Source organism: Mesocricetus auratus, unplaced genomic scaffold (genome assembly GCF_017639785.1).
Source record: "Mesocricetus auratus isolate SY011 unplaced genomic scaffold, BCM_Maur_2.0 Super-Scaffold_100011, whole genome shotgun sequence".
Classification (NCBI taxonomy): Eukaryota; Metazoa; Chordata; class Mammalia; order Rodentia; family Cricetidae; genus Mesocricetus; species Mesocricetus auratus.
In genome coordinates, this window is record NW_024429195.1 from 74,458,799 (window position 1) to 74,602,977 (window position 144,179).

Below are 144,179 nucleotides of genomic sequence, written 5' to 3' on the forward strand. Positions count from 1 at the left end.
TGGGTACTAGGACTGAAACTCTCAGAAGCAATTCAATTGAGCAGATCATTGTAGAGTTCCTGTACCTAAGAGATTTGCTTAAACAGCTTCCAGGATGTACTCAAGACATATTGCCTGAAGGAAAAAAAATCACATCTACTAAAGAAGTATTTGATGGAATGCCTACAATGGACCTAAGGAAATGAGGTTTGGCTGTAAATCTAGCTATGGCCTGGTAGAAGAATTTCTTGGAGGTGGAACCCCCATTCCAGTTCAGGAGACTAATAGAATCAAAAACCTGCAATCAGCCTTAACAATAGGACCCTGGTGTTCAGTTCTAAGACTGTATTTGTGCCATACGGCTAACCAGAAAGAACTCCTGAGATGGAGGATGGCTCAATGGACAGGCTTGGTCACTGGGCTTGTGTGAAGAGCTAGGAGGACACGCTGGAAGGTATGAATACACCAGACTGAAACGTAGGAGACCTGAGTTCCCACTCTGGATGTGGCGTGGAGCCTTTATGAGCTTGACAAAGGCACTTAGCCTATGTAGGTCTTAGATTGCGTGAACCTTACGTGACAAAGGCACTTAGCCTATGTATGTCTTAGATTGTGTGAGCCTTAAGGTCTCTGCAGTAGATTGTTTGCAAATTTGTTGCCACAGTTTCTCCCATCGCTTCTTATTTGTCCATGTTTGTTACACAATTTTGCTCTTATCCCATCAAGAGGTGGACTATCCCAAGAAAAGGGATTTCCTTTAAATCAGGGCTAGCCCCATGGCAAGATGTGATGTAAAGAATGTAGTACGAGCGGCACTATGCTTGCATCTATGCAGTGGTTCTCAGTCTGTGGGTTGTGCCCCCTTTGAGATCAAATGACCCATTCACAGGGGTCACCTAAGACCATCTCAACCTGTGGATCGCTCCCCCCTTGGGGTTGAATGACCCTTTCACAGGGGTCACCTAAGACCATCTCAACCTGTGGATCGTTCCCCCCTTGGGGTTGAATGACCCTTTCACAGGGGTCACCTAAGACCATCAGAAAACATGGGTATCAACCTTACAGTTTATAACAGTAGCAAAATCACAGTTATGAGGTAGCAATGACAATACTGTTATGGTTGGGGGTTACCACAACATGAGGAACTGTATGAAAGGGCTGCAGCACTAGGAAGGTTGGGAACCACTGCACTAAGCCATCAGAGGTCCTGTCTACATCTATTTATTTGTGGAATGAGGCTGTGGCCATGCGATCAAGCCCGAACTAGTCTCCTTGAGATTGGAAGATTGCATGAAAAGGTTTGGACAATAGCCAGTACCAACCTCTGGATATGGGAGAGACCACCTTGGATTATTCAACTCCAGCTAACTCACCAGATGAACACTGTTAAATAACCAGCCCCACACGTGATCAGCAGAACAGCCACTCAACTGAGCCCAACCAACATTTCCAACCCAGAGAGTTGTGGGCAAATAAAATTGTCGATGCTTTAACCTACAGATTGTAGGCCTGTTGTAGCTGACACTATGAAACCAATTTATTGCTCTAAAAGGAACTGGGACAAATAATGTTTAAGTCATATCTTAGGCTTTGTTGTAGAGAGTTGAAACAAACCCTTGACCTTGAATGCATTTCCTTTTAACACTATTGTGTTGACCCACTAGAGCAGTGGTTCTCAGTCTGTGAGTCACGACCCTTCAGAGTCAAATAACCCTTTCATAGGGCTTGCCTAAGACAATCAGAAAACATTTATGTTATGATTCATGACAATAACAAAATTACAGTTATATAATAGCAATGAAAATAATTTTATGTTTGGAGGGTCGCTACCACATGAGGGATTGTATTAAGGGATTGCAGCATTAGGAAGGTTGAGAACCACCGCTCTAAAGAAACATTTAAATGAGAAGAACACTTCACTGACAGGCAGATTCCCAGGGTGGTGAACGAGGCGGAAAGGCAGGAGGAGGAAGGAGACCCAAACGCTAGGGTTTATGCTCATAAGCCTGCCATTGCTTCTTCAATGAGACAAAACTGGTTGCTTAGCCACATGGGACCATAACTGCATGGGCTTAAACCTCTGTCATTTCCCACTATAAGGAAATCCAAACTTTCCCTCCAAAGGACTCAAAACTATAGTCAGTGAAATAAAAATTACAGCAGATTAACAGGAAAAAGTCCACAACATGTTTATTAATGTGTGCATGCACAAAGCTATATAGAATCTAAAAACTCAGGTTCAATTACAGAGCATAAGCTAAGCATGTGTAAGACCTCGAGTTTGATCCCAATCACCGAAAAGGAAGAGCCAAAAACAAATAATACCCAAAAGTGACGTCAAACAGTGGGAACTCAAATGCCATTCCGCATAGGACAAGGGGAGATGGGGGAGCGGTAGACACTTCAGAGGGGGAGGTAAAGACTATTTAGAGAAAACTGAGAAGCCTGGAGAGCAGACAGGATCCCAGTGGAGAGGTCCTCAGGTCTGGGTGCACTGCTTGCTTAGTTCCTTTAATGGTGTAAGTTTAGTCTCCCTTGATGAGAGAAGTGGCACTGAGCAGACCACAGGTAGCTGTTTTTCTTTGGCAGGTCTGGTCCTTTGCAAATGACAAGAGGATCAAGGGAAAGGAAGTGTCAGGGTAAGCCTAGTAAACATTAAGGCTGTTTCTGTCAAGTTGCATGTTGAAGCGTACAGTGTCACCTGTCTCTCCTCCTCTCAACTGCAAGGGTTGCAGGTTGTGAGTCTAAGGCATTGGGATCCTTGACTTGTGCATGCCGATGCCAAACAGTACACATTAACTCATATTTTTACTCACTCCCTGCAATTTCCTGTCCCCAGATCCCTAACAGTGACTTATGAAGTCAGTTAATGTAAGGTAGTCCAACAGCACGGCATCAGCCAGGATCCTTACCTGTAAACCCCAGTCAGGCAACCTGCAAGATGACCTTTCTCGTTGTTTTTACCTTGGGATGGATATGTAGCTTCAACTGTGTCCCAGGTTCATAGGAGGCCTTGAGACGCCATTCTGACATCGCTTAGCCTACTTACCCTCCTGTGGGAACTCAATAGCTGCCTCTCCCTAATAGTCTTCAGAGGCTTTTCTTTGTGTGTGTGTGTGTGTGTGTGTGTGTGTGTGTGTGTGTGTGCACATGCCCACACACCTGTCATGTCTTGCAGGTGCATTTGTGTGTGAATATTATGAATATGTACAGGCCCAAACTAACACCAAATATTTCCTCTGCTTCTTCCCACCTTATATATTAAGGTGAGGTCCCTCGTTGAACAGGGAGCTTGCCTTTCATCTAGTCTTGCTAGCCAGCTAGCTGCAGGGATTCTATTTCTACCCCCTGCTGGTTGAGAGAGCTGCCATGCCTGCCCAGCTTTTACATCGGTTTCGGGGACCCAAACTCTCGGCCTCATTTTGAGCCTTCTCCACGCCGCTTCTCTAGTTATTCCCAAGTTACAGGTTCTATGTTGTCGATGTAAAGACAATGCTCTCTCTTCATCTCTGTGCTGGCTCTCCCTACCCAGTGTCTCTGCTAACAGCTTCCTTCCTTGCAGTTTCTCTCTTGGCTCCATAGATAACTGAACCAGTCCAAGCAGGCTGTTGAGGACCAGGGATTCCATCACTGTGCTGGTGTCATGGAGTTTCTCTGTGTTCAGAAGACCCTCATCTGCGGTTCCCCCTGCCAGTCTGGCGGGCCTGAGACCCTCCTGCATCATTTTAAATAATGACTGTCATTGGAGTACCAGGGCTCTTTCAAATGGCACCCAACACGAAACATCTAACCCCTTAGCCTTCTCCATCATTAACGTGTTGGTCTTGAAACTTCAAACCATAACTGTCCCCCATCTTTGCCTTGAACCCACAGCATGGCATCTTCTTGCTTTCTGTGGTGTTTCCTGAGCTGCTGGTAGTTGGAGAGAGAGGGAGGAAAAGTGATAGACAGACAGAGAGTCAGAGACAGAGGGTCGGGGGGGGGGGAAGACTGCAGTTTCCAGTAAAGCCTGGTCCAACACCTTCTAGGATCAAAACAAGAGAGAAAACCCTCCATTTCCTTGACGTACACATCTAAAATCCAAACCGGCTGTTAGCACAGGTATTCAAGGCATGGCTGTGTGCTGAGCCCTTTGTCCTCTCTTGGGATTACCGCACTCATGTCATGTAGGAGGTGATTTTGACTAGTCTGGGCAGGTCCTCTATTGTATTGTTCTGGAAATGACGGCAGTGACTCACAATTCGGGGAGTTGTGATACTCTGTCACAACTTGCTTCTTCTTCCTTCTTTCTAATGGTACAAATGCGGATTTGGGGGAGGGTCTGAGACTACAGAGTCCTAGTCAATTTTAATCCACTTCAAAATTAAACGTTTGAAATTAGTTTTAATTCCCCCATCAGCTGTTCCCCTCTGATGACTGTTCTCATCTGTACCACACCATTGTAAAACTTCTGCACCATTCCTAGTCTTATGGATTACAAGTTCATTTAACAACCAAATTAGCATGGCCAGGGAGATGGCTCGGGGAGTAAAATGTGAGGTTGCTCAGCGGGTAAAAGTGTTTGCTATGTAAGTCCAATGATCTGAGTTCATGGACCTCATGTAAAAAGCTGAATATCATGGCACACTCACCTGTAATCCAGACATTCCTACGGTAAGATTGAAGGCAGAGACAAGGGAATCAGCCGGCAGTATCTCATGGGCTCTCAAGCCTAGAGTACACAGAGCAGTGGCAGAAACAAGAGAGACCTTGACTCAAAATGAGGTAGAAACAGAGAACTGACTCTTAAAATGTTGTTGTCTGAACTACTCACATGCACGCATGTGCACAAACACACAGCAAATAAATAAAAACTTAAATTGTCACTTTTGAGTAGGTGTTAAGGTTATAGATAGAGGATTCATAAGAGAGTGATTCATACAATCATCTCAAAGCCATAACGGATTAAGTGAACAATTTATCTCTCAGATGCACTCAACTGAAGGGTTTATCCTTGGGTATTTGTGTTGAAATGTACTGAAACCGGAAGCCAAACCATCATATTAGCTAACAAGAAACTGTTCTGGTCCACGCAGAAAGATGTCGTTGAAACGTTATTCCCACGCTGATCATGCCACATGATTGCAGGCAATCATGGGTCTTATAGTCTTGTGTTAGCTATACTCCTGCTTAGTCTGTTTTTCATTGATTTATTTATTGAAACACGATCTAGCTCTATAGCCAAGGCTGACCTGAAACTCACGATCCACCTGCCCTGGCATCCTGGGTCCTGGCATTACAGGTGCATGCCACCACTTCAGACTCCTTTGTGTTTGTATTAATGGGCGTGCACAGTAGGGGAGACATTACAGGCAATCTGAGTGTGAAAGGCCAAGGATGGCTGCACATATCCCATGAATCAGAGTAGATGGTAGAACCCAGCTGCATCACACAGTATGACAGATAGCAGAGTGTGAACAGAAGCCTTTCTAGCAGTTTCCCAGATGTGATGGGTAGTATAGTATCTACAAGAGTACAAAGGTCACATTTCCCTCTCCAAGAATCTGATGGCGCACAGGGCAGAGACAAATCATTCAGTTAAAGAATTTGACTCGCAGGAACAAATTGTTTCAATTGGTTCTTGCCAAGCTCAAGTACAGTAGTGTATATGGGTAAGGAGAGATGGTCTAGGTGGTTTATCTGGTTGATCTTGGAAGGCTGCTTGGAGGAGGCCAGATGTGAAGTGAGAAAGAGATGGACAAGACATTTACATGTGCTTTTCAAGGACAAAGGGGGTCTGGGTGGAGCTGTGGAGAAATGCAGATTCCTGGGTCTGACATCAGCCTCCCAGGGGGGAGGCCCCGTGCAAGCAGCCATGATGTGAAACCAACCGTCAGGAGTGAGGCTGGGGTCTACTCAGAGACTATGAATGAGTCTTGAAAGGGCCCCCTCAGGGCTGTGACTGGGATAGTCAGAAGTTGCTCACCTCTTCAGAACGCCAAATAAGAAGAACTAAATGAGGCACAGTTTACTCTGAAGATGAAATTCTTGGATGTGAAGGTTGTCAAGGATGCTGAGATTTTCTTCTGACACGACAAATAAAGGCCTTCTTCAGAACAAGGAAGAAAGTGGTTTAAACATCAAGCCGTTGTCAGCATGGGGTATATGCCGGAGGACCAGAAATCTGAGGTAAGCCTGAGGACCAGAAATCTGAGGTAAGCCTGGACAATGTAACCAGACCCTGTCACAAAATTCAAAAGGCAAGCCTAAAGCAAAACAAAACGAAGCAGAAAGCACTTATTCTTTAATTGAACAATCAAAAAAGACACATAATTTCGTTGGCTAAGCCAGTGGTAGACAAGTGTAAAGAACCAAAAGGGAAATGTTTTCAGTTGTACAGACCATATGGTCTCTGTCACTCCTTTTAATCCATTCCATTGTAGAACAAACACAATGTTAGACAGTATATAAGCAAATAGCATATCTACGTCCCAATAAAACTTTATGGATGCTGAAATTGAATTTTATGTAATGTGCACATGTTACAAAATGTTACCCTTTAAAATTTTTGTTTTTAATCATTTTAAAATGTAAGTTCTTGGGCTTAAGTTATAGCAGATTATCTAATATGTACAAGGCCTTGGACTTGACCCCCAGCATCACAAAAATAATAAGAGTAAAGAAATATTTCCAGTAGCCAAGAAATAGAAACAACCCAAATGCCCATAAATTGTGTCTACATATACTGGGAAAGTATTCAGTTTTAGTCTTAAGGACATTATACTAAATAAAATAAGCCAGTTGGGGGGGGGGAGGGAAATATTCTATGATTCCACTTACACGAAGTATCTTACATGAAGAATTCATGGGAGCAAGGAGTAGAACGAGTCTTTCCAAATACTTGGGCAGGGTAAGGATGGGGAGGAGGTTGTTCTTAATGGTTATAGCTTTTCAGTTTTACAAGATGAATGTGTTCTGGGGGCTCAGTTTCTTAACAAAGCAAACACACTTAGCATGACTGAACTAGACATTTAAAACAGGTACATTTTATTGCTTTATTTTCAAAGCTACAATTAAAAAGAAAAAGAAGTAAATTCTTCCACTTAAGCCTAGCAGATGCTGCTATTTTTTTTCCAAACTATAATTACAAAGGAAAAGGAGAGTTGTCTTCTCTGTAGGAACAGGCAGGGGACTCCTGAGACAATCCAAATCCAGGCTTGTCAGCGTCCCAGCAAATCCTCTAACCACAAGCAGAGGAAAGGCCAGCTCTCACAAGGCCACCCACAAGTCTATGAAACTTCTTAAAAGTGCCTTTAAATGAAATTCACAAACGTTTTAAAACCCTACTCCATAATGCATGTTGTTTTAATGTAAATTTGGCTTTCACTGTTAAAAAAGAAAACAGTGGAAATGGTTGCTTGTTTGGGCTCAGTGAGGCTGGAGAGTTCAGTCAAAGACTCCTAGTTCAGAAGGGCAGCCTCAGACTGGGTCCTCCAGTGAACACCTTCCGGGAGTGGGTGGTCCTCCCATTGTCCCATTTGCCTCTCCATCCCCAAGCACTAAGCTCTGGTGTGCCCTCAAATACTGAAGCCTCTCCAAAGCAATGATGGCCCCTGCTTTGTGGATTCTCCCCAGAGCCACCAATCCCCAAGGGTCTACTATTAATATTACTCACTCTGTTTGTTCTAGAATAGCTTGATTTGATTTCTTATCCCCCTCCAGTTATGTTTTCTTTTTTATCTACCTGTAATTCTTTCCCTATTAATTCATTCATTCATTCATTCATTCAGTGCTGAGGGTTGAACTCATGGGTTTGTACATCATAGGAAAGTACTTTACCTCCAAGCGAAATCTCTGTCAAGACTTGTACACATTTCTAGAGCTTTCTTTCAGAGCTGCTGTATAAGTATTGTGTCCCTAACCCTGCCATATTCCCCCAAGACAGTGGTATGTCACTCACAAATGCCCTCTTTATGGCATGCATACATCCTCTCCCGAGGCCCATGTCTCTTGACGGCTCTGAAGATAACCTGTGGGCTGTGAGGAATGTGAGATTACACACACCCACCCACCCAACTGTGGCATCGCACGGAGCAGTTTGTGGCTGGCCCTAAAAGTCTTGCTCTGCCTATTCGTTCCCTCCTTGTCCCCAACCCCTGGTAACCACAACTTTCTCCCTGCTGCCCACAATCCCACCTTTTCTAGAAAGAGTTGGAATCATACAACACTTAGCCATTTGAGACTGGCTTCTCCCCGACACATGCTTTCTAACATAACAAGCAGCATGTGTTCCTGTGCTTCTGAGCTGGACGGTACGCTTACATTCTGCATTCAGTTATACACACAGACAGCTGGATCATACAGGGACACACACAGTCTGAGTTCTGCTGAGTGACAGGAGAAGCCAGCTAGGGATTTTAAATGATAATCTCAAGTGGAAAATTAGCTGTGGAAAGCAGGGTTTGATAAACAACCCCCTTTCCCATACTCCCTCCTTCTGTTTCTCTTCTTACCTCCTAGAGCACTGGGGAGCCTGGTCCCAACCAACAGGTTATACACATCAGTTACTAAGCAAAAACATTGGCCCTGTTTAACAGGGTGTTTAGGATAGACCCTAGCAGATGGGGGAGGTGGTATTTACTTCCATAAATCTAATCCCTGGACCTTTAATAGTAAGGAGATACTTGTAAACTAATATTTCAGAGAGATCACAAACACTAGAGAAAAATAAAAGCGAGGAAATGTCAGAATGGGTCCTCCTGACCTGAAAACTGGTTTTCAAAGCGACTCCCACTGGAACGTGATTCCCCATCTGACAATCACACCAAACAAAACGAGGGTGGGGGGGAGGGGGCAGGAGGCTAGTGGGCTAAGGCCGGTCAATTAGGGTTTTAACAAGTCACTGTGTGCCCACACACACACACACAAATGCTGAACGTTCAGATTTGAAACCCACTGATCTGAAGCCCTAAAGAGCTGGGGCATGAAGCTGGAAGATTCTGGAAGGCTGTGAATTTGAAGCAGAATGCTGAGGTTGGGAAATTGTGTAAAGGGTTTGTTAGTAAGAGACCCATTTCCTCCCCTGCAGAGCGGTGTCCCACTCTCCAATCAGATCCTGTCCAGGGCCAGAGAGTCCAGGCTTGAGACCACAGGGTTCCCCTTCCGGAGTCTGGAGCCACCTGGAGCTCCTAAGGTGGTGTCTGTTGAGCCACTTTTCCGCCTCTCTCTTCTATTTCTGGTTGTGAGCCCAGCCTTTAAGGGTTTGAGCCATCTCTCCAGCCCTACCCGTTTCTTTCTTAAGAAACCTGGCTTCTAGTTTGTGGCTCTTAAAAAGTTTTTCCCAAAGAGGACCCTAATTCTAACGCTTTAAAATTTATTATCATTATTAATTATATTGTTGCTGCTAAATAAGTTAATATAAGATAACGTTATCTGACCGCATCTCTAGGAAGCGTCCATCTCCTTTTGTGTGCACCGTACATCTTTTCACCCTAATCCGCCTGGTTTGCAATAAAAGCAGCCCAGTGCCCAGAGCATCCAAGACCTGAACCCCATTCTCGATCCCTCCTATCCCCAACTCTTCCATGCCTACTCATAGAGAACAGACTGCCCAGCTCCCTGGCAGGCCAACGCTGCAGGGCACGACCCCAGGGTGATGCCTAGCTCAGGGACTCCTGTGCACTGGAGTGGACGCAGCCCGTTGTGTGGAGGGGCGGCGGCCTCGCCGGCGGGTCCCCAGGCTCCTCCCCTGGGGCTGCCGAGCAGGAAGCGGGGCGGGCGCGGCGGGGGCGCGGCGCGGGGGCGCGCGGGACTTGCGGGCGGGCGCAGGGTCCGGCGCCGGGGGGATGCGCGGGTCTGGGCGGGCAGCCCCGGCGCACAGCCGCGGCCCGGGCGCGCGGCGCGGGGCGGAAAAGCCTGTTTACACAGACTGCACACCGCCTGGGGAATAATGCAGTAAAGGAAGTGAGCAGGCTCGGCCTGACTGCTCCAACTTCCTGCTCTCACACACAGCAGAGGAAAAAAAAAAAAAAAAAAAAGAGGAGCGAGAGAAAGAAAAAAAAAGGGGGAAAAATCAGGATCTCATTACAAGAGCAACAGACCGTCTGCAGACGCCTGTCAGCATGGAAAGTCGGGGGCTTTCGCCCGGGTCCTCCTAGAAATCTTCCCAAGAAGACTCCCAAACGCTCCCCCACATCTGGGTAGGTTGCAGAACTGTGTTTGCCTGTTGCTCCAGCACTTGCAAAGTTTTCTTCGGGGTAGTCTCTCTCTCTCTCTCTCTCTCTCTCTCTCTCTCTCTCTCTCTCTCTCTCTCTCTCTCTCTCTCTCTCTCTCTCTCTCCCTTCCTTCTTTCTTTTCTTTGGCTGGTGGGGGTGGGGCGGTGGGCTCTGTGGGGTGGGTTGTGGACTGGTGGGGGAGGATAGGGGTGCGTCCCCGAGGGGGAGGATGCTGCGCGCCGTCACCGCCATCGCCACCGCCGCCACCGCGGGAGCTCTTGCGCTGGCCTGGGGGCTGCGCTGCGAAGCCAGGGGAAGGGGGCACCGGGCGTGCAAGCTCACGCACCCCTGCAGGCTGTCGAGCGAGGCTCCGGGGCCCTGGGACCGAGGATGGTGGCCGGAGCGGGCTGCGTGGCTGGAGGCTGGATCGCCGCTGACCTCAAGCTGGGGCTGTGATCGGGATCCCTTCAGGATGGGCACCAAGGCGCGGGTGCTCAAATCCAGAGAGGGCACAAGGATGGAGAGGAGGTGGAGGACGTGGGCAGTGGAGATGTGGGGCCCTGGGCTGCGTGTCCACTCACTCTGGGCAGGTGACCCCCGCCCAGGTCATCGCCCCAGGCGCACGCTCAGTCAAATGGACATTTAAAAGCCGACCGAGTCTGCTGGTCTGGATTCGGGATTGGGAGATGGGCCAGGCCAGGGATGCTCTTGAAGTTATCAGTTCTTTAGCTGCCTGCTGGCCTGTACTGTTACTGGAACTTTTTTATTTTATTATTTTTTTTAGAAGGGGGGATTAAATTGGGGGCGAGAGCTAAAAAAATTTTAAAGGTCTCTGTTTTGTTACGTTTTCGGATCCGAATCTTTTCGAGGATAAGCTGCAGTTACGCGGCGGGTGGGGGGTGCAAGCAAGAAAGGCTATTTCAGAAACTGCAAAAGGGGCTTTTTAGAAGGAAAAAAAAAACGAGTGTCGGGAGAGTTTCTGGCTTGTCTGGAAACGGCAAGACTAATTGCCGTGCGCTTCCGCTTTGAAACTGGCTGCAGACAGCATCTTGAAAATGACTCACTGAGGAGCTCACAAAGAAACTGTGGTTTGCTGCTTCTCAGGTTTATGTATTTGTGCCTTTTACAGTTTCCTTTGTAGTGTTCGAGGGTCCCCCGCCCCTTCCCCGCCGGCCCCCTTGTTCCCTCCCTGCTTTGAAAGCCCCTTACTAGCCTTTAACTCCCTGCAGTCCTCTGCCCGAGGTGGAGGCAGTTGGGGATGGGGGGGCGAGTTGTTTTTGGAGTTGGCTGGGGAGAGGGTTAAAGGGATTCTGCTGCTGCAGGGGGAAAAATGTTCCTTGAATTTTCCACTGGCTGCTGCAGGAAGAGAGCCCCTTTAGTCATTGCTAAGTAATGTCTGCACACACACACACCGACTAATCTCATTGGGAGTTTCCGCTGCTCCGCACAGGAGGGGTTTTGTGCAAGCCACTGTCAGCCTGCGGAGCAGGCGCTGCCGAGCAAGGCCTTATTGACTTAGAGGTGCTTCCTCCACCCCGCCAGTCTTTCCAGGGCAGTCTCAAAAAACTTGGAAGGCTCTTTGGCCATTTTGGTTCTCAGGAGAACACGCTTTTCTTCTGTGCGTGCGTGTGCGTGTGGGCGCGTGTGACACACACACACACACAGAGAGAGAGAGAGAGAGAGAGAGAGAGAGAGAGAGAGAGAGAGAGAGAGAGAGAGAGAGAGAGAGAGAGAGGGAGGACTACTGCCGGTCCTCTCCCATCTGTGCCTTGGCTTTGTTGGGGGTTGGGGGCTTTGGGAAACCCAGGCATGTTCCGGGCATCTATTAATGAGCCTGAATCGATTTCTGAGCCTTATTGCCCAACACAGTATTCTCCGGTCTCACTCCTCTTCTCCTCTCTGTGGAACACATTTATTTGGAAAAGGTCAGTTATGGGTTTGAATTTATGAGGATTATAAAATTAGAGATTGTGTTAGGAGGGCATGCAGGTCAGACAGCTAAGGAGACTGTCCGACATGAGCTTCCAGTAATGACCCTGCTTGCAAAACCCCAGAGCATGAAAAGTGATGGCCTTATGATGCCAAATATAGCTCAGGCCTTCTGGCTTGCTTCTTTCTTTCTGTCTTCCTTCTTTCCTTTCTCCTTTCTTCTTTCTTTCTTGCCTTTAAATGTTGGTTAGAAATCTGTAGAGTTACTAAAAAGGACAAAGAATTTTAGAGAACCCCTTTGGAAGCACGGGGCCCTTTTCTTGACAAGGACATGCTGCCTCTCTGGACTTCTAAGGTATTGCCATGACTTCTCCAGTGGCAAATGTATCCTAAAAGCAACCCAGCCAGCCCACCCTATGTGAGTCAGTGGGCCTAGGATTTCCCTTATACCTTTCCTAGTGCTAAGTGGGCGGTCAGTAAACTGTTGGTGCTGAGTGACTTGCTGGGTTGGACAACAAAACTCTAGCTGATGGGGAAACCTTTCAAGCACTCATCCTACAGGAGAACCCCCTGAGGTCCAGGTTGTGAACACATTCCCTAATCATCCAGTGGGTTCCAGTGCTCCCCAACCTTCCTAATGCTGTGGTGACCCCAACTATGAAAAGATTTTCATTGCCGCTTCATAACTGTAATTTTGCTACTCTGATGAACCGTAATATAAGCATCTGATATGTGACCCCCAAGGGGTCTCAGTCCACAGGTGGAGAACCACAGAGCCACTGTTCTTATCAGAGGAAGGAAGGCATCGGAGCCCAAGTTGCTGAACATGCCTGAGATCTGTTTCTGTTGTTTCCAACCAGGAATGATTTTGCTCCCTGCAAGGAACACCTACAGGGTTGCAATTGGTGTCCACAGGCAGAAGCCAGGGGTGCCGTTATTCATTCAAAAATATCTAGGACACCTCCCCATAAATAATCTGCTAGCTCCAAGTGTTAGTGCTTACACCAAGCGTTCTCACTCACCTTAATGATGAAGATGATAAAAGCTCTCAAAGGCATTCACTCAACAAATGGACATCCAAAGTCTTCTGTTGTCCTTTTCGTTTTGGCAACATACTCCGTTTTATGTCCCTTTCTGTCTTTGTCTCTCTCTCTGTGTCTCCCAGCTCCTGTCTGTCTTTTTCTCTGTGCCACAGAATGACAGATACTGACATTGTGATGTAATGATTGTGTGTGTGTGTGTGTGTGTGTGTGTGTGTGTGTGCTGAATTTTTGAACCCCCCTCCCAAGCGGTGAGTCGCCACATAACCAGTGCCGAAGCCTTTTAAATAGGAAGGGCAGTATTTGGATGGGGGAGGGCAGGGCTTTTTGTTTTTTATTTAATCAACCCCACATGAATTTTGAAGTTACCTAAGCATTTATATAAAAACCTCCCTTTTTGTCTTCTGTAAGAAATCAATGAATTCAAAGCTGCTAATATACAGTAAATGCAACTCTGAGGTCATATATTAAAATTTATGTTTGTCATAACTTTTTGGAACTTAAATCTTTTCCTGAAATTGGGTTCAGAAGACTTCCAGGCAGTGTGTATAAATTAAAATATTCCTTCTCAGTGATCACACACTGGATTTTGTGTGTTCTGTGCCACCAAATTATACTTCTATAGATGATATTGTCAGATGTTACAAATGTTACTGACAAGCCCAAGGCACTTAATTAAAAAAATTACCCATGGGTATGACTTCCTGGAGTAAGGTGAGTTACTCCCTACTAGCCAGCAGTTTGGGTCCTTGACATGCCTGGGCAGTGACACAGTCCTCTTTCCTCGCTGGGCCTTAGGCTCCTCGTCAAGCATAAAAAGCAAAGAGCTCTCTGTCTGTTTTGACTCTACCCTGGCGACCCGTTCCTGAGCCTTCTTTTACTCTCTTGTGTTCATCATGAGTGGCATGAGGTCCCTCCTGTTCATCAAATAGCCTCTCATGCTCCACGCAGACGTTTCCTGAGTACTTGTCATCTTAGCTCCTCTTGGCCGATGCAGGGTGATTTAGAGTGGGCTGGAACCACAACAGTCAAAAGACATCTTCTAAAGGTTGCTTTTTCTGTTTTTCTTGGTTGTGAAAAACATCATAAATTACCCTAGGAAAACACAGAAAGCCACAACGGCAACAATAAACATCTCCAGAAAATCCTGCTGCTGACATTTCATTGTATATTTTTTGCAGTCTTTTCAAATGTGTGTGGTATATACAGACGCACAGGAACATGTATGTGCATAAGGTTTTATTTGGAATCATGTCATACTTTTAAAAATGGCTTATTTTCACATACCATCCCACATGTTCATTTTAGTAATGAGTACCCAGACTCGAGGTGCCAAGCCTTGAGCCTGTATTTATTGAGGATGGGTTGATACGATTTCTAAGGATCTGGTCTTGTGTTCTGTCTTCTGTAATGTCTTAAGAATGCTGCCCTCTTGAAAGCCTGGGTTCCTATGTGCTGTGAAATTTGGGATTTTGATGAGTGTCCCTATGATTTAAGTGTGAGTCATGACTTGCAGTAGAGTATGGAGCTGTAGTAACAGGAAGTGAGGGCCCCATAAACCAGAACAGAATGCTAAAATGAAGGAAGAGGAGGGAGGTTAAGCTCAAACATACACCTTGGGATGAACCAGCTGGAGGAAGGTCCACATAGACAACTCTTACTTATTGCTGTATCCACACTTCCCAAACCTTGGTGTTTTTATCGATTTTTTTTAAAAGCTCAATATTACTATTGCCCGTGGCCAGATTGAATTGAGGTCATTCAGCTTTTTGATTGAAACCATGGCAGTGACACCATGACGACTCTGTTTTTGCCACTTAGAGTGCAGGGCCAGCAAATTAAATTACTCCTGTGTTTGTATGTTTAGCTTTCTGTTAACAAATCCTCAAGGCCTCCAAAGGTGGTAGCTCATTCTCTCTTTTAGGTAACTGCTCTTCCAGTATTTAGCTCTCTCTGATTCCTTTCCACAATCAGAGTTAAGACAATCCTTGCACTCATTCCTGGAAATGCACACCGATGTCAGCAGTTTCCCAATAAACTTTGCAGTGGTCACTTCAGCTAAATGTGACTTGGGTTGAATTATCACTAGGAATAAACTATGGCAACTTTACTGCTATGGAGTAATTCACATTTCATGGGAAGAATACTAAACTGTTTTAAAAGTTAAATAGAGGGCTGGAGAGATGGCTCAGGGGTTAAGAACACTGAATGCTCTCCCTGAGGACCCGGGTTTGATTCCCAGCACCCACATGGCAGCTCACAACTGTCTGTAGTTTCAGTTCGTGGCAAAATACCAATGCACATAAAAAATACAAATATATTTAAAAAGAAAGTACTTGTTAAAGAAAAATTAAGTAGAATTCCTTTATAACTTAGCTGAGAACTTTACTTGCATATTTTCAAAGTAATCAAGGTGATTGGTTGTAATAACATTTGAATTTGATTAAACTAAAATGAGTTTACTCACACACTCAAAGGCTGCTCAAAGGCTTTTGGCATTTTTAAGTATTTCTAAAGCTACTGGAGCTAAGGTGCTCCCATAGCCACAAATCTGCTAGGAATCATGTGGTAGGTTAAAAATAAAAGAGCAACAACTATCTGGATGTATTTCTTTAGACTGGTTAGGTTAGGGCTCTCAGCAGAAGGAAAAACAAAAACAGAAGACCCTTGACATACTTTTCACTTTAATTAAAAGAGAATAGGTTTTTCTGGGCATGGTGATGTACACCTTTGACACCAGCATTTGGGCAGTCGAGACAGGCTGATTGCTAGTCTGAGGACTATAACATGAGACCCCGTCTCAAGCAAACAAACAAATGAAGGCTTTAGTTTAGACACATAGATTTCAAGTGTGGTTGCATAAACCCATGTATCTATCTTTCCTAAATGAAGGATATTTATATTTCCATCATGTCAACGTACTCCCTGAGTGTTTCTGTTTTATCTCAATTGGTATGCTTCATGATTCTACCAATTAGATTCTTAAACCTCAGAACCCCCTGATAAAATACTGCAGTCCTTTTGCTTGACTGCATGGCTAAACATGAATCAGTAGGATATGTGGATTTCCTCATCAACAGGAAAAGGAGGAATCTCTTTTGGTTTATTTGATGTGCAGAATATTTAACCAGTGCTATAGGAAAAATAAAAGTATTCCTTTAAAACCAACTAGGTTGAGGGGGTATTACTCAATCGTTCTATGCCTCAGTTTCCCTAGCTGAATAGTAATGGTGTTGAAATGGAGGGGCTTAAATGTCAAGACCCAATCATATAGTTTTTTGTTGTTGTTGTTTTGTTATTTATTTATATTTTTTGGAGAGCATACTTGACCTTATGATAGGAGTTTTTGCTGCTACCTTAGGACCAAGTGTAGCAGTTTAAACTTCCCTTTGACTTCACATGGCCCTTTATTGAATAAGGAGCACCCAAAGGACGGTGCCACCAGCCCGGCTCCCCTCCATTCTCTCCCCAAGTTTGGGGAGAAAACTGAGTGCCATGCTCATTTCTAAGGACCTTCTGCCCTCTGACTGACGTGGGCCGGGCTCCGAATCTGAGCTGTCCCAGGGAGGGTTGCCGCCTCCAAGCTGAGTTCTACCTCTTCCATGCAAGCATAATGGTACCCTCCATCACCTCCACTGTTCAAAAGGGCACCCATCTTCTTTACTCTGCCCTGTCCCCGGGCCCTGGCAGTATCAGGAGCTCAGCCCTTTACAAGCTCACAGCATCCTCTGTTACTTTGGCTCCCCTGCCCCAGCGGACCCTCCCGGCAGCCCAGGGTGAAGATGCAGCTCCCTAGCCACAGCTGCCCTCTGTGGATGTGGCCAGTCTCCTCCACACGTGGTCCTTTCTTCTGCCCTTACTGGTCCCTCTGCCACCTGCCTTTGTAAACGCACTCTCCCGGGAACCTACTCTTTAGAGGCGTGCAGTCAGCAGTCATCGTTTATGTATGTTTATTTTGTAAATGAACTTAATAGCGTTTCCTGGTTTGGGTACACAGAGCTGTAGAGATCGTCCTGTCATGGGCATGCTCAGGTGTCACTCACTCTCTATACCATAGTCACATCCCTTCTCTACCCGCCCTCCCTCCTCTTCCCCCATCAGCTGGCCCTCCTCTTAAACGCTTCCTCTACTGCCTTCCCATCTCCCTCTCAAGTCAAGCTTCTGCCTATGACAGAAACATGGTATTTCACCCTCTCTCCATTATCTCCCATACCTCCCCTTCTTTCCTTAGCTTCCTTCCAGTTCGCCTGTCACCTCCCTGCAGAAGGCTGTGGTTGGCCCTCAGCCCTTCCACTGGGACCCCAGCCCTTAATAGAGGCTTTCTTTCCAGGTTTCCTCATTACCCAAATTCTTGCTGTCTGGACCCAGGAGCTAGACAGTGTTAGGTGTGTATTTCTGGAGACTGGCTGCTATTCCTAATTACCTATTAATACCCCTTCCAAATTCCAAAACCAAGGAGGTGTGATAATATGTTGTCCAGACCCTTGAGCCAGGTAGCTTCAGAGAGTGAGGGCCACTTGCAAGTGTGTGTGACACGTTTTCCACATCTGTGGTGCCCATCCACCTGGGAACTCCCTTTGGGCCCACATCTGTTTTTCTCATCCTTGTGTTCACCCAGCACTGTATACAACACCTTGAACTTGGTGAATTAAAAACAAACCAAAGCGAAGAAGCCGTATTGTGCAGAAACCCAGTCCTTTTCTAGAAAGTGCCCTGCGGAGTTACTAAGAGGCAGATCTCCTGGCTAAACCATACAGCTAGGAAGAGTGCCTGTGTCATTCGCCATAGTTTTTATTTAAACTTCCAAGAAAGGTGTATGCTCAGAAGCTGGGTTAGTGTGTTAACTATTGAGACAAAAGACCAGTGTTAGACCGAGAAAGGTCAGCTGCACCTCGAAAGGCATTCATGGAAAGTGCTTTCTTTCCAGACTGCCACGTTTGGTTGAAAACCTTTCTTTACCTGGAACATGTGTAGTATTTGTAATAGAAGAGATGGGCTAAAGACCAGCTCATTTTTATTTTTGTTTTTTAATGGAGGAGTACTAGTTTCACCTTGGTTTTGCCAAGGTTCCCTTTGCTGGGGTCAAGTCTGGATTAACCAGAATGTATGGTCAAGCAGGTACCCTCTCCTCCAGTCCTTCCACCATGACCTTTGGAGAAAAGAGTGACCAAAACAAGTCTCAAGATTTATCCCAGGGCTAGCTGCCCAGTATGTCTGGGAATCAACTGGGAGACTGCACTGCCCACATCTATAGCTTGGCATCCTCAAAATGATGGCACCTACACTCACAGCACTCAGCCAAGGAATACTGTAAGCATGAAAAGGGGGTCTTGATGTTGGGTGACTAACACTGGAAGCTAAGAACGCCTTGCTGGAAGGCTTCACTGGACCTGGACTGGAGTGTCCCCACCTTGTCCCCTTATTGGGGTTTGTCAGATTTGCCTTTGGAGGTAAGCTCTACTCATTGGGATTTATAGGAAAGAGATTGGAGTGGAAGGGGGGCGTGTGTGTGTGTGTGTGTGTGTGTGTGTGTGTGTGTGTGTGTGTGTCTGCTTAGGGAGGCATGGCTGCCAGGGTTCAAGAGAACCTGGCAGGATGTGACCTCAGAAAAAGTGACCAAAACAGCTCCTCCTCCTTTGTAGGGAGCAAGCCTGGCTGGGTGGGATTTGAGCCCTGCTTCAGTACCTAGGGAGGTGCCTAAGGGAATGCTGTTTACTGTGCTTCTCCACCCGGAAGAATCATTGTTTCATTATAGGAAGCCAGGCAAGAGCCTGAATTTACTCTATAATTTCCAGGAAAGGAGAAAGTCTGGATTCCCAGTAATGTCAGCAAGTCCCATTCTGAACAAAGAAAGAAGGCAGCTGGCCTGATAATGCTGTCTGGAAGGTTAGGTGGAACATTTGCTTGTATGATCCTGGGCTTGAACTCTTGCAGCTTAGGACTCAGGAGCATAGATATGGAAGTGATTTCTGCCAGTGCCCATCTCTGTTTTCCAAGCTGTACCCTCAGAGGCCATTTAGACCAGAGAGCATTAGGTTCTCTGTCTCCGCCTGTCTCTCTTTCTCTCCCCCCACCTCTCCTCCTTCTTCCTCCTGTCTCTTAAAAAATGTGTTTTAGAACTATACCTCCAGGTGCCCCTAGGCAGAAGTGTGTGGTCGGTCACACCTGGACTGCACACCCAGTTCCTGTAGAGATGACCTTGGGCAGACTCACTTCACCTTTGATGGCTGAGACAAAAGCAGTGCTCAGCCAGCCACTTAGTTTTGGTAAATCCCTAGGTTTTGGTGAATCCACTCAATTCATGGACTTAGTATTCCCGACCCTGAATTTATGATATGTGGGTAAACAGGATAATGTACATAATATTGACATTGTCTCAAAGTGAGTCATTTTAATCACCAAGATGCTGGAATCAAATAGGATGATGCTGGTGTTCTGTGATTCTTTGAAGGCTGAAGGTTGGGTTGGCCTATGGCTCAGTCGGGAGAATGCCTAACTGGCACACATGACCCTGGGTCCATCCCTAGCACCATGTTAACTAGGTGTGGTAGCACAGCTAGGTAGTCTCAGTGCTCTAGAAATGAAGGCAGGAGGATCAGAAGTTCGAAGTCACACCTGGCTACATAGTTATTTCAAGGCCAGCCTGGGCTACATGAGACCCTGTCTCAAAAAGAGCAACATAACATGATGACAGCAGCAACAACAGTACTAGACCTAGAATTTTGTCCTTTAAAAAGCCACAACTGTCCTGGGGGAACAGCTTAAAATGCTTGCCTCTTGCAACCAAGAGGACCCGATTTGATCCCCAGGTCCCACTCAGAGAACCCTCGCTTGTAATCCCAGTGCAATCCCTGGGGCTCACTGGTCAGTCAGTCCTCATTCCAGAAGGTGAATGCTGTTCCTGAGAATGGTATCTGAGGTTACCCTCTGGACCCTGTATGCAAGTGCACTCCAACATGTAAGCATGAACACACACACACTTTAAGACCTCGATGTAGAGCCGGGCTGTGGTGGTGCACGCCTTTAATCCCAGCAGAGGCAGGTGGATCTCGGTGAGTTTGAGGCTGGGCTGGACCGACAGCCTCCAAAACAATACAGAGAAACCCTGTCTCGTAAAACAAAACAAAACAAAAAGACCTCGATGTAGAAGATTATAAATTCACTACTAGATTAGAATATTTTCTTTTCAAAAGGTCAATTTTCTTGACTAAGGGGAGGAAATATCATCTAAATCTGGCACTAGCTATTTCTATAGCTAATATATTCATGCTGAAAAAAGAACCAGCATCAAGTTGTATGTAGTATTTCCAAAAGGGTCAACTCCATGAATGGCAGGCTCCTGCACAGGAGTTCAAGGAGGTCAAAGTGCTTCGGGATGAGGGTCCGTGTTTGAGACTGGTGTCACCTTTTTCATGAGATGGTGCTGATGGCCTTTATGCAACGACATTCCTGAGGTGTAAGTGAGTGGTCCATCGGGAGCAGTGTGCAACACTGTTCACTTACTCAGTTTTGATGTTGAACTTTTGAAAGGCATTAGGTGTGAGACAAAGGAGAAGACTTCAATTCTGAAATCACACACTGTGCATTCTGCAACAATCCTCTTAGAAATAATGGCATCTACCAAGAATTCCACGGTATTTTAACCACATCCCACTTAACTGTCCTATCTCACTTACAGCCAGATTGTTTGTTCACGTGCAGGCGTGGCTTAAAATAGACATTGGTGAAGACTGGAGTGGCCTCTGGCATACTCGCTTACCTCAGTGCCACTGGGTTTTTACTGCATGTTAAAAAGAGCCTTATTAGACGTTATTTACAGTTGGAAGGCATTCTCTGCGTGTGACACAGTGGCCAGGTCACATCTGGCTAGACTTGATGTCCATGAAGGAAAATTCAAGGGAAATGCATGCACGTGGGCCAGTGAAGCTGTTGGAGCTAGTCGACACCTCCCTGACTTCAGATGCCACCAAACCTCCACACATGTCCGCCACATGAGCAGGCGGACACTGAGGACTCTAGCTTCGATTCCAAGTAGAATCTGAAGGCCAGACTGGGGTACAGGCATTAGTGTGTGGAATTTGCAGTTCCTGAACTATGAAAACCTTTGCTTTGCGAATGATACCAAACCTGAAGAGGCCACAGCCTCAGAGCCCAGGAGCACCCAGCTCCTAGCATGGGGGGCTCTGTGTTTCACAAAAACCAAACACGATGTCCCCAGCCACCTCTTGTTAAATATCGGTAGCACATGACCACTTTGTGCGAGAATGCTTTCTGTCTCTAGTAGCACCAGAGACTAGCTAATGTCAGCTCTGCCTGCTTTAGTCTCCACACTGGCAAGTGTTTTAAGCAAAAGCAACCGAATTAGAATACTGTCAGCCCCCTATAAAATATCAGCACTTCCAAGGTGCTATCTAGGAACATTTTAATCTTAACCATGTACTTCTAATCAAAGACAGCTGATTTCTTTTTCTTTATTTCTTTATCTGCAAATTATGAAGAGATTTAAAATGTTTCAGTGGAGTTAGTCCCAGGAGAGAGAAAGCCTAGAAGGGCTGAGGTCTGTCTGAGACAGGCTTCTTGTTATTTCATTGATGATGGTAGTGTGTGTGCGAGTGTGTGTGTGTGTGTGTGTGTATGTGATAAACAGAGGTAGAGAGACAGAGATAGATACTTGAGAAATTATGGTCTTAACTTTTGTGGAGAAGACAAGGAGATTCTAACTTCCGTGGTCGACACAGCGTTCCTCCTTTGCCAGGGCTTCTGTGGAGGAAGCTGGAAGGATGTGGCCAAAGATTCCTATTGCTCAATCCAGTTCCCTAGAAAACCGTAGTCTAATGCATCACGGATTTGGAAACAGATCTTGATGAAAAGCTGTGTTTTAGTGATGGCAGTTAATGCACTGGAGTTAAACCACCTGCCTGTTGTCTGTGGCACCCAAGGTGGCCTTGGAAGGACAGGGGCAGCCATGTTCTTATGGAGACAGGACCCAGGAGGGAGGAGGGCCTGTAACTGTCTCCACGAATCTCTAAATGTAATGTCAGGTGACCAGACCAGGTGCAGCTCGCCAGGAGAAGAGGAAGGTGCCCAGATGGCTGGGTACCGCTCTGGCAGGAAATGCCTGGCCGTCCCTGCATCACATCTAGGATGTCCAGCACAGCTGTGCAGACTTCCCATCCCCAGACTCCCTTGGGGTCCTTTAGGGAGGAAGGGACTGTGAGGCAGCTCACACCTAACCCCTTCCTAGGCTTGCACCACGCATCCTGGCCCCGATCAGCCTCCTGTGCACAGGAGCAAGAGAGAGCAGAGGAGCAGGGACAGGGCCCTTGTAAGCATGACCTATTTGCAGGGCGCCATCCGCAGCCAAGGAACAGCGCTGGGACTTTTAGCTGGAGGAACTGACCTGACTTTTCTCTTACTCAGAGTTTCAGCTTGCCCACCCCTGCCCCGCCCATGTTTCCACTGGGTGGTGCTACAGGAATTCCTACCTTTTGCCTCAGGAGTTTCCCCCTTCCCAGAAAGACGCCTCTGCAGCATAATAGGAGGAAGTCCTGATTTAGAAAGGTTTTACAGTTTCTACACAATGGGAGAGCTGGAAGATGTTCTGGCAGGAACAGGAAGCGCCTCGGCTTCTGCCTGTGGAAAACCCACCATCATTCTGTGGCGTGCCGAGGTGTTCTCGCTGCATGGGGCTTGTGTTTTTACCTCTACCAGCCCCCCCCATTAGCACGGTAGAGCTTTCAAATTTATCTGAAGGACTCCAGTTTTCTGTCGCCCGGAAGTGGCATGGAAGATTTGCCTGTGTTTTGATTTTTTTTTAAAGCCCTCTTCAGGTATCTAAGTGAATAGACTCTTCCTGATGATGGCAAAGCAAACTCAGATGTCGGAGCAACTCTTCCTTCCGGTGTCAGCTGAAGACTGGAGTGTCCTCTTGCTGGGAGAACCATGTGTTGCTACTTTGTTGTTCCTCTTTGTGGTGCTTGGGGGACTTACCTTACCGTCTCAAGTACGCTGGGTCCGCTCTAACGCTCTAACGCTCTAACGCTTAGCCATGTACCCGACCTAGATGATATACTTTTTGTTTGCAAAATACTTTCAGCCTTTAAATATAAGGTCTTTCACTTTGCCCACACTTGTGTGAGGAGTGGCCTTGCCTTATCTAGAGGGGACCCCGAAGGAGAGCCACCATTGTCCCGGTCTCGGATGATGTAGACCCAAAGGCTTGATATACACCAGGTCTCTAACACCCTGACTCCCAATATCCACCTCCCCGGCCCACATGCACAAGACTGAGTTTATTAACATTATAAGCTAGAAATTTGGGGAAAACAGTTGCCATTGCAGCCAAGGCCCCTCAAATACAAAGCTTAAGAGTTCTGGGGAGGCATTGACCCCTGCTTTACGTTGAAGCTCAAATTTAAGGAACATTGGCAAGGTTTTAGTAAGATGAATTGTCTGTCTCTGTGTGACAGGAAGTCACCCGGGGCTGCTCAGGGTGCCAGGCCCCTTCCAAGGGCTACCACACACAGGTTGGGGGCTCCCAGGCTGTCCCTCTCCACACAAGGAACAGCCCTCACGACTCATTTCCGAGGACCATAAAGTGTCCATGTTTAGGATTAGGTTTCCTCTCTCTCTCTTTCTATCTCAAGTTCCACAGTCCTGGTGTCCACGGGTCAAATAAAAGGACAAGTCACTCCACGTCTGAGGAGCAGTCGTGTGCTGCAGTTCACAGAGCCTCATGGCCTGATTTGTCAGCTTTGAGCTAGGCCTGGTAGCACAGTCCTGGAATCCCAGCTACTCAGGAAGCTGAGGCAGGGGGATTGCAATTTCAACCAAGGACATCTTAGGCTCCATAATGAATTCATTGTCAGTCATCATCTTACCTGGATTTTGACTTAAAATTTAAAAAAAAGTTAATGGAGATTTAGGCTCATGTTCAATGGTTCTTTGCCCAGTGTGACTCCTAGGTTCAATTTCCTGTTAAAAGAATCCCATTGGAGTCAGGCGGTGGTGGCACACGCCTTTAATCCCAGCACTTGGGAGGCAGAGGCTGCTGGATCTCTGTGAGTTTGAGACCAGCTTAGTCTACAAGAACTAGTTCCAGGACAGCCTCCAAAGCCACAGAGAAACCCTGTGGTCAGCAGTGGTGCACACCTTTAATCCCAGCACTCGGGAGGCAGAGACTGGTGGATTTCAGTGAGTTCCAGGCCAGCCTCGTCTACAGAGTGAGTTCCAAGACAGGTAGGGCTACACAGAGAAACCCTTTCTCAAAAAACAAATAGAAACAAACAAAATCCAATTGGAGGAACCTAGCATGTCCATCTGTCTTTATGTCTATTTTGGTCTCTTTGTCCTACCCCATCCCCATCCATCCATCCATCCATCCATCCATCCATCCATCCATCCATCCATCCATCCATCCGTCTATTTCTATTTCTGTTCATTGAGGAAATTGGCTAAAAGAAATAGTGGCAGAATAACTCAGATCCCTTTTAGTTTTTCATTTTTTTTTTTGAGACAGGGTCTCTCTATATAGCCTGGACTTTTGCACAATTTTCTCTGTAGAGCAGGCTGGCCTCAAACTCACAGAGATCCCTCTGTCTCTGCCTCTGTGGGCTACCATGCCCAGCTCGGATTCTTTATCAAACACCCAGTCAGAGTACCAGGAGTCGAGGAGTGGTGGGATGGAAATGAAGGACATCTCTACTCTGTACCCTGCTGAGAGTGTCACTTTGCCCTCTGACTACTCAGCAGCAGAGAGGTAGAGGACACACGTCTCTAGAGCAATGTTTCTCAACCTTCCTAATGCTGTACCCCTTAGCACAGTTAGTTCCTCATGTGCTGACTCCAAAACTAAAGTTATTTTTGTTGCTGCCTCCTAACTTTTGTTTGCTACTGTTATGGATTGTAAACATCTGTGCTCTCCCCATGGTCTTAGGTGACTCCAGTTAAAGGGTCATTTGACCCCCCAAAGGCGCTGTGGTCCACAGGTTGAGAGCCGCTCCTCTGGCGTAGCAATGTTTATTATTAGAGGTCTGGACTTGGGAGCAGATATTCTCGGGTTGGGGTCTGTCTGCTTCCTGCGGCCACCTGCATCTGTCTCCGTGTTTCTAAGTCATGGCTTCCTGGTGGGCGGTGCTGACCGGGAGTGTGAACTCGAGACATGTACTCAGTGCACTACACACAATGCTTGCTGCACAAACAACCATCAAAGGTTAGAAGTGAAGGAGAGGCTCCCCTAAGGGTGGAAGTCTGGGTCTGAGCCTTGTCCGTGAGAGTTCCTGGTTCTCAGCATTGGCAGTGGTGGAAAATGCAGCCAGTGTTTCCCCAGACCAGGGCTCCTGACTTGGAATGCATAGGTTCCTTCTAGATCCCTACAAGCCCTGCTGACATGCTGTGTCCAAACATGCACACGTGTCTATCTGTATGCGTAGATGTGTGTGTAGTATTTTCCCCCAAAGAGTTCTCAAAATGGCCCATGGGTCAAATACACAAGGTAGACCTTTGCTGTTTGTGATGATGCCCATGTCCACATCTATTTTAGGGGTGCGAGCGTATATTTTAGGTGGAGTATGTGAGAATGCTGCTGTGGAGCAGCTTTTGGCTGTATGAACAGTAATTTCATATGGTTCAGCCTAGTAGGTTGTGAAGCTGAGGAAACATAACTAGGAATAGCCTCATAATGGGTCTGCCTGTAGCGGGGTGTATATTTACAGCTTCCGCTCCTGTTTGGCACCAAAGCCTGGCAAGTTCAAATTCATCAGGCAGCTTGTAAATACATTTACCTAGAATGACTTCTGTTGTGTCTTGTGTTATGCAGTCATCTTGAATTTTCACCGGATACTCGATCGGATTCGTGGGATTAATTGCGTGGGAGAAGCCAAAAGTCCTACAGGAGACTTCTCAGCCGTGAGCACATGGGTGCTCAGTTTGGCTGTCGTGTGGAGGGTTAAAACAAAGCTGACACACAGACCGAATGAGACCAGAGCTGCAGTCACACACACACACACACACACACACACACACACACACACACACACACACACACACACACACAGTGGGCCAGTTGTGGGAGGCGGGGTTTCCTGTGGCCCATTTTCCAGCTTCCTGCCTGCAACCTGCACAAGAAGAGGAAGCCTGAGAGCCCTCCGATGGGGGCTGAGCCAGGAGTAAGACGCGTGCAAGGAGCCTGGACAATGAAAACAATCACCCAGAAAGTAAATGCTCAGGGTTTCATCCCAAAAGGGCTGGAAAGCAACAGCCCTTCTGTTGAGAGAAAAAACATGGTCCACATCCCCGGGGTAGAGGGTGGGGGTGGGGTGGATGTACCCACCGTGCAGGGACCCCTGTGTTTTACAGCCCTACTCGTCTTTCAAGACATGGTCTGCTTTGTTAGTCCCGTTGGCTATCTGGAAAGCACCCCCCCCCCAAGTGCTGTGGTTTCTGACTCTGTCTCCTGGACCTATTGGGAACAGAGGAGTGGACGTGGGCAGCCCGGTGTCTGCAGCCTCCCTTGTGAAATCTGGGTGACTTATTGGTTTCTTTCTTGGATCTAGCCACCCATAACATCGTGGTCTGTTGTCTTCAAATAAGAGAGTAAGTGGAGGTTTGTGTGTTGAAGAGACTTTGCATGTTCTGTGCACGTAGGGCTCGGATGATCAGACGACCCTGGGAAAGTGGATAATGCCATATTTATCCCAAGAGGGTGACTGATTAATGCCTGGGATCTTTAACTTTTATTATCATCAGTGAAGCCAAATACTTCAATCCCCCCCCCCAAAGAAATTGAGATAAGAAAATTGGGATCATTACACACCTGTTTAGTGGGTGCTGGGGATGCTAACGAAATACTGGTTAAAAATACTTAGCTCGTTTGTGGAAACCCTGCTTCTTATAAGGCAGATGTGACTGTATCACATAGACTTTGCTGCAGCCCAACAGCATGCGGGTATTACTCTGAGCTCCAGCGCTACCCCGGTTAGAATTGACTTGTGTCTTTGAGGTTCGTGGAAGGTGTGTGCTTCTGGGACATGAGATATTTATTTATCCTGTAAGTGGCCCACCTCTTCTCCAGGCCCAGAAAGAACAAATTGTACCTTGAGAAGCTTTGGGATGCTGCCATATCAGAGATCAAAGAGGCTCCATGTGGGGCGGTCTAGAGAGGTCTGAAAACCCATGGGACAAGATAGGGCTGGGTTGTGCCCTGCTGGGGCGGGGCAGGAAGAGGATGAATTTGCGGATGTTGGAGGAAGTAGAAGCCCGAAGACAGCATTCCAGTGGAGGCAATGTAGCCATCCATTTAGTATTCCAAAGAAAACACCCTTGTGTGTGAGCCTCTAGCCCTGTGTGTGAGCCCCCAGCCCTGTGTGTGAGCCCCAAGCCTTGTGTGTGAACCCCGAAAACACCCTTGTGTGTGAGCCTCCAGCCCTGTGTGCGAGCCCCAGTCCTGTGTGTGAGCCTCCAGCCTTCTGTGTGAGCCCCCAGCCTTGTGTTTGAGCCCCAAAAACACCCTTGTGTGTGAGCCTCCAGCCCTGTGTGTGAGCCCCCAGCCTTGTGTGTGAGCCTTCAGCCCTGTGTGTGAACCACCAGCCCTATGTGTGAGCATCCAGCCCTGTGTGTGAGCCCCAAAAACACCCTTGTGTGTGAGCCCCAGTCCTGTGTGTGAGCCTCCAGCCTTCTGTGTGAGCCCCCAGCCTTGTGTGTGAGCCCCAGCCCTGTGTGTGAGCCCCCAGCCTTGTGTGTGAGCCCCCAGCCCTGTGTGTGAGCCTCCAGCCCTGTGTGTGAGCCCCAGCCTTGTGTGTGAACCCCAAAAACACCCTTGTGTGTGAGCCTCCAGCCCTGTGTGTGAGCCTCCAGCCCTGTGTGTGAGCCCCCAGCCTTGTGTGTGAGCCTCCAGCCTTCTGTGTGAGCCCCCAGCCTTGTGTTTGAGCCCCGAAAACACCCTTGTATGTGAGCATCCAGCCCTGTGTGTGAGCCCCCAGCCTTGTGTGTGAGCTCCGAAAACACCCTTGTGTGTGAACCCCCAGCCTTGTGTGTGAGCCCCCAGCCCTGTGTGTGAGCATCCAGCCCTGTGTGTGAGCCCCCAGCCCTGTGTGTGAGCCCTCAACCCTATGTGTGAACCCCCAGCCCTGTGAGCCCCAAGAACACCCTTGTGTGTGAGCCCCCAGCCCTGTGTGTGAGCCCCAGCCTTGTGTGTAAGCCCCCAGCCTTGTGTGTGAGCCCCAGCCCTGTGTGTGAGCCCCAGCCCTGTGTGTGAGCCTCCAGCCTTGTGTGTAAGCCCCCAGCCTTGTGTGTGAGCCCCGAAAACACCCTTGTGTGTGAGCCTCCAGCCCTGTGTGTGAGCCTCCAGCTCTGTGTGTGAGCCTCTAGCCCTGTGTGTGAGCCCCGAAAACACCCTTGTGTGAGCCCCCAGCCCTGTGTGTGAACCCCCCAGTCCTGTGTGTGAGCCCCCAGTCCTGTGTGTGAGCCCCCAGCCCTGTGTGTGAGCCCCCAGCCAGCCAGTCGGGTCACTTCTGATTTACCCACAGATGACAGAGTTCCAGGAGAGTTGGGCAGTCTGTGTAGACAGTGAACTGCAATTCTGCTATGGCTGTCAGTGACTTCTGAAAATTCTCCCCTCAGATGATAGATCATTTTTTAAAACATGGCAAACTGTCCCATAGTTGAGAGGATAAGTTTCTAGGTTGAGCAATACTGACCTCTCTTTGCTGTTCTCTCATTCTTTTTAAGACATGAGCAACCTATAGCTTATTTACAGAACAAATGAGGACACAGACATTGGTTGTGCCATCGAAAGAGCTTTGGGGAACATGAACCCCTTGATTTTATACATTAGTTTTTCGTGTGTGATGGTCTGCAATAAGTAAAATGCTGCTTGAAAAAAGAAATTGTAATAATCTTAGGCTCATCTCAGAAAAAATACCTACCAGCTGTTCTCAGGCTGTGGGGTTGTGACCCTTTGGTGGGGTGGGGGAGTCAAACAACCCTCTCACAGGGGTTGCCTAAGACCATCAGAAAGCACAGATGTTTGCATTACAGTTCATAAGAGCAGTAAAATTACAGTTATGAAATCAATGAAATAACTGTAGGGTTGGAGTCCCCACAACATAACTGTATTCAAGGGTTGCAGCATTAGGAAGGCTGAGAACCACTCAGTAGACACAAAGACTTCAGAGTTTGTAGGCATCGAGTGTTAATGTACTTATCAAGTTACTCTGTCACACTCCAAAGTTACCTGTCCTGGGTCCCGGCAGACCCAGATGTTTTCCTGCTCCTTGACGTCAGTGTGTTCCTGGTTCCCGCCAATCCCCTTGGACAATGGTGATGCGACAACCCTGAGCCCTTTCCCCACTGGGCAAGGAAGTGCATCCAGGAGAAATGTCAGCGGTAGGCCGGGTTCTTTCTCTTTTCTGGATCCACACACATTTTAACAGAAAGGTGGCATCTCTCCCATGAGTCCTCCACACAGCTCCTGGTTCTGTATTTTCTTGGTTCGTTTCTTTAGTTACCAGTGTAAGCTTAAAGAAGTCAAAGGCAACAGGTATGGTGGTGCACACTTGGGAGGCAGAGGCAGGCAGGTCCTCTGTGAGTTCCAGGCCAGCCTAGTCTACATAGGGAGTTCCAGGACAGCCAGGGCTGCATGGTGAGACCCTGTCTCAGATCAAAGCAAAACAGGGTAAAAGGAAAGAAAGGAAATGAGTGTCCTTTTACCCTCCCAGCTGCCAGCTCTGCAACTGCAGAAGCAAAGCTGACATGATAAGAAAAGCATCAGGTGTCAGTCAAAGGAACAAGCAAAGGAGGCTTTGGATTTCTAAGAACGGCTGCCCGAAGCTCTGGCTTTGAGTGGAGTCTGAGGCCAATTCACAGGAGGACATCTGGCGCCACCTTGTGGCAGATAGGAGGTAGCGAGCCCTCCCTCCAACAAGCGGTCCTGAGCTTCTGAAGCTGAGGGAGCCAGGAGATGGGACCTCAGGATGTCTCCCAAGTAGGCAGTCTCCCTGTGGTGTGTGTGGCAAGACAGCAAGAGTGGTCAGTCTGTTCCATCTGCAGCATCTTGCATTGTGTGAATCTGGTCTAAGGTTTTTTCATGGGGATATTTTTATGTTGTTTGTTTTGGTTTGTTTTTTTTCAAGAGAGACAACTCGGGAGAATAAAAACCATTTTGTGTTTACATTAAAAAATAAACAAACAAAAACTGAGTGTTGGAAACACAGAGGCTGTGACTACTGAGTATACAAAAACATCATCTCCAACTCTTTCCTAACCGTGGTGACTTAGGGAACCCCCATAGGTCATGTCACCCCCAGAGACTAGTTTAGAGCCCCCTGCCCCCGACTCAGCACATCCCATCCACTTGACTCTCTGGCCTTCTCCAGGAACACACGATCCATGGGAGCAAAGTGTTCCCAGGGTCAGCATCAACAACAGGGCTTGCTCTCTGCTGAACTGCCCAACTTGGAGGTCTCAGGAGTTAGGTCTTATGCTAGTGGAAAAGGATTGGTGCTGTGTTACCTACAAGGATATCAAACGATAGACCTAACAGTGTGCATAGTTAAATTACAAGTCACCTTGTAAGCCAACACACACAGTGTGGCTGAGCGTTCTCTAGACTTCAGTGACTACATCGAGGCCAGTGCCTAATGACAAAGCCATGCAGTGTCTGAATGCTGTGACCTGAGAGTGGGCAGTGACCATCTGATGTCACAGCATCATTGCAAAGAGAAGTGACAGCAGCCAGTGTGTAAGTAGTGCTTCCTTTGCCCAGGTATAGTCTATTAGTAACATGGTAATACTTAACAGTAATCATCGTGCAAGGCAGGCGTTTTTACCCTTTGTCACCATCACCATTATAACCACCACCACCATCACCATTATAACCACCACCATCACCATTATAACCACCACCACCATCACCATTATAACCAGCATCACCATTATAACCACCACCATCACCATTATAACCACCATCACCATTATAACCACCACCATCACCATTATAACCACCACCATCACCATTATAACCATCATCACTATTATAACCACGACCATCACCATTATAACCACCATCACCATTATAACCAGCATCACCATTATAACCACCATCACCATTATAACCAGCATCACCATTATAACCACCATCACCATTATAACCAGCATCACCATTATAACCACCACCACCATCAGTCCCACTTTACCTGTGAGCATGAGATATACAGAAAGGTGAAGTGACATCCCCACAGGCAGGCAGGGCAGATGCTCTAGTTGAATGCCCCAGAATCTTGCCACCCCCGAGTAGCCTTCCCCGGGTGCACAAACACCCCGTCACTAGCCTCCTCGAGGTGTAGAAAGGAAGCCTGCTCAGTAAAGCCATGCTGAGTTTAGGTTCTGGAGAAGTCCCCTCTGGCCAGTGGGATTCAGATTTTATGGAAACGAACTTGTGGCTTTGTTTATTATAGAGAGCTGGCTGTAAAGTAGCTCTGTCATGGTACTCAGCTCTGTCCTACAATGCCTCATTGTTGCCTTCCACCCCCATTCTTGTCCCTATTTGCTATTTCGTCTCAGTATTCCTCCACTGTAAATGCCCCATTATTCAGATTTTGATGCCGTCAGAACATTTACCTAATTCCCATTGTTTCCATCTGGCAACCGTGATTTTATCCTTGTTTGAAGATGCTATTTTTAAACAAAGAAGTGTCTTCATCTTTATCATCTCAGCAGGACCTTCTCTGACGCCTGCACCCCTGCCCCGCTCTGCCTGCACATCCTGCTCCCCCATCCCCTTGTCCAGCTTTAGTGATTTTCTGTGGTCCCCGTCTTCCACCACACTGTGTGATTTAATTCATCGTGTGTCTTGTTGCTCACAGCCTGTCTCTTCCATAAGTCCTTTTGTTTACTGATGTGTTCCAAATAGCAAGACAGCATCTCAGCATGAGAGAGAGAGAGAGAGAGAGAGAGAGAGAGAGAGAGAGAGAGAGAGAGAGAGAGGAAAGGAAGGAAGCAAGCACCAGAGAATGTAAAGATGGTTTGGGTTAGGTGTAGTATATATACATCTTATTTAAAAGAACCTACGCTTACTGTAACTTTCAATTTATTTTGTTTTCCTTTTTTATTACAGTTGTTTCTTCTTGCTGCATGTGTGTGTGTGTGTGTACACATACACTAACTTGCGTGTCTGGGAACACATGTCACGGCATGCATATGGAGGTAGATGGCTTTTTGTTGGAGCTGGTTGTCTCCTTCCACTATGTGAACCTCAGGGATAGGAGTCAGGCTGCCAGGCTGCTGGGTAAAGCTCCTTTATCCACCAAGCTCTCTCACTGGCCCTGGCTTGTTTTGTTTTGGTAGGTGTGGCTAGGTTTCAGCAAACATCACCTGCCATGTGTGAAGCTAATTGTTAATTTGAAGAGGCTGGGAGAGAATTGGCTTTTTTTTTTTTTTTTTTTTTGCCTCTGAATTTCATATCATGCTTCAAGCACCACCCGTCCTGAGCCTTTTACAGCCTGCTTTGCTTTGCCTAGTAGTGAAGGATAGGTTGTCAACACTGCGGGTGCATCAGTCTGCTCCTGCCTCTTTAAAGGAGGATATTCAAATTTGATAAGCATTTTATTTTGTTATTTGAATCACTTAATTGGCATGGTAATTGTATGTATTTATGAGGTGTGATGTGGTGTTTTGATACTTGTGTACTGTGTGGTGATGAAATCAGCAACATTAGTACATTCACTACACCAAACATTTATCGTCCCTGTGCAGTGAGACTCCAATCCCATCTTCTCGCTACCTGGAAACATGCGGTCCATTACTGCTGGCTTAGCCACCCTGCTGTGCAGCAGGCCCAGGACTTACTCCTCCCATCTGTTGTGACTTAGTGTCCATTCTGACTGGCCTCTGGCCCTCTCTCCCCTCTGTTGTCCCCAGGCTCTGAGAACTATTCTTCTGCACTCCACTTCTTTGAGATGGGCTTCTTAAGACTGTACTTGGGTGAAGTGCATAGTGAGTAGCTTTCTGAACTTGGCTTACCCATCTAACATAATGCCCTCCAGGTCCATGATGAGGTTTTTATCATTTTAATAACTGAATAGCATTGTATGATGCATGTAACCTAACACATCTACCCATCTGTTGATTGACAAGATGGTTGATTCTGTGTCTTGATTATGGTGACTAAGGCTGCTATAAACACAGAAGTGCAGATGTCTCTTTAACATACTGATGGCATTTCATTTGAACACGTACCTCATAGTGGGACGGCTGGGCTGAGGATTTTAGACTCCTCCATGTGCTTTTTTCTTCTGTAGCCGTGCTAAAGTGTATAAGGATTGGCATTTCTGCACACCTCTCACCAGTACTGAACATGGAGATCTAACTGCTCCACCCCACCAAGAGCTAGCCTGGACATTCCAAAGCAAAAGGAGCCCTGGAGAGGGCTGGTGAGCCCAGTGGTTTCTGCACTAATTCTCTCTGGTCAGGGTCAGCTCTATGGACGTAGTAAAGACTATCTTGAGAAGGACGGGCCTTGCAGGCAGCAGGCTGGAGGTGCGCTCAGGGGAATATGGGAAGTCAGGGCAGCTTATCCTGTGAGAGCAGTGTGTCTCCTAAAGCCAAATGATGCTGTGTGCTAGTGAAGGGTGTGGAAGGCACTGATGGGCTGGTGGGGTGGTATAGCGGATGAGGTGCTTGCTGGCAAGCCTGGATACCTGAGTTCTATCCCTGAGAACCAACTGCACAGAGATTTCCTCTGACTTCCATCCATATGTTCTTATGCTGCAGTGTGCATACGCTCCTCCCTCACAGCAATTTTTCACAGGATGGCATTAAAATACCTGATTAAATTCCTTATATTCAAAACAAGGTCTGGGCCGGACAAGAGAAGCATTTTTTTTCCCCCGAGACAGGGTTTCTCTGTATTGTTATGGAGATTGTCCTGGAACTTGCTCTGTAGATCAGGCTGACCTCGAACTCACAGAGATCCACCTGCCTCTGCCTCCCGAGTGCTGGGATTAAAGGCATGAGCCACCATCGCCCAGCTAGGAGAAGCATTTTCTAATCAGCCAACAAACAAGCCGACATCAGCAACAAAGTGTGTTGGGTGTTCTCTTCAGTGTGCGGAAGCTCCAAGAGTGGTCTGTGTGTAAAGTAGTCATTACTAGAGGCTGGAAGGGTCAGGAGCTGGATAAAGGGAGGTTCGACAGTAGAAACCAATGCACATACCTGGAGGAGCAAGTTCTGGCAAGTTCTGTTCTAGGGACTTCATACTTTACAATAATCTATTGTTTATCTTAACAATGACCTAGGAGACTGAAGTCTGAGATTCCAAAAATAAAGAGGAAAGAATTCACTGTCTTGGTGCCTTTTGTGCATGCTGACATATCCCAAACCAATAAAAATCAAAGTGGGGGAGAAGAAAAAAAGAAACATTGAAAAGCCTAGACTACCCGGGAATGGATGCGAGAGCATTTGTCACATTTCTAGCATTTCTTTCAAGTGTTCTATTCATTGGAAGCTAGTACATCTGGGCAAGAAGCCAAATGAATGTCAGCTGATGACACATTGTAACTTAAAGCAGGCTTGGCTGCCAGAACATTGTATCAATGTAGTGTTGCAGAAACGATAGTCTCATGGATACGATGTATCCATATAATTGTTCGCCCCGCCGCAGCAAGGCTTTCTTTAATTCTTCCCTAGTAAAGTCCTACAGGAAGCTGAGTTACAGTACCCACAGTTCTTAGAGTGTACCCCCGGGTACATATGTCAGACTTTTTCTCTTCCTGGACATTCTAAAAGACAGGCGTTGTAGCTGGGGATGGGACGGCATGACCCATGGTTGTGTGTGAAAACAACAGCAAGTTACGAAATTTGACGTCATAATTAAAATCAAGAGGAGAAATGGAGTCAAAGAAACACAGCTTGTGCCCTTGAGGGGAGAGGTCAGGAGTAGTGTCCTCTGCTGGTGGCCAACCTGTGCCTTGGCTTGGCTTCCTGGTTCCAAGCAACACAGCTTGGTGGTAGGGGTTCAGAGCCAACTTGTGCCTCTGGGACACCCCCCACCCCCAGGATGACCTCTATAGTGGTGGGACTATGAGTTGGCTAAAAGAGAACTATATCTGACATTCACTGCTGAGTAATGCCTGGCTTCCAACACAAAATAGAACTAGGTGTGACTCAATCATCAAAACTGGGACTCCTAGTAGGGCAAGGCCATGGCTGGACTGAGCCCTGTGCTGGGTGGAGTGCTTTCCACACATGAAGCCTGAGCCCTTAGTCACCTCCAGGGAGCATGCTTGCTCACATGGCTCTGAGTGACTCTCCAGCTTTGCCCTGAGAGTTGCTGGGTGGCTCTGAGGTCCTTATCTCTTTTCTGCCCTTGCCTTCTGTGGGCCCATTTCCCCCATTTCAGGAATCTGGGAGTCCCAGCAGCTAGATGCCCCATCTCCGCTATCCACTCCCTGGTCTGTTCCCTTTCTGCCCCACTCCCATCTCTTTGAGCTCCAGAGGGCATCCTAGCGAAGGGAAGGACAAATATGTGTGATGTCGCAGCAGTCAACTCTTGCTGTAGTGGCTGCATGTAACAAACTGTCCCACGAATTCTCGGCTTGCTGGTGGCAGCATTTATTTTCCTGACGTGTCCATGCCAGCCTTTGAAAAGTTCAGGTCAACTCTGTATCTCATCACTGCAATGCAGTATTTCACTGACTAGGTAGAGACACAAGGCCAAGGCCAACTGTCGTGTAGATGCTGCCCATGTAGGGGCCCAGTGTAGAGCAGAGCTGCGTGGCCCCTTAAAGCAGCGAAGAAAGGGAATAAATTCTATCATATTCTTGGTGTCCAAATTCTGGCCAAACCTTTGGACAATAGCTAATTTAAATACGTTGGCAACTTTCAGTAGCCATGCCAAGGGCTCTGCTCGAAGGGGCAGAAAGAGTTGGCTGGTTTGGAGGTCCACACAGAGGGAGCTCTAGGGACCCAGGAAGCCACATAGGACCTCCAGGTTGTGCTGAGCCCCTCTTCCCAGTGCACAGGTTGGAGCTCACAGAGGGGATTCTAGGAAACACTCCCTTTCCCCAGGAGCCTGGTGAGACCGCGATCTAAAATACACAGGTGCCTCTGCTGTCTCCCTGCCTCTTGTGGAACAATGCTGGTTCCCAGCAGTTAAAGGTTTGGGGTTGCTGGGTAGGTTCCCACCTGGCCTGGGAGCCAGAGAGAAAACAGGCCTAGCTCTTCCCTTTCTGCAGAACTCCAAACTGGCTGGCATCTCTCTGCCTCTCCAGGAAGGTTCCTCTGAGTGGCCACTAAGTTTCAAAGATATTTAAAGACTCACTTCTAGAAGGTTTGGCTAGAGACACCAGAGAGTTTGCAATGTGTGTGGCTTACTCCAGCTCTCTAGGAGCTGGAGCCATAACGCTGCCCATCCTGCTAGGAGGCCCTGTGGAGCTCAGGAGTTACCGGTGTGGTTTGAAGTCAGAAGCAGTGGGGCCGACTCTCATAAACCAGTGACCACTGTGGTGAAGGCCGATCTCTTTAAGAATACCCCCTTTAAAGAGTTATAAATAAACACCCTGTGGGTGTTTGTAGCACATTCTTAGTCTGGATTTTCTTTAACATAGACACCCTCATGGCACCCAGAGAAACAATAGGATTCTTTCTTCTGGCTGAGCCTGTGAGAAGAAGCAGGAAGTGAATTCTTATAGGGGTGACTGAGGGGCTTTCATATGGCAAGGGGGCGGGGTGTGTGACTGCTGTTAGGATCCCAAAGCTGTTTCTTGTGGTGCTGCCATGGAACCCAGGGCCCCCAGCCGCGCTGGCCAAGTGTTCTCCCACTGAGCAATACTCCTGCCCTCTGGAACCTGCTGGAAAAGGCAGAAAGATGTCAGTCAGTTTGAAGGTCTGCCTGCAGGGAACCGATGGGCCTGCCTCTCTCTCTGGCTCCTTGGCCACCATGAAGCTGCTCTATGAAGAGCAATTGAGAAGTGGAGCCTTGAGACTCCCTGTAGAGAACTCCTCAAGGCTATTGTTCTGTCTTCCAGGCATCTTTCTCACTGTCCCTCACTCTATAACCCTGGGCTGTCACAAGGTCCCCAGTGTCTCCTTGCTGCCATATAGGGGGTTCCCTCATTCTGTCCGCTTGTCTCTGTGTCACAGCTTGGAATCTTTACTGAGCGTTCTCAGCTCAGCAGGAAACTCCCAGCTCCATCGGCCCGGATCAAAACACCCTTGGTGCTTCTCATGACAACTGACTCGTAGGAAAGCTTTCCCTAATTACATGGATGATGACAAAATAAATGGGTAGGGCTGGTGAGCTGGCTCAGTGGGTCTAAAAGTGCCTGCTGCCAAGCCTGACAACCCTGAGTTCAATTCCCAGGGCCGGGGGGAAGGAAAGAACAGATGCTGCAAGTTGTTCTCTGACCTCCACACACATGCCACGGTATGCAGGGGTGCACATGTGTCCCGTGCACACAGAGTAAATAAGTGTAATAAAACATGGGGATAACTTCTTATGGATATACTCAGTGGATCAAAATCCAGAACCTCCAATGATCCCACTTGAACTGTGTCGGGGTAGATGAGTTGGAGTTCACAAAGTCCCAGGAACTAGAGAACAGCTTCTAAGGAGGAATGAACGACGGTGTGGCGTTCGTGCTGCAGTCAAAGGCGAAGGGTGGCGTGTTTGTGGCATTCCCTCTCCTGATGGGACAAACACTTCCCACCGGTGTGCTTGAGACTTTGGGGCTGGAGCAGCTAGCTGCATGGTAGGCGCCTGGGGGAACTGATGTTCTCTTCTGTTGGCGATGTCTGATCCTTTAAATCCACCAGCATCTCCTGGGCATTTGCTCTATGTAAGCAATGCAAAGAGTGAGTCCCTTCCCCGCAATGCAAAGCTGGCTGTGTGGTGGGAAAGGACAGTTCAACCAAGGGATGCTATGCCTTCATTATCCCAGCCCCTGTGTAAACTCACTTAGCCCCAGCAGTGCCCATGTCCCATTTCAGCAAGAAACAGCTAGAGAATGGCCAAAACACAGCTGATGCGATGGGTGGGCAAAGGTACAGCTAAGGCAAGGAAGAGTTGAACGGGGACTTACCAGCACATAGTTCCGAGTGCAGGGCGACCTCTGCTGGTTTGTATATACCGGATGAATTCCAGGATCCCAGGGCACTGATGCCTGCTGGATGTTGTGTTTCTGCATCTAAGCTGCTTGCAAGAGTGCAAGCAGAAAGTCTGTGTGTGGTTAGGCAGTCCATTGGGATGGGGTGGAAAGTACTGTTACGCTCTATGGAGCAGAGCTATGAGTAGCCTCTGGCCTGCAGGCCCCGGCTCTGACCTGCCTGCCTCCCTCCCACCCCCCAGGTATGGAGAGTGCAATCACGCTGTGGCAGTTCCTTTTGCACTTGTTGCTGGACCAGAAACATGAGCACCTCATCTGCTGGACATCCAACGACGGCGAGTTCAAGCTCCTCAAAGCGGAAGAGGTGGCCAAGCTGTGGGGTCTCCGCAAAAACAAGACAAACATGAACTACGACAAGCTGAGCAGAGCCCTGAGATACTATTATGACAAGGTAAAGCAGCCTTCAGCTCCCTAGGGGATGGGGAAGGCGCGGGCACTCCTCTCCTACCTCGTTGATGAGGGCTGATGAGCGGGTACTGTCGATCAAATTAAAAAACAGAGGCAGTGGCTCAGGCAGCTCACTCAGTGAAGTGCTTGACCTGTAGGCACAAGATCTAAATTCGGTCTCTGGAACCCACAAAAAAAAAAAAAAAAAAGGCCCAGTGTGAAATATGCTATCCCAGAACCAGACAGGCGGAGACAGGAGAATCCCTGGGACTCACTAGCCATGCGGCCTTGCCTAATTGTCAATTTCAGGCCACTAACAGACCCTGTTTCAATAAAAGACTGATGTATGGACCTGAGGAATGATGGCCACATGTATACCCATGACCATGTATGTGCACAAACAACACACAGGAAACACGAGAAAATGGAGGTTTGTTTGCATCTTTAATTTTGAGCAAAACCACTGTGAGGATTTCCCCTCCTGGGGAAACTTTCAGGATGTTACTGGGGCTCAGATCTTGTCCCCGCCTTTTCGTGAGTAACTTGCTGAAGGAGGCTGGCAGCAGGGGTGAGGTGTCGGGTGGCTCTGGGGCTTTCCAGATGCTGCTCTGGGGACGGACTAAGAATTAGAGTCTGGAAAAATCTGTCTGTTCTTTCTGAATAGGGTGCAGTCAGAAGAACCTTTCCTCGGAAATGGGAGTTTGGGGTGCAGTATTTGACCCCTGTGTGCTAGGGGCTAGCCCTAGGTCCTTGTGCACACTAAGCAAGTGTTCTGTCACTGAGTTACTCTTCCAGCCCCGAACACATTATTACTGTTAAGGATCTGGCACCTCAGTGTCCCTGCTTATGAAACGGGCATCATAGCAGTTTCTGAATCAGGCTCTCTGTGAGGGGTCTCCGAGCCATTCGTGCTAAGTACGTATAGCTGTGCTTGGCATGTGACATTTGACTGGTTAGTAACTTCCCTAGCTAGAAGCAAAGCCAGTTTCATTTCTGTATTAAGAAGGTGAGAGATGGAGTGCTATAATTTGACGATAAACAATATTAATTTTATTTATATGGGTGTTTCATTTGCATGTATGTCTGTGCACTACATGTGCAGTACCCATGAAGGCCAGAAGAGGGCGTTGGGTCCCCTAAGACTGGAGTCACAGACAGTTGTGAGCTGCCAGGTGGGTGCTGGGAATTGAACAAGGGCCTCTGGAAGAGCAGCCAGTGCTCTTAACCATTGAGCTGTCTCCTCCAGCTCCTAGAGGGCTTTTTAAAGTGAATCACAGTTTGGTTGCCAAAGCCAGGACGATTGGTATGAGTTTAATTCATTTCTCACAAATCAGTTTGTGTGCTTGGTAGGGCAAAATTCCTTCTATTTAGGATAAACATATCAGGCACTTCTGTTTGAATCCATGCTCGCTGGCTATTTAGCTTCGTGGACACAAAGGCCTAATTCCTAGTAAACGGAGTCAGCTTTTGCTCTGGGCTCACTGTTCATATGAAAAGGTGAATTCAAAACCGATTTAAATATTAGTTCTTGATCTATATTTAGTACCTCTGTCTGCAAACCTCTTTGGAATTGAAGACAGAGGATTACACATTTCAGGAAGTGAAGACGTCATTAATTATAAAGAGCTCCTTTCTATGCTCCTAATTGCTTGTGATTATGTCATTGGGGAGCAAAGGTGCTTCCCATTAATGTGGCAATTAATTAATCTCGGCTTAATGTGGAGTCCTACGATGTAAAGGCACCTCTCAGCTAATTGCACTGTCTGGAAGCCAAGCAGATGGCTCTCCCTTTGCATGTTCCCCAGGTTACATGTTCTGTCGCGGGAATTGGGAGCCCCACAGGAAAACTGTCTGCCCTGCCTGCTGGCAGAGAGCCAGGAAGCTTGGCCTTTCCGTTGTTTTAAACCAAGGTGTCAAAGAAAAGAGGACTTGCCTCTGTGCCTGAGATTATTGTCACCTCTTCATGGCTTGGGCATTGCACCTGAGGGTATGTCCCATCAGCACGAAGGGGTCTGTGTCCCCGGCTGGGGACACAGGGACCTGTCCTGGCCTGGACACTTCCTATTGAATTAGATGACTTTAAAATGGATGACACTTCTTGAGACAGATCCTGCCTCAGCTCTCCTGTATGAAGTAGAACATGGGACCTTAGTTGGAAGACCTTGCTAGCCCATGCAGCCAGTGAGTGGCAGGGCCTGGGCCTGGCTGCTCTGTGCTGTTGTTTAAGACACAAACCTTGACTTCTACTTTGGAACCTCTGCGGTCAGGTAGGCTGCCCATATGCTATGGTAACCTCAGGAGTTTTTATTATCAGGAGTTTTAATACTGAAAAGTCCAAACAAATGTCCTGTATTAGCTTAAGCCCAAACTCTGGGGCCCAGGTGGTCACTGTGGCCAGGTTTCTGAGCATGTCCCCTTCCTCTCTTTTGGGGGCAGAGCACGGTCCAGTCATGTGATCTGGCTGCTTGCAGTAAGGCCAAAGCTTCTGCTGCATCTCCTGCCTCAGTGTGTTGTTCAGACCCGGCCACCAGACAGGCTTTCCCCACACGTGCCCTCTCACATTGCATATGTGTACAAACATGTTCCCAGGACGGCAACTCATCATCTGCAGCACTCCCGAGAGATGGCAGCTGCCTATTTTCTGTTGCTGTCACAGAATACATGATGCTGGGTAGTGTGTAAAGGAAGGCTTTGGGAGACTTGGGAGCACAGCAGTGACTCCGGTAAGGGTCCCCTGGGCTGTGACATAGCTGGAGGATGGAGTCATGGCAGGAGCATGAGGAAGAAGCAGACTGAGGTGGGGCCCTCTCTGTTATAACAACCCACCCCGGTAAGAGCCAACCCTGCAAGAACATCTCTCACACCCCCAGTGACGTGACACACAATTGCACGGCACAGCCCGCAACTCTTCAAGGTGAGCATCGTCCCACTGAGGACTTGGCTTCCAGCGTCCCAGCTCCAGGGACACGCTCCAGCCATGGCCACAGACCCTCAACAGAGTTCAAAAAGAAAGGGAGAGGAGGGGGTGGAAAGGAAGAGGAGGGGGCAGGACGCGGAGGGGAGGGCGGTGAAGGGGAAGGAAGGAGGTGAAAGGGGACAGGAAAGGAGGGGAGGAGGAACAAGAGAGAAAAGCAGGAAGAAGGAAACGGTCACTGTGCCACCAAGATCATTCATTTTGCGTTTTCTGAGCAACACTTCCAGTTTCGCCAGCAGTACTCTGATGGGCTGGGTCCGTTAAACTGGTTCAAATCTCTAATGTCTGACAGGGTTGGCCTGGCAGTCATGGCCGACATAAATGTCAGACCTCTTGTGGAAGGGCAGCTTGGATCAGGGTGTCTGTGGATGTGCTATGCCCTGCCCTGCTCTGTTTTTCAAGCATGGGGGAGTGATCCCAGACTCAGGCTGGTCCCCTCTGCTTCTTGGCGTCCTAATGACCGCCTCTTCCCCTTCCTCCTTCCTGTTTAGCCTATGAGTGACATAAATCTGTGGCCGTCTCTCTCAGCAGCCATGGCAAGTTTCTTTTTTTCTGTTGTCTTTTCTGGCCTTTCTCTGGGGGTGGCTGAAAATGTGCATCCTTTGCTTTGTCCTAATAGGGAAGTTTCTCTGCCAGCACAGACAAGCCTGTGAACAGCATTATTTTTATATGGTATATGCTGTAATTTTAGCTTGTCCCAGCATATTAAAAGTGGGCAGAGGAGAAATGTGGGAAAGTGTGTGAAGCTACACACAAGACAGTGAGAGAAAAATACTGCATGTGGTCATGACATCTGGCAGGGTGAAGGACTAAAATCAGTGTCCCTTCGAAACATGTGCCCTCCAGCCCACAGGTTGTAATAGAGGGGTGGATGTGGTTTTGGTTTATATGTCCGGGCTGGAGACCAGCTGGGGGAGGGGCAGTCCCTCTGGGCTTGCCTTAGCTCCTTCCTTATTAATCTATTTGTTTATGCATGAGTAGGTTTGTTTGTATTAGTTTTGTAGGAGCTAGAGGTCATTATCAGGGCTCCACTCGGATCACTCTCCATCTTATTTTTTGAGACACAGTCTCTCTGTGAGCCTCAGGGATCCTTCTGACTCGACCTCCCCAGCGTTGAGATTACAAATGCACACCAGAAGTCAGAACTGAGGTCCACTTCACTGACTGAGCCATTTCCCACAACATTCCCATACCCCATTTTTTTTCCTGTGGTCCTGAGGATGGAGCCCAGGGCCCTCACATGCTAGGCAAGTTCACTCTGCTTTTTAGTACAGAATGAGAATGACAGTATCTATTGGAGGGGCCAAGGCGGACAGGCTCAGTAACACCTGTACCCTCCCGACACAGTGCCCAGGACTTGATAGATACGATGAAGCTTCGGCCAGAGTAATAACATAGGTAATCATATTTTTCTACCACTCGTTTTAAAGTTTTGGGTGAATGCAGCGAAGGGAAGTGAAGCCCGCGGACCATCCTCTGGAACACGTGCGTGGAAATGGAGTGCTCTCTTCTAGGCAGTGTCAGGAGCCCTTAGCCCCCAGCTTTCATCACTGAGAGTGGCCAGCAACTGTGCCAGCTGCTTGTATCTGCATAGTTAGGCTGTTCGGAAAAGTCCCATTGTTTTAACGCCCTTCCTGCCCCTCCGAGTGAAAATCTGCACTCTTCCCCGTGCACTTAGCAGGAATGAACACCATCTCCGAGTGCCGTTAGTATCCGGGCTTTGGATTCAGGACCACGGAGGCTGGAAAGCCAGCTGTTCTCAGGTTCTCAAGTCCCTCAGCAATTTCTTTGAAAACGCCCCTCCCTCCCCTTGCATGGTTCAGCAGCCACGGGGCTGTGGACAGACACACAAATCATCCCTACCCTGGAAACTTGTGACAAGTGCTAGCATAGATGTGGTTCCAGGCCTTCCAGAAGAGGGACGTAAGGAGGTTGAGGATGGAGAGAAGGCTTGACCTTGGGCTCCTGGGCTGAACCTGAGTCTAGGGGGTGCCTGGCGGGGACGGGACACCAAGCAGGAAACAGCGTGTGGGAAGCAAAGCGTCAGTGTTTGCCCTTCCCGACTGCAGAGTACTTATTTAGGGAATGAGGCTGAGATGGGGCAGGGAGGGAGAGAAGCATTGGGCATCTCATGTTGCACTTGGTCCTTTCTGATGAGAGCCAGTGAAGGATGCAGAGCAAGGAAGCGCCAGCATTTGGGTGATTTGCATTTTAGAAATAAAAAAAAACCTGCAGCCGAGCGTTGGTGGTGCATGCCTTTGATCCCAGCACTCGGGAGGCAGAGGCAGGCGGATCTCTGTGAGTTTGAGGTCAGTCTGGTCTACAGATCGAGTTCCAGGACAGCTTCCAAAACAATACAGAGAAATCCTGTCTCAAAAAACCAAAAAAAAAAAAAAAAAAAAAAAAAAAGAAATAAAACCCCGCATCCCCTGCTGTGCTCCTTGGCATTGGTGGTTTTACACTCTGCTCTGATCTTTCTGGCCAGCTACTGGGAAGGCGTTTTCCACACTGGGTGAATTGGCCTTCTTATGACATCAGAACCAGGCCCTGCAGTGCCCTGCCCTCTCCAGCACAGCACACAGCGGCAGGGAAGGCAGGTGTCACACTGCTTGGCACTCCCATAGGTGCAGCTGCTCATGGGAGGCTGATGACATCTGCCTCAGTTGCTACAGTTGCCACTCGAGAAGACCAGGAAGCTGACTCAGTCCCTTATCCTTTCCCGTCCAACAGCCCTTTTGTCTCTGTTGTTGTTGGCAGAGAGCGTTCGTCCCAGGGGGAGCCTGGAAACGCTGCCAGTTCCCTTCTCATCCGCAGATGAAAACGGTGATAGGGTGAACAGTCCTCTGGTCTCCACGGCAACCTCCCAGCTGACCTGCACAGGGCACCTACTGATCGTCACCTAATTGGAAGGAAATTAGGGGGGAGCAGTCAGGGCAGAGCCACTGGCAACAAATCCCAGGAAGGCAAATGCATCACCTCCTCAGCCTAATTGGGTAATTCATTTTAAATGGGGTGTGCAATCACGATGAGAAAATGTTAGCGTTAATAACATATATCTGAAGTCATCTGTCTGTGCCGAAAAACCTGGCTCTGGTGGAATCCTTTAACACCCTAGTATAAAATCGGAGAAGGTAAAAGGATGTATTTGCACAGTGAAGACAGAGCAAGAGCCCAGCAAGTGTTCCTATCCTGGAACTTTCTAGAATGTTCTGCCCATGGTTGCGATCCTTTCTGCCTGGCCCCAGCCTGAATATCAAGAGCCTGAGTGCTTTGCTGGGTGTCTTTACCCCCTGGACCACGTCAGTTGCTCAGGTTGTGTGTAGGTGGGGGGAGCACAACAGATGGTACCTGGGCTTTTGTCCAGAGGCCAAGGGGGATAAACCAGGACTTCCCGGCGTGGATTTGGCCTTGGAAGCTGCCTGGAGACCTGTATGTAGATGCACTCCCTTTTGGAGGACTTCCAAGCTGGCTGCTTTGACCCTGGAGATGGCAGCCAGAATAAGAAGGCAGTCTGTGGGGGTGCAAGGGACTGGATGTCACGTGGTAAATTTGGGGGTGCTTTCTATCTCGCCCGTGCTTCCAAGCCGGTGTCCCTGTAGCACTCCACATTCCCCTAAATAGGGTGGTTGCTAAGAAACAGGATGAGGCAGTCTTGAGATCACAGCTAACATGTTGATGGGGTGGCTTCTGCGGGGTACTCAGCTGCCGAGGCCCTAGCCCACACCGAGTCCCCCTTGGCAGGCACCAGCGTTCCTGCTCTGGGCTCTGAGCTGCAGGAAAATTTAGGGACTGTGCAGACAAACTGACAAGAAACCCACTAACATTCACATCACACCTCCCACCAGCCACCAGCCACCAGCTGCTCCTCTGAGGGGCCTCTCCCCACGTCCCTCCCAGGCTCAGCTCCTACCACAGATGGCAATGCCAGGCGGGAAGCTCGTGTGCGTGGGCATGCTGTGCTAGGCTCTGTGCTAGGCATTGCACATTTGCTAACCATTGTCTGGGTTCCAAGGCACTCAGCCTTGTGGCCAGTGATGGATTCATTCTAGAGATGGAGATACTGAGTCTGGGGGCGGGTTGTGTAGCACACCCAAGATGAAACAGCTGCTCAGGGTCAAGCATTCAGCCTAGAAGTTTTCGCCTCAGGGCCGTAGTTGGAATAAGTGAAGTTGCAGACCACACAGGTGCAGATTGCTGGGGGCCCCAGCAGAAATGAAACCTTCCATCCTTTATGTGGCTGATGACTATCTCTGGGGCAGGCCAAGAGAAAGAGAGGTCCCAACACTGCCTGACCAAGTGGTCTTTGGAAAGATTGCCCTGAGCTGTGAGTGCTAAGTTTTGAGGTGCTCTAAGCTAACCCAGAATGGGAGGGGTTGGTTTGGAAGCCCCAGACAGTTCCCACTTCTAGAACGTGCTTCCTAAAGAAAGCCAGGTTGAGGGCTGGAGAGATGGCTCAGTGGCCAAGACCACTTGCTGCTCTTCCAGAGAACCCAGGGTTGGTTTCCAGCACCCAGAAGGGGGCTCACAACCATCTCTAAGTTCAGACCCAGGGGATCTGATGGCCTCGCCTGGTCTCTGTGGACACTAGGCACTCATGTGGTGCCCATGCATGCATGCATGCAGGCAAAAACACTCCTGCACATAAAATAAAAATAAGTACATCTTCCAAACAAAACAAGAAGTTAGCAAGCTGGACAGAACAGTGTACACCTTTACCCAGTGTACAGGGAGTAGAGGCAGAGTTTGAAGTCAGTCTACTGTACATAGTGGGTTCCAGGCCAGCCGAAGCTGCATAATGAGACCCTGGCTCAGAGCGAGGGGGCGGGGCGGGAGGAGCGAGGGGAGGGCAGGCAGGAAGCCAGGTTGGCTTTCCCCCTGTCTGCCTTCATACACCCTGGCCACCCAATGGCCCTGGGAACCCCCAAACTCTCTTTACCCTGTAGCCTCACTCCACTCGTTTTGAACCTTCCCACCTCTGAGCCTCAGAATTAGCCCCACCCACCTGGCCCGCCCACTTCGGGCCGCCTCTCCAGCTCGACTCTGAGCGTTCCTCAGCAGCCTGAGCTTGGCGGCTGTCTTCCTTGTCCCACGCTCTCCGCCCCCGGTCACTGCTTTCCTGGTCCCCCTGACTGTTTTTTTCTTACCATTGCCGTCGTCTCTAGTGTCTGCTGTGGTGGAGAAGTGTGAGTGGAGGGTGAGCAGCCCTCTGTAGCACAGGAGGAAATCTGTCAGCGTGAAATGTGGCATTTGGGAAGGATGGCAGAAACCACCGTGCCCTGTCTGCTGCGCCTCTAACAAATGAAGACCCTAAGCGGAAAGCACTTTTCTTCTTTATTTTTAAAACCCTTCTTTTGTCTGGTGCTTGTCTTAGTTAGCTTTCTGTTCCTGGGATAAAGCCCTATGACCAAAAGGAACTTGAGGAGGAAAGGGTTTATTCCTCCCAGGAAGGGGCGTCAAGGACAGGGACCTGAAGGCTGGAGCTGATGCACAGCCCATGAGGAGTAAAGGTTTATTCCTCCCAGGAAGGGGCCTCAGGACTGGGGCCTGGAGGCGGGAGCTGGTTCACAGCCCCTGGAGAATGCTGCTCACTGGTTTGCCTCCCGTGACCTGCTCAGTGTGCTGTTTTACCACTGATGACTACCTGCCCAATGCTGGCACTGCCCACAGCAGGCTGGGCTCTCCCCCGCCAATTATTCATCAGGAAAATGCCCCACAGACTTGTCTACAGGCGATCTGAGGCAGGTGTGTTCTCAGTTGAGGTTCCTTTTTCCAGATGACTCTAGCTTGTGTCAGACAGACAGAAAGCAAACCAGGGCAGGGCTAGAGGCTGAGGCGAAGGCTCTGTCTCCAGTACAGAGTGTCAAAAACCTGGGAAAGCCAGGGGAAGAGTGTACTTCCGTCCACCTGGGGCCCTAAGGTCCCCTTGCCAATGGTCACCATTAGAGTTATTCACTCAAAATGGAGAACCATTGTAGCCAATCCTCAACCCAGTCAGGGGAGGCTTATGCTGGCACAGCAAGCAGTCTTAGGGCTCAATTTATTGAGGACAAACACCCTTAGAGGGATGTTGAATGGAGCCGGGATGGAGTTAGGACTGAGCCTAGCAGGAGAGCAGGAAAGATGGCCTCAGCATCCAGCTCTAGTCTCCCAGAGACGTCCCACCAGACTAACAGGAAGAGGGCTCTTCCGGGGGCCACGGTGGCGCAGGCAGTGAGTCGCAGGAGCCTGCTCGACAGTAAGCTGCTGCATTTGGTGAGCTGATTCACACTACGGTGTACTAATGCCAGAAGAATAAAGAAATCTTAATCCAAACCACAAGGAAAATCTCGCAGCCGGGAGCCGGTGGAGCTGGCCAACTCTGAGCCAAAGTTAGGGTGTTTTATTCTTAGAAGTTTGTGATGGCGCGCATGCACTCCAAATGTCAAATCTAGACAAAGGGTGTCCCAGCTCTGCCTAGCCTGGTGCCTAGGCCAACATTCAGTGCGGAAGACGTATGCTGGGCCCTCGGCAGAGTCAGTGGCTCTGCTGGGCACAGGTCATTTAAGAAGCCCCCCCACCCCGAGGCTGTAGTAACAGATACCTCCAGACTTTAGCTCAAAGCAACAGAACTTTGTCGCCTCCCCCCCCCCACCCCAGGAATCCAGCTGTGCCCTTGGCCAGTTTCAGGGGAAACCTTCCCTCTTGAGTCCTGGTGGCTCCCAGCAGCCCTTGGTGCTCCATAGCTGTACCCTCCATTCTCTGCCTCTATTTTCACACGTGTGCACATCCATCCCTCCCTACCTCGTCTTATAGGACACTAGTTACTGCACTTCCTGCTTGCCCCGAGTCTCGGCACCCTTGGCCAACTTCATCAGCAGAGACCTTATTTCCAAATAAGGCCGCATTCTAAGGCTCTGAGTAGGCATGAGTTCTAGGGGGAATACCATTCTCCCACCACACTGTGGGGGTAGAGGAGCCTGCCTAGTTCCAAGTAACTCAGGTTGATGGGGTCAAGGAGCTTTTCTGGGGGCAAATGTGAGAGGACCTTGTCTAAAACAAATTTATTGCTGATCCTAACAAAGCTAACCTACTGCTTAGGGCCCTGGCAGTCTGCAGGCCCCAGGCTGAGGCGAGGCAGGGCCTGCCCGCACACAGAGCTCACGCTGATTCTGTTTCTCCGAGCCTGGCATTTCCAGAGGAAGGTGTCTCTTGGGTTTGTGGGCAGGCTTGCTAGTTAAGGACAGGGGACATGGAGCGCGGCTCCTGTAGGCATGGTGTTCTAACTTTGGAGAGGGGACACTTCAGGATGTGTCAGGAGAGTGAGTCAGCCTCCAAATGATGAACTTATGTGGGAAGCCAGTAACGTGGAGACACGCCACCCCTGCTGCTAGACTGTGAGAACTCTGAGCTAAGCTTCGGGTTCCTCATCTGTGAAATGGGCATTTGCTTATGAGAGACTCCTTCACAGGCCTTAGAGTGAGGTGCCAGCTAAGGAATTGTGATTGGCCCACAGCAGAATAACAGAATAGTGTGGTATAATGGCCCATGAACTGTATAGTGTGAGGTTTTCTTCATGGTGAATGTCAAATACGGCTGGGCATACCATAGACCTCCATGTCTTTCTTGTCTGAATCCAACTAAATAAAACACCATGTTTCCCCTGCTTGGTTGGGGTATATGAACTATATATAATCTGTCTGCTGGGCCATGTAACTCAGAACTGTGTGTAAAGCAAGTAGAATTTGCAGAGCCTTCTAGGAGGCTCATTTTGACCTGTCATCCAGGCTAAAGAGCAGGTAGCATTAATGGATTAATATTGGCTAAATGGGAGTGAAAAATAAGGATGGTAATGCTGAGCTGATGCCGATAAATGTTTTGGGCTTTTATTGGCTACAAGCTTTAGGCGGATGGGTCCGTCCTAGTCTACAGTTGAGGATGTCAGATCATGTGGCTGGAGTGAGGCTGGGTGGCATTTAAACTTAATCCAAGCAGTATAGCCTTGCAGTAGTATCAAGTAGATACTTATGGGAAAGGTCCTCCTACGTTATCCCCTTTCCCAGCTGTGCTCCCAGCACGAGGCTGAGAAAAGTCCCAGCTGGTATAGGAGGTTTCTGGACAACTTTCCCTCCCGTCTGTGTGAGCCGCTGACCTTTCTCAGGGCTGAGCATAGGGCAGGGACGCAGCAAGGTCAGAGGGCAAGAGGCTGCAATTCCAGAGAGCCCTCACAGGATGGCGTATTAAGGGAGCTGAGCCAGGAAGAGTGAAGAGAAACCCACTGAGAAAATGGGTTGGACAACAAGCCCGAACACATCAAAGTCTGACCCATTACTTTAGACCGAACTTGAGGAGCCAGACCTGTAAGGCACGTTCCACACATGCGTGGGGAACCTGCTGAGTCAACACGCTGGTGAAACAGAAGTTTATGAAGCTCTCAAAGGAGGTGTGGCGTTGTAGGGGTATGCATGTAGTGACAGTATCTATGTAGATTTTGGCTTTAAAATGCCATGGGGTGCTGGGCGTGGGTGCACACATCCAGCACTCTAGAGGCAGAGATACACTCTAGAGGCAGAAACAGGCTGATCTCTCTTGAGTTCCAGACCAGCCAGGGACACACAGTCAGACCCTGGGAATTGTGGAAGAGGGGGTGGGAAGGCTGTAAGAACCAGAAGCTGGGGGCTGGAGAGATGGCTCAGCGGTTAAGAACACTGACTGTTCTTCCAGAGGTCCTGAGTTCAATTCCTGGCAACCACATGGTGGTTCACAACCATTTTGAATGAGATCTGGTACTCTCTGCTGGCCTGCAGGCAGAAGCCTGTATACACAATAAATAAATAAAATATTTTTAAAAAAAGAACCAGAAGCTGGGAAAAATGCTGCAAAAGTGTCTTCTGGGAATGGTTGATGCATTCAACAATTCACTGCAGCTGACCTGCACAAGATTCAACCTGCCAACATTTCATCATGAAAGGGAAAAGGATCATGGGGCCCCTCCCCTCCCTGAGGCACTGTTGAGTTACCATTGGCTGGGGAAAAGGGAGCCGCTTTCTTCAGTACTGTAGCTGCTGATATGATGTCCATGCCCCAGTAACTAACGTCCCACTCACTGCTTATGCAGGCAACCGTATTAAACTCAGTAGACTCAGTAGATTGTGTGTGCATGCACACACACACACACACACACACACACAGAGGAGAAGGCGGGAGAAGATAGAGTAGTAGGGGAAGAGATGGGCTAACGTTCATCATATGTATGTATGAAACTGTCAAATAAAATATGTAATTATAAAACTGTGCGGCAAAGCACATATGTAGACTTATGTCTGTCTGTCTGTCTGTCTGTATGTATGGGATGTATGTATGAAGTTATCAGTGGCCTCTAGTTTCATGCAAGGGCCATTGCTCTCTACAGTCAAATTCCTGTACCACATGAATGCTTAGTGAGCTTCTCTGAATCTTGTCCTAATATAACTAGGAATATAAATTCCATCCCATAATTATCTGTGTATACATACATATATAGTAGATAGAATGTGTGTACATGCATATACATTTCAGTCATAAAAGTTTAGGAAACTCCTCACCTGTCCACTACACTCAGACATGATTTTGAGAATCTAGCAGACACAGAATGGAAATTTGAAAAGATGTGCCTGTGCCCAACATGTTTGCACACCTCTCCTTGTCAGTATTCAGCATGCTGACCATGTTCGTAACATTGACGGTGTGTTAGGACACAGAAGTGATATGGAGATGGTTTACAGCATATGGGAGGCTGTGCAAAGGCTGTCTGTGAATCCCATGTCACTTCATGGAAGGGTCTTGAGCAGCCTCAGGGTCCAGAGGTTAACCACCTCCCCTGCCCCCAGACTGTGAAGTATGAGGTGACAGGATTTGGGATTATTTACACAGCCCTGTCCTCTTCAAAGGCAGGGTTCATGCCCACAGTTATGGGCACACATGTTCTTGCAGGTGAGCCTCTGACCTGTCAGGGCTGCAGATGGTTCTGGGGAAATGGAGGTCAGTTTGTTGGTGAGGAAGTGAGCCGGGAGAGGTGTCTTTGCCTCGGCACCCTGTGACCTGTCAGACTGTCCACACTTCAGGTTCTCGCACCGTTGAAGTGACAGGGGTCATTTCCAAGCCCAACCTTCGTTTTCCGGGTATCACGGCTGTATGTTGGCTATGGGGGATGCTTGTTTCCCTTTCTCAGAAGTTGTCCTTGTCCTTGTCCTTGCTGCCTGGGGCTCACCAAAAAGGGCCCGGAGTTGGCCCTGGCTGTGGGTCACATTCCACATTCCACGGGGGATTATTCAGTGACTTGTTCTGCACATAGAAAGGAGGCAGATGTATGCAACTGTCTCTTTAAAAACCACAGAAAGTCTCTTGGCTCAGCTGGACATACATTAGCATTTGTTGGGCTGCCAGGCAACGGGGAGTAACAAATACTTGTGAGTCTGGTATTGAAGGGGTGGAAAGCAGACATCTTCAAAATGTCTTCATCACCTACCATAGCAAGAGCACTGCCCAATGCCGATCTGCTTTGGCTGATGTAAATCCCCTTCGTTTCTGGCCAAGCACTCAGGAGCCAGATTTTCCAACCATGAGTTTCTGATGGTGTGTTGTTTATAGTCCATGAACCTCAGTTTCCCCATCTGTCCTACGGGGTAATAATTGCACAGAAGCTTAATGGGTTAATAGCTTCGAGTTCTTTGATCAGTGAACCCTAGCTACTGTTGTTGCCCACATGGTGTTTTCCCAGCTGACTAGGTAAGAAATGTTCCTTCGGAACAGTAGCGAGGTCTGCAGATAGCCACAGTCCCTCTTATTCCTGAGATCTGCCCTAGCAGGAAATGGAAGAGCCGTTGCTTTAGCCACCCCCCAACCCCCCCACCCCCCAACCCCCCTCCACTGTTCTTCTCCTGCCCCAGCTGTGGATTTCCCCTGCCAGTTTCTGTCATGATGTTGAGCCCCTGACAAACCGGGAAGCGTCTCTCTGATGCTGGTACCCTGCCCTTCCTTCCCCGTCATCCTCGCCTTGCTCCGTTCTCAGCCTTCCCTGTGGCTGAGGAGCCTGACGGAATCCACCTTGCAGGCTGGTCTTTAAAGAGGCCGAGCCCGTCTTTGCTCTTAACGACAGTCAGACTTCTTCCTTGTGGCTTCGTATCCAATCCATCTACACAACACTGGTGAACTTTCTTCAGAGGCCCTTCTAATGTCCTGCTGTGGGGCTTCCAGACTGACACGGCCCCCCCTTGCCACTTTTTCTGCTTTGGGGTCTGTGTGTGTGTGTGTGTGTGTGTGTGTGTGTGTGTTCACACATGCCTGTGCAGAGTGCACTCAATTGTGTGTGTACATGAGGAGGTCAGAGGTTGGCTTCATATGCCTTCTTCAGTAGCTCTCCACCTAATTTTTTGAGACACTGTCTCTCTCAGAACCTGCAATTCATCCTTTTGGCTAGACTGGCTGGTCAGTGAGTCCCAGTGATTTTTCTGTCTCCGCCCCCTCCCCTCATGCTGCAGTCACAGGCACCTGGGTTTTTATGTGGGTGCTGGGGATCTGAACTCAGGTCTTCATGCTTGCACAGCAAGCCCTTTGCCCATTGAGGCATCTCCCCAACCACGCCCAACCCTTGTTTCCACTTTTTCTCCGCAGAGCAGGGTTTAGCAAATGAGACCATTACCACGGAGCAGCGGAGCATGCCCACTGTCTTCTAATGAACACACATAGTAGGTCCTTTGCATTCTTAGAAAACAGTTTTATTGAGACATAATCCCCAGGCTGGTCACCTGACTCATGAAAGCTGTTTGTAGCTCAGTGGCTGAGGCTTGTACTCAGAGCAGTCATTGCTGTGGCCAGTCCAAAGCTTGAAGAAACCATCCATGGCTTCCCTGACCTTCTCAGACCTGGGTAACCAAAATCTCCACTCTGATTGTATGGCTTCCCCCTTCTGTCTCTCTCTCTCCTCTCTCTCCTTTTCTTTTTTCTCCTTATGTTTGGTTTTTGAGACAGTTTCACCGTGCATCCCAGGCTAATCTCAACCTTCCCTTCTGCCTCAGGGTTACAGGTCTGTGCCACCATGCCAGCCTATGGTGGGTATTTTCCATCCCATACATTTCATATAATTGGACGATATGATGGGGAGTCTTTATAATCGCTTAGCATAAGGGCCTCTGTTCCTACTGTAGCATGTCTCGGCCCTCCCTGCTTTCTTGTGGCTGGGTAATACTCAATTCTAGGTCTGTATCATATGTTTGTCAGCTGGAAGGCATGTGAGCCAGGAGCTAGCAGCTGTCTGTCTGTGGCTGACTTTTAAACCTCAACTCATTTTTTGAGGAGAGACTTAAAACTTTTTAAAAATTAATGATTTCTTTTAAAAAGTTAGTTTGTGAGACTGGCCAGTTGAAGTAACAGTTTCTCTGCTCCTCCTGGGTGATTATTTAGACTCAATAAGTTCACTCAATTTAGATGAATATTCAAAGTGGTTGAGAAGAAAAATATAGTTTTCTCCCAAAGAGGAAGGAATTATGAGCTATAAATAAAATGAAATGTATTATATATAATATAAACAGCAGCAGTTTTAGCAGAGGAAGCTCCATGCTGCATACACCTTTGTGACAGGAATGGCTTGGGTCAGACAGGACTCCCCTGTTTAATCTTTCCCTGGTCTCTACCCAGGCCTGGTGCTGTTCTCAGTAGAGATGCCCCCCACCCCTACCCCAAGCAGCTGGTGGAAACTTTTTGTTTTCCCCATTGCTCTGAAGATTTGCCAGCCTGGGGTGTGGGAGCTAGGTCAGCTAGAGTCATGGGATTTGGGAAGGTGAATTGCAGGCCAGAGCCCCAGCATATCAGCCATGGGACTGTTCAGCTTCGACACCAACCTGACCTGTCCCTAGGCAAGGGCACATTTGTGTGCTGTGCTGGGTAAGGTCTCTCTCTGGGGTTCATGTGGTTGGGATTTCCTGCACAGGGACCTTGCATGCCTCCTGTAAAAAAAAACTGCCTCAGGGAATTTCTTGTTGAACATCTCAGTGACTGGAAAATGGGTCCTTCTTTCGAGTTGTTGAAGGAGTGGGAAAAAAATGAAAGAAGGTAGCAGGCAAAAAGCTAACATGCTCATACTTAGGATAAGCCATGACCACCCAAGGAGGGTCAGAACGCATGGAGACCTCTTGGCCGGGGTGTATTGTGCTTTCTTTCCCCTTGTGGGATGTGGAAAGGTTCTGGCGTTAGCGCCAGTGGATCTTGGCAGTCTGGGGCTGTGGCTCCTCCGCACTTGCTTGTCTTGGCAGGGGAAGGATGCTACCTTCTTTGTCCGTGAGGGCTGCTGTGGGATTTATACAGCTGATGGCTGGACTTGTGCCAAGCTCAATCAATAAAGTGCTTCTTCCTTATATGGTATATTTCACGAGGCTTAGGAGGAAGGGCTTCTAAGGAGACCTTCAGGGTCCTTTCCCCATAGAGTAGTGCTGGCTGTTTGAGCCAGAGGGAAGCCAATCTTTTTCTCCCTGGAGTACCTTAGGACTTAAGAGTCAACTACAAGGCAAGACCTACAGCAAGCGTTTGCTAGACAGACAAGGAACTGGGTAGGCTCTGCAGGACTGCTCTCCCGACCCCATTAGCCTTAAGACCTGCATAGCCTTCCATATAAAATCCACTTTGTCACGGGCTGAGAAAACTTTTCCCTTGACAGTGATTTTCATTTTTCATGTACATCCTCATCTTAGAGGAATGAAGCCTTAACTGGAGAGCCAGAAGTAGACACTAGCAACTAAGAATATGAAACGAATGCCATAAATATCCAAGCAGGCAATTTGTTTCCCTCCAGTGGCTTTCTTGCCAGAAATGGCTGCCTGACTGAAGAAAATGTTGTGTTGCCAGGAAGCGATAACGTACACCTCCCCAGCGCTTTGTAGCAGAGTATTTCCCGTTATTATTCCATTGCACTCTCTGAGCAACCAGAGGCAGCAGGTAAGACAGCACTGTCTTAGGGTTAAAGAAGTACTCCCTTGCTGTGTGAGTCACCACAATGCTGAAAGTGCGTTTCCTAATTCTTAGAACCTTTGGGTTTTTGCATGTGTATGTGGTGTGTGCAAGCGTGTCTGGGTATATGCGGTATGTGAGTACACACGCATACATGTGTGTATAGGCACCAAGTTGACACCAGATGTCTCCCTTGGTTATTCTCTACTTACTGAGGTAGGAACTCTTGCTGAATGTGGAGCTCATGGATTAGGCTCATCTAACTCGTCCGCTTGCGCTAGAGATCCCCTGTATCCCAAATGCTGGCCGCCACACCCGACCAGCTTTTATGTGGGTGCCAACGATCTGAAATCCAGTCCCCATGAAGTTTACTCACTGAGCCACCTCCCCAGCTCTGTTTCCTGACAGTGAAACAAGAACAAGAAAACCTGCTTGTAGGATTACCGTGCAAGTTCTGGGAGCTAAGGTATGAGTCATCTCAGCTACACAATACGTGCTAACTCAGTGGTAGCTTCTGCTATTCCAAAACTATCACAACTAATACAGACGAGGAGGTTGCCAAAGACTGGAGAGCACAGCAGAACCAGAGTGCAATCGGGAGCCTCCGGTCTCTGACATCATTGCTCTAGCCACCCCGTGGACACAGGGACACTCACTCTGTCACTTCTGCTGCCAACGTCTCACCATTCCAGCGCGCCCTCCTTCCGCGTCTCTGGCTCACCCATTTTAAACGTCTGCTTTTGTATTCGCAGAACATCATCAAGAAAGTGATTGGGCAGAAGTTTGTGTACAAGTTCGTCTCTTTCCCGGATATCCTAAAAATGGATCCTCACGCTGTGGAGATCAGTCGGGAGAGCCTCCTGCTGCAGGACAGCGACTGTAAGGTGTCCCCGGAAGGCCGAGAGGTCCACAAGCACGGCTTGTCTGCCCTCAAAAGCGCCAGCCGCAACGAATACATCCACTCGGGCCTGTACTCCTCCTTCACCGTCAACTCCCTGCAGAGCCCTCCTGAGGCCTTCAAGGCCATCAAGACCGAGAAGCTGGAGGAGCCCTGTGACGACAGCCCCCCTGTGGAAGAAGTCAGGACTGTGATCAGGTTTGTGACCAATAAAACCGACAAGCACATCACCAGGCCTGTGGTGTCCCTGCCTTCCACATCCGAGGCGGCGGCAGCCTCTGCTTTCCTGGCCTCATCTGTCTCAGCCAAGATCTCCTCTTTAATGTTGCCAAATGCTGCTGCCAGCGTTTCGTCGGCATCACCCTCCTCATCTCGGTCCCCATCCCTGTCCCCCAACTCTCCCCTCCCTTCCGAACACAGAAGCCTCTTCCTCGAGGCAGCCTGCCATGACTCGGATTCTCTGGAACCCTTAAATCTGTCATCGGGCTCCAAATCCAAGTCTCCGTCTCTTCCCCCAAAAGGCAAAAAACCCAAAGGCTTGGAAATTTCTGCACCTCAACTGTTGCTCTCCGGCAGCGACATCGGCTCCATCGCCCTCAACAGCCCAGCCCTCCCCTCAGGATCCCTCACTCCAGCCTTCTTCACCGCACAGGTAAACACTGTCCCCGTGGTCCCATGGGAAAGCCAGAAGAGTCACCCCATCCACCTCAAGAGTTACCCCCTAGCCAGTGTCTCAAAGTCACTGTGTATACTGAGAGGTACACACAAGGAAAGGTTTGGTATCCTGGCAACAGAGGGACATTTGCTCTCTGTGACCCAGAGTAACCCTCAGAGGATCATGCACACAGCCTATGAGGGCGGGCAGATCTTGGGGACATTTGCACTTTGGGGGTTTTTAGACCGTAGGAAGTTTTTATGACATAATTTTCTGGAGGCACTTAGTGGTGTCTGGTTCAGCTGCAGGACAGACAGAAGAAGTGATTGCAGACCAGAAGAGATGCGTGTTAGTGGCAGAGGTTAGAAACTTAGGCTTAGATTCTGCATCTGTCCCCCCACTGAGGTGTGGCACAGTGAGCAGCATCTCTGTGTGATGCCGTATAGTGATAGCACATTGGGATGGTGGCCATGCTCCCCTACCTAGCCAGCTCCAACTAACTGGCAGGCATTGTCATCCTGAAGCTTCGTGGCTCCGTGTTCTCACATGCTGTAGAGGGCCAGAATTCTGGGCTTTGCCTCTGTCCTCGTCACGGCTGTCTTTGTTGGCCCCAACAGTAGACACCAAATTCTTTGCATGTGCCAGACACCCGCCACACGCCACACAGCTTGCCACCCATGACGTAGCAGCCCCCTGGTGTGACTACTGTTGTCTTTGCAGCCGCCTGGCTGAGGTGACTGGGGTACAGAGGTGAAGTATCTTGACCCAATTCCATAGCTAAAAGTAACAGGCAAGGCTTTGAGCCTGTTTTGTCTGCCTCCAGCATCCACTGTGAAGCTAAGCACTCTGCCACCCCACAGGGGGGAACCAGCTGTTTTACCCTGATAGCAGCCCATGGTTTCTGCAGACCAGCTGCCAGCAACTCTTCCCTACTTTGCTTTGCAAGGCTTCCCAGGGGTGACATGACAGCTTACTCTTGTGAAGTGGCAGTAATAGCACTCATTACTGAGGACAGGCCCAGGACTCTGTGATAGGTTGGAAGGTGCAAATGCATTCCAAAATTAGCATTCCCCAACAAAGCCAGGCTGCCTGGCAACAGGCAAGAAGCGGCTCGGGCCAGTAATGCATCAGAGCCACCAGGTGGGCAGTCTGGCTTTAGTGCTCCTGACTGTACACTTGAGAGTGGTCTAGCGCCAGGCCAAGTCACCTCCAGCTGTGCCTGTGTTCTCCGTGAACCTCTGTCACCTACTCTGAGCTGAGTAGCCCTGGCTATCTCAGGGAAAATTGCCCAGGCTTCTACTGTGGCTTTGGCCCGAGCTACTGGGAACTTAGTGGGGTGGACCTCTCAGAGGGGCCGAGTGGGGCAGGGCAGGTGAGGGGTAGAGGGGCCCTGACGGAGATAGGGACCCTAACACGTGGACAAAGCATTAATCCCAGGAGACAGAAGCTCTCCTCTAGAGCCTGGAGAGAATGCTTAGGGAAGCCAGGCTCTGTGGCAGAGGCCTGTGTGTCTCAGCCATCTTCGAGTCAAGTTGAGAGAACTCCAAGTTCATTGAGTGAGGACCAGGAGAGTAAGGAATGGGCCCAGGCTTCCTGGGAGAGTCAGAATGAGAGTTTGGAAGGAGGCTGCTTGGGGACATTCCTTTATGTTCCTGGAGTATGGGCTCTGCTCCTCGTGCGGCTGTGGGCAGGCAACAGAGAGGGAGAGAAGGGCAGCGATACACTAAAACTCCGTCATACCTGCCTTCCATCAGCCGTTGGTGGCTTATCTGGGACCAGACAAGCCACTCAGGTTTATCCTGCCAGGCCTTAGGTCCTTCAGGACAGGCTACACTTGAGGTCAGCTAAGATTTAGATCTGTAGAGAAGATTCCTCCAACAGTTTGCTCCAGAAGCTCTCCGACCCCTCCTGGGCTCTCCCACCCCTCCTTGGCTCTCCCTCTTGGGGGTGGGGTTCAGAAGCAGAATGGATAGATGCCCTGCTGAACCCTTCACGAGGGAGGGCTCACTCCCGGGCTCATGGGCTGGCTCCCTTGCCCACCTTAGCACTTCCCTCGGCTATGGCAGCATTCCTTTCTCCTGCAGGGTGCTTTGTGAAGTGGGACCCGGCTGGCACACAGCATTTGGTCACCTGTGAGAACACCCTCTAAACTTCTGCCCTGAGCGAGGAAGTCTGTGCTCTGCTAACCCAGCCCCTAAAAGTGCGGAGCCTTGACACACGTGTCACATGATCACTGTCCTTTTCCGTGCACCTCGTAAGGTCCAAGTTCAGATTTGAACTCTTCATCTCCAACTGGATGTGAAGAAAAGAAAGCCAGCAGGATTCTGCCACTCCCTTAGGGCCAGAGCCACCTCATGGCAGGGACACTTGTGATGCCTTTAGCAACAGGAATTATAAAGAGCCGGGGGACATCACTCTTGCTATAAATTTATAATAAACAAGTTACCAACACAGTTAAGACCATCTCCAACAAGGGACTGCAAGGAACTGAAAAACTCGAGCAAAAGTCAGACAGGTTCAGAGAAACGGGGGCCTCAGAGCTCAGCCCCAGAGGTCCTGTCTGAATGTTGCCAAAAAGCAGGGCTGCGTGCTGTCACTGTTGGCACAAGCTCCCAAATGGAAGGCAGAGCGGAGGAGCTGGGGTGTGAAGGCTCCCTGGCCTCTGGCCAGGCACCTTGGCAGTGCGGAAGGCGCCAGCTGGAGCTTCTGACTCTGTCCTTTGCACCTTGCTTTCATCTGTCTCCCTTCCCGCCATTTTCCATTTGTGTCCCATTGCCCCTGTCCACCACCACCCCACCCCTGCCCCCAGGGGCACCACCACCCCACTCCCTGCCCCCAGGGGAAGCCACTTCAGACCCCAAGGCTGATGCTTTGGGTTTCCCACTTTTGCCAAGACTTGTGTTCATATCACCTGTACTGTGCAAGATGATGAAATCAGATCCGTTTAGCGCGGGCAGGCGCTCTCTGTCAGAGTCTGAGTTTGCAGGCCTCAGGGTGTTTGCTCAGCAGCTGCCCTGATTAGTGCTGACTGAGGGGGAGACAGCCTGCTAGGTTGGAAATGCTAAAGTCTACTTCCTTTATTATGGGGTGGTGAGACAGTTTTGATCCGGAGTCAGAAACAGGGAGTCTGGGGCAACCGGAATGCAGGCATCCAGTCCGCCAGCCCACTTCTGGGGTGGTTCCATCTTCCTGTCTTTTCTAACGTTAGCTTTAGAAGAAAAACAGGTTTTTTTTCCTCTCTCTTCCCTCAAGGGTTGTTCGACTTCCTTCTTATTCTGTTAACACTGCCCCAGCCAAGCCTCCAGCTTTGTTCACAATGGCCTTCCCTACAGGCAGAGAACTTCCTTGTGGGAGGTCTTTGCAGTAGAAGCTGCGGAGGTTCTTGGCTCCCTGCCTGTGCCCTGGGTTCCCTGGGTCCCCTTGATGCTCCTCTCCCCTCCTGTTGGTCCCTCTTGCCTCTTTATCTCACCTCAGGCTCCATCACTGCCTTCCATGGGATGTGTGAGATTCTCCTTATCCCCTTCCTTCAGATCGGAACTGCAGTAACTCTTATGGGATTCTGGTCCTCTTTTAAAGTCTTTAAGACTATGTTTTTATTGAATTCAGACAATTCTGTGGCTTTCCAGCGACTGGCACTTCAGGGAATATATATATATATGTATATATATATATATATATACATATATATATATGTGTGTGTGTGTGTATGTGTATATATATTACACCTTATTTATTCACACACATATATACTAACTTTACTACATGTGTGACGATGGGACATATGTGTCATGGAGCACAGGTTGAGGTCAGAAGACAACTTGTAGGAGTTGGTTCTTTCCTTCCAATACATGAGACCCCCCAGACTGAACTTTGGCTTGGTGCAAATGCTTTTACCACTGACCCAACTTTTCTAAAATAATGTTTAACTGGGGTGCCATTATAATAGAGTCTGTTTGCCTCTTATGTCACTTTTAAGGTGCATGTGTTAGTTTTTTTTCCTAAAGTCTGGTTGATTTCCTAGTGTCTCAAGCACCGCTCTAGACATCAGCAAACACTTGCCACTGAGAAGACCCTGCACATTCTCTTCTATCTGTCGTGTAGAGAATGCCTCCCCTTTGTGATGAGTTCTCTCAGAGCTAGTCACTGAAAAACACCCAGGCACCTTCTTGCTGCCCATGGCTAGTAGACAGACACAGTTCTAGTTCTCATGAGCTTATAGGTGCTGCTCACAAAGGAAAGAATTTGGGCCAATATATAATTTAGGGTCACGAAACCTGCCTCAGAAGTTCAGACATGATTTGATAGGGCATTAACAGATTCAAGAGGCATAAGCCAAGTGGAACACAAATTCCTTATTAGAGTTAACAAGTAACCACTGAACATTAATTTTGCAAGACATAAAAAGGACACAAGAAGTGACCAGTTTTACAGTCTCAGGACCTAGCAATGATGAAGCACGTGCACACACACACACACACACACACATACACCCACGCACACACGCACACGCACACACAAGACAGTTATGTCCAGCAGAGGAGACCTGAAGAGCACAAGCAGCAAGAACATTTGGCTCAGTTCCCTAACGGTGAAGGGGCACCACCCCTGTGTAAGCTGCTAAGGTTAGAGTTAGGAATACAAGGCTGGGTGGAATGGTCCCTGAGAGCTAGGAGGCGTCACCAAGGGAATGTTTAGGGAGAAGGGATTAATTTTCCCAGAGGAGTGAAAGAACATTGAGAGTTGCTATGGGGAGGGGGGTGTCACACTTGGGTCAGGCATTAAGGAAGCAGCAGGAATCTTTCCAGGAGCACTATGGGCTGAGAAGAGCATGGCATAAGGATGTAGAAGAGCTCTGGGTATTAGAGGAAGAGCTGGAGAGTATCACTGGTTGAGTGACATTCTGGTTGGGTTTTGAATGCAGCCCAGATGAAGTGAAGAGATAGAAAGTGAGTTCCAGGAAGGCACTATTTGTGCCCTGGTGACTGGATGCTGAGCGGTGGGCAGGGCCATGTGTGCAGAAATCATGTCTTGGGTTTTCCTTGCTTCTGCAAATTCTTTCAGCCACGGTTGGTGTATATATCGATACCCAACTGATGGTACTGCCTGCAGAAACTGAAGCCTTAAGAAGCAGTGGATATGAAAGATGAGTTCAGCTTTGAACATGTGGGTCATTCCAGGCGGAGAAGCTAAATGAAATAAGAGGGCACGACTACTCCTAAAATATGGAGACGACTTTATTGTAGATACAAGGGAGAAAGCAGGCAGAGGGAAGAATCCAGGCTGGTCGTGGTTGGCAGACTCAACCAACCGTGAGAGGAGATGGGGAGGGAGAGCAAGAGAGGAGCTGCCTACTAAGAGAGGTGGCGTGGGCCAAGAGACCAGCATAGCCAAAATGGCTGAGTTGTATAGAGGTCAGGCCGGGGGAAGCAAAGCCCAGCCTGTGGGAGGGGGAGGGTTAGGGTGAGGAGGGGGCGGGGTGAGAAGTGCTGGGAGGAGCCCGGATACTGAGTGAGACTTGTCCTGGGTTCAGACAGGAGAGCACAGAGCTGAAAGGTTCTGGAGCTCATCAAGCACTTGGGAGCTGCGCACTCAGGACAACAGTGGACAATGTCTCCAAAGGCTATGGGGACAAACCCCATTCACTTAAGTGGGGGCCAGGGGCAAGAAGGTGGCACTTTAGATGGGCAAAGGGAGATGGGTAGAAAAGGCTGAAGGACGAGATGCAGGGACCAGGACACACAGGTGCAACACATCTGGATGAGACCAGCTTCTATTGCTAAAGGTCACGTGTGTAAGGTGGGGGGGGGCGTGGTGTTAAGTGGAGTTGAATGGGGAGGAAGAGAAAGGAGGTCCTTGTGGGAAACCCCTCTTCCTTGTAAACGACTGTCCATTGACCTTGGGTGTCTGTCCCTTGGACCAGGGACTCCTTCCAGGTGGAGGGGAAGAAAGCAGCATGGGTTGTGTTTTAGCTCTCCTCTCCCCAAGCCCCAGTCTCTTCGGGCAGGCACTCTTTCCTCCAGGGCAGGCAGTGGAGGCTCCGCATTGTCCTGAGGTAACCCAGGCAAGACTGTTTCGGAAGTTCCCCTTCCAAGTTCCCAAGCAGCTCTTCTTTTAAGGCCACAGGATCTCCAGAGAGAACAGCAATCGGAGGGGGAGTGAATGAAGTCATTTCACAGTGTTGATTTGCATAAATTATAGAAGACATTTCAGATGTATTACCATGAGGAACAGAAGGCCACTGCATTCTAAGTACATCCTGTATTACTTGGAAACAAATGTGCAAACACCTCAAATCCAGAAGGAATGTGAACTGTCAACCATGGAAACAGAAGTCCTCTATTTTACATTATTGTACAGAGGAATGAGCATGTGGCCTTGGGTAGCAAAAAGGTAGCTGTCCCGTATGGTTTAGAAGACTATGTAGACTTGGAGAAGTCTTCACTGAGGGTAAACCAGAAGGCCCTGACACTGGTTATTAAATGTTAATGTGACACACTAGCTCGAACCTGGCTCTGGGGTATCATGTAAATATTAGCTCTCAGGTCACCTGAGTCTGTGGACTGGAGCCCAACATACCTGCAGAGCTGGTTTCACAGGACTGTTCAGTACCCAGCTGAGAATTTCTCCCATGAATAGATAAAGTCCATCCAGTGAGTGTGTCAGATACATTTTGTATTTATTACTGATTCACTAGTTCACAAAGATATTAAGACTTACCATGACTTGAGTCTCTTAGTCTTGACATTTCTGTTGGACACACACACACACACACACACACACACACACACACACACACACACACACACACACACGGAGTTTCAGATGGATTAGATTATCTTCCCAGCAACCCTGCAATAATAGCATGCGTTTTCATTCTTCCCATTGAATACATTAAGATCGAGGCCCAGAGAAGCTAGGTTGCTTGTCTCGGGTTGTCTAACTAGTGAGTAGAGGCTCTGATACGGGAACCCTGGCAGAGCTCATTAATTTTTAACCGTGAGGCCAGCTGGCCTAGCATGCTTGTGAAACTGCCTGGACTAGAAACAAATGGAGCACTGACTCAAAACACGTATTTATCCTAGTAACCTCGTAGGCCATTCGGTATGTAGAAGGAAATGCCATGGAGCCAAAGACTCAAATAACTTGGTTTCAATTTGTTTACCTTTCAGCACTTCAGCTGGAAGACCACTGGATGTTTGTCTCTCTCCCGCTGAACAGAGCAAACCTTTCAATTTAGGTTTAAGCTCAAATGCTCTTGATAATTATTGAAGCTGCTGAGGCCAGTTCTAGGAAAAAATAACACGGCCGCGTCCAGCATGATGCAATCTGAAATGCTGGCGCCTCTGCTGTATTCTTACACAAAGAGTCTTATTGAGGGGCTCCTTCTGGTCACCAGAGGTGCAGACACCCTGAGTCAGGGAGCTTGCCTCTCTGAGAAGAAAAGCTGTGCAGATTTACTGGCCTGGGCGGGTTGTTTCTCCTGCCCTTTAGCTGGCTTGTGGGCCAGGACTCCTGCCGAGTGTGGGTAAGCAAATGCCAGTCCTGTCACTTCTAAGAAATGCTAAGCTCTGGCTCTCCAACCCTACTTTCCACCGCCAGGGCAATGAATTCTTCCCAGCCCCACATCCAGGGGGAAGTCTTTAAAATCAGCTCAGGGTTCTGAAGTTGCTGCTGCAGACCCATGCTAATTGAATGTCAATTATCAAAGGGCTGTTGATAGCAGGCAGTGAAGCCCAAGGAGACTTTGATGAACATGTGTGTGCCCATGTAAGCAATAGGTGTCCACTGTGACCAAATAGTTTGATAAGAAAGGAAGCCCCTCCCCAGGATGCTGCTATCTATGTCTGTACACTTCGTGGTTTACTGGGAGCGGGGGGGGGCTGAAGCTGCTGCAAACCTGCCTTTTCCACCAGGATGTTTAGGCAAGATGACTTGCCTACGACCTGTGGATAAAATTAGTACTAAGAAAATGAAAACTGCATAGCCATGCAGACGGAACGTAAGTTATCCAGTTTCCTGGAGAAGGCAAGATTTGGTTCACTGTTCATGGCTAGTGCATCTAACGCCATGGCTGGCGTTAGGTGAAGCCCCCATCAAGACCTGCCTGTTGCCTTGTCTTCTAGACACCAAATGGACTGCTGCTGACCCCGAGTCCGCTGCTCTCCAGCATACATTTCTGGAGCAGCCTTAGTCCTGTTGCTCCCCTGAGTCCTGCAAGGCTGCAAGGGCCAAACACACTTTTCCAGGTAAGTGTTTGGAAGTAACTTTTCAACATGGGCCATCGGTGGCTTTTCTCTAAATGCCACACATACTTGGTTACTGTGGTAAGTTTCCAAGGGGACTTCATGAAGATTGGGCTGCACAGCCCTTTAGAGACTGACACTCTCAATGAGGCAGGAAAGGTGTGCACATGTCAGGAATCCTAACGTGGGTTTCCCAGTAACCTGGGAAAACTGGAAATTTACTGCAGAAGTTATTTAAAATTAAAAAAAAACTGGCTTTTATAAAAGCCCAGTTAAAGCACTTTAAAATGTGAATCCAACTAGCCAATATATTCATATTGGAATACATTACAAAATAAAAATAGTGGACAGTTTTTCCAAACTGGAGAAGTTCCCCGTGTCATTCTATAAATTATAACTGAGCCCTAGATTTGAAATAAAATACTGGGCAGCATATGGTTAAAGAATAATGAAGACCTCCCTGAGTTAGGTGAACACATTCATTATTCATTGAGGTTCTGGAATCTTCCAGGAGGAGCCTTACTCCCTATCATGTGGAGGTCAGTATTTCCTCAGAGTCCCTCAGTCACTCTAGGAGTTACTGTTTTGAGGGTGTGGGTACAGGCAGGGGCAGGAACGAGGCAAAGATGGACACGGCGACAGCTCCTTGTTCCCCCGCTCTAGCTTGGTCTTACCTAGCCTGCTTCCCTTGCCTTAGTCTGGCTCACCCCAAACTCACGGCAATTCCTTCTTCCCACTGCATTTAGCGTGTTGTATCATGGCTGCCTGTTGACCTGGCAAACTCCACTAGAGAGTGGGCCCCCAAATGACGGGAACCATCGTCTGGACACTGTGCTATTTCCCAGCATCTAGCACATCGACTGGTGCACAAATCAGTCATTACTGATGACCCAGTGACAAGATGCCACAGCACAGCTGTCAACAAAATGTCACAGTTATGAGCTAAGTCTCTCCTCTAACGAGCACCCCTGCAAGAACACCGTGCATGCACAGTGGGATTTAGGGTCTCACTGGAAGAATGGGACAGCCCCAGAGGTTTTGATTGCTATCATGCGCCTCTGGTTTCCTAGCAGGCTGGGAGTAGGGTGTCATGCTGTGAATATTCCCAGGAGTAATCCGGTTTCCTTCTCTCCCTGGCCCCCAGTCCCATCACAGCTCAGTTCCAGTCAGAACAGTGAACATGGTGACTGTGACGATTTTAACCCTAAGTGGCAGGTTCTGGTAGAACCGGGGCAGGAAGGAGTTGCATGACTGACTACGCAGCTCCTTGGGAGTATGACTGCGACACTATATATAGTTAAAGAATTTAACATGGAGCTTTTGTAGAGAGCAGTAAATATTTGAATAATAAACAGCTTCTCATTTCCAGTGCTGGCAGGGAGTTCTGCCATCTGATTGGTACAAGCCTTGGTCACCTCCTAGGAAAGCCACAAGGAACCGGTGGAATTTTGTCTCTATTCCAGTATTCCCAACAGTAAACACAGCTCATGTTCACAGTTGATTGAAAGTCAGGACCTTAGGGAGCTGGGAGATACTCACACCACATACTCAGTGGTTCTGCAAAGTTAGTATGCACCTGAGTCACAGGGATAATGTGTCAAGTAAGTTTCTAGGCCCACCCTAGGGATTCTGATTCATGAGGTCTTGGACAGGGTCTAATAAAACATTTTATTCACGTTTCTAATGATGCTCTGGTATAGGAACGGTAGGTATTCTGAGATCTGTTGCAAACTAGGAGTTCCTAACTTATATTTCAAATTCCCTCCAAGAGTCATAAAAAAACCAAAACAACCCCCCCCAACAAACAAACAAACAAAAAAACAACAACAACTAGGAAGGTTGGGATGGGGCTACAACTTAGCCTGGATGGCTGACAGGCTGCGTGCCCTGAGGTTCCAGGAGACCAGGGGAAACAACTTTGTACCTTTTATTATTATTACTCTTCTCATGAAAAAAGAGCAATGGACTATGGCGAAAGTCAGAGGGGGCAGTTTTAAACATGGTAAACAGTGACCATGCTAAGAGGAATGAGACTTCCAACTAAAAATAACAAACATCAAAATGGATTTCTCAGAATTCAGATTACTACAGTGCCCCTTTGAAATTAATAAAAATAATAAATCCCATTTGCATACATTGAGTGTTAGTAAATGAAAGAGAAAACACAATCTACAGCACATTTTAAGCAGAGTGTGTAGGTTTCCTGTATGATCTTTGGAAAAGCAAATCGAAATCCCTAGGGAAAGCCTCGATGGAGCTAAGGCATTCCTACACAAATATCCCGAGAGGGAAAGGGACTGGCCCAGGTCACACACTGCAGCTCTGGCTAGCCTGGAACTCACTTTGCAGCCCAGACTGGCCTCAAACTCACAGTGGCTCTCCTGAATGCTGGGAATACAGGTGTGCGCTAGCGTACTTGAACCATGATTAGAGCAGATATGGCAGATTTCAGCGAAGAATACAGAGGCAGAGAGGTTATGTTGTCTATCTGCAGTATGTTTAAGACGGGGCTGCGTGAGAAGTGAGAGCCTCATCGACAGATACAGCGTAGTTCCGTTTCAGATGCCAGGTGACCAAGTATGGAATGCTCATCTTCAGCTGAGAATGTGCCCTGCAACTTTTCAGCCTGGCACAGTTTTAGGCCTCTGTGGCAGGGCCTGTCGGAGATGCAGCCGATGAGGTCCTGGAGCTTGGACGGCAGGGACAGAAGAACTCTTCCCAGCTGGAGACAAGAAGAGAGGCCCCAAGCTGAAAGCGCCACCCGAGCGGAGGCAGGAAAGAGGGCTAGGGCTTAACAGATTTGTGGGGCTCAGACAAGGAGGGGTGCAGGGAGCAGGATGGTGACAGGTCAGGTGGGAAAGCAGCTAGAGGCTTTGAACCGTGAGCTAAGGAGCTTTGGCTCTCACCTTAATATTTTTTACACTGCAGGTATGAGTTTGTTAGGGAAATCCGTCAGATAGATCCGAACTGTAGCAGACATGTGTTTAGCACACATTTCAGAGGCAAGAGAAAGACTTTTCAGTTGGGTTTGAGGAAGAGGGTAAGTACTGGAAATTTTGTATAACCAAAGCTGGTGGGTTAGAAAATGGGGGTGTTATTGATACCAGCTGGCATGCATCAGCTTGCTAAGTTATGCTTTGCTTGCTGCGTGCCGGACGTTAGCCTAAGCCACGTTCCTTCTGTGTGTTTGTACTACAAAGATGAGATTTACCTGAGGTCACACAATAGTGTATGGAGGAGCTCTGCATTCCTAAGCCTGCCTCTCACAGACTCGGCATCAAAGAGCAGGTTCTGTGAGGCTTTGGGTTCAGACATCTACAGTGGGCGTGGCTCTCACGGCCAGGGTATGGACTGGACAAAAGTGAGGGAGGTCTGGGAATGCTGCAATGTGGTGAGAGAAAAGCCAATACACATGCTGGGAAAACAAACAAACAAATAACAAAATCCAAAGCACCTACCGAGATTAGCATGACAACTGAGTTCATACAGAGGAATTTTCTAACACATGGAAAAGGCTAAAACCAAAGACAATGCTCTTCTAACCACCAGTAAAGTGGTGGCTGAGTGTCCAAGAGAGAAGGTGCAACTATTCTTCAAGAATGAAAGCTCAAGGCCAGTTCTGCCATTCACCTGAAGCCACCGTGGGAGTGGTGACAAGGACACGGCCCTTGGCTTAGATGGTATAAGATGCATTCCGATAGATCTAGGAACACAACTGAAGCAGACAAAGTTCCACAAAATGTAAAGACCCGAAAGCTGCAGGAAAAGGCAGAAAGCCTCGCATATGCCAGTTACCACTCAAGAAATGAAAACAGGAGCCGGGCAGTTTAGTACAGCTGGAGACAAAACCTGGCTTTGCTTATGAGCTATGACCTTTAACTAATGGACCCTCTTTGTTTTTCTCATTTATAAAGGGAGGCTAAGAAGAGGCTTACTTTCTATTCCTAGATACCCAATGAAATGGCGGCCCCTGAGAAGGTGGCATGGGATGTGTTACCAAAATAGTTTGAAAATTAAAAAAAAAGTATTTGCTCACTCTGCAAATATTTGTTGGACTTCTGCCACGTGCCAGGCTCTGTAGTCTGATAGTCAGTGCTGAAGTTTAATATTTAACTTTCCTGGACTAAACAGGGGTTAAGCTAGGAGAGCACCTGGTAGCAACTGGACACGCTTCATCTTTGGCAATGCAGAACTGTAGCTGTGAGCAGTCACATATTAAAAAGATGCTTCTACTCCTTCTTCTTCATTTAGGAGTATAGCTGAAGGATTTGTTCAAGCCCCGAAGTCAGACATAATGCCTTCATTCTACTGCTGCCATTCTAGTTACCAACAACACACAAGTCCTACTGTTCCCTTCTGTGGCTTCCATCTAGTGCATTGATATCAAGTCAGTGAAAGTTAAGATAGCCTTTCTTTTACAAAAAGATTCACTTTCTTTTTAATTACGTATTTGTGTGTGTTCATGCTCACGAGGCCAGGACAACAGATCTCTGTCACTGGAATTGGTTTTGAGCCATGTGGTGTGGGTACTGGAACCATGGAACCAACCTCAGACCCTCTGTGAGGAGAGCAGTGAGCACTGTTAACTGCTGGGCTATCTGTCCAGCTCCCCGGTCCTCGTTTTAAACAAGTACTGATGGGTCGTTTTGCTCTGCTATGGGAAGCTGACGGCAAATCTCAAAATTCGAGATTACTGACTCGTATGTACAGAATGTTGGCTTCCAGTTTCACCCCCTCGATATTTAAAGCAAATCAGCACACTAAGTAGCTGAGACCCCTTACAAACAGTAGTAGAGTGTGCTGTCCAGCAACATCTGAAGTTTAGGACTTAGGCACACAGAGTAGGGACATATCTAGGCCTCCCTCTGTTGCTCTCGGTGACCTCCATTGGTGTGTCTAAGCGTGAAAGTGAATCTGCCGCAATTACTGAATGCCTCTTGTCCCTTACAGTTCCCCACACTGCTCAATGGTCACATGCCGGTGCCGCTCCCCAGTTTGGACAGAGCTCCGTCCCCAGTCCTACTTTCCTCCAGCTCTCAGAAATCATGATGACTGTCGGCGACGGCAGTGGCGGCAGCAGCAACCAAGGACTCAAAACTGACGAAGCCAGTTTGTCCCCATGGGCTAGTTTACCTGTGTCATGAGAAGGACATTGTGAAACCCTGTTAATTTGGTTTGCACTTTTCATAACATGGATAACCTAGATGTATGTTAGCCTTTTAAAAACCATTTTTATATATTCAGCTCTATATGAAAGTGTTTTGCATTAAGTGGATTTTAATGTTTTTGTTTTTCTATCCTTTTAGCTCTGAAGTGTTGAACACTGACAGTGAAGAACCTTTTTAATGTTTTCAATATAACTAATAAGGATATGTGAAGCTTTTTATTGCTTTAATTCTGCATATGCTGAACTCTGCTTCTATAACCAGCTGTGCCTTCCTTTGCATTTAGTTTTATGTACATGATTTATGTATTTCTAGTATTAAGGGAAAATGTTTGAAGGACAAAACAGCAGCAAACAGCTCTCAGAAGAATGTTCTTTTCACATGTAGAAAACATCAAAGTGTACTCCCTTCACTGAAAGAACTGCCTTAGACCTCTTTTGACCTGAAATCCAGTAAATGTAATGTCCAAGTAATGTTTTTATAAGAATGAACGAAGCCATATTTAGACAATAAACATTCTTTAAAGAATATGTTCCAAAGTGCATTTTTGAAAAGACAAACGTTTAGCCATTCACAGCAGCCTTTCTACTCTGGGATATTAACACTACATTAAGCTCACACCAGCAGAACTTGGAAGGGTGCTTCCCGGGTCTATGCACATAATATTATCCCTGCTCTCTTGAGTTCCTATAACCACAACCATCTGGCGTCTTTATCACCACTTGGAGTTGGGGTTTCTTTAGACTAGTGGGCATGACACTTAATATTTGAAAATCGAATGTTCTAGGGCTTAGTTCAGTAGAGTGTGTGCCTAGTGTGTGGTGAGGTTAGGATACAATCTCCAGCAATCTGCTCCCAGTTCCTCCCAGAAGAGGGGGTAAAAAAAAAAAAAAAAAAAAAAACAAACTAAGACTAACACGATCACAGACAGTGACGAACTCAAACAACAAAGAAATGGTTCTATTACAGCAGGTACCTTCCCGTGTGTAGACACACTGTAACACAAAAAGCTGGAGGCACTGAAGGCCTTGCTGGAGAGGGTCCCCGAGGAGCCCCGCTTTGTGTATTAACTGATGGTGAGAATAAAGGCAATCTGACGAGAGAGACCTCTCCAGGAGCCCCACTATGGAAGTGGCCGTGGTTGAGAAGCGTGGCGTGCTGCGGTTTAGGGCTGTTGAGGGCAGCAGTCCCCCATCGGGTCAGAAACTAGATGGCAGCACGCCTGTGCATAAGGGGAAATGCTGCTGCATGACTATGAACTCAAAGTACTTTCAGTTTAAAATCAGGTGAGATGTAACACAGCTACAAGCAGGAACATAACAGATCCGAAATGCATCTCAATAGTCATTCCAACCTAGGTGCCAAATAAAGGACTATAAGAGGGTTAAAAAACAAGCTTGTGAAAAAAATTGAATTTTTAAAAATCTAAACTTATGATTAGATACTTATAAATTGAGACTTTCTACTGAAATCGACCATCTTTCTGGGGTGGAGGGGGAGGGGAGCATCTGACTGTAAAGCCATGGAAATAGTTCCAAACCCATAAAGACATCCCAGCCACTCCCTCCCAGCAAAGAACAAATGTGCCCTAAAATAAAAGGAGCTGGTTCAGGGAGCTGTAATTACTAAACACAATGTCAGAGTCAGGAGGTGCTTTGAGAATGCTCTCTTCCAGCTCTTCTCTGGTCAAGACAGGCACACAGGACCAGCAGGGAGAAGCTGGAAGCTGCCTAGGCCATACCATTAGCTGAGGGTAGAGTAGGACTGGTCCAAAACGTAGGTACAGAAACAAGGCTGCGTGTCTAAAAATGCTGGAGAATGTATTTGATGTGCAAGTTTTTAAGATTTATTTTTATTTTATGTGAACATTTGTCTGTGGGAGGGTGTTGGGTTGGTTCCCTGAAACTGGAGCTATAGACAGTTGTGAGCTACCATGGGGGTGCTGGGAATTGAACCCTGGTCCTCTGGAAGAGCAGCTAGTGCTCTTAACCAATGAGCCATCTCTCCAGCCCGATGTACAAGATTCTTACAAAGAAACTAAAGGAATTAATGTGCAGGAATTTCAACCAAAATTAATTTTCGTAGACTTCTAAACTATAGATGCTGGCTGGAAATGTTCCAATGACTATAAATTTGGCTGTTGTTTTCTTCCAACTACTGTGATTACCCTATATTATGGATCTGCTGATTAGAAATGGTAAAATATTGTAATTTTTGGTGGATCCAAACAATCACCGTGGTGAGGAAAACTGGAAATATGGATAGTAACTCAGTTTCCCCACCTTCTGTGTTTTTAACAGGACTGATTTAGCCAGAAAACAGATTCCAAAGAACATTAACATTTCTTTTTTTAATGCTTGCCTAATCAATGCTAACATGCTATGGCTGAAATTGGAGCTCTAGAACCTGGTGGTGGAGCCTAACTCAGTCTCTGCACCGGCTTTTCTATGGCAAAGTTTCATTCACTTCCGTATGGCTGGGTTTTTTTTTTTTCCTGTAATATTGTTTTGTTGAATAAATACTTTGTAATAAAAAGCATGAAGAGGCAAGTTGGTTTGTTTACTTCCACTTACAATGACGCAAATGTCACTTTGTCTGTGGATAAATACTCTGTTTTTCTACCTGTAAATATAGCACATCAAGTGCTATAAATGTATGTACATAAGGGCTATTGCTCAGTGGAAGAGTGCTTGCCTAGCATCTGCGAGACTCCAAATCCTACTACTACTACTAGTACTACTACTACACACAACACACAACACACACACACACACGCACGCACGCACAGACACACTCGCACGCGCACACACACCCCACCACCACCAGCAGCAGCAGTACCGACAACAACAAAATCAAACAAGTTCTGTTAATTGCTCTATACTGAAAAATCAGGAAATGAGGAAAAAGGGTTTTTGAAAACTAAGTCATAATTTTTCCTTTTAGCCATTTTGTCTACAGAGGGACATATGAATTACAGACATGTTGCAAATGTTATTATTCTTTCTTGTTTTACTTCCAAGCTGACGTACCTGTGTGTGTGTGTGTGTGTGTGTGCGCGCGCGCATGTGTGTGTGTAGCTATGAGCAGAGACTCAGGCTAACATGTTCAGTGTTAATACAGTTGTTTCAGAAGGGACACAAATTCATAGCTATATAGGTACAGCGTATCTGTAGGTTTGGTAGGAAATCGTTCACTTACTGAAGAAATGTGAAAATCAACTCTGTTCCAGGAAGCACTGCAGACACACCCCTTCTACCAAAGAAGGTAACATGTGTGTGGTCCTGTTTGTAGACAGAAGTTCAACCGCAGTCAGTTTTACAAAATACACCTTGTCTGAATCCTCGGGATCTTTCCTCTGCATCCACACTGCCTCTCAGCGCATCCCCTTGGCTTGTTTGGCCCCAAATACAGGACTGACTCTGCATTTTGGCACCCTCTTTCACATGAGTCTGGAACCTAAGGCCCATTTTCATTTCATCACATGGCAGCTTCAGGTAGTGATAATAACCATGTCTAAACTAGTTAAGATGTACTCAGCTCTGTTTGAAGCTTATTTATCCAGACCACTCACACAGCCCTAGGAGGGAAGTATTATTATACATAAATTTATAAGGAAATTGATACCTATTGTAGTTAAATATCTATCAGCTTTCAATCTTATACTTTGATTACAGAAGCCATGATGTTGGCCAATAATGCTTGAAAGAGTTTAACTAGTAATCCACATCTTTACACCACACCGGGCACATAACTGTGGTCTGGGAGATTCCCAGTCATTATAACTTGCCCTGTCTGAACTTCTGTACTGTTTTCCTAGTTCTGTGTGTGATCTATCCCCTTCCCTTCTTGTGTGTGTGTGTGTGTGTGTGTGTGTGTGAGAGAGAGAGAGAGAGAGAGACAGAGACAGAGACAGAGACAGAGAGACGACAGATGTAGAACAATTTGAGTACCTTGATTATTGGTCAGTTCTTAGGTTTTTAACATAATTTTTGACTTCTGCCTTTATCTGTAGTTCAATCATAGAGAAGAGACAAGGCCAAGTTAAAAGAAGTGATAAGGGTTACTTACAAACAAGGATTTTTTCTTCACTCCTGTGCCTTCACAAATACTAGTATTTCTTTAAAATGTATCTGATCCAAGACATAACCCTTTCCTCCACAGGACTTATGGTTTAGTGAGTGATAATAAAAACGATGGAGTATTATCATAGTTTTAAGTACATGGACAGCAGACAGGAAGGTGGTAAACTGGGAGGAGACATAACCCAGCCTGTACTATGGTAGGGTACGGAGAGGACTTCACCAGACAAAAAGAGTTGAGACCCAACTGTTGGGAGAAAAAAAAAAAGAACCCATGAAGACCTCTTACAACCTTACTAAAAGTGGTAGGTGGGCGGTGCTGATGCACGCCTTTAATCCCAGCACTCAGGCAGGTGGATCGCTGTGAGTTTGAGGCCAGCCTGGTCTACATAGTGAGTTCCAGGACAGCTAGAAATGTTACACAGAGAAACCCTGTCTCAAACAAAACAAAACAAAGTAAAAAAAAAAAAAAAGAAAATTTTTATATCAATAACTTTCTTAAAATAAAAGACACTCAACAGAGGTAATCATTAGTAAATGCACATAAACCTACAATGAACTACATCTTCATGCCTCTTAAAGTGAACATACTGATGGTACTGACAATAGCAAGTATTGGAAGGATAAAGAATTCTCATACATCACTAGGAATTTCAAACAGTGCAGCTGCTCTGGAAAGCTCAGTGGCTTCTCAGAAAGTAAAATACAGAATGATGTCTGGCCAGCAATTTTACTCCTAGTGTGGAGACACCACAAAGAGATAAAAACAAGAACATAATGTGTACACCAGTGCTTACAGCAGCAGTATTCACACCTGTTCAGTTACAACAGAATGTTAGTCAGCCATGAAGAGAAACCCTGAAAATGTTATGTTGAAAGAAATAGCCAAACCAAATGGTATGGTTGCACATACAGAAAACATTGAGAATAGGGAAATTCATAGACACAGGAAGTAGGCCAATAGTTATGAGAGGCTTGGGGGGAGAGATGGAATTATTTTTTAATGAGTTCAATTTCTGAAATAGTAAGACAATTTTGGAAGTAAATCAATGTAACTATCGTATTGTGAATGCAATCAATGCCATAAAGAAGTAAAGGAAATCAATATGAACTGCCATGAGTTTGAAAGATAGATTATACCATGCTATTATAAATATACACTCTTTTAAATTAAGTTGGTTGAAATGCCCGAGTGAAGACCTGTTTATGGTAAGACTGATCTAGCACCGCTTACCTTCAGAATGATCAGTTTAAGGGGCTTGTGAGACAGAGTTCCAGGTTCAGTCCTCCTGAGTTTTAAGTCTCTTCACCCAAGGTTTCCAGGATCTGAATGAGGCTGAAATGTCAACAAACAAAAGCAACCCACAGGTACCTATTTGCTTGCCTATTTCCTTACCAGAGGTCCCTAGACTTCCTAGAAAGAATTACTTTTTCTGTGCAAGAATCGAACTTACTGACAACTAACTACAAATCACTTTGCAAATCAAATAGATAAATCTGCTATTTCTTAAGTATGGAATGCTCTCTTACAAGATCACATAAGCGACGGCTAACCAAATGGTAGACGTAAACATAAATCAGAAATGTCCTTACTTTACAAGGACACCACAGAGAGAATATGACCCCCGTGTGCACAGCTTTCTTCCCCAAGAAAGAACAGTGACTCAACAAAATCACATTTTTTTTACACAGAGATTTAGTTATTATAAATTTCAAAACAAAATGAAGGAATTTTCACATAATATTTATAACCTTCAAAGTACAATATTAATACATATGTCTGTCAGTTAGAAATAACAGCAGTTAGGCTACAGGGTTTAACATTAAACCAGTTGACAAATGTGGAAAGCAGTAGTGGTCCAATATTCACCATTATACATGAATCTGTTTCTTCCAGAACTTTTTTTTTAAAAAATTAAAATTTCAGTATCATGAAATATTAAAATAACATCCCAAACATGCCACAATCACTATTCACAAATAAAGTTAAAATGAAATATACAAAAACTCACTTAATACTGTTAAATAAAACAATAAACTACAGGATTTCCTGAACAGAAATGAGAGGACCCTGAATGTTTACAGTGAATGGCAGGACAAAAATTAAGTTATAACTATTTTCATGATAGAAGGCAAAAATGTACATGACCATTTCAAAATATACCAATTAAGATTTCTAGTTATAGGATGCACTAACCAATAGTCCTTAAAAATGAACACAAATGCCTGAAACACTGTTACCAACACCGAAGTGTCTGTGATGGTCAAGGAGATGCATAATTCAAGTCACACTAGTTAGTGTCTGATGAGCAGATAATACCCACAATGCTTTGGAGCACTCCGCTGGGTTCCTGTTTCTCATGTCTCATGGCTCTTTTTAAAGACATAGTACAGCCTTCAGCTGATTCCAAGTGAATGTTACTGAAACACACACAGCCCCTGAATGAAAGAAACTGTTCCTCAAAATGAAGTATCTTCTAATAAAGGGAATGTGCTTACGACAAACAGCAGCAAGACCTTTCCTGTTTGAATGGCATTATGGTTACAAGTTAACTAAAAGCACAGTGTAAAAGAGTTCATTAAGGGGAGGAGCATACCAATATGCAGTAGACAGTTCTAAAACGAGGAGTAGGTAAAAATAAATAACTTGGTTCTTAATTTATTGGTGTCTAATGTGAGAATCCAAAAATATCTGATATTCACTTGCTTGAATCAACTCTCACCCTGCACGCTTCTTAAACACACTGTGCTGTCAACCTCTCAGCTACTCTATTGGCCAATGTTCCTACAGAATTATATGTAGCACGAACTTAAGCATGTTCAAGATGGCTCACGTTTTTACTGTTAAGCAAAGCTAAATATACATTCCAGGAAACACTGCAGTTTAGTTTTTAAAAACGAACGAACAAAAAATAAAATGCAGCAGTAAAACAATTTGTGAGGAGAAACAGATGCGTTCACATATAATAAAGCCACTGCAACTTCTTCAGGCATTCAACTGTTGTGTTAAATAAACAGTAGTTATTTAGCAGCAATAATTCCGCAATAAATAATGCACTGTGTTTCTCAGTCCTGCACAAATCTGCAGCTACAGTTACACAGATAGCTGTAACCTACTGGCTCTACTGGCAGAGAAGACCTTAAAACCAACTGTACAAAAACAATTGTCACACTGTGACAACTAATATAAAAACAATCTGTAGGTCTGAAATGAAAGACTCCACTGTGAAGAGGACAGTGTAGACAGACGGGATTCCAAGTCCAGCACAAGAAATAAGTCAGCTCTGAGTCCATGACTGCTAAGAAAGGCTGGGGCTGGGCTTGAAACCATGCTACCAGACTTAAAAGAGCATGCTCTGTCTTCTGTTCTTCCCGTGTCCTAAAATATAAAGTCATCTTATGAGGCAGTTCAAGGCTCAGCGTTTATCCCACATACAGTATTTGGTGACTCTAGGAAGCTAACGTTCCCACCAGCAAACGCTAATATTCCAGGTAAGAGTGGCCAGCACTGTCTTAAATGACCCCTCTGTTGACAGGTCAGTCTAGAGCTTCTAGGCTTCGAAGTGATGAACCTGATGACCAGGCAAGCACAAGATGTGTCTTCTGCCTCAGGTACCAGGGATGGCGTGTGCAGTGATCAAGGCAGGTCACTTGTAAAAGGTCTTTGTGCCATCTGGAGCTTTCAGGATCCCTGACTTGACTGAGTCACTGTCTCTCTGAAGAGTTACTGAGCTGCCCACATCATACAGAACAGTAAGAATGTGCAATTCTAAACATACAGAGTTGTGGGATGCACTGTACACTGGTTTTTACATCAATGGTTTTACTGATCAATTTATAAACCCAAAGCTTGGTTCCACGCAAAAATTCATGATCGACACGTGAAATGGTTTATGACAAACACACCTGTCTCTGGATAGGAAGAATTTCGAAAACCCGGGTCCTTTTGCAACTGAATCTCTTTCAAACTGAATATTGATACACCTAAAATGAAGACAAAAAAAATCACCAGATATTAATGACAAATGTAGCTCAACCGTAACAAAATATCCAAAACACATATAGTGATTCAACACCAAACATCTACACTACTTTCCCAAGGTTATAGCCCCTGAAAGATTTTGAATTCACTCCTATGTTCTAGAGAGAAAACCAAACGAAGTTATCACACTTAACAATTGTTCTCTGGCTAGGTGGTGGCACACACCTTTAATCCCAGCACTTGGGAAGCAGAGGCAAGCGAATCTCTGTGAGTTCAAGACCATCCTGATCTACAGAGCTTGTTCCAGGACAGGATTCAAAGCTATACAGAGAAACCCTATCTCAGGAAAAAAAAATATTCTCTGTCTGTGTCCTACTGGCTTGAAGGTATCAACCTTTAAATTATCTTCAGATACTCTTAGTAAAGATGGACTAGATTTTCACAAGAATCACTAAATCAAACTGAACTTGCGATGAAAACGAAATACCTCTCTTAAAAGAAAGGAAGGTGTGGAAACACACCTGTGATCCTAGTACTTGGAAGGCAGGATCTTGTGGAGCGTCACAAGCTCAAGCCAGCTGGATGTCGGTGAGTTCCAGGCTAACCAGGGCCATATAGCAAGACACTGTCTTAAAAAGGACTTAGGAATAATATACATATGACTTCTCATTTTTAATATCTGTCAGAGATAGTTTTTTATTTTAAAAAAATCAAGCAAATTTTACATGTATAGTCCTGTGGTTTGTCTAAAATTCCAACAGGCTCTGCTACTGGTTGTTATCTGAACCTCAGTTAACAAGTACTACCTAGGAAAAGAGAATGGGAGAGTAGTAATAGCTTTTCATTGCGCTCCCATATATTCTCTTTTCCCCACTCACTCCATTTTAAAGTAAAACACTGGACTAATTTAAGATAGCATGAACAAAATTAAAGCATTACCTCAGGCCTGGGGAATTTTCTATTCTAGTGATTTCAGTAATAGCGTTACTATCTGCTTAGGGGTAGTACAGCTAGAATGACCACAACAAAGGATCTTCTTCTCAGGAAGGAATGCACTTTCACAAGGAAAAGCTTGCATTCGGATTGTACCTCACTAATCTTTATGGAAAACGGTGTGTGTGTGTGTGTGTGTGTGTGTGTGTGTGTGTGTGTGTGTGTGCGCGCGCGCATGCGAGAGTGTGGTATGTGCCATTTTGACTAAGCTGGCCAGTGAGCTCTTGGGATCCCTACCCTGCCAAGTACAGGGGTACAGATGTGCACAGCAGTACCCAACCTTTAAATGGAGGCTGGGTATCTGGACTCGGGTTTGCAAGCTTGTGTAGCAAGTACTTACCCCTACTTGTCCGACCCTAGAAATCCACTTTTAACAAATGAGTGGAACCTGATTAAGCCTAAGGATATCATCAGTACATTCTAATTTAAATCAAGTAATATTAATGATTCACACTAAAATATTACTGATTTCTTAGTGAGTAGAGACAGTGTGTTCAATGTTTCAAGACATAAATAAGAAAAACAAGACATATTTCTTCCTTGGAAAAACTACGATCTGATTACAAATAGGACTAAAATTTTAGGTAGAAAAATGAACAACCATCACTCTTTAAATCTCTAAACCTTCCAATCTTCAATCCTCAACAAATGAAAACAAACAGGAACAAAGGCGAGTTCCTTACTTTCTGGCAAAGCATGTATTCTTGGTCCTAGACTTCTGAAGTACACATGTTTCATGGCCTCTTCTGCTGGAACTCTTTTCTTAGACTCATACTATGAAAGAGCAAAAAAACTGCTTCATTAACCTTTTCTCTAATTACTGTAAAAAGCTGAAGGAAGATAAATTAGTATTTAGAAATATTTTTAAAATTCTTGATTACCCAATATGACAAATTTTCTAGCATCGATTTAGAGTACTCCCAAGAGTGAGGGGACAATTCTCTTAATTCCACATTTCCCAGCTAAGCCTCATAACGGAAAAATTAGATTCCCTGTATTTCTCTAAAGTGATGAAAAGTGAAAGCATTCAATCTCTAATGTTACTTTTCTTTGTAGACAGTATGTCGGTGGAAATATGCCCCATGCCTTTGCACCAGCAACCTTGGTAGATTAACTGCATGGCTTTTTTCTCCTTAAGGACACACCTTATATTTGCTCAGGACATTCATGCTTCCAGCTCCAACAGACAAATCATGAATCATGACTGTTCTACATTCAGACTAATTCCCCAACTCCCCTTTCCTTTTCTTCTTTCTTTAGAATTAATGTTCTGGCCAATGAAACTTGGAAAGGCCTTTGCTTTCAAGACGTAAGAGAGTTAATGTGCTGGAGGGAAACCAGAGTGTCATCTGGAAGTGCAGCATTCTGCACGGCAGCAGGTGTAAGGAAAAGGGAACAGAAGAGCATGAATTGCAAAGAACACAACTTTGAGCTGATTGAAGCATTCTAGAAAGTACCATAAGTAATCTTACTGTTATTAACAGTATCTGAGGGGGTTATTATTAACTCTATTTTTCCTATAAGGAAAGTGACATTTAATGATCCATTTAACATTATGAAATAAGATATGACTTACCTGAAGAAATTTTGTTATCAATTCAATTCCTTCAGAGTCTAACCTAGAAACAAAAAAATACAACAAACCAAAACAAGTGTCCATTTATTCTTTTATCTTAGCTGAGAGAAACATTGCAGATTAAATTATTTTCCAAATGTTTTCATATGCCAAATTTAAGTGCCCTAAAATAACTATTCTTTCTGCTTTCAAAGACCCAAATCTGTTTTAGCCCTAAAAGACTTATCTTGCCATTTTCCTGAGAATAAATCATAATTAATTGGAGTACCAAATTTTCAATATTCATAAAAAATTATTAACATTATATAATTTTTTAAGTTAGCATTCTATTCCCAAATAAAGTACCCTTTATGATAAGGAAAGTTTAAACTGGGCACTGACATTCAGTGTGCCAACAAAGGCAGGTACACCAAAACATTACTGTCCAGCATATAGGTGAAAACACCAAGACAGTGACCCCAAAATGTATCACGGGGTTCAAAATACAGATAAGTCACCTTCTAAGCAATGATTACTGTAAATTATTAAGTTTGTAACACTTCAGTAATAAGGGTTGGAAAACCAATGACAGCCAGTAAAGTTCTAAACAGCAGTGTTATCGTGGTCTTTGTGGATCCAGCTGCATAAGCTCAAGAATCCTAATATATGCAGCCACTATTCATTTTACAGCTCAATTGTATTTACACACTGTGGTGATTCTGGGCCATTGACTTATAAAACTAGTATGTCAATGGAAGGAATGAACTCGAATCACACACTGCTGAGAAGCTGTCCTCTGTCAGTCCTGAACCTCACTGTGTCAGTATGTCCAACAAGTCTAACGAGTCATAAGAGTCTGCCCCTTTCACTTAAGAAATAATACCTGGGTGCGTGGTTAATTAGAGGTTGTGGTTTATATTTTGGGAAGTTGTAGTTCTTGAATTCATCATTTGAAGAAACACCTGGCCAAGTTTCCTGAGATGGAGTTCCTGATTGAAAAGAATAAATTCATGATAAGCATTTAAATTATGTATGTGCAAACATATATAAACAGGCATAACTAAGAACTTTATTAAATAATTAAACCATTTCAATAGAAATTAAAATGATAGTGTGTGTGTGTGTGTGTGTGTGTGTGTGTGTGTGTGTGTGTATTAGGGAAACTATGCCTTAAATATGATAAAGTCCCTTTTCTATCCATCTGACACCAATGTCACTAGGTATAGTAGTTAATATATGCGCTAGTCAAATCTTCTTTCATCAAATCTTCGTGAAATGAAGCTAGATGAGGAGCAACCTTGGAAGATCTACCCTATGACAGCAAAGCCAGCAGTAGTTATCATAATAGCTATGGATGCATGTACACACATGTTTGACAGACACAGTCTTATTTAGCTAGCAACTACAGCTGTGAATAATGGGAAAAATACTTCTTTCTTACCTAGTAGTCGAAATATTAAGTGCAGTTCATCTTCCACAGTTGACCCTGGAAACAGTGGTCTTCCAGAGGCCATTTCAAAGAAAATACAGCCAACTCCCCTTTAAAATTCACCATAAAAAAAGAAAAAAAACCAATCCATTTACATATTAGGCAGCACAAGAATATTTTTTCTCAAGATTGCCTTTCAGAAGAATTTTAGACCAGTCTACCAGAAAACTTCTGAAAAGATATTTTTAGATCCAACTAATTCATTAAATTTACCATATTGATTTCCATGTTACTAATTCATTTTCCCTTTTAAAATGTCTAGCTTTCTTTATATAAGATTCTCAAAGAATAAAAAACTATTTCAAGTGATAGGATGCTTATTATTACTACAGTACTTGGGAGATAACAGTGGCAATAGCATCACAGAGAGAGGTCAGCGAGTCATGACTCTGATGCAGGAAGTAGTGACCACAGTGGAGTGCTGTGGGTGACGGTGACTGCATGTAAGGGAAGGAAAAAGTGGACAGAGGCTCGGAGAACAGACACTGTCATTTAGGAACTATATGATACAAGTAAGGCTAAGACACAGTACTTCCACAGGGGCACACAGACAGTAAGACTACACAAACTGAAAGTACCAGATAGAAAACAAAAAGCACAGTGTTATGGAAAGCAGTATGGAGGCTCCTCAAACGTTTTAAAACAGAATTGCTATGACCCAGTAATTTTACTTATAGGTAAAATTGCAAGAGAACCCAAAGCTGAGTCTTGAAGCAATATGCACATCCACATTCATAATAGCATCATTTACAGTAGGTGAAAGGTGGAAGACACTCAAGTACCCATCACTGGATGAACGAATAAACCAAATGTGGTGTATGTACACAATGACTTAAGGATGCTACACACAGTGTTGATGAAGCTTAAAGACATCATGCTCAGTGACAAAAGAACAACATCATGATTTCACTTGTATGAGATACTTGAAACACATACATTCAGACAAAAATTAGTAGTGTACTGATTACCAAGGAGCAAATAAAAAGGTAGACTGGTTTATCTAACAGGCAAAGTTCCAGTTTAAAGGAGTAAAAGGTTCTGAAGTTCTAAAGATAGATAGTAGAGACAGTTGTATAACAATGTAAATGAACTTAGTGTCTCCAACTGTACAATCAGACTAGTTAAAATTATACACTTTATCTTTGGAATATTTTATCAGCATGCAAGAGAAAAAATGTCCTAGGAAATGAGACGCAAATGCTCAAGACAAAAACAAGTATTTAACTTGTGAAGACAAAAGGAGTAGTTGGGCCATGGTGGTGCACGCCTTGGCACACGCCTTTAATCCCAGCCCTAGGGAGGCAGAGGCAGTCAGGATCTCTGAGTTTAAGACCAGTCTGGTCTATAGAGCTACACAGAGAAACCCTGTCTCAAAAACTAAAAACCAAAACAACAAATAAACAAGAAAGACATAAGGAATGGATAATAACACAGCCAAAACTCAGATAAAGGAATCACCACTGGAGGAAAGGACTGATAACAAATTGTTTGGAATTACTAAACATGGATCCCATTGGGTGGAGAGAGGCATGTCCAATGGGTAGACTGGGATGAACAGGAGGCAGAGAATTAGGAGAGCTAGGTTAATTTTAAAGAATACAAAGTAGGACAATTTTGCTAAAAGAGAAAGAGGCTGCAAGTTTATAGACATCTATGAAAATCTTCAACTATCAGATCAAGAAGACGTGATTTATTCTATAGGCAATGATTATGCTAGCAACAAGCATAGAGCATCATGGTCACAGTGACAGGAAGGTTGGGGAGATGGCTCAGTGGGCACAATGTTTGCTATACAGATTTTCAGCACCTATGTACAAAATGCTACAGGGCTGAGACAGGCAGAGCCCAGGTCTTGCTGGCCAGATATAGCCTAGCCCAAACAGCAAGCTCTAGGTTTAGTGCAAGACTGTTGCATATAAATACATAACATTTTTTAAGTGAAAGTGAATCTGAACACACCTCATGGTGACTTCTGGTCTCTATACCTGTACCTGCACACACATACGTTTACATACATATACACACATAATAATGGATAAGAATGATCTCTGAAATTTTAATTATTATTTTTAGACCAACTTAAAGCAGGTATATTCTACATATTAAAAAAATACTTGTTTGAAATTGCTACATCTTATTCTCTCATTTGGTCTTGATATCACCTATAGAACTTTATTATTACTGTATCCACCCCTTTAAATGGGAAATGAAGCCACAGGCTAATAATGTGGATAAGGCAGTTACACAGTCATTAGTGGTAGACTTGATATTTAAATCTAAATAGTTTTATCTCCACGCCTCAATTCTTAATCACTGCTCACACACATACTCTTTAAAATACCTCCTTAAAAATAAGTATTTGTTAGGATGTCCTGTTAACAGCTACACTCTTTCAAAACTACAAATGGAAATGACATTTATATATATTTACCACATGTCAATCTGTGTTGAGTACTCTGAAGAACCAAGAAGCACATCAGGTGGCCGATACCACAGTGTGACAACTTCATTTGAGTAGGTCTTTGTGGGAACTGACTTGGCTCTAGCTAGTCCTTTATGGAGAAAAGAAAACAAGAAATTAAATATACTGAGATCCATTAATATACTGAGGTTTTTAGCCCCTAACTTCAATATGACTCATTCAAAGTGATATGTACGCAATAGCATTTTGAAACTTCAAAAAATTAGTTTTACAAATTTTGTTCAATGTATGTAGTCTAGGGCAAAGTCAATATTATATAATTAAACTAAATACAATAATTGTACAACTAGAGACTAAGCTGGCACAGTGTCTGAGTTAATCAAAACTTAAGATATTTTCTGTTTGTTGAGTCATGATGCCAGAATTATTTCCTACTGAAATTAATCCAAAATAGGTCAATGACACTGAGCTATAGTTTCCTTGCTACAGATATAAGCTATTTATCATCTTTTCACCCAAACGACACATTTATTTGCTATACCATTTTTAAAAACGAAAAACCTCAAAATCATTGGTCTATGATTAGCTGAATTTTACTGGCAATTTTCTTGAGCCTATTTGGATATTTCCCTAGAACAAAACGCAGTGTTCTTTGTTCTTTTTTACATGTCTTATGTGAGATGTGGGTAACGTGATGCATTTGGACAACACCAGCTGCTATAAACAAGCACCTGCCCATCCTCTGTCAGTCTTGTGTGGACTCCACTGTGTGTTCCGAAAGACAGGAAGGCTCCAAACTCGAAACCTTCTTGCTTTACCACTGGGAGAGAGTTAATAACCCTAAGCTTTTAAATTGTGGTCAATATGTTTACATCTGAGAAACACAACCTTATTTTTACCATACATTTTATTTCAAGTAACAACGGTGCTTAGGCTAAGATTGTTGTTATGCACAACTTTATGTATCTTATTAAAATATTAAATAAGAAAATGTCATAAAATGGTAATTCAACACTTCATTAAATTGGTATAATGTTGATACTATTTTAATTACAAATTGTTACCCTAGCATTCCAGCTTGGTATAGTCATGTCCAACAAGTGATTTTTCCACACATTTTGGTAATTAGCAAGATATAGGATGGCTTTCTTATTCCTCTTCCTTGTTTTTTGTTTTTAGCTTTTTTTAAGACAAGGTGTTACTATATAGCCCTGGAACTCATTATTGAGACCAAGATGGCCTCAAGTTCACAGAGGTCTGCTTGCCTCTGCCTCCTGAGTGCTGGGATTAAAGATGTGCACCACCTGGCATGTCTTGATGTTAAGAATAGGATCTGGATGACAAGATCACAAATCTGCTGAACTTAAACCATTAAAGCAAACTGTAGTTATGATGTCCTCAGCATTCTATCTACTCTCCTGGCCTGAACTGAGAGGCTTATCTCATTTGGCTCGGGTTCAAAGTCAGAGTTTCAGTAGTTTTTTTATGAAATTATATAAGCAATCCTTTCCCAAATTAATTGTAATAGCATTTGTTTTATGCCATTTTCTATCATTAATGGAAATATATATTTTTGAAATTAAAATATAATTACATTTCCCATTCCTCCCATGTTATTTATCTCCCCCAACACTTGCTTTCATATCTCAAATTCATGACCTCTTTTTCGGTGTGTGTGTGTGCGTGTGTGTAAACACACTCGTTTACATAGATTCCTAAATATCTAAATGGGATCTGCTTGGTCTACACAATGTTACTTGAACTTGTTATTTCAGGGTTGGATAACATACAGTGAAGCCCTTGCCTGAGGAAGACGATTTCTCCCACCCTCGGCATTCCTCAGTGGTCTGTAGTTTTTCTCTAGGGCTGGAGTCCCATGAGATTTCCCCCTTCCATGTTAACATTATATGGATTTTGGGGAAGAACCTATAGCTGCCACTTTACTAAAGCAGCATAACTCCTAGCTGCATTCTAAATATTTATCCTTTTGCCCACAGATAAGTGTATCTCACGCCTCAACAAAGAAACTTCTTTTTGCAACAGTTGGAGACCATTACAAAAAACCCACAACTGATCAAAATGCAGAGAACAAATGACCATGTGCTGCTGCCCACCCCAACTGATATATCTACTACAACCCAACCCCTGCACATAAGGCTCAGGGACCGAGACAAAGAGGAGGCAGAAAGCTGAGAGACTGGAGGAATACAGTCTGTTGACAGGACTTTGTCTCCCAGAGACATCAGGGAGGCTACATCCATGAAATTCTAGCAACATGACTAACTAACCCAGGCCTGAAGAAGGACAACAATTCATTTTTAAGAAAACCAAGTATCCAGCACTCTGGAGGCAGAGGCAAGCAGATCTCTTTGAGTTGGAGGCCAGCCTTTCCAGGACAGCCAAGGCTACACAGAGAAGCCTTGTTTAAAAAAAAAAACCAAAACCAAAAGCAAGCAAACCAAATATCGAAGTCTAAGTAATCAGTCTATTAGTCCAGAATTTCATAATAAAACAGTGTTTCTTTAGAAAAGGACCCCTAACATTTTTGCTTTAGATTACTCTTGTTGCTATGTGAGGTCAATGTGTTTTATTCGTGTACCAGCTTATTTTTATCACAAGCAATACTGTAAAGACATACTCCAGGCTAAAAATTTAGGGAAATAAATTTTACTGCAGTGTCAAGTATCTTAGGTATAATGGATACTTTCCTAAAGGCTGTTAAGAGTGGAGAATACACCAGGAACCAGTGACTTTACGCTCACCCGAGCTGTGTCATCAGTGCGAGTATCAACATGGGAAAAAGGCAAAGAGCACCAGTGTAGTTCTGATGCCGTGTTTTATCTTTAGAGATGCTGGAAGGCCTTAGAAGCCCTAGAGGTCTGTGGAGAATGCCTGAGAACCCATGCATTTTAGTGTTGATCACTAATATCCATCATAAAGCCATCCACCTAAATTCAGAGAGAAAACTTCAAAACCCACATAAAAGTGATGACTACCTCGTGAATGGTATATTTTTTTTTAAACTTAGCCACCTGGAAGTATTTATGAATATCTTATCTCTCCATACCAAAGTCAGCCAGCTTGAGTTCTCCTCTTTCATTAATGAGGAGGTTTTGTGGTTTCAGGTCCCGATGCAACACCTTTCTTCTATGGCAATATGCCAAACCACGGAGAATTTGGTACAGGAACAGCTACAGAAACAAATGAAAAGAACTTTTAAAGATAATGTGACGGGCTTTGTTATAAAGAAAAATCAAGTAATTAAAGCCAGTTAAGGACATCTTTTCCTCTTAAGAGTTGTTTTCTAAATTTTATTTTTTATTGTTCAATTAAAGCATCATTTCGTCTTTAACCTAATGATAACCAGGAAAATAAATACTGCAAATAAAACTTTAGATAATTAACACTTCACTGGCTGGAGGTCTACAGTTTGATTACAAAATTCTGTCAAACCCTGCAACTGATTTCTTCCTTGAAACACACGCCCACACACGCATGCACGCACAAGCATGTAATGGGGGGGGCAGCATCATTTTAAAGGGGGCACCAGGATTGGTGGTTTTACAAAAGAGCCAAGGTATCAGGAAAGAATGGTGCTGTGTAGCCCTGGCAAATTCTTGCTATAAAACACTCTGCCCAGCGCCTCGTCCGCCTCCTGGCACTTGGCTTTCAGTGCCTCCTACTCACTCTTCCCAATCTGCTGTGATTCAGAGAGGGACCCGGGCACTATTTATTGTGCTCCCAATGACTGAGGAAAGTGACTCCTGCAGGTTAATAGCTCAGGGCTTTTGTGTATTTTAGAGGAAAGACTCAGAGTACATTTTGATTCTTTGTTGATAGCAAAAAAAAAGAGCCTTCACACAGAGAATTCGGAGGTGTCTTTAGGTCACTGAAGGTGAAACTGCAGAAGATGAGGAATAGGCCTGAAGGAATTCTGAGATGCAGCTTTCAGAGTTTGCATATTTATATGTTCTGAAAAAACTCTAGAATTATTTCAATAACTGTCAGATTAAAATGTGAAAAACTAAGTATAATTTTAACAGAGAGACAATTAAATGCTTTCCAACTTATAGCATCAGTATGGACCTAACTTAAAAAGAACAAATTTTGCAAACCTTTATCAAATTATGCCAATTAAACTATTTTCTTTCCAAAATATTGCTATCTATAAAAGTAGGAAAAACAAAAATAGAATAGAAATATACAAACACTATTCATAATATATAACAAAATAAGATAATATATTATAAAAACCCTCCTAGAACACATGGGAACCCATTTAAAATCCTGCTATCTTAGCTCATGTTCAGAGCACTCTGTTAGTAACAGAAACTGGCTTCCCTCTATATCCACCAACTTACTATCTAAAAGGAACCAAGTTAAAGTTATTATCTACAGCGTTAGAAATGTCTCAACCACACACACGAGACACTGCCTTTTTTCCAAAATAGGCTCCCATGAACTGTTAATTTCACATAAATAACCTATGCCAATTATGTCACAGACCCCTGTTGTTAACACTCAGCTGTGTCCAATGTTTTTAATCTAGTAACTACTAACCTTTGGGCTTCATCTGGTACCTGATGTCTTAGCAAACTTCTATATCACTACTTGAATGCTTAATTAATGCTAAGAAAACACATTGATTAACTTCTGGTAACACAGATCTGTATTTCCAGCACAGCATTCAAGGTACTTATAAGTCTCTGATCTTTTTCAATCAATTACTTTATGATTAAATACAATTTTAACTGTATTAGTGAAGTTTATCTTCAAAAGGATCTTTCAAAGTATATATCCACCATTTGCATTAATTTTAATCCAGAATATACTTAGATATCCATTCTAAAGGACTGAATTGTAGTTAAAGACAATATCAAAAGTTTAAAAGTTCTTTGAAACGAAGCAGCACCACAAAGGATCTGGTTTTTAAAAGCTGTAGTGTAAACAGAGCCAGTATACTTAGAAGGCAATAATCTAAAACTGCCCAATGAAAAATTACTTATGAGGCTGGTATGTTTGCTTGGGCAATACAGTGCGGCTGTGCTGTGCTTTAAATAGGGTTTGAAATGACATGTAAAACATACCTTTACATTGTGCATACTCATGATGTTTCCACAGTCGTCCATGTATTGTTTCAGGTCTTTGTCCTGAAAAAGACACAACACTTTTCCATGTGACACAGTTTTGGGAATTCATGGCTGATCAACCTAAGAGGTTTTTTTCCCTTAAAAAAAAACTAAACATTTATTTATATTTGGAGGCACACATATATGTACCATGACATGTACATGGAGGTCCAAGGACAACCCAAAGGAGTTGATTCAATTCTATAGTTGGTTAAAGTTAGCAAGCTCCTTTGTCCACAGAGTCATCTCACCAGCCCAACAGAGCTGACTTTTTAACACTAAGTTGCTTTTCAAGGAAATATACAGAATTCACTACACACAATGTTAACTAAATACCAATCACTAAACAGTAATTTCCCTGGGGCTATTAAAAGGTCCAATTGTCTATTTTATTAGAGCAAAATAGAGTGAAAAATTTTATTCAATGCTTACCAGATACTCAAAGACCAGAGTCAAAGACTTATCTGTGTGAACAATGTCATGCAAGGTTACTATATTTGCATGTTTTAAATCCTTTAACAGTGAGACTGGAAAACAAAGAGAAAGCAAGTTATTTAGTCTATGGTAGCCAGTCTTTCTAAGAACCCCAAGTTCTGCACATTAGTTAACTGTGTTTAAAATAACACCCAAAGTTTGAAGCCAGACTGACAGTGAAGAAAATGAAGGTATCAATTTTTTCTTTGCTTGTGTGGCTGTGGGTTTGACACTGTAATTCCTGAAACCGCCCCAACATTACAACCCTGCATGTTTGTATCTTTTAATTTCCTGTCAATTACTTGATGTTCTGAAATTATAGAATACAAGGTGCCTTTTACACTTCCATATCATCAATAATTTGCCACAAACTCTGCTTTAATAATCTGATTGCGTGTGTGTGTGTGAGTGTGTGTGTAACTCAGTATCTGTACGTGTTTTGTACTTTTTCTTTGGCTCTTTTTTTTTCCAGTTTGTTTGTTTTGTCCTATTCTGGTTTGATTTTATTTTACTTTTTTGATGTCTATTGGTATTTTAATCAGAGAGAGAGAGAATGTGTGGATTTGGGTGGGTGGGAAAGTGAGGAACAGTAGGGGGAGATCATAATCAGAATATTTTCTATGTGTTAAACCTATTATCAATAAGATCTGATTTTTAAAAATAAAATGGTCATGTTTATATGCTATTTGATTCTTATATTTAATACAATTTATTGTCATGGTCTCTGTAAACCAAAACATAAAATTTTCCTAGGTTAAATATTTATCTGTCACAGATTTTTAACAGCTTCATAAGTATTTTTTTATGAAATATACAATAATGCAATTTCTGTTGAATATTTTGAATTTAGAAACTAACAATTCTAGGGTATAAAGATGGCTTCTAGCCACTGATTATCTCTATATCTAAGCATGTTTTACAAACAGTACTTTTAATATGGTTTAGATTTAACTATTTATATGACTACCATACCTTCTCGTATAGCTGTACAGGGTGCACCTTCTTCGTGTTCCAGGCGGATCTCCTTTAATGCCACCAGATTCTCTGTCAACTTACTTCTTCCTTTATATACTGTTGCATACGTACCCTATAAAATATATTTTGAAGGGCATTGTTCAAATGTGATAGTCACGAGGCATGGTAATGCATGCCTTTTCTTCCTGCACTTGGGAGGCAAAGCCAACCTAGCCTGTATTATAGAGTGAGTTACAGGGCAGCGAGGGCTACATACTGAGGCTCCGTCTCAAAAAAGTGTAGAGAGCCTCAACCTCAGTTTCGAGTGTCTAAGCATGCTAAAGTCTACCTTAAAAAGAAAACATCAAGCCGGGCATGGTGCACACCTTTAATCCCAGCACTCGGGAGGCAGAGGCAGGCAGATCTCTGAGTTAGAGGCCAGCCTGGTCTACAGAGCGAGTTCCAGGACAGCCTCAAAAACAATACAGAGAAACCCTGTCTCGAAAAACTAAAAAAAAAAAAAGAAAAGAAAAGAAAAAGAAAACATCATTTCATACAGTTTTTCTTACAGCAATGGCTTAGCTCCATATGCACAATATCCATATTCCTACCACACTATGGTGTTTCCAAAGTATAAAATGCATTTCATTTATTCTTGTTATTTCAGATTAACAACTGAATCAATGGATTAATATCAAAGGAACGTAAGGCAATGATGTATTAAAACCCACAGGGCACTGAGCACTGTCACTGAAAATATAATGACAATGTTCAATCATAAACCCTGACCTTCACACCCTTCAGAATCTGTGCATGTTAGCCCTCCTTTAAGAGGCTCCCAGAGGCTTGCTGGTTATTTTCCTGCCCTTTCTCTTACTGTGGATGGCAGGCCATTTCTAAATTAACAAGGAGAAGGAGCAAGCTCAAGAAAGCCAGGGCCTAAAGAGTTTCCTTACCTTTGATGAAACACTTTTATCTCTACAGATAAAACTCACACAATGTCCAGACTCCAATAGGTAGCAAGTAGATACCTAGCCAATTACTCACAAAACACAGCATTTGTGCTTCAACAAAAGATTACAAGTCTATTAAAAAATATTAGCTTCATCTAAACTGATAGAAGGTTTCAAGGACCAAGACAATCTATTCCATCTAGTTTTGTTGTCATTTCAGAATTAGATATTAATCTTTTAGATGATAATATCTAAAACCTGTATTTTTCTAGGTTGACAAAGAATTATGGACTAGCCGAGAGTTGGATAACAAGAAAATGTCTTATTTTTAAAAATATGAATGTACTCACCTCCCCAAGCTTTTCCAATTTGATGTAGGTTTCCATTTTTCCAAACCCAATTTCTGACTGAAAGCAAACAATTATGAATTTAGCATCGATTCTTAAAACTTTACCTCTTCTTTTAACTTTATTCTAAAAAGTATGAAATTGTTGAACACCTGTCAAGCTTTAAAATACATTTGATATTAGAACATCAGAAGGTATAAAAATAGCCAAGTTTATAATTTAAATAGTCTATATAGGAACCGGCTAATCTTCTGTTGAAGAACATTTAAATCTCTAAAACTTTTAGGCACCACAGGCCTTTGAAACACTGACGAATCTGCAGACTTCCCTCACAAGATCTGTTCTTAGACTTTTGTTACAATGATACATGTCATGCTAAAAAACATACTACTCAATTTGGTTTCAGCAAACCAGAATTTTTAGTCACAGGTGTATTATTATTGAATGACTAAGTATCTTTTTTGCTTGTTTTTGCACTCTTAATGATTTTTGTATGTATATGAAAAATAAAGTTTTAGAACCATCATATCTACCTTACATATGACTTTACTTTTTGCAATCAATAACGTGAAAAATGAAGTAAAATTACAATAGAAACTTTGTAAATACAAGTGAAGTTTTAAGTTTCAATTTAGAAAATGCAATAAACATCCAAGTATCTGGTATAGGACAGATTCTGGATTCTGAATTATCTTTTATGTAAAAGTTTATATAAAAAGCTAATTGCCAAGATCATAGAAACTATAGCAAAATGTTTTATACATGGGTATCCTTAAAACTCAGATATTTCAATTAAAATGGCAGTGGATCTTTCTTGTCGCCTTAACAGAGTGAACAACACTACACTGAGAATCAGTTCAAACTAGTATGAACAAAACAGTGAGCGCCAATGAAATATTTTAAAGCATCATCATCTACAATGAAAGGCACATGGGAAAATGTAACTGTAAGCTAAGAACTTTTTCCTCTCAGGAAGAATGGCTTTTTCTCATTTGTCTTTTTATGGTGAAATGAATGCTACCATACCCTGGAAACATCCAATAAATTATGGTCCAGTAGTGACTATAACAAAAACATTGAGGTTTGCTTTAAAGTTTATATAAGGTGCTTACAACAAACTAAGGGCCATATAAACAAAATGTTTTACAGATTACTATAATGCCAAGTACACATGGGATAAAATGTAACAGATGCATCAAAAATTAGTATTGCAAAGAGTCTCTCTTTAGGGAGTGAAATATAGTGACACTATAAGTATATATGACAAACAGGAACACATGTGCATGTGCCCAAATTCACAAACACACACACATTCAAGTACCATATATACACACAAAGAACTATACTCAGCAATAATTGCATGTGTGAAAATATCTAGTATATTTTCAATATTCCTCAAAAGAAGTAGATACTTTGGTGATAAATATGCTGCTTACTTTAATCAAAGCACACTGTACACATGAACTAAAATGCCACACTGTACCCCACAAATATGCAGAACATGTGCCAATTAAAAATAACCATGTATCTATGAGAGAAAGTGAATACTAACATGGAAGTATTAAAGTCATATTTGCATAACTAGTTAATCTATAAAATAAACAGCACTGCTGAAATCCATCCATGTAGATGTCCAGGAAATCTGACAAAAGGACTTATTCTGGTGATTGGCTGTCAGATCCTAATTCAGAGAATAACAATACACAACCCAAGCTCCTTAAGGAATTTTCAACTTAGTGGACTCAATGACTACATCCAAGGAATTCTCAACTTAGTGGACTCAATGACTACATCCAAATATCAACTAACGAATCTTGACATGGAATTGTTAGAAAATTTTGCCTGCATTTTTATCTGTCGATCATGACAGATTAACAATATATACAATTAGTAGCTTGTTGATACCCTACAAAAAGTATTCAGAGGACAAAAGACAAAGCCCATTCATTCGACATTCACCAAGGACAACGCCAGGTGCTGACCACACAGGGAAAGCAGAAGGCATTCCCACCTTCCTACGGCAACAATGTGCACAGTTCTACCTTAGATTGTTTTAGAATGCTAAGGAAACTAACTGGCATCATGAAAACAATTAGAAGTGGCTCTAGAAGCTTTGCATTTTAATACAATATTAAGACTCCATAACATGTTCTTTATACAAATGAAGATTTTTATGGTAATTTATTCCAAGAGAATAATTCACTACTTCAAGAAATAACTTTTCACAGTCTAAGCAAATTCCTGTTCAGATGACTCCACAACAAAAGCATACAAATATTAAAATATTATACATAAAGTAAGTTATAACTTATACTAGGTCTACCTATCACAGTGTAGCATTTAAGTGATAACAGGCATTATAGGAGATTTTTAGCTTACTTAGATCTAGTAACATAACCAAAAAATATACACAGGAATGGTGACAGAAATACTATTTGATAAGAGTCAAAGCCTAAAAACAAGCTTAAAGACCATAAATACAAGAATAGATAAGTATAACACACTCAAGAAAGGTAGTACATTTATACAATTGCACGCCATACAACAATGAGAACAAACAAACTATGACTACATGGAACAAAACAGATGAAACTCACAGACTTAACACTGAAAAAAATAAGGTAACTACAAAAACACATTTTGTATACTTATATATACATGCTGTTATTTTATATCATTATATAAGTGTTGTACAGTAAATACACACATTTCTTACATATTTGTATAAACACATTTTAACATATTCATAGCTACATCAAGTTCAAATGTTAAATGAAGGTAAGCAGGAAGGAGATTCAGGTATTGTAGAACGTTATTTGTGATTCCTGACACTTAAGGAGGCTGAGCAAAGTGGATGAGTGAGGCCACCCTGATGTACACAGTGAATTCCAGAACAGAAAGACCCTCTTTCAGAGGAAATGATATCAGAAAGTATTGAGTACTTTAAAAACCAAGTATGATGGTGTTTATGAATACTAGCAAGGCTCAGATATAAAGTCACACTATGAAGAGTATAATCAAAACAGCACGACCACGTTTGTAAAACTAAGCTTCGTGATCAGAAAGCCGGGATTATGGGTAAGATAAGGAAGGAGGGTATTAGTAAAGAGGAAAGTAACAGAAAAGTGTCTATAGCATTCATTTATTCGTCTGGGTACTGGTTACACGAGTATGACCACACCAGAAAAATACACTAACCTCTAATTAGAGTCTGGGCACTCTGCTGTAAAATGTATCATCAACACATGACTGTACATCTAGCATGTATGGTACACATATATCCAGCAGACACATCCAAAAATAAGATACAGCTCAAGACCTGCTCCAATACATCCTCAAGTATGAAAAACGACAAGATGTAGACAACAATGTACAAAACTGAGGACTTAAAATTTACATGTAAAAGTAAATTTCAGGGCAGCGGTACAAATAAATGGCAGAGCACTTGCCTAGCACATGCAAATCCCTGAGTTTAAGAAAGTTATGAAATGGGGAAGGATGGGAAGAAAGAGAAGGAACAGCAAGAAGGGGAGAGGGAGAGAAGAATAAAGGAAAGAGACAAAAGGACAAGAAGGAAAAAAGAGTTGCACCCCAGAAGAGCAAACAAGCGCCCTCCTGGCACGGTGGAAAGCCAGAAGAAACTTACTAAGGAGGCTCTCCGGGACCTGCGGCTCATGGGCTGGTCGAAGGGTGGGCTGCTAATCTGCAGCTTCTCCAGGTACCCATCAGGTATCCTGATGTCTGCAGGCAGGGACAGCCGCTTATTCAAGTCCTGCACATACCACGAAGACCAGGGCATTAGACTTGGGATAACCGCACCCAGGTGCATTATTTTTTAGTGGTAAATAACTGAAGTTTTCTTGCAGTTCCAAAATTACTTAAGGCAAAAATACTTACTATAATCACAGGCAAATAATGTGGTTTTATAGAAATAATTTTACAGAAACAAATATAAGTTCAACTTTACTTTGAAATCAGGGACTGAACTCGGGTTACAGAATTGCTGGAACGTGCTGTTACCTGCTGAGTCATCTCTTTAGCTCCCTAATTTTATTTTAAAACATGCTCAGTATCTTTGGGTAAGCTTTTAACTTACAGGATACACTGAAATAATAATAGTCATAACAAACTTCTATTCATAAGACTGTAACGTAGTTTTTTTTTTTAAATGAATTGTTTGGGGTTTTTAACATTTATTTATGTTTATGAATGTTTTGTCTACTCTCTTTGTATGTGAACCACGTATGTGCCTAGTGCACTCAGAGGTCCCTGAGCCACACGGGCACTGTGGACTGGACCCAGTTCCTCTGCAAGGACAGCAAATGTGCTCACTGCTGAGCCTCCACTGCAGGCCCCTCCCCCATTCTTTCTTCTTTTACATAGAGAAATAACTTACATGTATCATAGGGATGCATGGGTGTAGTGAACCATATGAGAGACTAATAAGTAAGAAAACAAGCTGCTTCCAGCTTATTTATACCTCTTAAAATTAAAAAGTAGATACAGACTACAAAGTACCCAGACGACTACTGAAAAGGTGTGATTAATAAAATGTCTTCTGCAGAATTGCAGAACTGTAATTAAAATGTATAGTTGTCTTGGGGTGATAATTAGAAAACAGAGACATTCAGACCCCAGCTCAGTGAGGCAGCAAAGCAGCTCTTGTGTAAGTGCCATCTGCCGTCGTGCTAAGTTTCAGACGAGCATCTATTCGCTCTATCTGTGTGCGTGCTCCTCCATATTCAGACAAAGGCACGCTTGCATTTTTTAAGTGCTTACCTCCATTGAGATCCGTCTGTGTATACGATTTCTGAGGCAAACACCTGTAGGTGACTGGACTTCATCTGATGACGTCCCAGAAGCTTGGTCACTCTCACCATCTGATCCCATTTTCAGATTTTCATGAACAATGTCTATAACAGAAAAGGAGACATTGCTTACCTTTTAAATATAGATCTTACTACACAGTATAGCTCATCATTACAAGTAAAACAGAGACAACAAATAGAAATAACAGTACTGAAAGTCATCTATATTCTGGATACACAGATAGGCAGTTAACAGATCGAAACATAAATTCCTACAAGAGAAGTAACAAGTCTTAGGCAGGTATGCTGGTTAGTTTTTGGTCAACTGGGAAAAGGGAAAAGTCAACTGGGAAAATGTCTCCATCAGACTGCCCTACAGGCAAGCTGGTGGGGACTTTTCTTATTAATGATGATATGAGAGAGCCCAGTCCACTGTGGGTCCTTATTTGCACAAGAAAGCAGGCTGAGAGAACCAGAGAGTAAGGTTCCTCTTGTGGGCTCTGCCTCAGTTCCCGACTCACTCCAGGTTCCTGTTCTGCTTGAGCTCCTACCCAGGCTTCCCTCAAAGATGGACTGTGATTGAGATGTGTTTATTACAGCCATATAAAGCAAACTAAGACAGAAAGAGGCACTGGGATTGTGGGATACTGTTCAGACAGACCTGCCTGTGTGGTTTGGGGAAAAGACTGTAGGAATGTTTGAGACTTTGGGCTGGAAAAACAATCAGTGCTTGAAGCTTGACTGCTGTCCCGTGGAGTTGGAAGACTGCTAAGAGCAGCACAGATGACGGCAGGCTGGGCTTGTGAGATTTCAGAGGGAAGCAAACACTCTATCAACTTTAATATATTCTGAACTAAGAATCTGTCGTTCCTGGCGGGGAGGAGGAGGAGGCAGCTGTGATTAGGAGGAGACCAGCACCACTGAGGTGAACACTGAGGTGAAGTCTGGGAAGGACTTCCTCAAGGTCACCACACAGAGATATAGTCCAGAAGGAGCCGCAACTGCATGTCTAGCTGGCAGCCAATCTTGGTAGTCTGTGACAGTCTCCTAAGTGTTACTGGTGTTGGCAGCATGAGGGCTGCAGGACCGAAGAGGCATGGGGAGCAGCTGATACTTGGCACTCTGAGAGGCCAGGAGGGGCCATTGGTCAATGTGTAGTCTCAGCTGCAGTGGAAAGCCCGGGACTGAAGGGGTCTGCAGAGCCTGAGAGAAGCCGCGGATCAGCACCATGTAGCAGGTTACAGAGTCCCTGAAGGGAGGCCAGATGATGCCACCGGTGAATGTATAACCCAGTTACACTGGAGAGTCCAGGACTGTGGGACGACCACCAAGGACAGTGGCAGGTGTGGAGTGGGAACTACCTGAGCCTGTGACATTAGCTCCAAGTGCTATGGATGGCACAGGAGGAGAGGTGGAGCTACTCAAGTCCCTTAGGGCCCAGAGGACCGTGAGTGAATGACATTTACCCACAAGCTTTAGTCTACACTGTTAGACGTTGTTCTAATTTTACTGTAACTGTGCCCTGTTTCTATGTTTTAAAGAGACTGGACAGTTTTAAAGTATATATAAAGACATATTAGGTTTTATAGTTATATACTATTAGTATGATATCTTGGGGATAAAGAAGAAAGGCAAGGTTGAGGCTTGGTACTGACGTGTTTGTCAAGGTGACAAGGGATTAACTGTACTCATGGTTTTTTGCCAACCTGATTCAAATTAGAGTCACTTGGGAAAGAGAAAGTCCATCAGACTGACCTGAAGGAACAGCTTGTGGTGAATTTTCTTAGTTACTAATTGATGCATGAGGAGCCAGCCCACTGTGGGTGGCCCTAGGTTGTAAGTGAAAGCAAGTTGCACAAGCTATATAGAGCAAGGCAGTAGGTAGAGCTCCTTCATGGTCTCTGCTTCAAGCTGCACAAGCTATATAGAGCAAGGCAGTAGGTAGAGCTCCTTCATGGTCTCTGCTTCAAGCTGCACAAGCTATATAGAGCAAGGTAGTAGGTAGAGCTCCTTCATGGCCTCTGCTTCAGCTCCTGTCTCCAGGTTCCTGCCCTGCTTGAGTCCTACCTTGGTTTCCCTCAACAACACACAGTGTTTGGTATGTGTAAAGAAAAACAAACCCTCTCCAAGTTGCTTTTGATCATGGTATTTCTCCCAGCAATATAAAGCAAACTAGGATAGCAGACATTGTGGCACATGCCTTTAATCCCAACACTAGGGACACAGAGGTAGGAGAGGGAAAAATCTCTTTATATTTTCAAATTATGAAAAAATATACAGGAAAATAACTCAAATTATTAGCAAGAATTGAATAAAATTGCAGACTCAAAATATTTCTTGGGAAGTTCAGTAACTTGCCTCATTTTCCAAAACTTGGGGTTAGAGACTTAAAGATTAACTATTAGATCACACAGCTGGACTAGAAATCAGGTCTTCTGCTTCTTATGACTATTCTTTCAGTAAATGTATCATTAGATCAACAATATAATGGAACCAAGTCATAGAACAGTCTTCTTAAAAACTTTAAGAGGCTGCTACCACAAGAAGGATGTGGTGGCACACACCTGTAACCCCAGAGCCGTAGAGCTGAGGCAGAGGGATGGAGCACAAGATGCCAGCTGAGTGTTCCAAGCATTAGTCACTGAGTATCTACTACAAAATTAAGTTTGCAGCCTCTAAAATATCAAAAATCTGCCAAAAGCTCACAACTTCAAGACATACCTGAACAAATAGCAAGGCCATGTAAACTCAGTGATACAGCATTTGCGTGGCATGCCTTAGTGAGGCAGTAGGCTCCCTGCCCCAGTACTAACAGTCAAACAACCCACAAACAAACAAAAAACCAAGCAGCGGTTGTAAAGGACTACAAAGCAAAGGTAGTAATCTCAGATATGAATAGAAATGTGAGTCAACCAAGTGACTATTCACATTAACAGACAAGCACAGTTGTTTCTGTCTCCTTCAAGGTACAAGTGAAGTGAAATAATGCAGGCCTGTGTCAGGACTTCACTAACTTGCTAGTGGATAAAAGGACTCCACTGAAATATGAAGAGTATCAGGAACTAGAGAACATTTGCTGATTCAACTTTTGTGCCACTTACTATAAAACTTTCAAGGACATAATCTACATTGCTAACAGTTTCAGTATTACTACCATAACTCTATACTGAAAGTTTCAGGAACAGATTTTTGTGATGGGAGATGTCATTCTCTAAATATGTCTTTCTTATTGGTTGATGAATAAAACACTGTTGGCCAATAGGGAAGCAAGACAGGTGGGACTAGGAGATAAGGAGGATACTGGGAAATGTAGTAGGAGTTGCCATGTGATGCTGGGAGGAGAGGATGGATGAGTCTGGTGTTCTCATTAAGATAAGACCTTGTAGAAATACATATGTTAGTAGTTATGGGTTAATACTTAAGACTGAGCTAGGCAATAAGAAATCCCAATCACCGGCCAATAGTTTATAATTAATATAGTGTCTTGTGTGTTATTTGGGGACCCAAAGCCATGACAGAACCCCATAACATTTTTGTTATTTTGTTTTGTTGGTTTGATTTTCGAGATAGGATTTCGATATGTAGTTAGTCCTGGATGTCCTGGAACTCTGTAAACCAGGATGGCTTCGAAATCACAGAGTTCTGCCTGCCTCTGCCTCCCAAGTGCCAGTATTAAAGATGTGACCCACTATCACCACCTGGCAAGAATAGATGTTTTTATACTGTTCTAGAATAAAAAATGTTTGTTGCATTTTTCAAAGGGTTTTTACCCACAGAAAAAGAATATGCAACAGAGACTATAGCCCATAAAACCTAAAACATTAATTAACCAACCTCTTATCTATACAACCAACAAAATTATAAGCCAAGACCTGATTTCTTGAAGATAAATACTCCCTTAATGGCTGACTTCAAATTATTGGCATAGTATTACTGGACAAGTGATGCTGGAAAGAAATGTGCAATGGCACACATATAGTAGTATCTCTATTGACACATAATCAAATAACCCCCAAAGAGTAGACAATGGTAGACAGTAGTAAAGTAAGTTTAGCTGCTTAATTATAAACCTGTAGGACTGAAAGTGTAACAGTAACTATGTTTAACAGACAACTGTAGCAATCATCTCTCATGAACCAGTTGAAGATGATTCCAGCACACCATTCCGTGTGTTGCATGGAAAGGGATAATGGCACATTGCTTACAGGAGAAGCCACACTCTAATGAGTTTCACAGTCTTAACATTACTGACATGAACATGTGGTAAGAAATAAAGCAAACAGTAGAAAACATTCAAAAACTTTAGTAAATACAACCATCTAATGGGACACTGAAACAGCTATGTTTAAAGTGATTTTTAAAATCAAAACATGACACACCACTATCAGAAAAGATCAGAGGCACAAAAACTTGTGGATTTTTTTTCAAGATATTTCTAAGGACATAAAGGCAAAAGAAAAGTCAGGTGATAACCTACTTCCTGTACTGGGCCATTATGAGGTAATGATTTGAAGAGCCACTCAAGTATGACTATATACTATGATACAGTATGATATCTTTTGTCTGCTTCTTATGGAGGTTCTGCTGGATGACTGGGCATGCAAACACTATTTCTCTATGGTGTTTGCACACCTCCATCTTTCTTCTTCATATAGCTAACACCCAGTGTACATGTCTTTCAGTCACAAAATTAAATGCAACAGAATGCCATTACCTAATCTGCTTCCGTTTCTTGGCATGGCCATGAAGGAACCAAGGCTTCCTCCAATAACACTGTGGGGTCTTCGCAATGGGGGCTTCTTGAAAGACCCTGTGTACTGATGAAGGAAGGAATGCATGCTGTGAGACGTCGGAGGCCTGCCATTCTTCACAATAGGCTCTGTGGTTCACGGTATCCAGTGATCATTCCATAGTTATCACAAGAGTCAGGATCACACGAGAAGGATTAAGGAAACAAAACAAACAAAAGGTTGTAACAGAGATCATTTACATATAAGCTCACTTCTTTGGCTATTTATTCAAAGTGCTAGAGTTAAAATAATTTTTAAGAAAAAAATATTTATAGAAAATACCTTAACATTTTAAGTTGTTCCAATGACCAAACTGGTTAACATTCACTAGCATACCCCACCAGGATCAAATCACTTACATCTTAAAATTATTTTGATACTACTCCATGTGCTGCCTATTTTAACATGTGTCTCATGGCTAAATGTGCTGTAGAATATAACATACATAATCCATACCTAAAGAATATATACTTCCATTGCCAGACATTCAGAAAGGTAAGTTAATTAGTGAATAAAACTGAAATACTTAAGTATATATCAATATGGAGGCTGAGATAATTGTTCCAAATTTGGTACCTTGTTATATATAATCTTTAAACAAGCAAAGACCCATTATGGAACAGAAACACCTGACAATACAGTCCATCAGAATCAGCTATACATGAGGAAGAATTTTAGCAGCATTTTGCTTGAAAATCTATTTCAATTCTATTAAGTATACTTCCCAAAATGAACCTGCTGCTCCATATGGCAATTCTATGCTTAACTTTTAGAGAAAATGAAACAAATTTAATTTATGAAAAAATTTAAAAACTAAACTCTTAGGGATGGAGATATAGCTCAGTGGTACATGCTTGCCTATCAGGTGTGAGGGTCCAAGTCCAATTCTTAGTGCTAAAAACAAAACAAGCAAAACAAAGCATCCTTTTTCTCACAGTTATCTTTTATATTAAGTATTTTAGATATAATACCTCATGCCTCTATTTATAAAATTCCATTTATATTTAAATAAAGCTGTTCTAAGTTAGGGCCAGTAAGTGCAGAGTGGCCAAGATTAACAACTTTAAGCTTATTTTTACAAAATGACTTCATATTCAATATGTAAAACTCAAGATTCTTCTTTCCTGGATTCAATTCAATGGTCAACGTGCAAACATCCTAGCTACACAATGTACTGTGAATTATAATTATAGCAGAACATCTTGAACTGAGTTTAAGTCTTCAAACTGTGATACAGTTATTACTACTATAGAAATTTCTTAAATTCTAGGTGAAAGTTCTACCATAGATAACCAAAGGTGCCACGTGCACTACAATTTTTCTAAGATATTTATATAATTACAACCCTGCTAGTATGAACTCCTTTTTGTTACAATATACATGTCAGCCACATGCCTACACATATGGCAGCATAACAGGGATATTCACCATGTTTGTGATCAAACTAGAGACAGGAAATCAAAAATTGAGCTGGGGCAGTTAACTCAGAGAAGTGACAAACTATTTCACCTACTCCTTATGCCAGCACAGCCACTGTTTCAAACTAGACAAAGACCACTTTTGGTTTATAAATTACAATATGTGTAAGATTTCCAAATAGTACAGTCCACATACATTCTCATACAATATTTTGACATGAGTTCTGTCTCTGTTTGCAACTTATCTTTTGTAGTTTTTATGCTAAAAACAAAACAGGAGGGAAAATAAACTAAGAGGAAAATATGTTTACTTTTAGCTAGTAGGCATTGACATGATCAAAAACAAGATTTAGAATCCCTGTCAAAACTGTTGATGAAATCCACGTTACACACAGAGAATACGTAGCAACTGACTATGGCAGTTCATGCCAAAGAGAAATCAAGGTATGCCTATGTCTTCAAGTGTGGTATCAAGTCACTCTGATGAGGAAGAATTCCAATGGCATTCCTATTTTTTCGTCTTGAATGTTGTTTTTTTTTTGTGTGTGTGTGAGGAGTTTTATTAGAAAGGGGAGGGAGGGGGAAGAAAAGAAAAAAGAGGTAAAGAAACACAGAGGCACAGAGAGAGGACAGAAGAGAAGAAGGAGACAGGAGCAGAGAGAGGAGAGCAGAGAGAGAGAAGAGCCAAAAAAGAGAAGAACAGGAAGAGAGCATGAGCTCTTTAATGTCTGTTACCAATAAACAACATACTATTTTTAAAATATTAGGTATTTTTAACATTTAACCTCTGGTGGTTTAAAAGAAATTCACACACACACACACACACACACACACACACACACACACACACACACACACAGTGGCAATATTAGGAAGTATGGCCTTGTTAACCTCTGGTGGTTAAAAAGTGAGAAGAGTTTTCTGTATGTTGCCTAGAGATTGTTCTTGTGATATTTTGGTGAAGAATATAGCTGCTTTTTGCCCTTGTCTGAAAAGTCTGCCTGAGGCTAAATTGAAGAGTTTTGGATTAATTCAGTTGGCAAAGGAAGTCTCAAAACAACCTAATACAGACACTGTCATGTTGTTATTAATGTTAACTCTAATGAAGATTTATAGTGAAAAGGAACAAGCTGAGCAAGGAAAAATACAAAATATACAATTTGAGGAGAAAAAGAAGACCAGGACATGGAACACAGTTAAGTCTTGTGTTCAAGAAGATTAACAGATTATGAAAATGAAACAAAGAGAGTGGTAACCTCAGGGCAAGATCCCACCCATCTAAGTTTCCAACTTGTAAAAAGGATTTAAAGAAAAGCAGAATTTTAAGTACAGGAAAGGAAGCTCTCCAGATGCTGCAAAGCATGGCTCATTATCACTCATTTTTATGAGCTCCTTCCTGGTCACTAGGACATTCCTAGACTCATTTTAGTTTTGATTATATAACTTTGTTCTAAAATTTTCATCAAGTTTACATTTTAATTCATTTAGTTTAACAAATCTTTCAAATTTTTACATTAAAATTTGTGTACTATTGCTGGGCGGTGGTGGTGCACGCCTTTAATCCCAGCACTTGAGAAGCAGAGGCAGGTGGATCTCTGAGAATTCGAGACCAGCTTGGTCTACAAGAGTTAGTTCCAGGACCGCCTCCAAATCCACAGAGAAACCCTGCCTCAAAAAACCACAAAAAAAGGTGTACTATTACTCTTTATTGTAAAACACGATGTCAAATGAAACGTCATGTTTTTGTCTTTTGTCTTTAAGTGTTCTCAACACTATGAATACACTTTGGTACATTAAATAGGAAAATAATAAATTCACGTATCTGATGAATCTTGTAATCTATAAAGATGGTCAGTGCACATCTAGAATGCTATAAAACTATGATAAAGCTACAAACAAGAATTTCATAAACTTACTCAAGTTATAAAATATTTAAATATATTATAATATTTAAATAATAAAATCAGAAAGGTATTCACAGGAGTAGGAGGTCACAGAGATTGGCAGTGTTGGGGTGATAGCAGAATATGACACCGAATGAGATAAACAGAAACGCCATATTCAGCTATCTGAACAGAAGATTCGGGTTGTATTCATGAAGTAGTTCAATTTCTCCAGCCCGGGTTATTACCGTTGTCTTTGCTGCTGCTGTCCTCCACTGTCATTTGCTCAGCCAGTTCCGACAGCGACTCATCGATGGTCTGGCTTCCCCTGAGCGTGAGGGACAGTCTCCTCTTAAACTTTTTCATCCTATCAGTTGGGTATGACGTGAAAAATTCTGAATGTGAAGAACAAACAAAAATTAAAGTTTAAAAATTTTATTGCTCAAGAAAAATGTCATTCTAGACTTACAGTAAATCTTCAAAATAGGAATGTATTAAGAAAACATCACAGAACCTAAACTTTTTGTTAAAAAAATATAATTTGGTGCTGGGCAGTTGGTGGCACATGCCTTTAATCCCAGCACTTGGTAAGCAAAGGCAGGCGGATCTCTGTGAGTTCTAGGCTAGCCCCGTCTACAGAGCGAGTTCTAGAACTACCAGTGCTTTTACACAGAGAAACACAGTCTGGAAGCTCCCCCCCCTAAAAAAAAGATGTAATTTGATTAATAGTATATTTAGTTGGCACTAACAGAAGGGAAAATTTTTTATTGACGTCCACAGAAGAGACCTTAAGAAAGATGAGATAAGAAGGGATGAAAATTCCCTAAAGCTGCCCTCTAAAAACTCCTAGGGTGAAAATGGACTGTTGTTTTGATAATTAGGTTCCATCACAAGTCTCAACAGTCATTCAGGAACAAGTCGGATCCGTATCCTATCCTGTTTTCGTGGTAGGGAAAATGCTCAAAGATCTCCCTAGAGCAAATCATCAAACAGGAGGCAACAGAATAAGACTTAGAAGCAAGATTAACATTTACCTTTTCTTCCAAATTATAACATTTCTGAAGTCAGGGTGCATGTTACAACTTACAAGATATCAAATGTAACTGGTAGTATTTTTTTCCCATCTTACTAAAGTCAGTAGAACCTACTAAGTGAAAAACTTGCTCCCTCAACCAACTCAATAGACCAGTACCTTCTTTTCTAATTGCTCTTTATGACCCGTAATGAGCAAATGTACCAGATTAATAATCTTCAAAGGTTATCCTAAATAAAACAAGACTCTTTACAGCACTCCAATGCTAAAATAAATCCAGCTGTGTATATGCTTTCTGTATGTGTTCTGCTTAATTTCTCATTCTACAGGTATACATCAGGTTTACTGAACAGGTGACTTATGGAAAATTTTTTGTTTGCTCAAAGGCAGGGAAACATAAATACAAACTTATGATTGATAATTTCATATTTGACCATTCCCTGACATGCACTTAACTTTAATTTTAAAAACATCGCCATAATAAAATACATAACCACACACATTAAAAGGCAAGTATTGCAACTAGAATCTAATAGGGTTTCTCTTTATCTACAACTTTAAATTCTTAAGACATGCTGATTAATGAGTCTAAAAACCAACCCAGGGTTAGCTTGGTTTAGTCCGACTGAAACAGACAAGTTAGTGTTGTATAATGCCTAGTGACTTAGCTTCCAGCTAGCCATTCATCCCTTCTATCTGTGCCTAACCTGTGATGAAATCACTTGTACTGTTCATCTTTTCCCTTATAGGTCCCACGTTTGATTCTTTCCTATAGATTCCAGTTCTCTAATGAAGTTCTCAGCTTCAGCATCTGTTTCAATGAACAGAGTAACCACCATGTGTTACAGCTCCTGCCTATAACCCCAAAGGCTGTATAAGCTGTTGGTCTGCTCCTGCTGTTGGGTAGCCCTATTCTACTAAATGCCAGACACTATCTGTGAATGACGTGACACTGGAGCAATGTCCGGGTTCCAGATGCTACCTTCCTCCACAGAGGTTTCATTGATTTTTCCTATCGGGCTACCCAAGTAGAAGCAGGCCAGGAGGCAGACGATCTCAATCCAATGACGGACAGAGATGGCTGGAGACTGCACCTCAGACACTGAGGGTCTGACCCACTCCTGCATTACCATCACTTTTATGGTAAGGCCCTCAAGAGACTCCAACAGTAAATCTAGGGCCAGAATAATAGCAGCAACACAGACCAGTGGAGCTCTGCTCACTGTCATCGGTTGCTGTTTGCTCTTCTCTTACGCCCTGAGTAACCCTAACCCTCCCACTGACAACAGTTTAAAGGGTCTTCACTTTTAAAGACAGCTAACTCATAAAGAAATACAGTGTCTCCTCACTCCCTCCTGAATCTCTATTCAATGGTCTCCTTCCCTTAGCATTTCTAGTAGTTTCAGCAGGACTTTGGTTTGCTTAAACTATCCCATCATAGGCAAAACAGAAGCTCTGGTGTGGGTTAGATAAGATAACATACGTATGTCAATAGGAGGCAGCCCACAAGCTTTAGTTGAGTCCAAAGAAACATGCTAACTCTAGACATGCCCTAGAAGCGCTAACTGTGGTCGCCCCAAATGCTTTCTGCTTCACTTCTGACACTGTACCTACGGATATAGCTCTGCCACAACAGTCAGTAAGTAATTCAGGACATCTGTTTCAACATCTTAGATTTTTTAAGGTGAGCTAAGTCACTCTCAACTATCACTCTGTTTCTCTAAGACCTTAGGCTAGAGCTAGGTTGGTGGCTCACACCTATACCCCAGTCCCCAGAAGGCTGATTGATGCCAGGACAGTACGGGTTATATAGTGAATTCCCAGCTAGACTAGAGATACAGAGTGAGACCGTATCTCAGAAATCAAAGAACAGCAACAACAAAAGACTTCATGATACAGAAGCCTTCCTTTCAAGAAGGTTCAAGAAGGCTCAGGAAGCAATGGAGCAGAGGAGGAACTAAGCAGGCTAGGTGCTTAACTACACAGCCTGAGTGAGAGGCTCCTGAAGAAAACCTAGAATACTGCGCTTGATGAGTGTCTCTATATACTTGAAACTAAGTCATACTAGATAATTAGTTTCAGGGCTAAGGATCAAATCCAGCACCTCACACATGCTAGACAAGTGCTCATAACCCTCAAGCCAGATCATGGCACCCCCTACCAACTTTTCAGACCCACTACCTCTAACATAGTCATATGGTCCCTAATGTCCATCTAACTACATAACAAAAGTTTGCTGACCACAGTTCTTGACTATTAAAACATAAAATAGATCCATTATATACAGATTCAGTATTATAGCACCAAGTGCAGTTATCCAAAATATAGGCCAATGTGGCTAATGAGCACCTACAAAGTAGTTAGACCAAACTGAGTTATGCTGCAAACACGAAACATAAATTTGGCATGCAAACAAGAATGTAAAAATATCTTCCTAATTGTAGACAAAGTCATATAAAAGCAACAAAAATGGAGTTTCAAGACCCTGGGAAAGAGTGGAAAGTGGGAAATCCTTAATAGATACAGAATTCCAGTTTTCCAATGAAAGGAACTCTGGAGATGGAGAACAGTGGAGCTTTATGCTGACACATAACATCTGGGTGGGTTTAAGTAGATGCAAGAGGGGACATAAGTGACTTTACTTCTTACTGTACTGCATCTGAGTATCACTGTACTTTAGGGAAGGGTCCCTTTATTCATAACTTAACAGTAGTACAAATTAATACTTACTTTGCCACCAAACAATGAAGAATGTTCTGGTAAATACAAAACAAAACAAAGACAAAGACAAAACTGCACCTTGGCCTACACAAGAGTGAAGAGTAACAGCTCACGCCTTTGATCCCAGCACCTGGGATCTCACACCCTTGCTGGGCAGTGGTGGCGCACGCCTTTAATCCCAGCCTTGGAGGCAGAGGCAGGCAGATCTCTGTGAGCTCCAGGCCAGCATCCAAAGCTATGCAGAGAAACCCTGTCTCCAAAAAACAAAAAAAACAAAACTAAGCACCAGGGACATTTGGGATCTCATGAATACCAGCATCATGAGAGTTTCTGAAGGATAGCAAAAATGGAAACAAATACATTTTTAAAAATAAATGTTGGCCCCAAACTTCCCAACTCTGATGGCAAAAACATGAATATACAAAACCTAGTAAGAACAAACACAAAGAGACTCACACTGAGACACCTTTTTATTAAGTGTACAAGTCCCAAAGCAAGGATTCTTGAAGTAGCCAGAGTGAAGCTATTTACAAGGGTTCCTCAACATAATTAAAACTGATGGCACATTAGAATTAAAAGGCCAAGAATAGCATATTTAAATATTGTAAGGAAAAAGAAAACGGTAACCAAGAATATTATATTCAGCAAAACTATACTTAAAAATGAAACAGAAATCAAGACATTTGTTTCCAACTGACCTGTCCAACAACAACAAAAAATGATGTAAGAAGGCTTTCAGGGTAAAGTAAAAAGGAGAAGGAATATAACTAAGAGGATTAAAATAAACTGGAAATTTCAACAGCCAGCTTACAATAATGGTTAGAAAGAGCATACAAAAGAAGGAGAGAACTTTCAGGTGTACACAGAACACACTGCAGACCAGACAGGAGGCCACAAAATAAACTCTGAATACACTGCTTTCATTTTTCAGGTTAAACACAGGGACATATACATGCCAGGCAAGGGTTCTTTTACTAATGAGCTATATCCCTGGCAGGTAGGTGTGTGTGTGTGTGTGTGTGTGTGTGTGTGTGTGTGTGTGTGTGTCTTTTTTGATTAGATAAAATGAAACTAAATAAGTGTCAAATAAGGAAAATTTACAAACACGTGAAAATAAAATAATACAATCTTAACTAATGGGCCACAGAGCTCACAACTGACCACAGAATATGCCTTGAAACAAGTAAAAACACTAACACAATACACTAAAATTTGCAGTGTAGAGCCAAAAGTGTTGAGAAAAGTTCTAGTTCTACTGTTTACATCAAAAAGAAAATCTCAAATTAATAGGTAAATAGTACACTTCATAGAATTAGAAAATGCCAGGTGGTAGTGGTGCATGCCTTTAACCCCAGCCCTCGGGAGGCAGAAGCAGGAGGATCTCTTGAGTTTGAGGACAGCTTTTCCAGTCAGAGATACACACAGAAACCCTGTCTCAACACACACACACACACACACACACACACACACACACACACACACACAAAACCAACAAAATAATTTAAAAACAAAAAACAAATTAAATCTAAAACTAACAAAAAGTAGCACGCAGAGGAGCAGTTGAGAGGTGGGGGGATTAGGAGGAGGGAAGGGAGGGGAGACTCAGGTTGGAATGTAAAAAATAATAAAAAACAAAACAAACAAACAAAGAAAACCAACAACAGAAAGTAGCACAAAATAAGTACAGAGTGGGGAGAAACAAACAGAATTTGGTTCTTTCAAAGTATTATACTGACTCAGAAAAAATACAATGAGAGGATGAGTTGGCTCAGCAGGTAGAAGACTTGCTGCCAAGCCTGGTGACTGGGTTTTATCTTCCAAACACACATGGTGAAAGGAAGAACAGACTCAAAGTTGTCCAGACTCCACACACACACTGTGCATTCAAGTGCCACACACACACATGTAAATAAATGCAATTTAAAAAGAAAGTGGGGATATCAGTGCCTATTTAAACAGACAATAATATAAGAAAATTCTATGACTTCTGCACCATAAAGTGAATAACCTAATTTAAAGTGAACAAATATACCAGAAACATGCAACATCCAACCTTGACTCATGAAAAAGTACAATTTAAGTAGATATATAACATCTAAGGAGAAGGAATTAGTATAATAAAGGGAAGTCCAGCACAAGCTATATTTACTGGTGACTCTTTCTCGAAAAGCAAGGGAGATGACTATTGAGGAACAACACCTCCACAACCCACATATGTGCACATTTGTGCGTGTACACTGCACACATGTACTCACACACACAAAGACACACTTACAGTAGCAACTACACAGTATAAAATAATATAAATTCTTAGGAGTTATCCAATGAGATGACAGACATATGCTAAAAACCACAAAATATCTGGGGGCGGCAGCGGTGGTGGTGGTGGTGGTGGTGGTGGTGGTGGTGGTGGTGGTGGTGGTGCACACCTTTAATAATACTAGCACTTGGGAGGTAGAGGCAGGAGGATCTCTGAGTTTAAGGTCAGCCTGGCCTACAGAGCAAATTCCAGGGCAGTCAGGGTTACACAAAGAAACTCTCTCAAAAAAATAAAACCAAAAAATAAAAACTATAATATATTGTTGAATAAAGTTAGAAAAGATGTATGTAAATAAAAATATACGCCCCTTGACGGGTGTTGGTGACACATGCCTTTAATCCCAGCACTCTGGAGGCAGAGGCAGGTGGATCTCTGTGAGTTGGAGGCCAGCCTGGTCAATAGAGCGAGTTCCAGGACAGCCTCCAAAACAATACAGAGAAACCCTGTCCCGAAAAAACCAAAAAAAAAAAAAAAAAAAAAAAACCTTAAGCATTAAAACTATGTAACAAAATGTAAAAACTTCTTGGGGCTGGTGAGAATGCTCAGCTAGTAAGGGACAACTGCCATGGCGCCAAGCTTGATGACCTGAATTTGATCTCCAGCGCTCATGTAGTAGAAGAACTAAGTCCAGCAAGTTGTCCTTTGATCTTCACACATGTACACACATGTGTCCCACCCACCCACCTCCAGGTCCCAAAGATCCTCAAACATTACAGGCTATTGCCAATGTTCTTGGATATCCTCCAAAACCCGAGATAAGATCTTATTGCGGAAGACACCAATCACATGGAGAAAACAAGCCGGTCTGTCCTGGAAGCTGCATCCCTATTGGCTAGCTTTCATAGAGCTGAAAAGACCTATGCATGCTGTGAGAGCAGAAAGGTAATGATCAATACTGCCCAGATGTGAACCCTGTGGATTACAACCACCACCAGCCTGGCAAGACACATCCGCTGGTCCAACAGTGTCATAGATAACATGGACAGAACCAACCATTTTCTCTTTAATCTAAGGCCTACTCCAAGATGAAACCCATACCTGGATAGACAGATCATAGACCCTGGGAAAGAATCAACTACTATTATTCTGCTAAATGGACAACTGCCTCCTAATGATCTATCATTATATCCATAGATTGAAGCATCTCAACCTATCAGAGAAGCCTGTTTTCAGTAGGTGCCCACACCCAGCCAAGTAAGTAGAACAGGTTATAGAGGAAAAGAGAATGCAGTGTCCAGTCCTGAAGAGCATAATACTGCCCTCTCTCCTCCACAGGCCCAAGCATCTTTGTGGAAGAGGGGCAGAAAGAATGTAAGAGCCAGAGGAGGTGGATGACTGCAAACAGTGTGTCCCGGACACTGCAGGGCAGCTGCACAAGTGGTATCATAACAGCCGTGACACCATTCACAAAGCTGTGGTGACATCTTTCTTGCACAAATAAAGCCTCCCTGGGGGGTCAGAGAATGGGGCTTGCCTCTAGCTAACCATAGAGGTCTGGAGGTCTGTACAGACAGGAAATGGCTGGGCAGAACCAGATATAAGCAGGGAGAAACAGGAAATCACTCTCTTCCCTGCTGAGATGCTTAGGAGGTAAGGTGTGCTGTGGCTTGCTCCTTCTCTCTGATTTCTCCTCAGCATTTCCCTCTATATCTGACTCCAGCTTTTTATTATCTCGATCAATTCAGAACTCCTTTTACACAAAGCCCGTACAGGCCTAAAGCAAACCAAGACCCAGTGGGGAGAAGGGATCTGAACATGGTGACACCCTAGTCAAGAGCATTCTTAGCTGCTGGGTTTCCTCTAAAAGTGTAGCCCCTAGTAAGTTAAGTCAACCACAACCCCTAATCCTCAGATTTTAACAGATAATGTTTTCCTACAAGAAGTTTATTATTTTCTGTAAGCATATTTTCAAATAAAGTCATTACTAGTCAATAGGTTAAAATTGAAAATATAACTAAAACCTGGCTTTAAAATGAAATTGCAGATACTTTCTCATTGTGAATAATCAATTGATTTGCAGATGGTAAGTCCCCACAAAGGGGGTTTTATTTTAAACAGCTGTTCAGATTCTGTGAGTTCAGAGAGTAATCTACTAGAAAAGTCATCTATTGCTTTTGATCATCGTAGTCTCCCTCAATAGAACCAAAACAGCAACTGTAACTGTGAAGTGGCCCCCCCACAGCCAGACAGAATGCAAAAGCCCACTAAAAAGAAAACACAGCAAAAAACATCTCTATCATTTTATCTACAAAGCAAGTTCTCTTTTAAATTATGCATTCCAGCTGCACTTATTTCGTCAAATCCTCTTTGATTAAACAACAACAACGAAAGCGACATTAGGGGCTGGAGAGATGGCTCAATGGCTAAGAGCACTGGCTGCTCTTCCAGAGGACCCAGTTCAATTCCCAGCACCCACCTGGCTGTGGCTCACAACCATCCATAACTCCAGTTCCTGGAATCCAGTGCCCTTTCTGGCCTCCAAGGGCACTGGGCACGCACATGGTACACAGATATATATGCAGAAAGAACATCAATATACGTGAAAAAGTAAAATTAGTTTTAATAAGTAACTTTAAATCATAAAGTCAGAACTGCACTGAAAGCTAAGGAATCATTTTTAAAATGCTTGCTCTGATGAACAACTCCTGCTATTTAAGACCACTCACCACCTATGGTGGATGGTGAAACACTACTCTCTGTTAAAAACTTAAATTCCTCCCCTATAATTCAAAAACATATCTCTCCACTTTTCCCTTGGTAACTGCGGATCAAATGTACTCCTGAGTTATACCCTTGTCCAAGACTGACATTTATCAAAACAGAGTCTTGGATTGGTAATACTTTTACAAAACTAAAAATAAAAGTATTGCTTAGATCAGCAGTTCTCAATTTGTGGATTATAATTCATAACAATACAAAATTACAGTTATGAAGTAGCAATGAAAATAATGTTATTTTGGGGTGACCTCAATATATTGAACTGTATTAAAGGGTTGCACCATTAGGAAGGTTCAGAACCATTGACTTAGATAAATGTATACATTTTTATTGAATGCTAAAGATAAATATCACATTTAATCTTAACACATTTCTTCTATATTTTATTACATTTATTTGTGTATGTGTGTGTACATATGATCATGCATGTGTGTGCACGCACACGTGTGGAGGTCAGGGAACAACTTGGAGAAGTCGGTTCTCTCCTTCTACCAATGGACTGAACTAGGTCATCAACCTAGGTGGCAAGTACCTTTACCTACTGAGCTAGCTCATCAGCCCCAAGAATTTAATGGAAATTGCTAAGCAGGAACTAGAGATTTGAAAAGGGAAAAAGAGCCGGGTTATTACAAAAGCAGAAATCACACATAGCTGAAGGAAACAAAGAGGAAGAAGCTGGAATTATTACAGTTCAGAATCTTGAAACTAAAACCTTAGAAAAGGAACCTCTGGAAGGAGTCAGTTGTTAACAGGATGTTAGAGGCCAACAGCTTGGAAAAGGGGTCCAGCAATGGCCACATGCAGACCCCAGAAGGGGACATGTCTAGGAGATGCTCATTTTATCTAAGACACAATGAGGGTGGTTCTATGAACATGCAAAACTGCACACTGGACCATTCACCAGTCTGTTCTTTCCAAGGCAGAGCTCCACGGCTGTGGAGACAGTGAAAGGAAGTGAAGAGAAAGAATACTCTCTGTTCCTCCTCATCTCCTCTGACCTCACTCAGCAATACTTTCTCTTGGCAGAACGAAACAAGGGACTGGAGCAAGAGAGAAACCACTTCAAAACAGTCTGTAGGACCCTGCTCTATCCAACACCAACTTAGCCTGTGTGTCTGAGGTTGTGAAAAAAAAATGGATTAACAATCAGAACCACTTGCATGATCTTATTTCTCCATTTTATATACCTACAGTAACATCATGCAAATATTTGGTTATAAAAGTCTAATTAAGAATGTTTGCTATTTTTCTTATGAATTCGGAAGCAATTATATAAATAATACATACCAAAGTAAGGGTAACTACCTTAATAAAAGCAAACTTAAAGAAAAAAATCTTTTCTGTTTCATAGTAAAACCAAAGGACAGGTCTTATAAAACAAAATGAGAAATTCAAGGACTGGAAAAAAATGCTGAAGTCCCAATTTGGCATCTACATGGAAACTTTAAATTCCTTTCTATTCAACATTCATCACAGGAAAAGATTAATGTGGATTAGTGAAAGGTCTGACGTGCTAAACTTTTAGGTGAATCCTATTCCATTAAAACATAGGTCATTTTCACCTTCAAACTAAACCTTCCTGCCTTTGAATCTTAACTGGCTATAAGGTTGTCTTTCTCTGTTAACACTTAGTTTGTCATATTAAGTATGCCTTATCTCAGTGCAAACACCAGTATGAAAAGTGCTGTAGGTTAAAGTCAGTGGGAAGGGTGGTCCATGCCAGTGTGGTCCTAGCACTTGGAAGACCGAGGCAAAAATCACCCACAAATCTGAGGCCAGTCTTAGCTGCATAGTGAGTTCCTGAACTACAAACTGAATGAATAATCACCACCACCAACAAAAGGTACCTGTAATCCCAATAGTCAAAAGAACTGAAAGCTAGCCTTGCTGCACAATGAGCAATTATAGATCAGCCAGAGGCTGAGACCCTATCAAAACAAGTTCTTTAGAATGTTACACTGAATCACTGGGTAAAAGTTGTTTTTGTTTGTTTGCTTGTTTGTCTGTTTTGCTACATGTAACTTCTTTCCTAGGCATAACTCTGAGGCTATGTGTGTTGTGTGGTTTTTCGCTGCTTACTTGGGGTCCATTCTATGAATATGCCACATTTTCTCATATTAGTACAGCCACTTTAGCCTTCTCTGGGTTAACATTCATGTGGTATTTTATCTCCTTTTACTGTAAGTTCTACATTTATGCTTTGTAAGAATGCAGAGTTGAGTTTTAGCTTTTTATTCCAGCTAACCTCAGCATGCAAAGTGTGTACTCCAACAATAAGCTGTATCTCTAGCCCTAATCCTCCTTCTCATGAAAGTGTTCAGTCCATCTACATTATTGTACATGACTATCTACTGTATTTTCCTATTTGCTGTTTATCCCACTCTTTGACTTTTGTCTTCATTTTTTTTGTACTAGTACTTTTGTGTTGTTACACATTTTATAGGCTTGTAGTTTCTTTTAGCATCATTCATTTAGTGATTACTGTAGAAGATACACAAAGTCTTTACTTCCCACCTTTTAAGATCTTACTGTGTAGCCCAGGCTGGTCTTAAACTCACAATCCTTCTTCCTCTGCCTCCCAAATGCTGAGGTTACAAGCATGCATTAACACATACTAGGTTTACAGAACATTTAAATTGTACTGCTCACCAAAAATTAATATTAATTCATGCCTGTTTAAAGTTAATTGGCTAAGGCTAAGATTTAACTTTTGTTATTCACAAAAAAAGCAGAGGATTGAAAAGATGGCTCTGTGGTTAAGAGTGCTTAGTGAGGGGGCTGGAGAGATGGCTCAGTAGTTAAGAGCACTGGCTGCTCTCCCAGAGGACTGGGTTCAGTTCCCAGCACCCACACGGCAGCTCACAACTGTCTATAACTACAGTTCCAGGGGCTCTGACACCATCACACAGACATACATGCAAGCAAAACACCAATGCACACAAAATAAATAAATCTCTTTAAAAAGGGCACTTAGTGATCTTACAGAAGCACCGATTTCTGTCCCCACAACCACATCAACTTCAGGGGATCCAGGGCCCTCTTCTTGTGTCTGTGGGCACTCACATGCATGTGCATATACATGCACACACAAAAATTTAAAAAAATCAGAATTTCAACCAGGTATTTAGTGGAATCATAATTTTGGACAATCAGAAATATTAAGTACATATCACTGATCTTTTAAGTACTTAGCCAAAATTAGAGGTGACCAAATGCCATCTGTGATAGTTGGTTTTTGGTCAACTTGACACAAACTCAAGTCATCAGTTGAGAAAATGCCTCTATCAGATGGACTTCCGGCAAGTCTTGGGGCGTTTTCTTGATTAACAACTGATGTAGGAGGGCCCAGCCTGCCTCAGGTGATCACCTCTGGGCAGATGGTGATGGGGTCTATAAGAAAGCAGGCTGAGCGAGCCACGGAGAGCAAGCTAGTAAGCAGCATCCTCCATGGCTTCTCCAGTTCCTCCCTCCAGGTTCCTCTCTGACTTCCCTTAGTACTGAACCATTTCCTGGAAATGCAAGATAAATTAAATCCTTTCCTCCGCAAACTGCTCCTGGCCAGTGTTTTAGCACAGCAACAGAAAACAAACTAAGACACCATCAATTATCAAGAAGGTATATAGTTGAAGTACACAGAACTGTAGATAAATATCTGGGTGCTTTTATACTTCTAAGTAGAAATATGTTAACTCCACAAAGTCAACAAAATATGAATACTAACCAAATGGCTACATGTATTTTTTAATCTTATTTCCTTTCCTTCCTATTTCATGGCATTTTTAATGATTTCTTTTCTTATTTTTCTCTAGATATGTCCTTTAAGAGTCAAGCACAGATCTCTGGCATAATTTCTTTGGTACCAGGAAAACTTAACCAAGTAAAATAGCAGTTTTCAACACTATGATTTAGTGATCACATTATGAGCTCCTGAATTTATTATTAACCACCAAAGAAATATGAGTTATACTTAATGAATTAGAACAGATTTAGGGTTATCCTTTAATTAGATAATGGGGAAAGTAGACCTACAACTTATAACTTGGAAATTGATCTCCATACTCAGTTGCTCATCAGTAGAGCATTTTATAATGCTCTGTAAGTAACATTTCCTATCCTGTGAGGAGAGTGGAATAGAGTGGAAATGTCTACTAACTATAGCATTTGGTGAGTTCCAGGACATCTAGGGCTACACAGAGAAACCCTGTCTTGAAAAACCACCCTCCTCCCCCACCCAAAGGAAAAGAAAAGAAACTCTGGTTCCCTATCAGAAAAGAGTTGTTGCCTCTGTCGCCTTATATTTTAGGGGAAGGATGGGTATAAAGCGCTAGTTCTATTTTACCTGCTGCATCTACAGGAGTTCCAGGAAGAGTACAGAAAGGGGGGGGGGGGGGGAGGATGGGGAAGAGGGAACTCTTTCTCTGGCCAACATGTAAGAGCAGGAAAAAAAAAAAAGGAGGATGAAGAAGAGAGAGTTCTTTCTCCAGCCAACATGTAAGAGCAGGCTCGGGATAATGTTCCTTTTACACTGAAGGAAAACTAGAAGATCCTGTATAAGATCTGTCTGTGTATGACATCGTTCAACTGTCATGCTTTTTATGTGGCTATCTATTCCCAAGCATCTTGTGGCTGGAACACTCCTTCTTTCAAAGGTAAGAAGGAGGTCACCCTGAGGTCAGGGGCTTCTCATGTGGCTCTGGATTTAAGTTGTGGTAACTTGCTGGGCTCTAAGATGAAAGCAATCACGACCAGATCAATGTGCGCAGCAGCTGCTTAGTCAGCTGCTTCAGAGTGGGCAGCCAGCAGCACAACAGCCCTGCAGCCCTCTCTGGGCGCCATGCCTCAGAAAATCTGAGTGCAAGCCAATCCCATTACTACTGATTCCTAAAGGGTATTTTCCACTCCTCAACATATAAGAAAAAAATAGAAAACAGCCTCCTTTTATATTCCAGTTATGGAAGTATTTCATGCTTTAATATGCACTCAGAAATAAAATGTTTTGACACCTCTATATGAAGCCATTACACTTGGTCAAGAGTCCAAGGGTCTACCCTAGAATCACCAGCTAAAGGCAATACAAGAGGAGGCCTATCTCCCCTCCATCCCCCCAAAAAGTTCAAAAGGCTGCTGGAAAGGAATAGAACAGTCTCCAACTCCTAGGTAACTACAAAGTTCTTTAAAAAACAAAACAACAACAAAAAGCAGCATGAATATAAAGGTTTACAAGAGTTGCTAGACACTACAGCGTGTACTAACCACACAAAAAAAAATCAATGTATTATTCAAACTTTGCTATAAAATCTATGCTAAAGCTTTCAAAAAAAGAACTTCAGTCTTATATTAATTTTATTTTAAGTTAGAATTCAAGAAAAATATGCTCAGGATAGAAGGTGTAGTCGCCAAAAATAAGAATTTTAACAGATTAATTTATAACAGTCTAACTTAGTTGGTAGTTCAGGGAAACATGTGTATATGTATGTACACACACACACACACACACACACACGGGGGGAGAGAGAGAGAGAGAGAGAGAGAGAGAGAGAGAGAGAGAGAGAGAGAGAGAGAGAGACAGAGAGAGAGAGAGAGAGAGAGAGAGAGAGAGAGAGAGAGAGAGAGAGAGAGAGAGAGAGAGAGAGAGACCCCTAAACCTAATACCATAAAGCATTTAAATGTGCTTACCAGGCCATTCCTAGATGAAAGCTGGATCCCTAATAAGAATTCCTTATATAAATAAACCACACATCAACAGACACCATTTCTAGCTGATTTCATTAAGAGTGAAGAGAAACTTGAAAACAGGCATGAAACAATCAATGCCAAGCTCGCTTGGACATTTACAACCTTTTCAGACTCTTAGTTGACTTCCTTACATCTAATTCCAAGATGTTTTTCACAGAAATTGCTCTTTATGCATTAACATTTCATTAGTTTAGGTCATGTTTGATTAAACTATGTAAATATAATCATAGGTAAGGCTCACAAATAACTTATGGGGGAAAAGCTCAGGTCAAACTAGACAGAAGTCTCTCTAAGGGTTAGCACTAAATATGCCAGAGCCACCAGACTTAGAGGTGGAAGCCCATTTAGTAGGCCAGGGACTGTTCAAAGAGCTGCTACACCTCCTTCACTGCTTCTTTATCCCACTCACTCACTCACTCACTCACTCACTCACTCACTCACTCACTCACTCACGTGTGCGCGTGCGTAGGCGAGAGAACTGTAGACGGCCTCGCCTTCCATGTGTCTCGGGTTGAGCCCCGGCCAGCGGCTGGATAGTAAGCTTCTTCATCCACTGAGCCCTCTCACCAGTCCCTACTCATTTAAAGTAATGGCCCCAGTGATCCCTGCACTGTCACTAATGCTATCTAAAATGCTTAGCTAAAATATGAAACATGTAACAAATCCCTTAACTGAAGAACAAGCTCAATTTAAACTTTCTAATGCAATGCTGATAAACATAATAAAAGATCTTTGCCATTTTAAATGATATAATGGGAAAGGGCAAACAGGAAAAAATTCAATATTCCTTGCAGTCATATTGCTCCTATCTGTCTATCATCTTTAATATAACAAATACATTTCACATGAGGATTTCCTTTTCAAAAAATAAATTCATTTATGAATCACAAGAGCTTTCTTATGCTTAAAACAATTATCTTTGAAAAATATCTTTGAGTTACTAAGATTTACTGCTTATCTTATAAAGTAATAAAAAATAATGTTAAGTCCGATCTGATGTTACAAAATCAATTTCTGTCTTCACATGTTTTTTGATATAATTATTTTTAAAACATCATGATTTAAATGTAATCAGAGGGGCTGGAGAGATGGCTCAGGGGTTAAGAGCAATGGCTGCTCTTCCAAAGGTTCTGAGTTCAATTCCCAGCACTCACATGGCAGCTCATACCTGTATGTAACTCCAGTTCCACGGGATCTCAACAGCCATGGCAAAAACACAAGTGCACATAAAAATAAAAAAAATATGTACTAAATGTGATCAGCATACAAGTCAAAGGGTGCGAAGGCATATGGAAAACAAAAATCTCAGGACAACACCAGGTTCTCCAGCACTCATGAGTACTAAGAGCAGAATCTTTCTAATTTGCACAATATTAGAAGAAAAGCCATCATTTAATCACAGTAACAATTCTCAATTAGAGAAAGCATGACCCTTTTCTCCTGATACATAGACTTAATCTTTTTTTTTAAAGCTGGGCATGGGAAAGTAACAGCATCTCTTGCTTAGGCATCTCTTTCCAACTAAGCTTAACCTAAAGCCCTGATATGCATTTACCATGTAAGCATTTCACCATCATTTTTTCCCCAATATCCTCAATGATACAAAATATAGAAAAAGGTTTCTACTCTTGTTGATTCTTTCTCTTTAAGCAGAAGAATGAAATTCAATTACAGATTTCCAAAAGGTGCTATGGACCTGGAAAGAAACATCAGTGGTGTACTATCCTGACCCTTGACCCAAAACACTATGCCAAAGACAACCAAAATCAATCTCAGTACTGGACTATAAGCAATATTCTGTGAGGTAACCAGACAACTTTCAGGGTACACAGCAACCACCATAGCCTTAAAAGTTTATGGGTAACTATTTCTCTTTGGAGTCATCAACAGGCAGTTTTTCTCTCAGTAAGTGGGAACGGAGCTGAGGTACTCTGAATATGTTATAGTCTTCACAAGCATGATGAAGACTGCTTCCTCAGGGCCACTGTGTGAATGAGAAGGGTTATCTATATTCTCAGGAGAGAGAAGAGTGCTGGGAATCAAGAAGAGGTGACCAGATATTGAAAAGGCACAGCACAACAGAGGTGACACACAGAAAAGCTGAAAACAGTCCCGCTCCAACCTGGGCAGAAGGTGAAGCCACAACCACAAGGCCTATTGTTGGAGACCAGCTACTGCAGGTACCTGAACACAAGGCAGCAATCTCAAGTCAGGGAGGGAGCCCGCCACAGCATGTGGACAGGGAAGTACCAAAAGAAGCAGTAATGGATATTTAAGCAGCAGAGATCTCAGGCTATGGAGGATGAGGTGATGGTGGCCCTTCCCTCTGTGATGAGAAGCAAAACCCATGGCTAGGCAATCACAGTGGAGATGGAGAGCTCTGTGCTTGCTCTGGGCTTGGCCTCTAGAATTGCCTTGTAATGGTTTGCTGCCAGGTGGAAGGGGCAGTGTGGAGGCCATATCTGATAGACTCCTCAGTTACACAGCTTCTTTCTCCTGCACAGTGGCTGAAACCAGTGAGGGGGGCAGGCAGAGCTCAGCCCCCTCAGTTCTCTTCCTATAGTGCAGAATCTGTGCTATTTACCAACTCTCTTGACACACTCCCCGTGGCTCAGGTGGGTTGTGCGCCACCCCCAGGTATGCAAACTGGAGGTCCCGTGGGCCTGCGGGTGGGGGGGCAGTGTACCAAGGTTAGTATCTACAGCAGACAGAGCAGTGATGCTGACAGCATCCCCTTAACGGCGCAGCCCTCAGACCACACAGCACCAACTTCCACCTACAGTGAGAAAACAACAGACTGCAGCAACAACCCAATCTGTCCCTGCCCCTGGTCATGGCTTATTACAGGGTTAGAGGATTCAGGCAGATCTAGAGAGACTCCAAAAACAGAGAGAGAGAAGCAGAAGGTAGCTGGCAGAGAGAACTCAGTTTCTTCAAAGAACTAACACTGCTTACCAACCACACTCCAGAAAAAGTCTTTAATTACTGTTCTTCTTTTTGCTACAATTTTAGTGTTTAAATTTTTGTTTGTATATTGTTTTTATTTTTTTGAGAATTTCATCGATTTTTATCATATTCGTTTCCATTCCTCATTTTTCCACTCACCCAACTTCATGTTCTTGCTCTCCTAAGAACAAAACATGGAGAACGATTCGTGCGGTCAACTACTCCTGAACCTGGGGCTGCCCTGGAGTGTGGCTGATAAGCAGGTACGTCTTTTGAAGGGAACGGAGTTCTCTCTCCCAGCTACACTTACTTCTCTACGATAGTGCATTTGAAATCTCTCACCATTCTCTTCTGCTTCCTCAACTGTGTTTCTTTTCCCTTTTCTTCCTTTACTTAATTGTATTGCTTTCTCCTCCTTTGATGGATTTTACTTTTATAACAAATTTTTAATAGCAGAGCTTATTTTGCATTTTCTTTCCTATGGTTATGGGTGCAGCGACAGTTGCCTTTAATTTATTTTTGTAGTATTTCTCTATGGGGTTTCTTTTTGTTGTCACTGTGACAGTAGTGATCTCTCCTTTCTGAGGAGTACTGTGGTAGAGCCCTTCTGAGAGCCGTATGCCTCAGTTACTCTTCCTTTGCGATAATGAGATGCCATGGCCAATGCCACCACAAAAGAAAGCATTGAATTAGGGGCTTGCTTATAGTTTCAGAGTGAGTAATGACTAACTGTAAATAGTCTTAACATTCCAATTAAAAGACAAAGACTGCTAACTGATGTCCACTAAAAACTCAGCCCACTGGCAAAGAGACTCAGATGAAAGTGAAATGAGAGAACTATCTGGGGCAAATGAAAACTAAAAGTAATCACAGGTAACTACACTGCTATCCAACAAGGCAGATTGCAAACCAAGTCAGAAGAGCTAAAGGTCACTCTGTACTAATAAAATACTCCACTAAGAAGACACAATGACGGTGAATATATATGCACTGAGCATTAGCATACCAAATTTTATTAAACAAACATCACTGGACACAGAAGGACATACAGGTAATAATATACAGTAATGGAGGTGACTTCAAAACCCCACTCTCCTCAAAGACTGAAAAAACAACAAATTTCAGTTAAACTATACCACATATCAAAAATGAAACAGATTACCTATGGAATACCCCACCCAACAGCTGAAGCAGACACATTCTTCACAGTAGTCTCTGGTCTTTCTCCAAAATAGATCCTATCTTAGGCCATAAAAAAAATCTTAAAATATAAAAGGATTGAAATAATTTGTCAGATCATAGGGTACTAAGAATAAAAATCAGTAACAAAAGTTACTGATAACAAACATCCTGAGAAATGAACACTAAAATGTCTGAATAAGTATGGCAATGACAAAAATCAAGAGGGAAATTTAGAATGTCCTAAAAAGGTGGGGGCTACAGAGAAACCTTGTCTCAAAGAACCAAAAGTAATACATAAATGAGAACTGGCAGGAGGGAGCTAGGGTCAGGATAATCAAGGTACATTGGTTCGTGTATGAAATGTCGTCATGAGGCCAGGTGTGGTGGTGCACGCTTTTAGTCCCAGCAGAAGCAGGTGGATCTCTGAGTTCAAGGCCAGCATGGTCTGCAGAGCAAGTTCCAGGACAGCCAGGGCTGTTACACAGAGAAACCCTAGCTTGAAAAAATACAAAAAAAAAAAAAAAAAAAAGAAATCGTAAAACACATTATGAGGTGCGTGAAAATGTTTTTTTTTTTAAAACACACACAGACACACACACTCCTAAATGCAAGCCTCAGCACTTGGAGTGGAAAGTAAGACTGACTCCCCAGACTGTCCTCATATACATGGCACTTGCCACTCCATGCAAACTCTCCCCAACTAAATAGAAAAAAAAAGGAAGAAACCCATTATTTTGTACAATTAATAGTTAAATTTTAGCTTAAATTTAGGAACTTCCTCAGTCATTGATTTCTCTTGCAATAGTAGCTACAAATTAAAAGAAAAACATATTTCAAATATAATTTCAGGTAAAGCACATCCTAAATACTGTAAGGTCTGGTCTTTTTTCCACTTACTCTGGTGTAATTCAAAGTAATATGATTTCAACAGTAGAGAGGTGAACAAAGGAACTTTTCCTCTTACAAACTTTCAGTAGTCACTCTAAACAATAAGATCTCTATGGGAGTACTAGATGTTAGCACTATCAATGAAATGATGCCTATTTCCTGATTAGTGTATTCTTTAACAGAGAAAGCAGCTGAGCAGTATTATATGCCAGAATGTGCGAGACCTTTATATACATTAATTCATTCAGCCATTAATGGTTTACAACATCACTGAAATTATCCTCAATTTATACACAAGAAACTTACCAAGTAAAGAGTTAAAAGCTCAGAACAAGTTACATTAAGTTAGCAAAGAAGCCACTTGATGCCCAAGCAGTGTAAAACACTTGTCCATACTCTCAATAGAGAATACATACCTTTGCTTATAAGCATGAACAAACATCGGTTGGGCTCTCATAACTTGTTCTTTCTGTTAGAAGTCATAAAAATCAGCATAGTGCAGGTGGTGGCACCTGCCTTTAATCCCAGCACACGGGAGACAGAAGCAGACATATCTCTGTGAACTAGTATACCACGAACTCAGCCTTCGTATGTGCCTATACAGAGCAACTTCCTAACTGTTTCTAAGTACTACCCATACATTCTGAGTGCCTTGGAGACGGAAGATATTTTGCTGGAAGGACCATATATGCAACTAGACAAAAAGACAGAAAAGGAATAATTTTAAATAAAACAAAAGAAAAACCAAACACTTCTCTGAAATAACCTGTATTTAAGAGACAGTGTAAATCACTGCTTAGTATATTTTGTAAATGTAACCAAATTAGTCTCCACATCTGATGGCTTCTGGTGCAGGAGGAAAGGACTCAGCCTTTTTTTTTTTTTTTTTTTTTTTTTGGTTTTACGAGACAGGGTTTCTCTGTATTGTTTCGGAGGCTATCAGTCCAGCCCGGCCTCGAACTCACAGCGATTCGCCTGCCTCTGCCTCCCGAGTGCTGGGATTAAAGGTGCGCCACCACCGCCCGGCTACTCAGCCCTTTTTAACTATTTAAGAGCAGGCTGCTAAGAGTTTGAGCATGATCCAGTGAGTATATAGATAATACAAACTGGTCTTGTTTTCTTTTTCTTTATGTTTCTAGTTTTCCTCTTTTTATTTATATTTCAAGGGGGTCACGAAGGTAGGGACAGACATGGAAAGACTGGGAAGTGAGTATGATGTGAAATTCCCAAAGAATTGATAAAAGTATTGCATTAATTAAAAAAGACAGATTTAATCACCTCTAAACTTCAACAGTAAAAAATGAAAGTGGAACTAATTTTAACACTGAAAATTAAGTAATACTATATATTTACATATTTTAAAGGACATATCACAGCTACTATGAGACTAAACTTTAATTCCCAGGCCAGACCAAATTCCAGCCTGAGAAGGGAAGCAGGCATGAAGTCCCACCCCAGACAAGGTGTATGTGGCAACCGAAGGCTGCTGGGAGAGGACTCGGGTTTCTCTAAGGGTGCCACCCCTAGAACAGCATGCCCCAGTGAACTCGTACACAGCCAAGAATATATGGGCAGCCACACTGGACCCGATCAGTCAAAAGAAGGAAAACGGAGAGGACACGGCCCAGATGGGTAAAGAGGAGACACGAGTCTGGAAGGAACTGGGGAGGGGGTTACGTTTGATCAAAACATGTTCTATGAAACTCTTCAAAAAAACACGAGTCACATTTTTCAATTATGAACAAACAATACTATATATTTTCTTCTATATGTTTTTAAAGTATGTCTCACAAAAACTATCTGTAATATACTTATATAGGTTTCAATGAGAATGTATTTAGAATATGTGGCAAAACAAACATGGTTTTCTCAAAAGGAGGGAAAAAAGAAAACCGAATAGACAACGTTCTACCCTCTGTCTCTGAGACACATCTGAACTGAAAAACGATACACGTTATTTGGTCACTATAGTTTACAACAAAACAGTGATTTGTTATTTTTTTCTAAACTAACCCTTTCTTAAAGCAGGTAGGATTCAAACTCTGCTGGGTGGTGGCCAACTCTCCTCAGCAACAGTAGAAGCCCTGTGACTCACTAAGCTGCCAGCACTCTCCAATCTTCTGGTGAGGTTGAGGTTTTTCTGCAGGAAACACAGTTAAGGAAAAGATTGCTCTTAGTATTCTAAAATATTGAAATACTCTCCCAAGATCTTCCAGAGTCTGCATCAATCTACTTCAAAACTATACAACGACCATCACCTTCAGAAAAATGCGTGTGATGGGGAGGGGGTCTTCCACACTACTTGCTGAGCAGAAAATCAGAAATTGTTCACATACCAATCTTAAAACGGAGAGAGTGTAACAAGTGCAGCTAGCAAGTACACTCTACTTTCTTCACAAGGTCTACAGTCAGGCCAGGGTTTAAGAGCTCAACCAACACAGTAAGAAGAAAAATTGTATCTGGCTAAATTCAACAGCACATTTTTTTTGTTTCTCAATTTCCAGCTTTAATTTATTTGTACTTTATGGTACTAATTCCACTTACTTAGGGAACTGTGAATGTTAAATAGAGAAAAGTGAAGAAGTGGGTCAGATATTAATATAAAATAAAGCAAAATGTCCAAATACTTACATGTATATTAAAATTAAAGATTTTTCAATATACAAAAGAAAAGTTTCCTATCAGGACACAAGAATACATTAGAACAGTAACATTTGAAGCTGGGGAAAAAGGTAGTTCCAGGACTCAGTAGGCAGAGCAGGAATATCATGGACTCTAAGGTCAGCCTGGAAACTATACCTGGTCTACTTGGAAGACCCTGTCCTGGATGGATAGATGGATGGATGGAGTAATGTCTAAATTAATCAGAACTCTGATCTGGCTTGGTACATTTTCTATTAAATGAATTCAATATAATAATGGTCTGTGTAAGCCTAAAATCATCTCTCACTTCCTATTCAGTCTTTCTTGACCCTCAAAAATCTGAAAAGTCAACATGTTCTTCCACAGGTGAGATGTTAATTTCAAACGACTCTGGCACTAATGGTGAAAGCTCTATAGCACATGGGAAATCTACTCTGTAGCAGAAATTGAAAGTATTAGACTAAGCCTAACCTGCATTCAGTTTCTGATTCCTTCATTTGAACAGCGAGGAGAGTGAAGTATGATGCTAAGAAAACCATGCTTTCTCCCCCCCTTTAAAAAAAAAAAGAAGGAGCCAGGGGTTGGTGGCACATGCCTTTAATCCCAGCACTCAGGAGGCAGAGGCAGGCGGATCTCTGTGAGTTCGAGGCCAGCCTGGTCTACAAAGCGAGTTCCAGGACCAAAAAGAAGAAGAAGAAGAAAGAAGAAAGAAGAAAGAAGAAAGAAGAAGAAGAAGAAGAAGAAGAAGAAGAAGAAGAAGAAGAAGAAGAAGAAGAAGAAGAAGAAGAAGGAAGAAGGAAGAAGGAAGAAGGAAGAAGGAAGAAGAAGAAGAAGAAGAAGAAGAAGAAGAAGAAGAAGAAGAAGAAGAAGAAGAAGAAGAAGAAGAAGAAGGAAGGAGGGAGGGAGGGAGGGAGGTATTAACAATGACCTCAAAAGAATGTAAGAAGTAGTAAGAATTGTGTTTCATGGATGACATACATAACATTCAAGAGTTTCTTCTACTATATATTCCCAAAGCGTTATAAGCAACAAATGTCTGTACTGTATATGAAATTTCAGTCCCCAATTACAACCAGTGTAATTAACTTTTGTTACTTAATCTACAAAAATATTCTCAATTTCAAATAACTAACTACAACCAGAATCTCTCACTAGGCAACACATCAAGAAGAGACTGAGTGGTTATATGAACAGACTATTTTGTACATGGACAGAATTAGTAAGTGAAAATTCACCCCTAGAGTCAACAGGTATTTCTCCACCTAGGTACAGGGGCCTTTGCACTGACTCTTGGACATCTCAGTTCATCTGCAGAGTCATATTCATAGTGTGTGCTTTGCTGTCATGAGGATATCCAAGTCCCTGAGGATGGCTCACTCCAACCTCTCTGCTTTGTACAACCATATACCTCCACCCAGAATAACCAATCACCCATTCCCTTCTTCATCCCATCTTCTGTCCTCTTACTCTGTCCTTTAATTTTATCCAAAAGCACTTCTCAAGAAATGGCAGCAAGATTTCTGTACCCTGTAAAAACTACCAAGAATAATTCTATGTAAAAGTGAGAAGAGCATGCAATGCTAACCATCAGAATGAAATTAGGCAGCATGGCAAAGCCACTTTGCTACCAAAAGCAGAAGAGAAAAGGTATATATTCATGTCTGTTAAATGCATGAATACAGTTATAGGCCACATCAGAGTAAATAATGGAAATGCACATGTTGGCTGGCCCATAAGACTACAGTAGAGCCAGGTGGTGGCACACACCTTTAATCCCAGCACTTGGGGGGCAGAGGCAGGTGGATCTCTGTGAGTTTGAGACCAGTCTGGTCTACAAGAGCTAGTTCAGGACAACCTCCAAAGCCATAGAGAAACCCTGTCTCAAAAAAACAAAACAAAACAAAACAAAACAAAAAAAGAGACCACAACAGAACTATTACCTAATGATGTCATAGCATTATTACAATGAATTATTCATGTGTCTTTAATGATGCTGATGTGAACAAAGTTACCACACAATATCATGCAAAACCATTATGCATACAATTATGTGCAGCACAATAATGGAAAGTGTTCCTGGGTCCATACTTAAATTATACTACCATTAAAGTGTAGTCCTGCTTACATGAAAAAAAATTCTCTAAAAAGCATACTTTGTTACAATGGCAGTATCCTCAGATACCTTGGGTTTGTTACATCTTTTGATGGCATCAAATACTGGCAGAAACAAAAAGATTCTTGGGGCTCACTGGCCAGGGAGTCTAGTCTAATGAGTGAGCTCTGAAGCAATGAGAAACCCTGTCTCAAAGGACCAAGATGGCATCCCTGAAGATAATACCTGAGGTTATCCTTGGCTGGGCACATAAAAAGAAAGCCACGCTGCATGGGCTGACCAACACGATCTAGATTTGTCCAGCAAGCATAACATGCTGCTATCTCCTAGCCATCTATTTCTCAGACTGCCCCCATCACACTGAGGCGTGGCTCCGTCAGACTTACCTGACTTCTAATCCACTTGAAGCTTTCTCTACATCTGCACGTTTCCCATCAACACTGCTCAACAGCCACACTGCAGCAGTTTTAGTCAGCAAACTGAAGTGTGCCTCAACACTCATCAGCAATACTTTTGTATCTCTCACCTGAGCTTGATCAATCCCAAAGCAACTTCAAACCATAACCCCTACCTCCAATTACAGATGACCTCTCACCCAAACCATGACTGAGAACATGTGCACATGCACATGTAGACATATATGCATACTCACATGTGCTCGTGCACGTGCATACACTCCACACTCTATATACACATACATACATACATACATACATACATACATACATACATGTAGGACAACCTAAGGTATTATTTCTCAGATGTGGTTCACCTTGCTTTTGGAAACAGGGTCTTTCATTGGACTGGAACTTACCAAGTAGACTAGACAGAATGGCCAGTGAGTCTCAGAAATCTACCTGTCTCCACCTCCTAGTGTTAGGATTACAAATGTGCACCATCACACCATGCCTGACTCTCAGGTTCTGGATATCAAACTCAGGTATTCATGTTTGCAAGGCAGGCAAGCATTACTAACTAAGCTATACCCCCAGCCCCCATCATTCTTAAAACAATGTTTGACAGATTGGAGAGATAGTTTGGCAGTTAAGAACTGGTAGCTTTTCCAGAGGACCCAGGTTGCACTCCAGCACCCACATGGTGGCTCACAACATTCAGGAGATCCTACCCTCTTCTGACTTCCTTAGACACAGCATGCACATAGTGCAAACATGCATCCAGCAAAACATCAATATATATAAGAGATTTTTAAAGCACTCCTCCTAACACAATACCGAACACTACCCTGTCAGTTTTGTGCTCACTGCCTCTTCATTACTAGTTACACACACACACACACACACCAGCATAATCACTAAATTCTATAACTCTTAAAGCCCACACAGTTTGCTTACTTTGTTTCCTTCTTAAATCCACCTAGGCACATGGTTTCAACAGTATCCACGTAACAACTCATGATTTTTACTTTGTTTCCTTCTTAAATACACCTAGGCACATGGTTTCAACAGCATCCATGTAATAACTCATGATTTTTTTCTCTGATTCTGAATTATTTTCTGGCTACAAACTCATATTCAGCTGCCTACTTGGGTGTCTTAAGTACCAGGATAAAGTTGAGCCTCATTGCTCAGAGGGAAAAAATTTAGTGTTAAATCATCCACTCAAAGAATGTATTGTCTTTACAAAAGGGACCAAAAATTTGACTTTTTATAAACACGTTTCCAAGACTGTAGTAGCTAAGAATCAAAACTCTACACAAAGTTCACAGTCTACATTAACCAGCTAGTCAGCTGTCTGCAGTAAAATGACTTCACTCTTCCAGGAAACTCCTGACAGAAAGATAAGAGTTTCAAATAACTTCATTGTTCATTTCAGGAACTTCCCAAAAAACTCATATAAACCAACATCAGACTATTCAATTTTTAATAAATAGCAGTAAATGACTGTTCACTTTCCAACTGTTTGACTATCTTACCAAAAAAGGTTTGCCTTGCCCTTTAATTTTATCATGATCCTTATGCTACTTCCAAGCAAGCCTCGAACTGAAATCCTTATTGCAACCAGCCTCCAAATAGTCAATACTCCAATTATGCTGTCCCTTCCAAAGGGTTCACCCGCACCAGCACCGCCCCACCATCGTATCACCCAATCCACCCCACCCACAGAGTCCCTTCCAATCCCTTCACTCTCACCACCATCACCCCCATCATCCCATCACCAGCCCCGCCCCACCCACACACACTCCCAGCTCTGTAAAGATGGCACGCCTTTGCTGCTATAAGTAATAAACTCAAGCTTATTTTTGGTAACACTTTCCAGGAACAAACATTCTACGGCACTACTGGACAACTTCCCAAATGTCTATTAAACATTCAGTTCAGCAACACCAGATTCATTACAAGCCCTGCTGGAAAATATAAATACCTTTGTAAAAGGTTATGCTAAATTATCACCCAACATTAGATGGTATCCACTCACACAACTAGCTTCAATGTCTTGATAAATGAGTTAATTGGCCCTCTGATTAAATTTCTAATTATCAAATACAATATCAATATCAGAATGGATACAATGCATGGGAAGTTATAAGAAAGATGAGAAATACATTAGAGACAAGTTTACTCATCTAAGGAAAAATAATATGAGAAACAATAAGGGAAAACTCGAATACAGAAATAATCACCATTGTAATAGTCAATAGGCAAAAAATACTAGGAAATAACATTACAACTTAACAGTAAAAGAAACTATAAACAAGTCTTCGCAACTTCAAGCCAGTTATAAAACATTACTCACAACTGAGAGAATGATTCCCCTTAAATCTCTACAGAATGTAAACAAATACTATCCAGCAAAAGTAAACAGAACCAGATGTGGCGATTGATTCTTGTAATCCCATTTGGGATGCTGAGGCAGGAGGACTGCCATGAGTTTAAGGTCAGCCTGAGCTACTACATGAGACTTTATGTCAAAAAACAAAACAGAGGCTAGAGAGACTGACTCACTGGTTAAGAGTACATACTGCTTTTGCAGAGGATCCAGGTTCAATCCCCAGCACCTATGTCAGGTGGCTCGTAACCACATGTAACTATAGCTTCAGAGGTTTACAATGCCTCTGTCTCCCAGGGCATCTGCACTCACATGCAACATGCAACACACACACACACACACACACACACACACACACACACACACACACACAATTGAAAAATAAAAATAAACATAAAACATAAAGAGTAAATGCATAGGCATTTACAATGCTTCAAGGGGCTGGAAAGATGACTCTTCACTCAATAAAAGAACTTGCCTTCAAGCCTGAGTTCCAGTCCAGGAACTCACATGATGGAAGGAGAAAGCAGACTCCATACAAGCCCCACTTGTCCCCACCACCACAAGCACACAGATGTCAAAATGATAATAATGATGATGATGATGATGATGATGATAAAACTGCCTCAAGGACTATAAAGTACTAAACGAAGTACGTAGAACTTAAAGCACATCTAGATGTGAAAGCAGAAACTGTCTCCTCTGCTAACAGAAGGCCACTAACAGTTGAAGCCTGCTGGCAGAGGGGCAGTTAGTTTACTTTAAGGGTGTGGCCCTTGGGAGGTCCACTGAGCTCCAGTGGGTAACCACACCCATGCTTAAATGGGCAACACAAACTAGACTCGTGGGTTAGTTAAGAGAGAAGGACTGAGAGAGACACACAGAGAAACATGAAATTGGGAGAAGTAGGTGGCAGTGACTATGAACAAACCACATTCTATGTATTTTCAAACCGTCAATTAATAAAGGTGTACTAAAAACAATGGAAACTTCACTACATAGGACAAAAACATAGAATTCAGTTAAAAACTGGTTGTAATGAAAGATTTCTTAAGTATATTTACAAATGAAATATAAAAGGGGAAAATTACCACATAAAAGTACATGAAAGCAAAACACTCAATTTTTAAAGACCGTAACAATCTTTAAGAAAAAACAAACCAAAAAACTAAAGCTGAGATCACATATAAAGGACTCACCTTCTAGAGAACTGAGCCAAAAAGAAAATGACAAATGACCCAGAAGAAAACTAAAGATCATAAGGGTTCATGGGTGGGGGAGGGGCAAACTGTCCCATAAGCTTATGAAAAAAATTATTCAACATCACTGATAAGATGGAAACAATAATAGCCTGAATTCCACCAGTTCTCATCTACCCATCTGGTGAAATTCTACAAGTATGGTATAGACAGATCAGGACTTTTGCACTCTAGGTTTAAGTACAAAATGGCAATAGGGCAGTATCTATTAGAAATATGCAAGCATTTTTAGAATAGCTGCAGATTCACAGAAAAATTACAAATGTATAACAGAGTTCTCCTACACAGGTTCCTGCTATTTACATCTTACACTGAAGTGGCACCTTTGTCACAGTTACTGAACCAATAGCAATATATTATTATTACTGAAGTCCACCATTTAATTTCATTTCCTTAGTTTTAATCTAATGTACTCATTGTGTTCCAGGATCCTATCCAGTTTACACTGTTCTGCAGTAACAACATATCCTTAGGTTACTCTTGTCTATGACAGGGTCTGACTTCCCTGTTTATGATGACACAGACAATTTGACCAGCAGCATTCAAGTACTGTGTAGAATGTTCCTCAATTGGGATCTGACTAACATTTTCTCATGATTAAACCAGGGCAGAAAACCACAAAATGAAGTACATTCTCACTACAAAATATCAACACATTTATCAACACAGGCTAATCTTGATCACATGACTAAGGTAGTGTTCCTCACTAAGGTTTGTCCTAGTCAAGTTCTTCTTTCCCCAACCTTTTATACTGTGCTCTTTAGACAGAGATTGCTGTGTGCAGTTTACACTTAAGAAGTAAAGAATTAGGCCAGAAAAGCTAGCGCACGCCTTTGATTCCAGCCCTTGGGAAGCAGAAGCAGGTAGACCTCTGAGTTTGAGGCCAGCCTGGTCTACAGAGCAAGTTCCAGGACAGTCAGGGCTACACAAAGAAACCCTGTCTCAAAGGCAACAAACAAACAAACAACCCAGCCTTCTCAATATGGAATGCAACCCTTTGAAGCTAGTTTTGAACATCAATGCATGCAGAGTTGCTTATTTGAAACTTTAGAAGCAAAAAATAGAGTAGCTAAGAATAATGAAGCACAAAGGACAAAACCATAGTACAGTTACATAATGAAATACGACAGTTATTAAAAATAAACAATTTATCTAAATATGCAAAGATTTCCAGCATTATTCATTTGTTTATATCCTGTTCCAAAAAAAAAAAAAACATTCCTCATAAACTTTAACACAGCAGAGGTATTTCAAGTGGAAACTCAAGTTGATTTTAAAATACTGACATACATAGATGGTAATTAGCTTGCTTTCAGATCCTGCATATGATTTAAGTGCACAACTAAGCCGGGCGTTGGTGGCTCACACCTTAATCCCAGCACTTGAGAGGCAGAGGCAGGCGGATCTCTGTGAGTTCGAGGCCAGCCTGGTCTACAGAGAGAGAGTTCCAGGACAGCCTCCAAAACAATACAGAGAAACCCTGTCTCGAAAAAACAAAAAACAAAGTCCTTGTATTAAGTGCACAACTACTAAGTGAATAGTATTGCTCAATCGCCTGCATCAGCAGGGAGGTAAAGTTTAAAGGACTGCAAAATCATTTACAGCGACATAGTATTTGTATTCTTGATTATAAAGTAGGCTATTTATAGTTGAATAAGAGGACCCAAAATTTCTGTATTTTGTAAATCTATTATTTATATCTCTTATTTGCCCCCCCATGGCAACAGCAATTTCCAACATAGAGAAATATTATCTTGCTGGAAGATAAAAATGGCAGTGTTTGTAAATTAAATACTCTTCCTAGCGTTCCTGGGAGTCAGTAAAATAATCTTCATGTCTCTGAGGTGAAAGAAATAGAGTAGAAACAGCATTCTCAATATGGAATGCAAACCATTGAAGCTGCTTTTGGGCATCAATATAGGACAAACATTATCCATTCGACCAGCAATTCTTTCCCTAGAATTTCACTGTAGAAAAATGTTTAATGTGTAGTTCACTTCAACATCTGAATAAAATCTAAGTCCCTTACTGGGTGTGGTGGTTTGAACTGAAACTGTCTCCCACAAGCTTAAGTATTTGAACTTGGTCTGCTGCTGGGACAGTTCAGGGCAGTTAAGGGACCTTTAGGAAGAGTAGACTTGCTGGAGGCGGTCTATCGGAGTTTATAGCTCTTTACCGCGTCTAGTTTGCTCTGTGCTTTCAACCTGTGGTTGAAGATGTGATCCCTCAGTTTCCTCCTCTGGCCTCCACCGTGCCTCACCCACCACTATGGACTCTCCTTCTGGGACCATAAACCCAAATAAACTCTTCCTTGTATATTGCCTTGGTCTTGGTATTTCATCACCACAACAAAGTAACAAACATACTGGGGCATGTTTCTTTTTAATTTCATCAGTCAATACTCTCCCAAACTACTTTTCTTCTTCCTACTTAGCGCTTCTTTTCTCTAAATAAACTACTAGCTGGGGTGGTGGTGGTGGTGCACACCTTTAATCCCAGCACTCAGGATTAAAAGGTGAGATAAATAAAAGTAGACGAATCACCCAAAATAATTGCCTCCAACTTAAATTATATGCCACAGTTTGAAACAAAACAAAATACAAAATTAGTTTTTACAAAAAGAATTTAAGGATTGAACAAAGAAAAAATTTTTCAACTTTCCAGCATCAAATACAATTATCAGAAATAAATGTGCATATGTGGATTCCTGGGTGTGTGGGGTGCCATGGGACATGTGTGGCGGTCAGAAGACCTCGGGGTCAGTTCTTACTTTTTACCTGGGTGACACAGGTAAGAGGCAAACAGACTAGTTGCTCTGCAAGCTTGCAGGGCCTCCTGTTTCCGCCTCCCGCTTCACCATAGTGATAGTGAGCTTATAGAAGCAAGCTACAGGGCCACGCTTCACATGGAGTCTGAGGACTGATAGTAAGTCATTTCCTCAACCCCAGAAATAAAAAACCACGTTATACATTAATGTTAGATTTTGCATGACTGAGAAAAGACTTTGACATAAACAACTAAGGAGACTGAAGAGTTAATTCTGTGGTTTCAAAAGTTGTGATCACAACAGGAAGGGTGTAATGGAGCAGCTCCCATCAAGGCAGACCAGAAGCTGAGTACACTCGTAGCAGGAAGTGGTCAGGGAAAACATAGCACCCAAAATTATGTCCCCAGTGGCCTACTTCTTCCAAATGAGCTCAACTTCCACAGTTCCACTCCCTACTAATTTTCTAAATCCATCAATGGATTAAAGCCATTCATTGAGTTAAAGCCTTGATGATCTAACCATCCCTGGAAACACTCTGCAGATACACTACCATTGTTCTTGGTATTTCTCAGTCTGCTCAAGCTATACTGCAAGTTATATCACTAATATGACTCATCACTGGTGATATTGGTACAATAGGAAATACTAGAAAGAATCTTAATAAACTTTCATTTGAGAATCCCACTTCATTTACATGCCCTAAGGAAATGTGGGAGGTGGGGGTGGTGGTCACTCATTCAAGTTTATCATAGGAAAATCTAAAATAGGAAAAGAAAGCACTGTCAAACACTATAAAATGCTTACACCTCTTTTGAGAAATGAATGCAAACACTAAAAATCATAGTCTTCAGAATTATTTGCTACCTTAAAAAATGTTACAGAGGTGGCACACACCTTTAATCCCAGCAATTGGGAGGTAAAGGCAGATAGATCTCTGTGAGTTCGAGGCTAGCCTTGTGTACAAAGCTACACAGAGAAATCCTGTCTCAAAAAATATCTAAATAAATAAATAATTTTCAAAACCATAGTGATTAAGATAAAAACAGAAGGACACCAAGAAATAAATTTAAAAGAGGAAGGGCCTGTCCACTAACAGAATTCAAGATAAAATAAACAGAACAGTTTCATATATAAACAAGGATCCTAACTCTTTCTTATTCCCCCCAAAACCTGGCAAACTGGAAAGTTTTGAGAAAATAAAAGACTGAAAGGTGCAGTTTAAATTGTTTTTTTCTTTAAAACTCTAAATTTAATTTGTATATTAGTAGATCGTCCCCTTAGCACAATGCTTAAATTCAAGACGCACCAAGAATTATACAGAACACTAGAAATCCACGCCGGTACTTAGATTCAGTTGCTGCATAATACCCTCGAGAGATATAGAGAGCCAGATGAAGGCAGCAGGCACACATGCAGGCAGGCAGACAGACAGAAAGACACACACATGCACACACAGGACTTTCTGTTTCCAATCAACAAGACTATTTCTGAAGTTCAGGTTAAGTTCACTGACCTAGAATAAAAGACAATAAACAAGAATACAATAGGCAGTGTGTATCCAAGCAAATTTCATGATCAAGAATAAAAGGTACGATCAGTCCTTTTAATTCATGACCAATTATTCTATTTAAAAAATAAAACTTGAGAGTCACATACAAGGGTATTAACAAGGATAATACACAGTCTTAAATGTGTAGATGCCAAATAAGAGGAAACCCACAAGGCTAAGGCAGAGGAAATTATTGCAAGGAAAATCTGCCTGGCCCTAAAGAAACACTTATGGACATGGGCACACAAGAGGTTAATGTCCTCTTTATTCCTAAAGGCTGTAGGTAAGAAACAACACTGAGTATCCTGTGATTTAGTCGTACATCCCTAACCCCCAAATAAATGGAGAGTGCAACATACATGTTCACTACCAGAGTGATTTCACACTGGGCAAGAGCAGTGAGGCATTTTAGAAAATCCCAAGATGTGTGTACAGTTAGTTTAAAAGTCCATACCATCTTGATTCTTATGAATCACTGATCAAGCTGAACAAACTGACCAGCTCTCTATTAGATTACAAAATACAATGCTCACTCCATTATTTCTGAAACAATAAACATAAGTAATGTGGATCTCAAAAAGAGACAGAGGAATTAAGACTATATACAACTATAAGTTGAGATATCTGAGAAGCTCTAAATCTCATAAACTGTGAAAGTTCACTTTTAAATGTTACATTTTAAATATGACATTACCAAGCCGTAACTGCAGGTTTGTAAAATACATGTGTTAATTATAACAGACCTACATTAGCATAGGTATAAAATTCAGTTTTAATAGTCTTTAATATTAAAAGTGAAACATTTTTAATTTAATTATGTTGGGAAACATTCTTTTTTTTCCTTTTTTTTTTTTTTTTTTTTTGGTCTTTTTGAGACAGGGGTTCTCTGTATTGTTTTGGAGGCTGTGCTGGAACTAGCTCTGTAGACCAGGCTGGCCTCGAACTCACAGAGATCCACCTGCCTCTGCCTCCCGAACACTGGAATTAAATGCGTGCGCCACCAACACCTGGCGGGAAACAAATTCTTGATCAATTATAAACATTACCTACTGGATTGCAGGAACAACACTAGAAACCCTGTTCAACCCTTTGAATACAATTCCGTACTTCCTAAGTGCATTCCAGTCCAGCAAGACACAGCTATAAGAAATGAAAAGTTTTCAGTCTGATACTGACCACTGTTTTTAGACCTTCATACATAAACACGCTAGTTTTCTCATTTGTCTACAACCACTTTTAAGGGCCACAAGCCTCTTCTCTTCATTTTCTCTAACAAGTCAGTACAGCTCACATGTAATTAAGTGTCTCAACAATGCCAAATTACTACCCCTCTGAGTTGGCCTATAACCGGCTTCTAGGTTGCTCTCACACAAACACTGCCAACATGGTACTCTCCAATATTCAAAACATGAAATGATTTCTCACTGTTTCTACATGTTACTAACTTGGTGTGGTGTTCCCAGTCCCCCCAGGTCCCTGAACTGACAACATATAAATGGGGTGTGCAGATGAGGTTACACAACAGGAAAACAAAGCAGAGTCAGAAGGAGAGCGACTTAAGCTCCCTGCAGCAGAGTACACTCAGCACTACAGCAGACACAAAAGTTACGAATAACATAAGTACCATAACCCTGTCAGAGCAGAATAAGGAAGGTGTCGGAGGAAATGACATTTTGGCCTCAAAACTGAGAAGTTCTCTCCAAGTAAGCATCACAGCATTAAAATATCAACACCCAAGTTTCCTCATCCTTGAACTCCAGCTCTAATATACACTTTTGATCCTTTAAAAAAATATACTATGAAAAACCATGCATTATTAATATAAAAAGAACTGGTTATTAGTTGGTAATGTCTCACAAATATATAGCTTTTACCAACCTTTTTATTACTGAACATTAACATATGCTAAAAAAATATATTAGCCACCAATGAAAAATACTGCACCATTAAATATATGCTTTGAAAAAAGAACAAAATTAGTAAATAATCTAGGATACAGTGGAAAAAAAACCTTTGGATATTTTCCTCATTGTTTACAAACATACAATAAAACTGAAAATTCTTAAAAGTGTAGTAACAAGAACATAAAATGAAGAAAGAGCATGCTATGGAAAAACAGAGTGCTAGACAGAGCTGTCAGGGAAACGCTTATGTAAGCCCAAGGACTGACTTCAGGCTTCCAGAAGCCACGTGAAAAGCTGTGCATGGTGTCACTTGCCTACATCCCCACGCTGCCGAGAACAGACGGCATCCCTGGTGCTCAGCTAGGAGACCTAGGCAGTCTCCCTGAAAAGATTAACTCCTCAGGCTCAGTGAGAGACTCTTAAAAACGAGAAACAGAAACAAGAGCACACCCTGCATTAACCTCTGGCCTCGGTACATGTATTGAGTCACACATACATACACATATGGCACACCCCCCCAAAAAAAGCTTGTCTTTTTCATGTAGGCTTTTTTTTTTGAGACAGAATCTCATTATGTAACTCAGAATGGCTTTAAAATTGCTTGTAATCCTCCTGCCTCACTCTCCCCAGCACTGTGATTACATGCATGTGACAAGATGACCAGCTAAATGGTTCTTATTACTAATCTTTAGGGGGGGACGGGAATTCCTTTTCATCTTAATAGACCATGTTATGTTAATGATACTAATTCATAGTTTCCCTAACCTAAATATCAATTTTCAACAACATGAAAAATATCACATTTCTATTTTCAGTGGCTACCGGAATAAAAATATGCCTTGCTTATGGTAAGAAATATCAAGATCAATGGTGGTGGTGGTGATGGTGATGGTGGTAGTGGTGTGTGTGTGTGTGTGTGTGTGTGTGTGTGTGTGTGTGTGTGTGTGTGTGTGTTGAAGTTTTTACCAGTACCAGGCAAAGGGCCCCTTGGATGGCATCACGGATTGGTTCCCAAATATTCCCAGGAGTGTTAAGAGCTTGGTTCCCAGTGCAGCAGTGCTCAGACAGTGGCCCTTTGGACGATGACTGTGTTGTGAATAGATTAATCTATTTATGAACTAATAACCTAGTGAGCTGTGGGGAGGAAGGTCTAGGTAAGGAGGTGGGTTCTGAAGACACGACCATGAAGAATATCATCTATCTAGGCTCCTCCTTTGCCTATCTTTGCCCCCCCAAGACACACACACACACACACACACACACACTCACACACACACCAGGAGATTATCTGCTTTGCTCCACCACATACATGTTCCTCCCATGATGTCCTGCCCAACCACAGACCCAGACACCATGGAGCCAAAGAGCCATGAACTAAACCCTCTGACCCATGAGTCAAAATAACTGTCTCCTCTTACAAGGAGATTTCTCTCACATACTCTGTCACAGGAATAAAAGCATTATAATTCAAATTGTACAAGCTCAATAATTTTAATACATGTGAAATCAAAGTAAATAAACATCTTGAAAAGAAAGTGAATGCATGTCAATTATAATTGGGGAGGGGGTTCTCCTGTTTGTTTTTTCCCAGCATTCATATTCCTTCTGTGTGTAAAAGTACTGATAAATTCATGATTGAAAATCAATTTACACACTGGCTATGGCAGTTTACACTAGTATGGGCAACATAGCAAAACTGTCTCAGACATCCAAAACAGAAAGCAGGCTGGGGAGGACTGTGGAACAAATCTACAGACACTGAGAGTGCTTTTCTCTGACTTAGACTATACATGCAGCTGTTCGAGCTATTCAACATTCCCTCCTAGTAGGGTCCAGCATTTTTGAATGCTCAAACTTGAATCTTGGGTCACTGAAGTAGTAGAACCCTGAGGAAAAACTACTTAAGCTAAAGCCTTTACTTCCTTTTTAAGGAGGAAAAAAAAAAAGGTTTACCTAATATAGTAGGTTTCCTGTGAGGGTTTAACAAAACAATAGTGTCTACCATAGCACAGGGCAAAACCAATAACATTCTCTCATAGTTTACATTATACACTGGATGTCTGAGTGACTTCAAATTCATGTCTTGACTCTTACCTACCAGTATAATGGTTTTGCAGGTAGGCTTGCAGGATCTAGTTAGAGCTAAGCAAGGTCCTTATAACAGTAGTTAGGACTTTAAGTAAGAAAAACTTCTCTCCTGTGTTTTTTTCCTCTGTCCTTTTTCACCCCTTCCTCTGCACCTGCAGGCACCAAACAAAAAGCCAGAAGACCACACAGTTAAAACAGGCATCCACAAACAAAGAGAGCCCTGGTCAGAATGTAACCAAGTGGGCACTCTGACTTCAAACTTCTGAGCAGGTGGTGGTGGCGCATGCCTTTAATCCCAGCACTCGGGAGGCAGAGGCAGACGGATCTCTGTGAGTTCGAGGCCAGCCTGGTCTACAGAGTGAGTTCCAGGAGAGCCTCCAAAGCCACAAAGAAACCCTGTTTCGACACTCCCCCCTCCAAAAAAATAAGTAAAATAAGATGCACACCAATATGTGATATTTTGTTATGGAAGATGAAGTAGACCAAGATAAGGTGTATCAGAAAATATTTTTGAAGATTATTTAGAAAACAAGCTCGTTTTCACTAAATATAAATTAACTCCCCCAAAACCCATCTCCTAACCATTTAACTGGTAGGTTAAGGGTCTCAGCACATGAATTGGTTGGGGGGGGGGGCATGCAATCATATGAGAAAAAAAAAGTAATTAAACATTAATTGTGCCCTCTGCTAGGCAAGCTATCCTGCCACACTGTGGATCTGTAAATCTACCTCCTCAAAACAAGTGTTTACGCTGATGATATGTTACTGTAGACCATAAAACATTAGATTTATGGTAGATGTTTATTGATTCTGCAAGTTGGTCAGCAGAGAGAGCAACACATAGCAGAAAGAGAAAGTTGCACACAAGGTATTTTTTCAGGGCCTTGACTATTCCTTTTCCTAGGTCAATATTTTGCAGACATTAACAGTAAACACATACATATGACATTAAACACCAATTGATTATATTGTGAGCAAAATTACACCAAATCCACTAACAGGAAGATCCCCTGAAGCCTGTTGTAATCAGTCCTCTTTCTAGCAGTTCAAAGAAACTGCCTATGTGACAGCTTAACTTTGATAGCAAGCTGTGGAATGGGTCTTCTAGTATTTACAAGTGCCATGTAAAGCACATTTTAAATACCATTATATTAGCAATGGAAATGAAAATATAATCATTTTATAAAATATGCTTTAAACAAGTATTAAAAAGTTTGAGCAAGAATACTTCAAATTCAAAAGAATTCAAAACTACTCTTCCTTTGCAAGCACAAAAGGAGAGATCATTTCTAAAATACCACAGAGACTATTTCTATAAGTAGGGTTTAACATATAATGACCTTTTCCCCACCAAAACAGAAATACATTTTATTCAGTAACTATCTATGCTCAAAGTAGAAGACCCATGTAGAAAACTGTTAGAACACAAAGCTGTAATTGTACAAAGACTAAGTAGCAATGATATAACGATTCAGAATGTAACATCTTTTAAATATCAAAGACTATGAGACAATGACAAAGGAAACGGGCAGAAAATACTATGTCCAGATAGCTTTAATATCGGGAGACATCATCACCTCCCGTTTTTGAGTAGCTTCCTCTGCTGCTACAGTAGCTTGTGTACTGTTCACCATTAAGCATTGCACAGCTTAACAGTCCACAGCTCTATTTCA

General features: G+C 43.4%; 2 protein-coding genes and 1 long non-coding RNA gene across 12 annotated transcripts in view; 1 reads left to right on the plus strand and 2 right to left on the minus strand.

Annotated features, from left to right (window-relative positions):
• Window positions 1–2,143: 2,143 nt before the first annotated feature.
• On the minus strand, window positions 2,144–31,631 carry LOC121143315. 2 transcript variants are annotated; one of them, XR_005880530.1, is made up of 5 exons: window positions 31,333–31,631; window positions 13,124–14,236; window positions 5,945–6,153; window positions 4,611–4,690; window positions 2,144–2,576 (listed from the first exon to the last, which is right to left on the minus strand). It is a non-coding gene; the product is annotated as an uncharacterized LOC121143315 (long non-coding RNA). The 2 variants fall into 2 exon arrangements; XR_005880529.1 differs by having other exon boundaries at window positions 2,144–3,888.
• Window positions 9,790–71,104, plus strand: Elk3 (ETS transcription factor ELK3). Of its 7 annotated transcripts, none has more exons than XR_005880528.1 (6): window positions 9,792–10,157; window positions 38,481–38,689; window positions 56,368–56,711; window positions 57,035–57,165; window positions 65,292–65,414; window positions 70,718–71,104. XR_005880528.1 is itself a non-coding variant. In XM_040755051.1 (5 exons), the coding sequence occupies exons 2-5, from the start codon at window positions 38,483–38,485 to the stop codon at window positions 59,315–59,317; spliced, it is 747 nt and encodes a 248-aa protein (XP_040610985.1). In that variant the 5' UTR covers window positions 9,790–10,157; window positions 38,481–38,482; the 3' UTR covers window positions 59,318–61,131. The 7 variants fall into 7 exon arrangements, 5 of the variants coding, with proteins under 5 accessions (XP_040610985.1, XP_040610982.1, XP_040610983.1 ...); XR_005880527.1 differs by having other exon boundaries at window positions 9,793–10,157; window positions 70,362–71,104; XM_040755051.1 differs by lacking the exons at window positions 65,292–65,414; window positions 70,718–71,104 and adding an exon at window positions 59,253–61,131 and having other exon boundaries at window positions 9,790–10,157.
• A 5,224-nt stretch (window positions 71,105–76,328) lies between these two features.
• The window catches only part of Cdk17 (cyclin dependent kinase 17), a 70,720-nt gene continuing 2,869 nt past the window's right edge, over window positions 76,329–144,179 (minus strand). The window contains exons 2-17 of one of the 3 annotated variants that reach the window (XM_005067997.4): window positions 106,101–106,247; window positions 102,476–102,640; window positions 97,733–97,866; window positions 96,600–96,725; window positions 92,957–93,013; window positions 91,672–91,786; window positions 90,658–90,752; window positions 90,184–90,246; window positions 88,164–88,287; window positions 85,106–85,226; window positions 82,627–82,724; window positions 82,069–82,174; window positions 81,207–81,249; window positions 80,314–80,404; window positions 78,562–78,639; window positions 76,329–78,034 (exon numbers count right to left, since the gene is read on the minus strand). In XM_005067997.4, coding sequence (XP_005068054.1) covers window positions 77,997–78,034; window positions 78,562–78,639; window positions 80,314–80,404; window positions 81,207–81,249; window positions 82,069–82,174; window positions 82,627–82,724; window positions 85,106–85,226; window positions 88,164–88,287; window positions 90,184–90,246; window positions 90,658–90,752; window positions 91,672–91,786; window positions 92,957–93,013; window positions 96,600–96,725; window positions 97,733–97,866; window positions 102,476–102,640; window positions 106,101–106,218 — 1,572 coding nt within the window. In that variant the 5' untranslated portion in view covers window positions 106,219–106,247 and the 3' untranslated portion in view covers window positions 76,329–77,996. Of the gene's footprint in view, window positions 78,640–80,313; window positions 80,405–81,206; window positions 81,250–82,068; window positions 82,175–82,626; window positions 82,725–85,105; window positions 85,227–88,163; window positions 88,288–90,183; window positions 90,247–90,657; window positions 90,753–91,671; window positions 91,787–92,956; window positions 93,014–96,599; window positions 96,726–97,732; window positions 97,867–102,475; window positions 102,641–106,100; window positions 106,248–127,409; window positions 127,537–142,516; window positions 142,657–144,179 lie in introns of those variants that run through there. The other 2 variants (XM_040755045.1, XM_040755046.1) reach the window with 2 other exon arrangements.

What these genes read in the sequence shown, in the direction of transcription:
- Elk3 (XM_040755047.1), top strand. Translation starts at nt 38,483, where the DNA reads ATGGAGAGTGCAATCACGCTGTGGCAGTTCCTTTTGCACTTGTTGCTG. An exon ending in CAGCCTTCTTCACCGCACAG is followed by an intron (nt 57,166 to 65,291) that starts GTAAACACTGTC and finishes CTTGTCTTCTAG; the next exon opens with ACACCAAATGGACTGCTGCT. An exon ending in GGCCAAACACACTTTTCCAG is followed by an intron (nt 65,415 to 70,361) that starts GTAAGTGTTTGG and finishes TGTCCCTTACAG; the next exon opens with TTCCCCACACTGCTCAATGG.